The 139,368-nt window shown below is 58.5% G+C and overlaps 1 protein-coding gene across 3 annotated transcripts; it reads left to right on the top strand.

Moving 5' to 3' along the window:
• Positions 1 to 45,343: 45,343 nt before the first annotated feature.
• AGPAT3 (1-acylglycerol-3-phosphate O-acyltransferase 3) lies at positions 45,344 to 130,154 on the top strand. Of its 3 annotated transcripts, none has more exons than XM_041735163.1 (9): positions 45,344 to 45,525; positions 107,428 to 107,654; positions 114,379 to 114,548; positions 115,125 to 115,286; positions 116,205 to 116,358; positions 117,107 to 117,209; positions 119,648 to 119,723; positions 124,532 to 124,730; positions 125,307 to 130,154. In XM_041735163.1, exons 2-9 carry the CDS (start codon positions 107,477 to 107,479, stop codon positions 125,393 to 125,395), a joined length of 1,131 nt encoding a protein of 376 aa, XP_041591097.1. In that variant the 5' UTR covers positions 45,344 to 45,525; positions 107,428 to 107,476; the 3' UTR covers positions 125,396 to 130,154. The 3 variants fall into 3 exon arrangements, with proteins under 3 accessions (XP_041591097.1, XP_041591099.1, XP_041591096.1); XM_041735165.1 differs by lacking the exon at positions 45,344 to 45,525 and adding an exon at positions 82,479 to 82,502; XM_041735162.1 differs by lacking the exon at positions 45,344 to 45,525 and adding an exon at positions 109,438 to 109,595 and having other exon boundaries at positions 107,434 to 107,654.
• The last annotated feature ends 9,214 nt before the right edge of the window (positions 130,155 to 139,368 follow it).

Below are 139,368 nucleotides of genomic sequence, written 5' to 3'. Positions count from 1 at the left end.
AAGGAACTTATATTTTTGGAGAGGCCCTGAAAGTACGCTCATCACTTGGGAGAAGAGAGGCAGTTTTATTGCAAACCCGCCAGAGACATGAGGTCCATTAGCGAGCGCTGCAGCCCATGGTGTTCTCCGGCGTCTGAGATGGAAGGGCGGCGTTACAGTAGTCATTTGTGTCTCTTAAGCAGCCAACTATAAATAGTGGGACACTGAGCTGGAGGCAGCGAGGAGCCTCGAAGGCGCTTGGAATAGCAATTAACTGGCACAGCGAGTCCCGGTGGAACCGAGTGTGGGAAGGGCAGGCAAGGGCCGGACCCCGGGGTCCTGCAGGACTCCAGCCCCCAGCCTGGCTGCTGCGGTGCCCAACCCAGTAGGGACACTGCCCCTGACCCCCTTGTGCTCTCTAAACCGTCCTTGGCCTCGGGCCCCTTGGGAGTGGCCCCACCCCCGTGCCCTCCCTGCCGCCCAGAGAGCCTCCAGCCCTGTCCCAGAGCACAGCCCACCCCACCTGGTGGGAGCTCCACAGAGACACCCCCCCCCCGTGTCATTCGTTCATTCACTTTGGCCGCGGACGTGCAGCTGAGCCAGGGACTGGACAGGGCCGGGGCGGCACCCAGGGGCGGTCACCGTCCAGGTGGGGGGCTGCCCGCGGGCTCCGTGCTGCCCCGAGCAGACGCCCGGTGTCCGGCCGTGTCACCCACTCCGCCGCAAGGGCCCTCGGCTTCTGGCCGCCCTTGCCGTGTGAGCTCCTGTCCCTCCGCCGCTCTGGCCCGCGGTCAGCCGGGGAGCTCCCTGCAGCGGCCGCCGTGCGCACCCGTGTGTGCCTGGGGTGCCCTGGGCGACACGGCCGGGGGTCGGGGAGACCTCCCGCTGCGGGGGTGCGGGGCCCTGGCCCGTCCTCCCGCCGGCGCTTTGGGGCTCAGGCTGCTGTCATCCCTGAAAGTACAACAGCCAGTTGTCCCGCCAGCAGAAAGGGGTTTATTTGGGAATAGCAGGGAGCTGCAGCCCACAAGCAGCCAGCCGGGCAGCACCGTGGACAGTCGGGGACGGCGCGGAGGAGGCTCCTTTATAGAGCAAGGGGGGCGGGGCTCTTGTAAACGGAACGTCCATTGGAGCAAACTGGGGGCTGGAAGTGTGCTGGCCTCTCATTGGCTGGGCTGGGCTGGCCTCTCATTGGCTGGGCTACCGCTGCCTCTTATTGTAGCCATGACAGTCCTTCGTCGGCTGGGCTGTGACGTCTCTCATTGGCTGACTGAGTCACGACAGTCTCTCATTGGCTGGGCTGTTGCCAGGGCAGAGGAAACCTTCCTTCTTTTGCTGGGCTGTGCAGTAGCTACAGCAGTGTCCACCTCAAGGTGTGTCTTTTGTCGTCGGTTCTGCAGGTGCAGACAGTGGTAGGAGGTGAGGGCGCCTTCCGCGGGCCTCCGGAGTCCATTCTTCTTTTTTTTTTTTTAATTTTTATTTATTTATGATAGTCACAGAGAGAGAGAGAGAGAGAGAGAGAGAGGCAGAGACACAGGCAGAGGGAGAAGCAGGCTCCATGCACCGGGAGCCCGATGTGGGACTCGATCCCGGGTCTCCAGGATCACGCCCTGGGCCAAAGGCAGGCGCCAAATCGCTGCGCCACCCAGGGATCCCCTCCGGAGTCCATTCTAAGCGGGTTTCCCCATATGGTAGCAGTGCCCCGGAGCAGGGCCGGGTCGGGGAGCTCAGTAAGAAGGGACGGCTGGCTAGGCCGGGGCCATGCCCTGGTTTCATTTAAAATTTTGATACTTGGTTCATTAGGGTTTTTTTGGCATCTGACTTCCTAAATATTGAAATAAAGTATTATTCATCTCAACTGCTGCGTTTTTGGTGCCACCTTAAATTTTTTGTTAAGATGAAGGCCTCCCCTGCCCCAAGAGGACCTGGGGCAGGCCCAGGCGATGCCCTTGGCATAGGGGGTGGGAGGGGCAGGAAGAGAGGACCCTGCAGCGGGGCCTCACCCCTGCAGACCCGGGAGCGCCTGGGCCGGCAGAGGGGGAGGCCTGCCGTCACCGATCCCCCTGGGGAGCGGCCAAGACTCCTGTCCTCAGATGCCTGTCCTGGCTTCAGTGCTGAGCTAACGAGTTTTATTGCCTAAGAAGTAAAAATAAAGCAAAACGAAAACCCAAGGACTGCCTCACCAGAGTCACGGGCAAAAGAAGCAAAGATGAAGCTGGGAAACAGCAGGCAGACAACAGGCTTTGCTTTTGTTTTTGTCTTTTCCTGCCTCAAGCTCATCTTTGAGTGTCCAAAGCCGGGGAGGGTAAAGGGATCAGGGTGTGAGCTCAGACCTTAATGCGTGTGTGAGCATCAGGTGTGTACGTGTGTGCAAGTGTGAGCCTGAGCATGTGACCTTGGGGGTGTGTGTACACGTATGAGTAAGAGTGTGTGCAAGTGTGAGGGCGAGCCGGTGTGAGCACGAATGTGTGTGTGTGTGTGTGTGTGTGTGTGTGTGAGTGTGATACACAGCCAGCTGGACAAGTCTCCAAAGAACAAAACTGAATAAAAAAAAAATTAGTCCTAAATATTATGTATCCTTACAAACATCCTTACAATGACGGAGTTATGGAGGCAGGAAGGGTGGGTGCTTGGTGGTTGGGGAGGGTGGCCCTGGGGTCGAGGGGGTGTGGCTGTGGGAGGCCGGGCCACCCCAAGGTCCACATCCTGTGTGTGACTCTGTATTACAGTTGTGCAAGCTGTTGCCATCGGGGGGCCGGGTAAGGGATGTCTGTTATTTCTGATAAGGGCACGTGAACCTACTGTTTTCTCAAAATGAGAAGTTCATTTATTTTATTTTGGGGCGGAGGAGAGGCAGAGGCGGACAGAGAGTCTCAAGGAGATTCCACGCCCGGCGTGGAGCCCAACATGGGGCTTGATCCCATGACCCTGAGATCATGACCTGAGCCAAAATCAAGAGTCAGACACTCAACGGACGGAGCCACCCAGGTGCCCCTCGAAATGAAGAGCGTAACAGTAAAGGACACCAGGCCGGCAGGACCGGGGCAGATGCCACTGGGTGCCCGGTGCTCTAGATCCTTCCTAGCGCCTGGGCCCAAAGGCTTCCCTGGGGCAGGCTCTCTGTCCTGCCCCATAATAGATGTCTCCTGGCCAGAGGCTGGGGGTGAGCCCGGGCCAGTGGCACCGCCTCCCTTTCCCCGGCTCTCGCCAGGACACCTGTCACCCCTCTGGAGTATCCCAGCATCGCTCGCGGTCTTCCGTGTGGCAGAACAGGGCACTCAGCAAAAAGCCTCCTGTGCCCCCTCTGCCCCCGCAAGACGTCTGACAATACCCCGGATCTTTTAAGTTTAATCTCTTCTTTCCCTCGGTTTGCCGGTGTTTGGCGCCAACCTCAACTGGATGTGGAGCAGGAGTGAACGTGTGAGCTCACGCAAGACGGGGCCGCGGTGCGGAGGGAAAAGCGCCTCCCCTGGCTGACGACCCAACCCGGCCTGCCTTGGGGTCCCCGCCTGTGTCCTCACCTGGTGCGCACCAGGTCCAGACCCCGGGGCACCGCGTGCCTCCCGGCTCCCCTTCCGAGACCGACCCAGTGTCACAAGGGCCGGCTCCAGAGCGAGATGCTCGGCGTTTGCACTTAGATTTAGCTGATGTGAGAAAGGGATGGAGCCAGACGCTCCCCGGGGACCGCGCGGCAGACGCCGAGCGCGACTTTCAGCCCCGCGTGGGCAGAATGAGAAACACCAGCAAAGCGAGTTCCCTCCTCCGAGGTCTCCTGGCGGCTCGGGGCTTAATCTGCTCATTTCTCGCCGTCTATTTTCTTCTATTTATAAGTTGCTGGCGCGGTGTAATTTCATCTAGTTGCAGTCTCGGAGAGGAATGGGGAATTTGATTTTAACTGTCCTCTGGCCTGTCTGCCCCCCGCGCCGGGGGCCGAGCTCGGGCGGCGGAGCTTCCCGGGCCTGGCGCCTGCGCTCTCCCGGGCACCGGGAGTGCGTGTGTGTGTGTGTGCGTGTGTGTGTGTGTGTGTTGAGAAGGACGGGGTCGCACTGGGTGAGGAATGTCTGTTTTAGGCTGAGCAGTCCAGTGCTTGGCCCTGGGGTTTACCTGCCGTTTAGAGCTGGGCTTCCCAAACTTAAAGTCCCTTCACGTCACGAAGTGGCTCCCGGAGCTCCAGCAGTCACAACCGTATTCCGGGCAGGAGCAGGGAGGCTGGAGGGGCCCGAGAGACAGGACGCCGTTCTCCACGGCCACAGCCCTGTTTAAAGGCTTCTGGAAGCCCCCGCCCATCCCTTGGAACAGCTCGCAAGCCCCCCTCTGCAAGGCGAGCTGCGGGCCGTACAGAGGGGCTGTGCCGGAGGGAGGGGGGACAGCGGGTGTTGGCCTGCCGGGTCCTTGGGCACCTGCCCAGGGACGCTCCCCTGCCCCCGTTTGTTTTGTTCGCGGCACTGAGCACAGTTTGTCACTATGGGTTTGGTCTGCGTCCCCATAAGAATGCTGGCTCCGACGGAGCCCCCGACCCCGGGGTCCACAGAGGGGTGCCGTTGGGGTGCCATGCGGGGAGGGGTCTGCGCCTCCCCCAGCCCGGGTCAGGCCGCCGCGCAGGGATGAGCTCAGGGCCCACGGACCCACGCACCCTCCGAAGCTCAGCTTCCGCACAAACGCGTCTGGACTCGGTGGTCACAGCCCCGGAGGGGGAGGGGCTGGAGCCCAGGGGGGCCCATCACTCCTGACCAGTCCAGGGCGGGGGCCGGCGGGGGGGGGTGCGTGGCCCCCAGCTCATGTGGTCTGTGTCCACCGCTTGGATCTGTCTTCAAATACAAAATTTAACTTCATATCTCAAATAAGACACAAGGGGCTCTTGAATAATCAAATTTTGTTTATTGGGGGGAAGGACCCTGCTCCCCCGTCCTCTTCTATTGCTAAGAGTAATCACTTTTTTGAATTTTTTAAAGAGACTTTAAATGTTTTGCTTTAATCACCGGTCCTCTCCGTCGGAGCCCTGCCCTGGCCCAGACTGGGTGGGGTAGGCTGGGATGGGAGGGAGCCCCATCTTCAGGGCAGGGAGGGGGCTGCAGGGAGGGACCAGCAGGCAGGGGGTGGGGGTGGGGGGCCGGCAGCTGGCTGCTGCATGGGGCTGTAGGGTGGAACAGAGCGGGCGAGCCCCAGCATTTCCATCGCCAGTGACAGTCCTGGAAGCGGAGGGCCGAGGGGCCCGGCGTCCCAGCAGCCCACACGGGAGTGACCCGGATCTCCCAGCTAGGCCCCGTGGGCGGGGGCCCTGCTCCTGCTGCCGAGTGACCCCATGCTTCCGGTGTCAGAGAGCCCCGAATCTCGAATCTCGAATCCCCGCCGCCAAGCCTCCTCAGCTGAGTCCCTGGGGCCTGATCCCGCTGCAGTCAGAAACAGGGGAAGCACGTGACCCAGCGGTGCTCCCTTCTGTGAGAAGCCGGGCTTCTAGAACCTTCCCTGGCTGTGCCCCCAGAGGAGCCAGGGATGTCTGATGGCTGCGGGAGTCGCCATCCTGGGTCAGGCCAGCAGGGGCAGGAGCTGTCCCCTTCTCTCCCACAGCCCTGGGGCTCCCTCCCCCCACTCCATCGTGGGTCAGACCAGCAGGGGCCCGAGCTGTCCCCTTCCCTCCCACGGCCCTGGGGCTGCTCTCCGCTGAGTCCAGCCTGGACCTACCACCCGTGGGGGCTGGAGCAGATGCACTGCTCCCTGAGGCCTCGTGACTCTGTGTCTGTCCCCAGGTGACCTCGCCTCTGCTTCATCTGGGGCAGCGCCCTGGGATCGGCTGAGAGGCCCACGGAGCCTCCTGCTGGGGGTGCACCCACGTGTGAGCCCCGCAGAGCCCTTGGCCACCCTCCCCTTGGGGGTCTGTTCTGTCCTGGACCCTTTCCCAGTCCTGTCTTGAGACTCAGGACAAAACTGGCCCAAGGTGGTTGAGTGGGGAGCGGTGTCTCAGGGCTGCCCCCACCCCCTGCCACCAGCCTGTGCTCCTGGGGCCCCTCGCCCACTGCCCTCTGTCCTCTCCTGCGAGCACGCCGCCCGCCTGCCCGCCCGCCCCATCCCTGCCCAAGCCTTAGGCCCAGAGGGCTTTCCCTCTCCATCCGTGGTGCGCTTTCCGAAGGAACCCAAAATACCTGTTTCTAGAAGTGCTGGCATCCGAGAGCTGCAGATGACTCACGTCTCAGCCAGTGTCTCCCTCCTTGGCGCCCACGCCACTGGGCCTATTTCTAGCTGCTGGGTAGCACGCGGTGTTCAGAAAACCCGGGTTGGCCAGACAGCGCATCTGCTGGTTTGCCCTGAGCTCAAGGTGGGCTGTGGGGGCCCCGTCCCGGGAGGCAGAGTGGTCACCTGGCTGAGAGAGGAAGGGGGGGTCTTCCGCTCCTTCATCCAATGGACACCACTTTTCTCACCCAGAAAGCGAAGATGAGGGATCCCTGGGTGGCTCAGCGGGCTAGTGCCTGCCTTCAGCCTGAGGCGTGACCCTGGGGACGCAGGATCGAGTCCCACGTCGGGCTCCCTGCATGGAGCCTGCTTCTCCCTCTGCCTGTGACTCTGCCTCTCTCTCTCGGTGTCTCTCATGAGTAAATAAATAACATCTTAAAAAAAAAAAAGAAAGCGAAGATGATGAGCTTATAGCGGTCTTGCGTGTCTTCAGGGCTGTCCTGGAGAGATTATTTTGGAGGTGACTCCGTACGCACAGCAGTCGCTCACTCACTCCTTGCCTCTGTGGAGGCCCCGGGGGCCTGCCCGGGGTGTGCGCCGCAGGGACCCGGCCCCAGGATGGTCCCTCAGAGCCCAGCCCCTCGGGGGTGCCTCCGAGCATCCCCCACCCGCCCCGATGGTCCCTCCCCTGGCGCCCCAGGACAAGCAGCTGAGCCTCGGGATTCAAAAGCCACGAACAAGCTAGGAGTCCGTGACTAGGATCTGCTCCTCTCGGCGTCTCTGCACTTTTGGCCACTTGCCCCCCCCCCCCCCCCCCACGCAGAGACCAGCTCTGGAGAAGCAGCCCCGAGTCTGTCCCTCTGCCCTGGAACCGAGAATGGAAGTTTCTGACAAGCACGACCTCGTGGGCAGGGGGCCGCGTTGAGACCCATGGAAGGACCGCAGGTGCCGTGTGCTCCGTGGTTTCTCCTCCTCCCAAGGGAAGCGGGCAGGGGGCACCTGTGCGGGCGGCCGTCCCGGAGGAGGTGGCACCTATGCCGCTCCGGCCGCACACATGCTGCAGGCCTGTTGCACAAGTGAAGCCCAGCGAGCAAACTAATGGGCTATTTTGTAAAGATGCCCATTTTATGTTAAATCTAATATGTAATAGAATCAATTTTTCTTCTAAACTTATGGCTAGTTTTTACTCTCTGGCACTGCTCACCCCCCACCCCCCACTCTGGGTTTGTCCCCAGGCCTGCAGGCTTGTCCCCGGTCCCCACGGACAGCACGGACCATCCTTGTTTGCTCAGAGTCGCTGCCTTTGGGAAGCCGGTTTATTTATTTAAAAATCAATTATTAATAGGCGGACACTTCAAGAATGTGGTGTTTGGACAGCAGATTTTCCAACTGAGAAACTTTTGTGGGAGTCTTTTTTTTAAAAAAAAAAATTTATGTATTCATGAGAGACCCAGAGAGAGAGAGGCAGAGACACAGGCAAAGGGAGAAGCAGGCTCCCTGTGGGGACCCGATGCAGGACTCGATCCCAGGACCCCGGGATCACGCCCTGGGCTGAAGGCAGACGCTCAACCACTGAGCCACCCAGGCGCCCCTTGGGAGAGGCTTTGATAGACAGATGAGAGCAGAAGGTAACTACTGGCCCTCTGTGGCTCCTGTGAGAGCTAACCACACATGGATCCTCAGGGTTTGGAGGTCAGGAGTCCTAACGTGGAGGCTTTGACGAGGCTGTTCTCTTGGCGGCTCCAGGAAGATCATTTCCTCGCCTTTTCCGACTGCCACCTGCCCTCCTTGGCTGGCGACCCTCCTCCATCCTCACGGCCAGCAGCACAGCCCCATCCCTCCAACCTCCACTTTCGCCACCACACCTCCTCTGGCTCCGACCCTCCGCCTTCCCCCTTGTTTTTGTTTTTGTTTTTTTTCATTTTTTAAAAAATATTTTAATTATTTATTATTTATCATGGGAGACACAGAGAGAGGCAGAGACCCAGGCAGAGGGAGAAGTAGGCTCCCTGCGGGGAGCCTGATGTGGGACTCGATCCTAGGTCCCCAGGGTCACGCCCTGAGCTAAAGGCAGATGCTCAACCACTGAGCCACCCGGGGGCCCCTCTGCTTCCCCCTCGAAAGGACATTGTGATTGCCCTGCGTCCACACAGCCTGTCCAAGACATCTCCCGACCCTTAAACTAATCCCGTCGCCCAAGTGCCCTCTGCCCTGTAGAGGGACGGATTCCCAGCTCCCGGGGACCAGCACGTGGACCTCTCTGGGTGGCCGTTACCCTCTTTACCGTGGGAACCAATGGGAGGCACAGTGATGCCCTCGAGTCTTGCTCTTCTGGGGTGAGGTGGATGCCAAGGGACTCTAACTGGTGGGATTATTTGGATACCAAGATAAAAAGCTAGTTTTAAATAACCTGTTTTCCATTAACTGCATTGCTGACCTACCCACGCTTGCTCACCTTATTCCATTTCTTCAGCCGAGTGAAAAAAAAAAAAAAAAAACACTTGAAAACGAAAAAGCAATTTGTTCTCAAATCCTGGCCCTCCGTGAAGTGTTCTTGAGTTGCTCCAAATATAGGACAGACCCAACTCATGGCCCAGAAACTTATCTCTGTGGGTGCTGCTGCTTCCCCTTCGGTGGGCGTTCTGATCAGCCTTTTTGACAGAAATAGCAGCAACTCACCGCACAAGAGAGACATGGAAAGACCCCGTGAAAATCAGTGGCGTGCGTGTTTTCTTCCCAAAGGGGAAGACTTCTTTTTTCTTTTTTCCTGAAATGAAAAAAAAAATCACTCAGATTTTATTTTCCCATTCCAGAAGCTAAGAGTACATGCTAATTCCTCTTAGAAAATATGGGCCACTTAGCATATGATAAAATATATCCTGCTGGAAGGACTCTAAATTGGCTTAATTCTTTCAGAAGAGCATTTTGGCAGCATAAATTCAGAGCCCTTAAAAAAAAAAAAAAGAAAAGAAAGGAAAGAAAAAAAATCCCTGTTCTGGGAAATGATCCTGCGGAAATTTACTCCAAATACCAAAAACGCATCATGCATGACTCTGGTCTTCATAGCACTTCTCTGAGAGTAGAAAGCTCACCAGAAAGAAGGAAGGCTTGAGAAAACAATAGTGAACATATTGGATGGAATATTATGTAGTGAATCATAATTTTCCAAAGAACTACGATAACTGGGGCGGGGGGAGATGTGTCTTACTGTGGGTTCCCGCCACATCCACCTCGAGGCATGGAGTAATGGGTCCCTTTGGGGTGCGAGATGGGAAGGATGAAAGGGAGAAGAGAGTCCTTTCTCTCATGAGCAGGGAGCCGGGTGGGAACCCTGAGAGACTGTGCGGAACCCGAGGAACACCCTCAAAACGCTCCCACAAAGGATCCGGGCAGCAGAGCTCTGCGATGGACCGGAACTCCCGTGACTCCATGCGCGTCTCACGCCGGCCCTGTGGCCGGAGCCACCCTCGGGCAGAGATGCAAGAAACAGGTGTTGGAGCTGCTTTTGGAGAAGCCTGAGGACGCGTGGGATAGGCACCAACGGGGTTTGCTACAACACGCCTCGGTCATTGATGCGAGGTGCACACTGTAGACGCAACGTCACATCAGTGATACAGCGAAAACACAGGAACTGTGCCTGGAAAAGGGACTGGAAGAAAGCACACCAAGAAGTTAGCAGCGATGCCCCCGGAGTGGTAGGCAGGACCGTGGAGTTCTTTTTTCTCTCCTGTTTATGACTTTGCTGCATTTTCCAGCTTTTTGCCATAAAACATTATGATTTTAGTAATGAATAAGCCACACACGTAGAAAAATGATATAGTGAGAGAAATTAAAGAAAATCCAAATGATCAGAGAGATATATCATATTCAGTGTTTTGGAAGACTCAATATTATTAAAAACAACACAATTCTTCCCAAGTCAATCCAGTGATTTAGCAAAAAAAAAATCCCAACCCAGTCCCAGAAGAGTTTCATGGGGGAAAATTGACAAACTGGCTCTAAAATCTGTATAGGGATGCAAAGGACCTAGGATATCTAAAGCTATCTTGGCAAAAAAAAAAAAAAAAATTGTTGGAGGACACGTTACCAGATTTCAAGTACACTCTAAAACCGTGGCAATCGAGACAGTGTAGTATAGGCAAAGAACGTCAAATGCATCAATGGACGGGCAGAGTAGAGAGCCCAGAAACAGACCCCACTCGTGCTCTCATTCGATCTTCAGCAAAGGCACTAAAGCGATCTGATGGGGGCCAAGGGAGTCTTTTCTATAAGTCATTCTGAAACTAGGTCCCACATGGGGAATGACGACCCTTGATCCCTACCTCACGCCGTGCTCAGAAGTCAAATGGAGGTGGATCCCGGACGTGCACGTAAAAGCCGACACTGGAAACCTTCCAGAGGCAAAGGGGGGACGTCTTCTCAATGTAACTCGAAAGTAACACCCCGAGAGCCATAACCAGGAGAGAAAACCTGATGTAGTGGACTCCCCGAATGTTCTGCTCCTCAACAGACGTCATTAAGAAATAAACAGGCAAGGGACGACCGGGGGGCTCAGCAGTTTAGTGCCTCCCTTCAGCCCAGGGCATGACCCCAGGTCCCGGGATCGAGTTCCGCATCGGGCTCCCTGCAGGGAGCCTGCTTCTCTCTCTGCCTGTGTCTCTGCCTCTCTCTCTCTGTGTCTGTCATGAATAAATAAGTAAAATCTTAAAAAAAAAAAAAAAAAAGAAATAAACAGGCAAGTGGCAGATTGGGAGGAAATATTGGTAAAGACCGTATTTGCACACCCGAAGAACCACCTGGCTCGACGATAGGAAGACAGACAGCTCAACTGATGGGGACAGACTCATCACAGAAGACCCGCGGGAGGCCACCAGGCACACGGGGCGGTCCCCTTCATTAGACACCAAAGAAGTGAGAGTGGAAGCCACAGCGGCACCCGCCAGCACACTCACTGGCGTAGCTACGATCACAGAGATGGTGCGCCCCGATGGAGCACTGCTGAGGGGGCGTGTCAAGTGGCGCAACCCTTTGGAGAAGCATCTGGAAGTACCTGCACAGAGCCTCATCACCCGGCGACGGCTCCCTTAGGTTTTTACGGAGAGTAATGAAAAGACACGCTCGCAAGACGCTTGTATGAGGATCCGCGCAGCCGCTTGGCTGGGCTCGGGCCGCAGGAGCAGAGCCCCGGGCCCACCAGCGCTCGTTCCTTCTCCATTCTGGAGGCCGGGAGGCCGAGCCTCCGCCAGGCCTCTGCGAGGGCCTCGTAGTGCCGGCTGCTGGCGTCTCGCCTGGTGGACAGAGAGCGAGCCGGCTCCTCTGATGACTCACCTCCCGTTAACGTGATTAACACGTTTTCATTAACCAAACAACCACCACCAGACCCTGTAGGTTCCCAAAGACAAAAACCCGAATGAGACGCGCGGCGTTGTTTTCACGTTTTTGCCCATCTCTTTAGTGTCCGGTCCCATCGAGGACGGCCAGGCTCCCCACCTGCCTCGGCGTCCTGCCTCGTGTTGTGTGTGTGGCTGCAGCAGGTGGGGCGGGTCCCCTCACGCAGATACGCAGTGGGAACAGGAGTGTCTTGAAAGCCTTTTGTGTTTCCCGTGGCAACGGTTAACATTGGCCACGTTGGCTTCGTGTGTTTCTATAAGGAAACTCACAGGAATTATCCAGTAACTGTGATAATGCAAGATCCAGTCGCTACCCCAGTGTCCCCTGCTGTGCTCGTGGGTCACATGGGGGTGCCCATTGGGGCCCGTGGCCCCCGTGGACGCCTGGAGCCTCTGGCCCCCGAGTGGAGGAACAGCCCCATGTCCCCTCTGCCCTCCCTGCGCGATGATTTGAGGTTTGGGATCCGCGTTTTGGATCTCCCGGGTTGATTCCTGCGGGACCCCGTGGCCGCTTCCTCCATCTCCAGTGGCACCTGCGAGTGGGGTGTCCGGCTGAGCAGTGTCGCGAAGCAGTGTCGCGGCGGGGAGTCCCGGGTCCTAACGCCGCACGGATGTCAGGCACCTCCCTGAATGGTGGACGGACGCGGAAAACGACAATCGCGCCGGCGCCCGTGACTCTGACGCAGAGTGAACACGGGACTTTGCACACCATGACGGGTCTCTGTTGAAGTCCCGGGGGTCACTGTCGCTTCTCAGGACGCAGAACGGCCCCGGCGCCCCGGCCAAATCACCCACGCGGTCAGCAGTCAGCGGTCGCGCGGTGATGGCTGTCCTCCGTTCCCGAGCTGTTCCTGGTCACCAGGGAAAGGGCAGGAGGAAGAAGGATGGTCACTTACCTGTCCAGGCCAGTCTGTGCGGTGAGGCATCCGTGTCGCCTCCCGGTGACAAGTGACACTTGCCTGCTCTCCTTCACTCTCTCGCTGGTGTCACCCTGGACTTGTGGGCTGTCACCTAGTCAGGATCGTGCGGTCGACATCACCCACTGCTCGTTTTTATGACCCAGGCTTGGCCACAGGGAGCCCCCATGGTGGCCCCACATCCCCTGCCAGGCCTGCCCCCCGGGAGCACCCCGTTCTCTGAGGACACGGCCCCAGCCCACTCTCCGCTGCCCCCCCAGAAGCCCTTCTTGGGCTCCCCTGCCCCCTTGTGCCCCCGCGTGGGGCTGGGCCTGCGGGGGCGAAGCCCTTCCTGCCGGGGTCCCACACTCTGCCTCCCTCTCGCCAGCCTTGCAGGCACGGAAACCTCTCGGCACCCCCTGGGCTCATGTGCTTTTGTTTTCTTTTTTTTTTTAAGATTGATTGATTGATTGATTGATTTACGACAGACACACACACACACACACACACAGAGAGAGAGAGAGAGAGAGAGAGAGAGAGAGAGACAGGCAGAGGGAGAAGCAGGCTCCAGCAGGGATCCTGACGGGGTCTCCGGACTCCATCCCTGGGTCTCCAGGATCAGGCCCTGGGTCGAAAGCAGCGCTAATCCGCTGGGTCACCCCGGCTGCCCACGTGCTTTTGTTTTTAAGGCTTTTTTCCAACTGTGCCGTTTGACCTGGCTCCCGGGACCCCGGAAGCTGAGCCACAGGCTGCCAACGTAGTGTGATCTTGGGACTTTTGGAACTACTCTGGATTTTGCTATTGGCACTCGTGATAAAACACCAGATTCTTCTGTTTCCCGTGCCCTCCGCTCCCACACGCCACCCATCAGCAGGCCGAACCAGCCCCGCTTGCCCTCCCCGGCCCAGGCCCGCACCGACCCCTGTCCCTCCCTGCACCCTCCTGAACAGTTCTGTGGCTTTGGAGAGGAGGGTGAGGGCCACGTGTCCCTGGGTCTTCTCCACCAGCAGGGCAGCCGCTGGCTGTGAGGGCAGGTGTGGCCCACGGTGTGAAGCCAGTAGCGGTTTCCAGGGAGTTCCTGAAGCGGGGACGTCCCGAGGTTGCAGAGGGTGTGCTCAAGAGCCATCCCTGCCCCCTGGCTCCCCATGGCCCTCCTTCCTGAGACACACCCAGTGGCTTCCACGTCCTCGACCGGGTCTGACCCGTGCAAGCTGACAGCCACGCCACGCAGGGTCAGAGGGACCCTGTGAAACATGGCCAGCCCAGGTCAGCCTTCCAGGGGCTTCTGAGCGACTCGGAGGGGAGTTCATCCTACCCCTCCACCCCAGCAGCCCTGGGCGGCCACCGTCCACCTCCGTCCACCTTCCCGCCCTGCTCATGCTTTTCTTAGCTTTCCAGCATAACTGTTTCCCTGTTTGCCTAAGGATGTCAGATCACAGATCGCTTTACCAAATGTTGTGGCATTTTCTCAGAGGATTTTTTCAAAAGATTTTATTTATTTATGCCTGAGAGACACAGAGAGAGAGAGGCAGAGACACAGGCAGAGGGAGAAGCAGGTTCCCTGTGGGGAGCCTGATGCAGAACTCAATCCCAGGACCCCGGGGTCACACCCTGGGCCGAAGGCAGATGTTCAACCGCTGAGCCACCCAGGCGCCCCCTCTCAGAGGATTAAACAGAGTTTCCATGTGGCCCTGTGGTCACGCTCCTGGGTATGTGCCGGAGGAACCAAAAGCAGGGACTCAACTAAATGCCTGTTCACAGGTGTTCCTCGCAGCCCTGTCCACCGTGGCCAGAGGAGCGTTCACAGACGGCGAAGGGATAGACACGATGTGGGCATCCACACGAGGACTGGAACATTGCTCCGCCATAGAAAGGACCGAGGTATGGACACACACTATAACATGCACCGGCCCCGAGCCCATGATGCTCAGCGAAAGAAGGACCATGTTGTAGGATTCCATTGACATGAGCCGCCCAGAACGGGTAAATCCAGAAACAGAAGGCAGGTTGGAGGTCATGGGGGGCGGAGGGACTGCTACTGTGTAGGGGTGTGACCTGGAGGGATGGAGGTGGTGGTGGTGGTTGTACAGCACGGCATGGGGGCTGCATGCAACTGACCGTTCAGTTTATTTATTTACTTATTTTAAAAGATTTGAGTTATTTATTTGAGAGAGAGAGAGAGAGCGAGAGAGCGCAAGCACCTAAGCAGGGGGAGGAGCAGAGGGAGAGAGAGAAGGAGACGCCCGCTGAGCAGGGAACCCAATGCAGGGACTCAATCCTAGGACCCCGGGATCACGACCTGAGCCAAAGGCAGACACTTCACCAGCTGAGCCCCCAGGCACCCTGATCATTCAGTTTAAAATGATTCATTTCGTGTTGTGTGAATTGCCTCCTGATAAATTATTTTTTAAATGTGTCTGTGTGCACGTGCGTGTGCACATGGGTGTGCATCCTTCCTTGGGAGATGTGGATGAGGGGTCAGCCCTGGGCTATTGGGCCATCTCACGGGGTGCTGCGCCAGCCTTCTCTGTCATTCAGCCAGTGGTCCCGTGGGCCTCCTCCGGAGGTGGGCCACAGTGTGTGTCCCTGGGGCAGAGCGGGGCCACAGAGAGTCCCCAGTATAGCCAGACCCCCGAGGCTGCTCCAGGCCACGCTAGCACTCTGGGACAGCAGGCCTGGAGAGCACATCCCTCACACTTAGCTGGCCCCCACATCTCCTTTGGTGTCTCCCTGGGCACCCATGTCCGCCAACCACCAACGCTGGCCTCGCTGAGTGTCTCCCCTGCTCCATAGTGTGCCTGCCTCATCGCCTTAGACCTGCCTCCACACCGCAGACAGACAGCAGTAACCCCAGAGGCAGCCGCCAAGAGGTCCAGGGACCGGACTGCACGCAGGAGGCTCCTTGCTCAGGGAACAACTCTCTCGGGCCTCAGATTTCTCTCTTGACCCCTCTGCACATGGTGGCGTGGGGACAAGGTGCTGTCACAGAGCTCACCATGCTCTGGCTGAGACCTGGGGACCATGCCCACCTCTCTAGTGGGAAGGTGATGCCGATAGCCTCAGGAAAGTAGGTTGTGTTCTGAGAAAGACCGTTTCCCACGCACAGATCCAGCTGGTCTTGTCCAGCAACACGCCATTTCCATGCCTTTGCTCCCCCTCCCGTCACATGTGGCAGCTTGTGTCAGGTCTTCATTCCTTTCACGGTGGAGAGCAGTGCTCCCCTGTACGTGTGCCGGACTTCGTTATCCGTTCGTCAGATGGGAGGCGTTGACCTGTTTCTACTTTTTGGCTGTTAGAAATAGTGCGGCCAAGAACATTCATGCACAAATATTTTGTGAACGTGTGTTCATTTCCTTTGGGTATATACCCAGGAGTGGAATTGGGTCAGATGGTAACTCTGCTCTTGACCTTTTGAGAAATCGCCAATCTGTTTTCCAAAGTGTTTGTACCATTTTACAGTCACAGCAGCAATGAATGAGAGTTCTGCTTGTTTTCTCCGTCCTTACCAACGCTTGTTCGTGTCTTGTCTTTTTCATTATAACCATCCTAGTGGGTGTGAAACGAATCTCATTATGGTTTTGATTTGCGTTTCCCTTCTGACTAATGATGTTGAACATATTTTCATGTGATTCTTGGCCATTTGTAGGTCTCCTTTGGAAAATGTGTATTTGTGTCCTTTGCTCATTTTTTATGGGGTTGTCATTTTATCGTTGACTTGTATGTCCTGGATACAAGTCCCTTACCAGACGTATGTATGACTTGCAAATATTTTCTCTCACTCTGTGAGTTGTTTTTTGGACTTTTTTGATGATGTCCCTTGAAGGACAAAAGTTTTTAATAAAGTCCAATTAATCTTTGTCTTTGATTGCTTGTGCTTTTGATGTCATCTCTAAAAAAAAACATTGTGTAATCCAAAGTCATGAAGATTTGTACTTATGTTTCCTTCTTAAAGTTTTATAGTTGTAACTTTTATAGTTAGGTCTCAGGTCCCTATTGAGTAAAGTTTTGTGTATGGTGTGAGGCGGGGATCTAACTTTTTATCCTTTTGCATGTGGGTATTAAGTTGTCTCAGCACCATTTGTTGAAAAGACTATTCTAATTGAATGGACTTGGAACCCTTTTTGAAAATCAATTGGCCATAAATGTAAGAGTTTATTTCTGAACTTTCAATTCTATTCTTTTGGTTTATCTATATATCCTTATGCCCAAATATACCATTTTGTTTATTGTAGCTTGGAGTAAGTTTGAAACCAGGGAGTACGAATCTCCCAACTTTGTTTTCTTTTTCAAGATTGTGTGGCTATTCTGGGTCCTTTGTATTTCCACGCAGTTTTAGGATCAGCTTGTTAATTTATGCAAAAAAAAGACAATTGGGATTCTGATAGAGATTGAGTTAATCTGTAGATCAATTTGGGGAGTATTGCCATCTTAATGATATTAAGTCTTTTGATCCACAAACATGGAAATCTTTCCACTTATTTAGATCTTTAATTTTTTTCACTTACAGAATGAAAAAAAAATGTTGTAGTTTTCAGTGTGTACATCTTGCACATCTTGTGTTAAATTTATTCCTATTTTATTACTTTTGATTCTATTATAAATGGAACCATACCCTTAATTCTACTTTCTGGTTCTTCATTACTAGTGCTTACACATACAATTGATTTTTGTATATTGAGCTGGTATCTTGCAACTCTGCTGAACTTGTTTATCAGTTATAATGTATTTGTGGATTTCTTAAGATTTTCAATATAGAAGATCATATCATCTGAAGATAAGTGCATTTTTTTGAGGGGAAGGTGGAGGGGCAGAGGGAGAGGGAGAAAGAGAATCTCAAGCAGGTGCCACACCTAGCATGGAGCACAACACAGGGCTCGATCTCATGACCCTGAGATCATGATCTGAGCTGAAATCAAGAGTCAGATGCTTAACCAACTGAACCACCCAGGTGCCCTCAAATAAGAGATTTTTATTTTTTTTCTTACCTAATTGCCCTAGCTAGAATCTCTTGTTTAGTGCTGAATGGAATGGGTGAGCAGGGACATCCTTGTCCTATTCCTGATCTTAAGGATAAAGTAGTCAGTCTTTCATCATTAAATATGATTTTGGCTGTGTTTTCACAGATGTCCATTGTCATATTGAGGAAGTTCTATTCCTGGCTCCTTAGAGTTTTCATCATGAAAGTGTTAAATTTAGCCAAATGCTTTTTCTCCATCTACTGAGAAGATCATATTTTCTATTAATATGGTGTCTTACACTGATTGATTTTCATATTTTGAACTGAGCATGCATTCCTGAAATAAAACCACTTGGTCATGGTATAGAATTCTTTTTATATATTGCTGGATTTGGTGCACCAGTATTTTGTGAGGATTTTTCTGTATATATTTGTAGGGGACATTAGTCTATAGTTTTCTTTGATTGTCATGTCTGCCTGGTTTGGTATCAGGGTACAACTGGCTTCATAGAATGAGCTGGGAAGTGTTGACTTCTCTTCTATTTTTTGGAAGAAGTTATAAAGGATTGGTGTTCATTTTTCCTTTAATATTTGATAGAAATTAGCAGTGTAGTAATCTTGGCCTTGTGTATGTGTGGGGGGTAATTTTTAAAAGGTAACCAGTTCAATATCTTGGTGTGTATGTGTGTGGGGTAATTTTTAAAAGGTAACCAGTTCAATATCTTTACTTGTTATAGGGCTCCTGAGATTTTCTTTCTTCTTGAGTCAGTTTTGGTAGTTTGTTTAAGAATTTGTTCATTTCATCTAGATTATTTAACTCTTTGGTATACAATTGTTCATAGTTTCCTTATAAACCTTTTAATTTCTATAAGGTCAGTAGGAATGTCTCCTCTTTCTATTCTAGTAATTTGAGTCTTCCATCTTTGTGTGTGTGTGTGTGTGTGTGTGTGTGTGTTAGTCAATCTAACAAAGTTTATCTATTCTGTTGATCTTTTAAGGACTAACTTTTGGTTTCACAGATTTTCTATATTATTTTACTATTCTCTAATTTCACTTCTCTTGTCATATTTATTATTTCCTTCCTTTTACTTGCTTTGGGGTAGTTTTCTCTTTTATGTCTTGTTTCTTTTTTTAAGATTTTATTTATTTACTCATGAGAGACACACACAGAGAGAGAAGCAGAGACAGGCAGAGGGAGAGGCAGTCTCCATGCAGGGAGATCCCAGGTCTCCAGGATCACGCTGTGGACTGAAGTTGGCGCTAAACCGCTGAACCACCCTGGCTTCCCTGTCTTGTTTCTTAAGATAGAAGTTTAGGTTACTGATTTGAGATCTTTCTTTTCTAATATAGGTATTTACAGTCATATATTCCCCTCCAACCACTACTTCACTGCATCTCCTACATTTCGGTATGTTGTATCTTCATTTTCACTTATCTTGAAGTATCTTCTCATTTATCTTGTGATTTCTTTCAACCATTGATGATTTAGGAGTGGGTTGTTTAACTTTCACATATTTGTGAGTTTCTCAAATTTCTTTCTATTAATGATTTCTAATTTCTGGATTCTCAGGAGAATATGAAGATGTTTCAGGGCTCCCTGTGGACATCTTATTCCTCAGCTTTTCCCTTTAAGTTTTTGGTCAACTTGTTCACCTCAATTGAGGTAATACTGCTTCAGACAGCTGTGATGTTAAACAATTGCCACTGATTGTTTTCAACAATCACCCTAGGGAAAAAGCTGTTCACAAGAAGTGAGGATTGAGTCAGGTCAAATAAAGATAAGCCTTGCTTGTCTTTATTTCTGGGTTTCCAGGGAACTACCAGATAGGCCAAATAATGATAATTATCAGGAGATGGGGCTCTTGCAAACCCCCAAAACATTATCACTCCTCCAGTGGGTGTTAGGCTGCTGGTTTTTATGATTCCTGGGATTATGAAGCTGTTGGTTTTCAAGACCACTTCAGGGATGAAGAGGTGGTTGGGAATGGGGCAAGCTAAAATGACCTCAAAGCTCATTGTTCTTTCTGAGATGTAGCTGTTTTCCTTGAATTTCTTGAGTTGCAAACCTTTGGTTAAATTCTAAAAATTTGAGTATTAATTTTAATAAATTTTGCCATTGTTCTCATTGCTTTTATGGAGAAACAGATTTTTGGAGATCCTTATCCTGTATTCTGAAAGTGTCTACTACTGAAGCTTTTTCTTTTTTTTTTTAATATTTTTTTTAAAATTTTTTTTAAATTTATTTATGATAGTCACACAGAGAGAGAGGCAGAGACACAGGCAGAGAGAGAAGCAGGCTCCATGCACCGGGAGCCCGACGTGGGATTCGATCCCGGGTCTCCAGGATCGCGCCCTGGGCCAAAGGCAGGCGCAAAACCGCTGTGCCACCCAGGGATCCCGAAGCTTTTTCTTTTTAAATACAGTATAAAATTCTATCTGAAATAGTCTCTCTCTTTCTAATTTTGATGAATGGCTGGCACTCCCTGTCACTAGTCTAGCTCTGGTGTGGTGCTAAGCCCTCAGATCTGTGTGACCAACAATGGTTAGTCTGTTGGGTTTGGGGTTTAGGCACCCTGGAAAGAAAATGATTCATGGGCAGACCGTGTATCTAGAGGCTATAGGTTCTTCTGGCACCTCTTGGCCATGTAATCTCAGCTGGTGGACAGAGGTCATAGGGGAGCCCACAATAATGTAGTTGGTCCAGGATCTAATAGCCTGAGTTAGAAAAAACATGGGAATGGAACAAAAAAAAATGTGAGCTGAGCAGAAAGCTTCTTTTCCAGATGTGATATCTAGAGCTGGCCATGGTGCTGAAGACCAGGCTCGGGTGGGGAAGGCCATGGAGAACAGCAGAGTGTAGTGACATCAGCCACAGGACCACAGTGGGCCAGGCCAGACCAGGGGAAGGAGAAGGCATTTTTAATGTTTTCAGCCCTGAGGAAGCAGTCAATTGATGGGAGCCTTGTCTTCGTACCTCCTGACATCCTAGTGTATTTTACATATTTACTTATATCACAGGCGCTGGCACTAAATCTCACTACAGGAAAACTCACAAGCTAAGAAACAATTACATTTAATAGCAGCTGTCTGAATCAGGTACTGTACACAGCTGCTTCTTTCAGATAAGGACAAAAATTAGACCTTGGATTTAAATAGCACCTTCCCAGCTTCCCTTCATGGAGCGCAGAGCATCACATGGAATTAACTAAACTAGTTAAACTTTTCTGAGTTACACAGTAACTTGGGAAACAGCTCAGAAGCACCCCCGTGTTCCTGACACCTGATTTACCAAGCCTGTCGAATGATAAAGAATAGAAAAAAAGGGAGGGTGAAGCTTAAAGCAGCTGTAGATTCTATTTTGTCATACAGAATCATTTCTGCTGTGCCCTGAGCCCCAGGGGGTGGTCTGCAGACCCCTTGCCCGCTCCAGGAATTAACCTCTTGTGTGGGGTCGCCCAGGACTGGGAGCAATGCCTTTCCTTAGTCCTGTCCCTGGGCCCACTGGGAGGGGGCCAGGCTGGGACTTTGCCCTGGGACCTGGACCACAGTGCAGGCAGAGATGGATGTCACTGTGTCTCTGAGGAGCAGGGATTTTAACGCTGTGGCTTCAATCATTAAAATATGCTCCAACTTTTTAAAGATGGCTTTATTGGGCTCCTGGGTGGCTCAGTTGGTGAAGCATCTGCCTTTGGCTCAGGTCATGATCTCGGTCAGGGTCATGGGATCAAGCCACATGTCAGGCTCCCTGCTCAGCAGGGAGTCTGCTTCTCCCTTCTTTCTCAAATAAATAAATGAAATCTTAAAAAATAATTTAAAAATAAAGATGGCTTTATTGGCATATAATTCACATCCCATATGATCGTCAGTTTAACGTATATAATTCAAGGGGTTTCTACATATTCACAGATGTGTCTAAACATCCCCCTACTCAATTTTAGAACATTTTCATCGTCCACAAAACAAGCTGCTTCTGTGGACAACAAGGTGACATCTTCAGCATCAGACTCATGTTTAAAAGGTTTACATGCGTAAAGATCCTGTATTTTGTCATACTCCTGAAAAATACCCTCCTATTTGGAGCCGGTAAAGGACCCAATTAACTGAGTGAACAAGGGGACATAAAGGGGGAGATTTTTCAAAGAGTAAGAAAAGAAACCTCATACCTTTCAGCTATCGACCTTCTTATCCTCCCAGCCCCATCCCGCACCCCCCTCCCAGGAAACCCCCCAACCCACTTTCTGTTTCTATGGATGCACCTGTTCTGGATGCCTGATGTAAATGGAGTCACGCAGCATGTGCTTCCCGCAGTTAGTGGCCTGCAATCTGTCATGTGGGAAAGGAGTACTAGTGACGGGACTGACTTAGAGGAGCCTCACCCTGGGGGGCGCTTCTTTAGTATTTAACCCCGACCACTCTGCTGCTCAGAAGCTTCCAGCAGCTCCTGGCTCACTCGGTGTAAAGGCCAGAGGCTCTTCCCAACCCCCAAGGCCTTGCACACCTGCAACCTTGCCCGGACCAGCCACGCTAGCCTCCTGGCTGCTCCCCGAACTCACCAGGGGCGCATCCCCCTCCCCAGCTCACACGCCTCTCTGGAAAGCTTGTCACCATCTGACGTTCTAGGTGTTTTACGTATGTCTCTATCTGTCGGCTGACTCTCCTTCCCGGGAGAGAGTCAGCTCCACCTGCAGGGGCTCTGGCCCTGTCGCTCTTTGCTCACTGCCATGGCCTGGGTGCTGTAGACACTCACCTGGCCTGTGTTGAGTGACTCAGTTAAGCCAAAGGTCTTTAAACAGCTGTGTTTGGCCCTGGAAAAGTTAGTCCTGACCATGGCTGTCACCTTCTCCTCCTACCCACATCCCTATCACTTGCCCACATCCTTCTCAGTCCCGTAGCCAATAGGTCACATAGAAAAAGCAGCGTGGAGGGTTCTTGCGAGTGTCCTATCCGGGAATGCTGCCTTCTTCACGTGAAGCTGTCTTTAGTAGAGAGGCTGCTCGACCTTTCTCTTATGCGCCGCTTCCCTGGGCGGGCACAGTGGACACACTCTTGTACTGACTAGTCAGTCTTTGCTGCAGATTTCTGCAAAAAAAAAAGTTTCATTTTTTGCAGAAATGGCTGATATTGGCTGTGTTGTATGGACTTGGGATTCAGCTCCATTCCACATGTGTTATTCCAGGCCCAGGTTGAGGAGCAGTGACCCCCCACCCCCGCCCCGGGCACCTCCTCACCATGCGGGGAGGAGACTCGGCTGCCTCGGCTCGGAACCGCCTCCCTGGCACTTCTCCCCACTTTCCATCGACAGGTTTCGGGGCCAAGCCCAGACCCACAGGGTAGGGGAGTTCATTCTGTCTGCAGCGAGGCCCTAGCAAGGCCAGGATGGGGGTCTAGGGACGAATGGCACAACCTGGCCGCATAGGTCTCAGGGATGAAAAGGGACAGACCGTCCTGTGGAGTGTGTGGAAGGTCAGGACAGCTGGCAGTGCTCCGAGCATCCGGAGTGGACGGAAAGGCCAAAGGAAATTGCAGCCAGGTGTTTCATTCCCTCTTACCAACTGACACCTGGTGGACCCGACTTCAAACCCGCTGGCGTAGGCCTGGACCTTGGCACCCTCGCTGCCCGTGGGGAAGCGAAATGCCCAGGACAAGCCAGGGGTCCAGAGGGTCAGGAGGAGCAACTGGGCCAAGACCAGGTGCCTGGGCCTGGCAGTGCTGGGGCTTCGCCTGGGCCTTGAATCAAGTGAGGGTCCGAGAAAGCTGTCTGGGGCCAGAGTGATGGACTGACGGTGCCAAGTGTCTGGGCAGGTCCCTTGCGGAGCTCTTCATATGCGTCAACTTGTTTTCTCCTCCCAACCTGCTGGGGCAGGTGCTGCTTTGTCCCATTCTACAGGGGAGGGCACCGAGTCCTAGGCCGGGGCCCACATAGAGTGCCATGCCCCAGCCCACCGGGCCCTGGAGCGTGGTCCCTAACCTCGGGCAGTCCCCGCGGCATGCATAGCTGGTGCCCAGCGCAATCAGCTCCCATGGCCTCTCGGAGCCTCTTCCTGCTCCCCGGAAAGGGACCCTTGCCTCGGGCTAGACCCACTCCTCTCCTGCTCCAGGGGGACACAGGCTAGCGGTGGCGTCTGGCTGCCTCGTGGACTGAGGTGACAGATGAGATAAACAGGGTGGGCTGTGCTGACCTGGCCCTGGGCAGTCGTGGCGACTGCCTCCGCTGGCCTGCTGCCCGTCCCCGGCGGCTGAAGGCGGGCAGGTGCCATGGGTGCGGGACTGGCACTGGGGTGTTAGCAACGGCTCTGACCCATCCTCCTCATTGACTCTGGCTGATGGACTAGATTTAGGGCTTAAGGTGTCAGGTGGCCACCCCTGGTGAAGAGAAGCAGATAGAGGCTTGGAGCCCAAGCCCTGTGGTTTAGACCAGCGGCTCAGCCCTGTGCAGGGAGCCTGCAGCGCCCCGGATGCAGGGGGTGGGCTGCACCAGAGCCCGTGGGGCTTCCCCCCTCGTCCTGGCTTCGGGGCACCCGGGACAGCAGCTTGAAGGTGCTTCCAACCCAAGGCCTGCTGCACGGCAGGGCCTGCCTCCTGGTGCTGTCTCAGCCAGAGAACGTTCCAGATGGTGCAGCTCAGCAGGTCTGCTGGGTGCCGGTGCTGCGATCCCCTCTCGGAGGCCAGATGGACCCCCACACAGATTCAGTTCTGATGTGGAGACTACTGGCGTGCCACATGCACTGGGAAAGAAGGGGGAGGATTTCAGGGGGGTGCAGAGGCTCCCCAGTGGGTCTGCATGAGGCCAGAGAACAGGAGGGGGCTGGCTGGGGTCTCCGTGAGGGGGTGAGGGGGTGGGTGGGTGGGGAGGGCTCCCACTCGGGGTTGGAGTCCGCACGGAGGCTGGCACCAGACACACACCATGTACGACTCCCTGTCGCAGCCGGAAGCACAGTGATGTGAGGCCTTGAGGCTTCCCCATGGGCCTGGGTGCGGGGGAGGCCCACGATGGACAGACAGATGGACGCATGCCTCCCCCCACTGTGAGACCTGGGGGAGGGGCTTTTTTCCCACCTCTCAGGCCAAACAACTCACTTCCTGCTGTCTGCTCTGGTTTTCATTTAGAAGATCTTGAAAATGTTAGCAAAAATGAATCACGGCTCCTGCGGAGGGCCGTTTGGCAGCTCCTCAAACACCCAAAGCCAGTCCCCACGCAACACCGTGGTCCCCCTCCTGCATCTGCGCCCAGAAGAAGCGGGAGCAGGGTCTCAGGGGGACATTTGTTGGCCAGCTCGCGTCGCCCCGACAGCCCGCGTGGGCCCCGGCCCAGGGGTTGTCACGGAGGCCTGGGGACCAGCCTGCGGGCTGTACGCATGGGATCGCACAAGGGGCTGGTCCCACCCCATGTGTGCCTCCGGGTGTCGTGCTCAGCGACAGAGGCCAGGCGCCGAAGGACAGCCGTCTTCCTCGAGGTTCCTGCGAGGGGCGCCAAGCGGAGTCCATTGGGATCAGCCCGAGGCGTGGGGACGGCGTCATGCCCACGGGAGCTGGGGGAGCCGGGCCCCCGCCTCGAGGTGCCAGCTGGTGGCGCCCCGTGTGCAGGCCGGGGCTCCCTCCACTGCCCTGGGTGTCGGCAGGACTCAGTGTCCTGCCCACGTGGCCCCCCAGGCTACCTCCCACGGGCCCCTCCCTCTCCAAAGCCAGCCTCAAGGTTGTCCCCTCCTGTCGGAGTCTCTGTGTCCTCTGCTGTGGCTCTGGACCCACATGTGAGGGGCCCCGTGCTCGGGCCAGGCCGCTCCTGTCATCTCCCGACGTGAGCTCAGGGGTTCGAGCCTTAATGACGTCCTCAGAACCCTCCAGCAGCACCGGCCTGGGGCGGGGGGCCACGGGGGGACGGGGGGCACACCCAGGGTGGGAATCTTGGCGTCTGCCTCAGAAGTCTGCCTCCCACACTGGGTATACACTGGGTGCTTAATGGATGCTGCAAAGGTGGTGAGATGGGTGTGGGACCGAGGGTGGTGGGATGCCTTCCAGCCTAGGTCTACTTTCTGCAGTCCCCGACGGAGGTGATGCGCAGCTTGTCAGGCCTGCTCTGTCGGGAGGAGGTGGGGGCGGGGGGCCGTCACGGCGGGAGCGTCCGCAGCATGGCGGGTGGGGGTGCAGGGGGCTCGCCCCGCCTTCTGTCCACCCCGGTGACGGACCATTCCTCTCCCCTGCCGCTCACGGGTCAGCCACCTGCCCGGTGCGTGAACTTCCTGGGTCGGCCGTGACAAGTCACCAGGGGCTGGGGGCCAACAACAGCGGAACTGTGTCCTCACAGCTCTGGGGGCCAGACGCTGAAGATCAGGGTGTCGGCTGGGGGCCCCGAGGTCACCCCGTCCAGCTCCCGGGCTCCGGGTGCTGCTGGCTGGTGGTCGCACGGCTCCCATCTCCGTCTTTGCGGTCACACAACCGTCTTCCCTCGGGACACCTCTTCCCACATAGACCCCTTCCCAAACGAGGCCACACTCACGGTGGGTTCAGAGGCGCCTCTGTGTCTGGGGGGCCGCCACACCTAGGGTCCCTGGCATGCGCCCCGCGTGGGACAGGGGGACTCGGCTGCCCAGCAGTGCTGATACAGGGGCACAGACACACCGATGTGCACCCTGAAATCCCGTGTCCCTGACCCCCCGCAGCCTGGGCAAGCTGGGACGTTTGTCTCTCGAGTGGGTCCCAGAGCAGAGGACAGCTGTGGCTAACACGGTGCTGCCGGCTGGGGTGAGGGGCTTCCAGGAGCCTCGTGGGGAGCCCCGCGGAGGGTAGTGTGAGCAGCTGCAGGGGTTCAGCTCCCCTTGAGCTCGGGGCGTCCTGCTGACCTTGAGGACGGGCTTGCTGGAGGTCCGTGTGCCCGGGGTGGGGAGGTGGGAGGTGGGGGCAGTGGGCGGCCGTCGTGCGGGGACCCAGAGGTGCCATAGCCACCGAGGAGGCCTGGGACGCTCCCCTTTCCACACGGCGCTCAGTGAACCCGGTGTGAGAGGGCCACTGGGGGGGCTGTCCTCTCTCCGTTGGGCCCCTGGCCCTGGGAGGCTCGTGTTCTGGAGGCTACCAGCTGGGTCTGGGTGGCAGACGTGTCCTCATCTGTGCTGGACGGGCTGAGGGGGTGCCTGGGCACCAGCTCCTCCGGGAGGGCCCACCCTCCACACTGCCCAGCCCGGAGGCCCCACCCCAATACCATCGCATGGGGGGTTTAACTGGAGTTTGGGGGGGGGGGACACAGACACTTGGGCCGAGCCGTCACCGGGCCCTGTGCCCCTGGCTTGGCCCCTGCGTGGCCCTCTCCTGAACACGGCCCCCGGGTGTTTGCAGATGCTGTCCTCCAGCTGGGACAAGGGCCGGGGTGTCTAGGAACTTCTTAGACTCGGGGCTCAGTCCTTGGGCCACCCCTGCCCCGTGCGGAGGTTAAATCGGGGGCTGCTGTGGGGGCTCACAGGGACACAGCCCCAGCATCGGGACTCCCCAAGGCCAGTGTTGGATTTTATCCGTGTTCTCCCTTCTTTGGGCGGTGACGGGGGGCGGGGGCAGAGGGTGGGCGGACCATGTGGGCCAGCAGAGGGGGCCCCCTGCGCTAGCCCAGGGAGGCAGGTGGGGCCCGGGGAGCCCAATCTTGCTGTTGCGCCTCTTCCAGAGATTGGCGCGGCCCTTGCAGCCCTTGGGCGGAGGTAGCGCACGGGCGGGGGCGTCTTTTTCTAAGGAGCAGGGATTGCAAACCGGTCCCGCAGGAGGGGCTCAGGCTCAGCCCCGCCTCCCCCCAGGCAGGGGCCGCTGCTGGCGGGACCATCCGGGACCCTGTGCGCAGGGCTGGTGGGCCTCCGCGGGCAGCGGTACAGCCTCCCGCCTCACCAGACAGCTCGGCCCGAACTGCTCCCGGTGCCCGGAGGTTAGGGGTTCGGGAGACTGCGGGTGTGCAGCGTGGGCCTCTGCCTGCCTTTGCACCGGTGGTTCATGCTCCCGGAGAGCGTTCTGTTCTTTGATCCGACAGTTCTCTTTCTAGAAACAGCCAATGGGAGCAGCACGCAAGTGCTCGAAGGTGTGGACAGGTGAGTGTGCTTCAGCAACGTGGGGACACACCCTCCCCGTCCGTACCAAGAGGAAGTCCAGCCTCCTTTGTGAGGTCAGGGCTCCTCTGCCCCCAACGTGTCTAGGATCCTGAGAGGTCGGTCCTGTCCCTAGCACCGCACCCACTGTGGCACAGGTGGCTGGACCCAGGTGCCCTACACTCTGGGGGTGTCTGGCCCCCAGCCCTGCCCTTTGGCTCAGGGCTCAGCTCCACTGGACTCCGAGGCGAAGCCTGGCCTCCAGGCCATGGTTCACACCCGTGGACGCTCTCCCTGGGGTGCCCAAGGGCCCCCGTCAGGTGCTCCCCGGGTCAGAGGCGCTCTCCCCAAACATCCGGACTTCAGTGCAGACGTCATCCACCCCGTGCCCTCGCGGGGCCACAGCCTGGCAGGACCAGGACCTGCATGGGGCCGGTGCTGGCAACTGTGCATCTCAAATAGGAAACAGGTATGGCCCTGACCCCATTCCGTCCGGGAGCCTCTCTGGCCCACATCGGAGGGTCCAGGCTGCCCGCTCAGTCCTCCCCAGGACGCCCGTGTTCTGAGGCAGCCTGCCCGGGGCTCCTGCGGGCATCCCCTGAGGATGGATGCCTGACGTCCACCTTCTGGAGAAACGCCAGCTCCCCTCTGCCGGGCTGGAGTGCGCTGGTGTGTAGGGCCGACAGCCCAGCAAGCTGGCTCGTCTGCGCCCTCGGGAATGGTCAGTATTGCGGGATTTTCACGCACGGAGTGTCTCACCCGCGAGAGGCGCTGCCGTGAGAAAGGTCTACCGCGTGTCGTCCCGCCTCAGGGACACGGGTAGTATCATCCTCCTGGTGTTAAAGACAGAACTTTATATAAAATATATAAAATTGCATCTAAAAGGTCTTGAAGGCTCACGACCAACATCCTGACAGTGGCTATAGCTTGGGGTTGGCCATGGGGAGACCTGTGAACCTCACACACGCCTGAGGTCCTGGAATGATCGGAATTGAGAGCGGCGGGGGCTGGGGGCAGGCTCGGCTCAGTGCCCCGCCCGGAGGTCGTGGCGGCCCCCTTGGCCCCCGCTGCCCAGGCCACGACCCAGGCCCAGCAGCCCCTGTGGGTTCCCGCCTGCTGGGCGGGCCCACGTTTGTGATCGCCGCCCCTGGGCCGCGGGGGAGCCCGTGTGTGTGCGCGCGTGTGCCGCGAGCCAGGCTCCTCTGCCCTGGGGGCCGTCCCCTTGCCCAGAGCCCCGCGGGAGGAGCGCAGCCCTGCCCAACTGTCCCCCCGCCTCGGGCAAAGCCGGTGCGCTCAGCAATTCCTTACAGCGAATTACAAATAAAATCCGTCTCATCCCCATGACGAGTAACCAGAGTCAGGCTTCCCGTATCTCCCTGAGGGATTTTTTTTTAATATATATATAATCCGGTATTACTCTCATTAACAACAAAATATCTCCACTATAGAAATTACTGCTCTACTCTCCGTGGGTTCAAAAGTCAGGCCTTGCGTGGAGTCCAGTGGGGAAATGTGAGTAATGCTGTGGGAATCGCAGGGAGCTGCTGTCCCCGGGAAAGCGGGGGGGGGGGGACACATCTGGGCAGCTGCACCCGCAAGGGGCTCCTGTCCCGGACCTCGAACCGCGCAGTACAGCCCCAAGACAGATGTGCAGCCCTGCAGCCCCCGGGGCAGAGGACGGTCCCATGGAGCCAAGACTTCCCCCCTGCAGTGCTGGCCGCTGCCCCGGGAACAGAGGTGGCCCCAGGGTGGGCCCCGTGCGCCAGGATCCAAACACGGGGCCAGCAGAGACGGGGTGGGCTGGCCGGGGGGAGGGCATCCCGGGCTGAGACCCAGCACCCCCAGAGGGACTTAAAGAGGAGATCGCTCCTGGGCAGTTCACCTGGCTCTTAAGACCAGCGATTTGTGTGCTTTCCACATGGGGTCCTGACCCCAGTCGTTCTGGAAAAACGTCTGCCTTGTTGGATTCATTTCACGTTGCCTTTTCTTTTTTTTTTTTTTAATTTTTTTTCACCTTGCCTTTTCATCAAAGGCGTTGGGATTCACATGCGTGTGTATGCACACGAATGTACACAGGTGTGTGCACACATGGATACACACAGAGAAACACAGATGCACACATAGAAACACACGGAAACACAATGCACATAGGAAACGTGCATGCACACACAGAAACATGGGAACACGCATGTTCACACGGAAACACAAACACACATGAACACATAGAAACACATGTAAACACACTGAAACACACGCACATGTGGAAACACATGCTCACACAGAAAACACGCATGCACACACATAAGCAAGAGCACGGGGGTGGATTTTATTTTGTGAACTCGCACATACGTCCAGATGGGTGGAGATGGCCGCCGGCGACAACGTGACCCCGGGGAGGGTGGTCTGCAGCACAGGGGCAGAAGGAGTCCCCGCCTGTGGAGTCTGGCAGAGGTTTTCTTTCTAGAACGGTCTATCATGCACCTGCGCCGGCCCCCGTGACCTGGCTCACTGTCAGAGAGGAACAGCAGGCCAGCTCGGGGCGGGAGGAGACAGACCTGAGAGCAGGTGTGGTTGGAAGCGTGGAAGTCCTCATGACACACACAGGCACACGCGTGGGGAGCCTGGGACGCCAGCTGGCTCCAGGTCGGGAGACCTTATAAGTTAGTGGACCCATGGGGCACCTCTGAGAGGGGCAGGGGGCACTGCTATCAATGATGCTGGGACAGAAGCCTGACCCCGGCAGCCCTGGGCAACCCTGGCCATTGGTCACCCCCGGCACAGTGTCCCTGCGATCCTGTCCCCTGCCTGTGCACGTGTGGCCTCAATGCACTGAACCCAACTTTGAGAGGCTGGGCTTGAGGCCTGCTCCAGAGTCTGTGCCCAGCTCCTCGCTGGGGTCCACATGGGCCAACCCGGGGTGGGGACGGTGCCCTGGCTGGAGTGTGGAATCCTGAGCACGGGGTGCCGGTCGCAGGAGAGCATGAGGCATGTGTGCACATCTGAGCAAGGAAGTTCAGTGTCTGTGGGGCTGGGAGCTGCTATGGTGCAGCTGCCGTGAAAACGGGGTGGGGGGGGCTTCTCAACAAGGCGGCCACCCACCGAGCTGCCAGATGACCCAGCAACTCCACCCCTGCGACCTCACAAGGGGGCCGAGAGCAGGTGTCCAGACAGAACCTGCACCTGCCCATGCGCAGTAGCACCCTTCTCAGCACCCAAAAGGGGCAAACGACCCGAGGGTCCGTGGAGGTCTGTCCACACTGGGGAGGAGCACTGGGCAGTAGGAGGGACCCGTACTGACCCCCTGCTACCACGTGGGTGGGCCTCCGGGTCCTGACGCTCAGCAAGGGAGGCCAAGGCACAAGAGAGGGCAAGTCCCAGGTGGGGTCACTCATGTGAACTGACCAGGACAGGCAGGTGCACAGACGTGGGGAGCGCAGGGAGCGGACAGCGGGGACCTTCGCAGGACAGCTGAGCCCTCCTGGTGCCACTGAGCCCCACACTGTGAAACCATCCAGGTGGCAAATGGCGTGTGTTTTACACAAGACACACGTCCCTGGGCTAGAGGGTGTGCTGGCACCGGGGTCCGCATGGGCCACCCCGCTCACGCCCCACGGAACACAGCATCTGTTTGCCGTGTCCCCACTCCTGGGCTGAGACGGGGAGGGGAGGCGAGGGGGCCTGGCAGTGCCTCCCGGGGAGAGCCCCCCTCTCGGAATGAGAAGCTGCCCCAGGGCCGCACACATTTGCAGATGAGACCCCACCCCTGGTGGTGTGCGGTTTGCCCCTTTAGGATTCTTCCTGCGGTTGGAGTTGGGGCGCCCTGAGCAAGCTCCCCGTCTTGGTCTCCCCTCCGGGCTGTGAGAGACGTCCTCTACCCGCAGGACGCTGGTGCGGGTGTGGACTTGGAGCCCTGCACGGGGCCTGAGACCCTCGAGGTTGCCCCCGTGTGGACGCGGCGGTGAGGACTGGGGCATGTGCCACCCCTGCCAGTCTGTGGGGCGTTATGGGGTGAGCTGCGCTGTGCCCTGGAGTGGGGCACCCCACAGGATGCTTGCCCCGGCACCCCAAGGTCATGAGCGCCCAGGCAGGGAGGACAGACCCGCGCTGTGCAGGTGCATCTGTGGGGCCGAACCGCGGGGGGAGGAACCGCCTGAGTCCTGGGTTCGAGTGATCCCGGCTTTGCCACGCACGCGCCTGAGATTTTAGGCAAGGCGTGTGACTGTGTCTGAGCCTGGGTTTGCTCGGCTGTCAAAGGGGGGTGCGGTCGTCGTCAGCTGAGAACGTTGTTCCCGCTTCTGTGAGAGGGGCTCCCGCTGCGCTCGCGGGGAGGCGGTGCTGCCCTTGCGGGGTCCCCTGCGGAGCTTTCACAGTGTGCGGGGAGGGGGGGCCGCCACGGTCACTGGCGCCGTGGGGAGGGTCCGGGGTGTCGGGAGTAGCCCAGGGCTCATGATCGGGGCGAGACCCCCAGGGCCACCTTCCCCCCGGTGCCCCCTCGACGCGGAGCCAGCAGCCTTCCTCCTTGGCTGCCGGCAGCAGCCGGCCCAGGGCCCACGGACGGCTTCAGCGCAGATCCCTCACGCCGTCTGCCACAGACGCCCTCTTTCCGTGCTTATCTCGCACCATTTCTTTTTGGTTTTGTGGTTGCTGGTTTATTGTGCTTTCGAAAAGGCTGTGGCTTTGAAAACAAAACCGATTTTTAAAATTTTACCCAAGTGGAACAGAAATGCATTCTTCTTGTAAAACATCAAAGACGAAAGTCACAGGGGCGCCCGGGGGTGGGGGGGGCAGTGGTGGCTCCGTCAGGGAAGCGTCTGCCTTCGGCTCGGGTCATGATCCTGGGGCCCTGAGATCGAGTCCCACATCGGGCTCCCGGCTCGGCGGGGAGTCTGCTTCCCCTCTCCCTCTCCCTCTCCCTCTCCCTCTGGGGCTCCCCGCTGCTTGTGCTTGCACGCTGTCTCTCAAATAAATAAATAGGATCATTAAAAAAGGAAAAAAAAATCCGTGGTCACGGAGCTTCTGGGTAGGTGACAGCGTCCATGTGCTCCCCAGCTCGGTGCTCAGGGCCCCTCAGGCCTGGCCCGTGCACCCGCCCCTGTGGGTGCTCGTCTGCAGCCTTTGGAACAGGTGTTCAGCGTGAGGAGGCCCCGCAGTGACCCACGGCCCAGGGCCATCGCCCCATCCCAGGCTCCCCTCCCTCCGGTGCTCGGGAGCGTGGGGTGTGCCTCCCAGGTCCCTGGCCATGCGCCCGCACACTGTGTGGGGTGCTCTGCAGCGTGTTTTTCCCCCCAGATGGCACCATGTAACACATACCACGTGCTACCGGTCTTTGAATTCAACTCTGCGCCTTGAGCTTCCGAAATGTCAAACAGCATCTCTCATGATATCCGAAGTGATGCCCGCAGATTCAACCCGGGGTCACCGGCCTGTCCTGCCCCGGCTCCGGCTGCCCCCACCTCTGTTAGCCTCTGTTAGCCCAGCCAGCGTTGCCATTGTGCCCATCGCCCTGTGGGGTCACGCTGCCCGGGTCCACAGTTCTGGGTAAATCCGTGCGCTTTCCTTGAATCTGGGTCATAGCGGGAGCAAGCGGGAATTTGGGGTTGAGGTCAAAGGGCCTCACTGACCATCCGCCCCCATCCAGCCCTGGTGTTCCTCCCGCGCCCCGAGCCATGCGCGGTAGGGCTGGCGCTTGCTGGCGTCTCTGTTCACTGGCATCTGATGATGACTTAGGACGTCCACACGGGGGCCTGCGAGCGGACTGGAGCGGTGGACCTTCACCCAGTGGCTGTGTCCTCACGTGGAGGCCGAGAAGCCGTGGGACGACGGGGGCGCAGAGTGGGCTGATGTGCCCGAGCCAGGGGGACTCGGCAGAGCCAGAGCCCCCAGAGCTCCAGAGCCCCAGAGCTGGACGAGGACGTCCGGAGCTGGACGTCCGGAGCCCCAGAGCTGGACGAGGCAGGGCCTTGGGAAAGGGCGGGGCCCTGCGATGCCCTCACCTGGACTTGTGGCCCCCAGCAGGGGGAGGACAGCCCTCCACCGCTAAGCTGCCCGCGTGGGCCCGTTTGAACAGCGGCCCCGGGAAGCTCCTACTTCAGGTAATTTATGTCATGGAAATGGCTTTTCTGGCTACATCCTGATCCCGTCTCCACCCCCCAAACATTCCTGGGAAGGGAGAGGCACCGGATAAGCGTATCCCATAAACCCGTCATCTTGCGCAGAACCCCAGGATCTACGCAGGGGCATTGGGAGCAGCCAAGGAAGTGGGAAGCCGGCGGTGTGGACGGAAACACATTTCCAGCAGAGCCCACCCCGCGGAAGCCTTCCTCCTGGCGTTGGCTATGGGGCTCCTGGGGGGCCTCCTGCTTGGTGGCCTTGGGCCTCAGGTGGGTCTGGCCCCCATGGACGCCGCTCTGCTCTGCGCGTCTTTGAGAAGCTCCTGGGAACTAGGTGGGCTCAGCGCCGAGCTGGGTGGAAGGGACACCTCCAAGGTCCCTCCGTGTCTGAGGCCTCAGCTTCGTCTACACCAGGGGCTGCATGAGCTTTCCCCGTGGTGCCCTGGCGAAGTCAAGCCGCCGACCTGCGCCCTGGGTTGTCTTGGGCCGGGTCTCCGCCTGCGAGCACAGGGCTGAGGCCTAGCGGAGTCACGTTCACCTTTTCTGGACAGTCTCCTCGGCCTGGAGGTGGGCATGCTGCATGCCCACGGATGGGCCAGGCCCCTGGGAGGCTGGAGGCCACCTCGGTGACCCTGGGAGGGAGGCTGGGCCCAAGCGGCCTGCGGGCATGGGGAAGGGAGGCAGAGTCAAGCTACAGCGGAGATGGGGCGCCCCCGCTAAGGGAGCACCCAGAGAATGCTTGGACACCCCCTTCCCGTGAGCCTGCCAACACAGGCCCCTTCCTCCCCGAAGCAGACCCTCGGGCAGAACACGCAGCTCAGCCCTCTCCCTCCTCCGTGGGGCCGGGACCCTGACACGGTTCCCGGATAGCTGGGTGGCACTGACGTCCGACAGGCATTGGGGACCCGCCCTCGCGGTCCTCAGGGCACAGGTGCGTGGATGCACACCTCGGCCAGAGCAAAGCCCTCTTCACTTTCTTTATCAGGACATTTTGTCATCGAGCTTGGACGGAGAGCAACCCTAGGAAGAGGTGCACTACTTTCCTCTGTCCCGGATTCCTTCCCAGATTTCACAAGTGGCATTAATCACCTTAAACATGAGGACGTTTGCGGGAGCAAATATTCTTTTGCTGTATCTTTGTTTTGGTAAAGGCAGTCTGTCAATTGTCTGGATTCTAAGTTCTGGAAAACAAATGCCATTTTCATATCGAATCCCGTCATGACCCGACACGTGCCCTCACACGGGGACAGACCAGTCTCTGCGCGGTCAGCGTGGGCCGCATGATGCTCTGGAGCGGGGGTGACAGGCAGAGGGCGCGGGGTCAGGGAACAGCCCCACGGGGCAGGTGGCTGTGCTCTCAACCGACTCGGGAGAGCGGAGGGGGCCCGGAGCCCTGCTCGGCCCGGCCCTGTGTCTGCGTGGGGCCGAGGGGGCGGCCCACCCAGGTCCTCGAGCCCTTCTCAGGGGGCCGTGGGCTCAGCTCCGGGGTTGAGTCCGAACACCCAGCCGAGGAACCCCCAGAGTTGCCGGAGCTCGGAGAGGGGCCTGGACCGAGTCATCTCGTGGTGCCTCCAGCAGAAAGCACACCTGCCGCCACGTGAGTCTTGGGCTTCCAGCCTCCAGGCCTGGAGACAACACCGTTCGCGGTCTCTGTCTGCAGTGTGTACTCGGCGGTGGCCGCCACAGGGCGCGCACCCGGGGCGTGGGAACAGGAAATACGTGACCGTGTTCGGAGCAGGAAGGGAATGCAGCAGGAATGTTTTTCTTTTTCCTGCAGCCTGGCTTTTCTGGATTTACTTCGATTTTGATTTATTTTTAAATTATTTATTTATTTGTTTATTTATTTTAAAGATTCTATTTATTTATTCATGAGAGACACAGAGCTCCCTATAGGGAGCCTGATGTGGGACTTGATCCCAGGACCCAGGGGTCACCCCTTGAGCCGAAGGCAGACACTTAACCACCAAACCGCCCAGACACCCCTTGATTTATTTTAAAGATAAAGCCTTTCCGGCAGCGGTTCTCAGACTCAGGGTGGGTCGAGTCTCCTGGAGGGCTTGTCGGAACCCAGATCACATGGCCCCATCCCGGAATTATTGGTTCACTGGGTCTGCAGTGAGCTTGGAAAACTTCCCTCCCGATGCTCACGTCTGGCCCAGGGCAGGCCCAGGGCCACCTTTTCAGAGCGACTGCTTTATGGAGTCCAACAGGTAAATGCACAAATAATTCACATCATAAAAAAGAAGCCCCGACCTTCCACAGTGAAGAGTGAGGAAGAACGGATAGAGGCGATCGTCAAGCCCACCGGAGCTCGTGTTACCCACACCCCACGCCAGGCACCCCATGAGGCCCTGTTGACCTGATACCTTATTGATCCTCACAATACTCCGAAGACGGAGGTACTTTACTTTCCCATTTGAAATGGGAAAACAGGCACAGGGAAATTAAGAAACCCGCCTGAGGTTGCTCAGCCATAAGCTGCAGAGCCAGGATTCGAACCCAGGAGACTGGCCCCTCGAGGATGGAAGCTCAGGCCGGACTAATCGTGTGGATTAGATAGGACCTGCCTCCACTGGGACCGTCCAGGATCAAACTGCTCAGATGCCTCGATCTCAGTGATAGCGTGGATTTTCACCTGAGGCCTGCCTGCGTGCAGGGGACGGGGCTCTAGGCAGGGGGACGGGACCTGCAGCTGTCGGGCGTCCCTTGGAGCCATGTCAGCCACGGACACGTGCTCAGGAGGGACACCAGCCTCCTCCCTTCAAGCTCCTGGGGTGCTCCCCAGGCCTAGACAGGGCAAGACATTCCCCAAACCACTGCCTCCCAGAGAGCACCCGCTGGGTGCTGAGCACAGTCTGAGAGGCCCGGGGCCTGGGCAGTGGGCAGGCGGTGGGGGCACAGAGGACCGGTTCCCTCCCTCCCACAGTCACCTATTGGCAAGCGCCTCCCCATGGGCTGGTGAGCTGGTGAGAGAGGCCCCATGGGGACAGGACAGGGAGGAGAGGAGATGGCTCCTCAGAGGATGGTCACGGGGTTGCATGACTCTCACCCGGCAGGGCCACCGTGGATGTGGAGTGCTCTGAGAGCCCGTCTGCAGAGACAGCAGGGAGATTCAGGGTGGCCTGGGGGTGACATCGGGGCCAGCAGGGCTGCTAGTGGGCGGGCAGGGGGTCCGCAGGGGTAGCAGAGACGTCCTGCCACCGGAAATGGTCACCTCGCAGCCCACTGAGGCGATGCGGCACCGACGGCCCTCACTGTATTGTTTTGCACAGAAAGATGTGTGATGGCGCAGGGCAGCAGGGGCCCTGGCGAGTGGCAGGTGCACGGCAGGCGCCTCAGCCTGTGTCCCGGCGAACAGGTCCCACCAGGCAAGGGGCCTGGGGCCACCCACTGGCCTGGAGCGTGGAAGGGCACCCAGCCCGTCTGGGGGCAGACGCCTCATACACCCTGGATGGATGCCGGCCCTCGCGGTTGTCATTTAAATTACCAAAGCGTGGTTGACTGTGGCAGGTGTGCAACAGTGAGGCACGATTCTGGCCGATAATCGCTGCTCACCTTGGTAAGGGCAGTCGGCACACGTTAGTAGCGTATTATCGACCGTGTTCCCCACGACGTACTCCTCACCCCCATGACTCGTTTATTTTATAACTGGGAGTTTGGGCCTCTGCGTGCCCCTCTCTTGGCTCCCCCATCCCGCCCTCCCCTCTGGCAACCACCAGGCTGTTCTCTGTGTTTATGAGCCTGTTTCTGTGTTTGTTTGTTTGCTATCTCCCATATAAGTGAGATCATATGGTATTTGTCTTCCTCCGACTGGCGTATCTCCCTGAGCCTAATACCCTCTAGGTGCATCCACGTCGTGGCAAATGGCAAGTGTTCATTCTGTTTTATGGCTGAGGAATACTCCATCGTGGAGACACCACGTCTCCTTTATCCATCCATCAGTCAGTGGACGCTTGGGCTGCTTCCCTATCTTGGCTACTGTGGGTGATGCTGCTGTAAACATCGGGGTGCATGTAACTTTTCAAATTGGTGTCTGCATTTTCTTTGGGTAAATACTCAGTGGTGGAATTACTGGATCGTAGGGTAGCTCAATTTTTATCCTTTTGAGGACCCTCCACGCTGTTCTCCAGAGCGGCTGCGCCGGCTTGCATTCCCACCAGCAGTGCACGAGGACTCCTTTTTCTCTGTATCATCACCAACACTTGTTTCTTGTGTGCGCGTGTGTGATTTTAGCCGTTCTGACAGGTGGGAGGTGGGATCTCATTGTGGTTTGGACGTGCGTTTCCCCGATGATGGGTGATGTGGAGCGTCTTCCCATGTGTCTGGTGGCCATCTGGGCGTCTTCTTTGGAGAAATGTCTGTCCGGCCCATGTTTTCTTGAGTAATGACCGTCAAAGCCAATCGCAAAGGGCCAGGCATGTGCTGGCTGAATGGATGGAGGTGGGCAGATGGCAGCCACTGAGCGGATCCCCCCTGAGAGACCAGCAGGGGTCAGAGTGGGGGTGGAGGGTGCCCCCCGTGGAGGTAGGAGTCCTCCCTCGTGGGCAGGCTCCACCTTCCCTGGTGCACAGGGAGATCTTACAAATTCATACCTGCTCTTCGTCAGGGCAAAACCGTCCTTGAGACCTCAAGCCTTCCAGACGGGGCTCTAAAGTCACCGGCTGCGGGGTTGCCATAGAAGGCTCCGCTCTCAGCGGTCCACCTGCCGCTCAACTAGCAGGAACTTGGTTCTAGATCGTCTGGTGTTGGAGTGGTGCTTGTGGGGGCGGTGGTACACGCCTGGGGCCAGGGGGTCCCTGGGCGGGGCAGGGGAGCTTCCCTTGCAGACAGCCAGCCCGCTTCCATTTGAGGGGGGATGTCGGGGGCCCCCCGAGAGGCCCAAGGGCAGAGAGGCCCTGGAGGGGTGGGCGCCACGTGTGCTCAGGTCTCTGGGCAGCGACAGTGGCAGACGTGTCACATGTGGCCTCTCATCTCACCGACAAGTACCTTTGCACCAGGAATTCCGACCTCTAGTTGCTCCAGAGGTCAAACACGTGAGGTCGCAGGCTGTGACGTCGGGGAACCGGCAGGGATCTGGCCATTGCAGGAGGGGCTGCAGAAGGAGCTAGAAGCTTGCATGTCCCCAGGAGAGAGGGTCAGAGACGGAGGGGGGGGCTGCATCCCGAATAGGCATCCTGCCGACGCCCTAGGAGGGAGCCTGAGCTGCAGCCCCTGGGCGCGGGGCGCAGTGACCATCCAGGCAGCCTCCACCTGCCGGGGGCTTCCGCCCCTGTCCTCAACTGTGCGGGGCTCTCTGTGAATGACAAGTGCCTGGCCAGCTGCGGGGGGAGGACAGAGGGTCTGTCAGTCGTACTTTTATTCACGTTATTCACAGGGTGCTGGGCAGAGAAGCTCTCCAGCCAGAGGACCAGGCCTTGATACGCCCGGGTTGTGACCTCAGGCAGGTTACTTAGCCTCTCTGTGGTTCGGTTCCCCCTACCCCCCTGAAAGCGGGACAACAGGTCCCTACCTCGTAGAGTTGTTAGAGCAGAGTGGCATGTGGAGGACCCGCGGCAGGTGTCGGCTACTGTCACCACCCCCATCACCGATGTCATCACTGTCTCCTCGTCCCTGGCCCTGACTCTGACCCGCTGGGCCGGCAGGTGCTGAGACTCTCTCGGTGGAGGATCCCTGTAAGGGGCGGGGGGTCAGACTGGTGCTCCTTTTGATCTTGTTTCCTCTTTCCTGCCAGATTCCTAAGCCCCGTTAGCTCTTGTTCCCCAGAGGTGGAAGCCCCAGCCGAGGGCCCGGCCGAGGGGAGGCCGGGACAGAGGCGCTCATTGCCCGCGCCAGCCGGCATCTCTGTCCGCCCGCGTGAGCCCAGTCGGCCCCCACGGCCGGCGCACCCTTGACATCCCCTGCCCTGGTGCCCTTGAACCAGTGAGACACAGATGACTTTAAAATGCTTTTCAGCGTTACATAAGGAATACATGCTTATTGCAAAAAAATAAAAATAGCGTGAGAGAGAGAGAATACAAATATGTAGGCCGAGTGTTTGGGGGGCTGTCACCCCCAAGGTCGTGTTAAGTCTTGTACTCGGCATGTGTTAAGTGTGGCTGTATTTGGCGGGGGGTTCTTTAAAGAGGTCACTGGGTGGGCCCTAATGTAGCACGACTGGTGTCCTGAGAAGAGGAGGAGAGACACAGCACAGGGGACGACCAGGTGGCATTTACACGTCCAGGAAAGAGGCCTCGGAGGAGCCAGCCCTGCCGACACGGTGACCTGGACTTGTAGCCTGCAGAGTGAGAGGGTGGCCGCTGGCTGAGCCGGGCAGGCTGGGGGTTTGAGAGTGCAGCCCGCAGGCAGCACGTGTACCGTGTGTGGTGAGGAGCATGCTGGTCCCTGCAGACCCCCCGCTGCGCAGCGCCCAGGGTGACAGCACCTTTGCAGCTGTTCCTGCGGATGGTACACAGGGGCTGGGGGGCAGCGGGGGCCAGGCGGGGCACTGGTGGCCTTCCAGGGTAGAGGTCAGACGGTGGCGAGAGCTGTGAGGACGCGGAAGGATGCTCCCGGGAACACTGGGAGGTGGCGGGGGTGGTGGGGGCGGGAAGGGTCCCTGGGAGGGAGCCTGGCAGCTGAGACACCAGGGGAGGGGTGTCAGAGAAACCTCTCGCATGGCCTTCCCTGTGCAACTTCACCCAGTCCTCTGGAGACCTCTTGGGGCAGGTGCGGTGGCTCCCTCACTCCCTTGAACCGTACAGGGAACGGAGGCCCAGGACAGCAAGATGACCGCTCAGCCGGGTGACAACCGTGTCACCTCCCCCGCCACCCCCGGAACCAGCCCCACGGCATCAAGTCCAAGGGTCCTTCTGTCCAGGGGTGACCATGCTCGTCCCCACCAGTTTTGGGTTCAGACGCAGAGGCGGCTTGCAAGGTAGAGCCGGTACCATCTAACAGAGGGGGTGGCGGGGGGTGGGGGACACCTGCGAGCCCAGCCTCGACCCCCAAGCCCTGCCAGGCCCCAGGAAACGGGAACGCACAGTCACCTTGCAACTGCATGATCCTCATGGACAGCCCGTCCCCTCACTAAAGGATGCACTGATTTTTTTTAAAAGATTTTATTTATTTATTCGAGAGAGAGAGAGAGAGAGAGGCAGAGACACAAGCAGAGGGAAAAGCAGGCTCCATGCAGGGAGCCCAATGTGGGACTTGATCCTGGGACACTGGGGTCACACCCTGGGCCATAGGCAGCCACCTGGGCTGCCCAAAGAAGTGCTAATTTTGTGTGACATGACAGGACCGTCGGGTCCCTCCTCCACTCAGCGTTTCCAGAAAGTGCCACTGAGCTTGCTCTTAATGCCCCGGCTGGTGCGTGGGCCACTTCCTCACGGGGCCAGGGCCCAGCCTCTCCTTTTCCACTGTTACTCTGAGGATTTGGGTTTGTAGAGCGTTTGCTTCTCCATCACGTGGCGCCATCACCTGTGCCTGTGCTAAGGCAGGTAGTAACCGTCCCCCCAAACTCTGGAGGTTCTCCTCCTCGCCTAGTAACACGCTGGACTGTTTTCTTCTGGAAGTGATTCCTCGAGCCCGCCGACAGCAGTACCGACCGGCTCTTTCCTACAGTTCAGGGATTCGGTAGGCCTGTGAGCTGGGTTGTGGCTCTCCTACATCGGAGATGCCACATCTGGACAGGTGACCTTGTAGAAATAGCATGTACTTTTGTTTGTTTTGTTTAATTTTGAATGCCAGAGAACAATTTGAAAGCTGATTTGGTGCAAAGAAAAAAATTAGAATTTTTGTGTGTCCGGGTGGGGCTGCAGGTGGGGGTGGGGTGGGAGGAGGGAGGGTGTGATCCTTTGATAGATCACACGTCCTGTGTGGGTTTCCTGCCCACCTACCCTGCCAGCCCCAGGTTGTGGGCGAGGAGCCTGGGCCGCTCAACGATGGAGAGGCCAGGGGGCCTTCAGGGCGGGATCTGCACAGACAGCCCCCTTCACGTGCAGAGTTGGGTGCAGCACCCGGGAGTGCCCCGGTCAGGCAGTGTTTCTAACGGGCAGGGGCAAAGTCTCCTTTGCAGGTGCCTGTGTCAGGAGAGGCCTCCAGGCACAATGCAGCCAGTGGGGTTTGGGGCACTAGGGGGGCAGGACGGGGCAGGTGGAGTCTCAGGCCTTGGGGCAGCTGCTGACCAAGGCCTGGAGCCAACATGGCCTGTTAGAGGCACCAGGCCGTGAGCTGACATGCTGGGGTACCCCACCCGCTCCGACTGGCTGCAGGGACAGGGCCTCACAGCCTGACTCTGGTCGCCCTGTCTTTGCCCCCTGGCCCAGCTGCCCACCTCTCTGGCTCCCCTACTCTACCCAGGGAGACTAGGATGCCGATGGCAGTCCATGGCTATCAGCGGGGTGGCTCTGGTCGGAACAGCCCCTGCACTCAGGCCACAGGTCCTCAAGCCCCACAGCTCGGCCACTGCATCCAGAAGCCCCATGGCCGAGTATGAGGGGGTGAGGCTCCTACTGCAGCTAGAATGAGCCTGGACTCAAACCCAGGGCTCTTCCCCGGCGCAGAGGGCTTCCCCATGTGCTGGACGTTTGCCTGAGCTCTGTCCTCGGCTGGGCACTGGCTTCACCCACTCGTGTGACCTTGACTCTGACCTCCAGGCTGATCACAGTTTCTCAACAACCACCTCGGGGCAGGGTCTCAGAGTGTCGGGGGCTTCCAGGCTCTGAAAATCCCTTTGAGGGTTTTCAGCCCTGTAGAAGCACATTTTTAAAACACTTTGTCTCCTGTGGGGCTCCTGGGTGGCTCAGCTGGGTAAGCGTCTGACTCCTGATCTCAACCCAGGTCTGATGGTTCAAGCCCCCTGCTGGGCTCCAACGCTCAGCGTGGAGCCTACTTAAAATAATACTTAGTCTCCTGAAAAACTTGCATTTGTAACCACTGCTTTCCTGCTATATACTAATTAAAAACATATACAGTATCTCTCCATTTGAGGCTAGTGTTAACTGCTGGAGTTCATCAATTTCCAGCAAAGTCACTATCTTTAGTTTTGGTAAACTTTTACATCTTGGTTAAAAATAAACTCTAGGCTTTGAGAAATGCCGGAGCTAGCCCCTCGGCCTGGCTCTCTTGGCACACACTTGGGGATCAGGGAAGTCTGGGGTGGGAACCTCCTTGCTTTATAGGAAACGAAGACTCACATGGGCCATGTCCTTGACCAAGGTCACAGGCTAAGCTCTGAGCTTTGGCTCTGAGTCCCCCCCGGGGCAGTGACATCCGTGTCCAGCTGCCCCAGGAAGCCTTCCTCAATCCGGACTCACCTGGAGCCCACAATGCCCTCAGAGCACTTGAGGAGGCCTACGGGCAGGGCTTGACCAGAGTGAGCGAGAGACTCTGAACTGGAAAGACTGCTTCTAGGCTGCTCCTTGGCCTCAGGGTCACCTCCTGGGGTCTGGTTTATTTACCTGGTGGAACGGTTATCAGGTTATCAAGCAAGTTGGTTTGGAGATTTAGAGCAAATAATGAATGGGGAGTCCTCCTCCCAGGACCTACCTCACACTCAGGCTGTACCCAAAGGCCACTCCCCTCCTTCCTAGGCTTGCAGAAAGCCCCTCACCCTGCAAATCTGTGCCTGCGAACACTCCGGCTAAGACCTGTCCTTTCCCCGTTTTAATTTAAGCGGTTCAGGGGGGACCTAAGTCTCTCTCCCAACACAGAGAACTTGGTTACTGGGGTCACATGGAGCCGGGGCACTGCGGCTGAGTCAGGCCGCGGCCCTGCTGCCCGCTGCGGGCTGGCGGGTGAGACACGGAGCTTCCCGGTGCCTCAGTCTCTGCAAATGTGGAACAGATGCCGGTCGTCTCTACCTCAGGGCTTTGTCTGGGTACGTAGGTGAACTAAGGCGCGCATCTAATAAAGTCGGGGAACCTCAGCGAGGACCACATTTCCCAGCCAGCCCGGCACGTGCTCCGCGCAGGGCCCGGTAAGTAGTTAAGGGCTGCTTGGCTGACTTCCAAGCTCTGTTTAAATGTTTACTCTGCTCATATGTTCAGCTGAGCTTTTCCAGATGCAAATTCCTGCTAGCTTAGGTCTGAGTGATCATAGATTCTATCTGAATATGGATTAGATTACACTGATGGTGCTTTACTCTGTCGAGACAAGTAGTATTTTGAGCTGATCTAGAAGTTCAGAGTGACTATTAAGGGGCCACCGAGCGTCTAAATGATGAGGTACATTTAATTAGTTTTAAAAACATATTTCTAAAGTGTGTGCATATGACAAATTTAAATGTGACTACCTAGCAACAATGAAGTCGACCTACCCCTGTCCAGCCGAGAACAAAAGAGCCGATAACTCTTTATCTTTCTAGAAGTTTTCTGGACAGACGGCTACATATACACGGCTTTTTTTTTTAATATTTATTTATGACAGTCATACAGAGAGAGAGAGGCATAGACAAGGCAGAGGGAGAAGCAGGCCCCATGCACCGGGAGCCCGACGCGGGATTCGATCCCCGGTCGCCAGGATCGTGCCCTGGGCCAAAGGCAGGCGCCAAACCGCTGCGCCACCCAGGGATCCCTGCACTGCTTTTCAATACGGCAAAGAGATTCTTGTATACACACTGCCCTGCATCTTCACTCTCTCTTTTGACTTAACAAATCTTGCAGATTATGTAATATCAGCATATATAGTTAGCATATTAATTTTTTAATGTTCTAGATTAAAAATTCTTTTTAATATATTAAAAATAGGCTGGAATTTATTCAACCAGATGTCTGTGGGTTGTTTTCAGATTTTTGTAATTCTATGCCCGAAGTCAGAACATCCTTACTCGCACATCTGCAGGTGCCTGTGGGAATTTTACCTGTAGGATGGGACAGCGAGGAGGAGCGGCGGCGCAGGCTGCAGTTTTACCAGTAATGATTTTCCAGCAGCCCTGCAAACCATAACTTCTTTTTCAAGGATTAGGGAATTGTGAGTAGAACAGGTGCATGTATGTTTATTTTATTTTAGCCCAAGTGTTTTCTGAAATAATTGGAGGAGGGTTAAAGGAGGTACAAGCCGAGTAAGGGCGCCTGGTATCTCAAATAGTTTCCCACCCAAAGCCGCCCACCGCCCACCGTCCAAGCTCAGGGGCGCAGGCGGCGGGCAGGCCGGGGGAGATGACCCTCGGCCGGGCCAGGCTCCCTGGGGCCGCTTCCTGGCCCAGCCACCAGCAGGTGCTCCGTGGGGCACTCCGGGGGGGGGGCGCCCAGGGACCCGGGGCGCCGCGAGCGAGCGAGGCAGGTTCCCGGCCGCCCCGCCCCCCCCCAGGGTTCCGGGAAGCTTCCTCCCGGGTCAAATCGATACAATGTTGCCAGCGGCTGCAAACTATAAATAAGTCAAAGGGCGCTGCACGTGGGTCGGAAATCCGTCCTCCGCCCGCCCCCCGCGGCGCCGCGACCCGGGCCGTGACCCGGGCCAGGGGAGGAGCTCGCGCCCGGAAACAGGCGGGGGCGGGGGCGCGGGGGCGGGGGCGCGGGGGCGGGGGCGGGGGCTCGCGGGCCGTCTCCCCGCCCCCGGCCGGCCTCGCGGCCCCGCAGCCCACGTGCCCCGCGCCGTCCCCGCCCCGGGCTCACGCGCGTCCGCTCCCGACCCGCCGGCCCCTTCCCCGCGCCCCCGCGCCCCCGCGCCCCCGCGCCCAGCACCGCCCCCGCGCGCCCCTCCCCCCGCGCGTGTCCCCGCGTGTCCCCCCCGCGTGTCCGCCCCGCGTGTCCGCCCTCCCCGCGCGCCGGCGGAACTGTGGGATCGCCGCGCACAGGAAGTGGCGGGGCGGCGCGGCCGAGGGCGGAGGGCGGCGGGCCGGGCGGGGCGGGATGGGGGCCGGGGGCGGCGGGCGCCGCACTCGCTGAGGCCCGACGCAGGGCCGGGCGCGCCCAGGGCCGGAGCGCAGCGGCCGCAGGGGCCGCCGAGGGAGCCGAGGCCGCGCGCGCGACGAGCAGGTGGCGGCGGCTGCAGGTGAGCGGCGCGGCCCCCGGAGGTCGGGCCCCCCCCGCCGCCCGAGGTCGCTCCTCCGCCCGAGGTCGGCCCCGCGCCCGCGCCCGCGCCCGCGCCCCGCGCCCCGCGCCGCAGTGGGCCGGCTGCGCTCCGCCCGGCGCGGGGCCTGCGGGAGGACGGGCCGCGGGGGGCGCGGGGGGCGCGGGGGGCGCGGGGGCCGGCCCGGGGCCTCCCCGCTGCCCGGTCCGGCCAGGCCCGGGACACCTCCCCGCGCGCCCCTCCGGGGGCCTCGCGGGGAGGGCGGTGGGGGGGCCCCGGGGGAGGGGCGCCCGGGCCGAGGCAGGGCGCGACCCCCCGCGACCCCCGTCCCGTCCCCTCTCCCCGCGGGCTCCGCTCGCTCGCTCGGGGCCTCCTGCGACCCCCCCCCCGGACGCGACCTGCCCCCTGCCTGGCTCGGGGGCGCTGGGGACCCGGACCCCGCGCGGCGCCCCCTCCCCGGACCCGTCCCCGACCCCGACCCTGCGCGCCGAGGCCGAGTTTCACTTTTTACCCAACCCGCGGGAGGGCTGCAGGTGGGGCCGCGAAGGGGGGTGGCGGATGCTGAGTTTTCACATTTGACTTTGGCGTTTGGACCAAGGCCGACTGTGAATTTCCACGGTTCCAGTCAAGTGATGGGGTCAGCCCGCAATCCAAGAGCCCCAAGAGCCGTCGGGGGCGCAGCCACCTCCACCCCCAGGGCCGCCCCCAGGGCCCTGGAAAGGAGGGCTATTAGCACTTGAAGCTACCTTGAAAAATTGTGCAGTTTTTTTTTTTTTAAACTTTGAGAGAAGTTGAGTGCAGTAGGAAAAATGCTCTTATAAATGGCTTCCTGCACCTTTTTTTTTTTTTTTAAAGCACACTATTAACAATCTTGCCTAAGGGAATATTTGAGCAGGTGGGTTCTTTTTCCTAGGAAATAGGATCTCACTGGAAGGAAAAACGAGGACCGTTGGCCTTCAGAGAGTCTGGGATGGGACGCAGCCGCCCATCAGAGAAGTGACAGTCATCCCAGGGAGCCCAGCTCCACCACTGCCGAGCTGGTGCTGGTGCTGGTGCTGGTGCTGGTGGGGCCCAGAGCGGTGGGGCTAAGCCCAGAACCCGCCCGGGACATGCTCCAGGTTGCAGCTCTGCAGGCTGATGATGCTCACTTAGGGGTTCCTAGTCCTCACTTCTCTGTTGAAAGCTTCCTAAGGGGTCCCAGATTCTGAACATTCTCAGATTTGATCGCTTTCTTGCTGCTCCTCCCGCTTTTCTGGATCATCACAACTACACCCCCTCCCCCCTCAAAGTTTTAGAGTTTAGCCAGTTGTGGTTCACTGTTGTATCCACTTCTTGGTTACCCTTAAAGACCTCCTTGATTACATTGTTTAAAAAGAAGCTACATGGGACTGACCCGCAGGATGTGCAAACCCGGGAAGGTATAGTCACTGCCTTAGTCTCGAATCCAATGCCACGTGCAGTGCTAGGGGTGTCGCTGCACCGGGGTTTGCTGTTCACCCCACCTGTGTGGGACCCCACCTGGGGACCCCATCAAGAGCTCTGAGCTCTGTCTCCGCAATGACCTGAGGCGTGTGCGACAGCAGGATGACTGGCAGGGTTTGTGAGGTGGTCAGGGGAGGTGCAGGAGGGATATGTGGATCACCAGAGGGTGGATTCTAGCAAGCGCCTCCCTGGGCCCTCGGCTGGGCCACGTGGCAGGCTCAGCGCGCGCAGGAACCCCCCCCCCCCCCCCCCCCTCTGCTTGCACATGGGTCTGTGGGCCAGGGCTGGGGAAGCAAACAAAGTAGTTGTTCTATTTTGAGAGGCAGAGAAAGTGTATCCACCAAAGTGATCTGGTCTGTCCGATTTTACCCCTGCTTCCCACGTTAGCCGAGTCCACCATGATACGCAGGGTTGGCCCTTGGCCTGTGTTCTCTCTGGTCACACTTGAGCCTTGGACAAGAGTGGTCTGCGAGGACAGCGGCCCTGCTGCCTGCTGAAGGTGAGGTCACAGGTCAGCACGGCCACACTTAAAGCAAGGTCCGTGGGCTCCCGTCTTCTGAGACCCCACCATCTGCTAAAGGTCCACACATTTTCATCTGGGGTCAAATCAGAGGTAGGAGGAAAATACCGAAATCCTTAAAAACAAGGAAAAATAAGAAGTTGTGTTGAGAGGAGCCAAATTTACTTTTTTTTTTTTTTTTTGGAGGGGGAGGGTCTGGTTAACTTGTCCAGTGACATTTTACCCCTGACATGCACACCTTCTGTTGACTCTCAGCCTGACTTAACAGGGGAGGCAGGAGAGGGCATGCTTGCAGCGCAGGCCAGGCGCCCCTCACCCTCAGCAGCGGCCCCCTGCCACCGTCCATGTGGCAGCAGCGGCTTCCGCCTCCAGGCCTCGTCAGGACTCTGTTTACGGTACGAGTGTGGCTGATTGATGTTCATAGAGCAAAGGCTGCGAGTGGCTACATTTGTCCGTTTCCTTTTTAATGACTTGTAGAAGCTCAGGTCTGTAGTTACTCAGTCCCAGGGAGACATTGATGGTACAGCGAGGCTGGACTGAATTTTGTAAAGCAGTTGGTCCGAAATTTCCCGGGTTTTCCTTTTGGTTAACCAGAGAACCTCTGAGGCTTTAAATGAGTCGTTTCAAGTCATGAAGTGAAACATCTGTGACTTTATCTGCCCTTTTAAAACTCCTTGGCGACAGTACTTACTCTATCTCAACGGTAATTGCAAATTACTTATTTCAAAATGCTGCGTTTGAGGCCCACACCCTGTCCTTGGGCCACCCTTCCTTGGTTATTAGAAGCATTCGCTGTGTTTTGATTATCTCTGTGGAGCAAAGCGTGAGAGGTGGTAATCTTGGGAGGGCATCTGTGCGATCGTTGGGTCATGCGGGAGGTGGCCCGGGGGGAGGTCGGCGCCGGCCTCCCCGCAGGGTGAAGGCTCACGGGCTGCTGCGGACACTGGGGTTTGACTGCTGTCCCTTGCCGAGTGCGTCGCCGGAAGGGTCTCAGGTAGGGTACGTCGCAGCAGGTGGACTTGTGACAGGCGGCGCTCAGCCCGGGCCTAGGACTCAGAAGGGAGGCGAGTGAGCGGTGATAGCGGCTGGGCGGGGAGACCTGTCCCCAGGCGACTCGGGGAGGCCATGCATTATTAACCTGGCTCTTCTCAGTTCCTTTCTGAAAGTGGGTGGGGAGTGAAATCGGTGATAAAGAACAATGCCAAGGAATTCGCCCGGGAGCAGTAGTGACCAGCTGGAGGGAAGTACCTGCAGCCAGATGTGATGCTCAGCGGTGATGGTGCCCCCCTAGGAGGGGGGCGCCAAGCTCTGGAGCCCCAGAGGTGGTGGCTCTTCTCCTCTTCATCATGTCGCTGCTTGAGCCGCTGGCTTTATGAGTGTGTGCCCCCAGCCTCCCCACTGAGGCCTTGTGTTGTGCTGCGACGGCAGCTACCGTGATGGCACCTTATGGTGTTTGATTCTTTAAGAAAAGGCCCTGTGAGGACAGTGGCGTCGCCCCGTAACACGGATGGAGAGACCGAGGGGGAGAGCTTGGTGGGGGTTGTCCAGCTAGCAGGTGATGAATCTAGACGTCAGAGGTCGTCTTGGATCCAAAGCACTTTGCTGCTCAGAAAACTCCATGTGTCACGAACCTACATTTTGAAACTAAGTGGTTGGCTTCACGTAAGTAGTCATTTAAGAACTCCTCACTTCCAGAAGGCTGCACGTGGTGGACGGGGGGCCAGAAATCCCCGTCTGAGGTGGCGGGAACAGGTGCATGCTAGATGTGATGCTGCGCCGGGGCAGTCGGTTACCGCAGATGCGCGTGTGCCCAGGCGCCTCCTGCACGCAACGCGGCGGAAGCGCGCTGCGGGGTGTCCTGGCCCGAGCGGGAGCGCGCCGGTGGTCGGTCAGGCTTTCCGGGGACTGGTTTGTACCTTAGGCCGCGTCCAAGTCTAACTGGAGCCACTGAATGAACGTGCCTGTTACATGGGAGACGCACGCGATCCTCGTGTTCGGAGAGAAGCCCGCCAGTCGGTGTACTTTGCAAAATAAGACATAACAGCAGCGATTTTTGCCAAAATGAGCCAGAAGTAGATTCTTGAATGAAGAATGGATCAGGTGGGGTGACGCAGGAGGCAGATGCCAAAAAGGGAGGTGCAGGAGGTTTGCTGGGAGAGAGGCTATGGAGGCCGAGGGTAATGGGAGGGGGGGTGCTGGGGGGCCCTGAGGCCACCATGCTGCGGTGACTGGTGGAGGAGGCGGGGCTCGTGTCCCCCCCTCCCCCCGTGTGCAGCTCTGAGGAGGTGTCAGCCGGGGGTCCTCGGCTGGACTGGCCCCTCCAGAGCCCGGCGTCCCCAGGCCCGCCAGCAGCATGTGGAGGGCGCATTCCGGCCACCTGGTGGGTTCCCTCTTGGGGGGCTCTGAGTGTCGAAGTGTTACGACCGCCTCTCAGCGTTGAGTGGCTTCCACAGAAGCGGAAGGAAGGACGTGGTAAAAACACTCTTACAGTGTTACTAGTTGCGTGGCACGGCTAGCGTTTTGGTTTTGTTTTCCAAGAAGCCGTGTGGTCGCGGCAGGTGTCCTGGAGCTGCTCTGTACCTGCCCCGGTCGTGCGCTGCACCCAGAGCAAGGTGCCAGGCGGCGGGAAAGAGCCCGGGCTTCCAGGTGGGTCGTGGGGCCCGGGCACACACCGTAGCGCACGGTGCGTATTTTCATTGTATGAGTCGAGGCGCATGCTGCTGTGGCCTGAGTTCCAGCAGATTCGGTGAGCCCAGCACTGAGCCCAGCACTGAGCCCAGCACTGAGCCCAGCACTGAGCCCAGCACTGAGCCCAGCACTGAGCCCAGCACTGAGCCCAGCACTGAGCCCAGCACTGAGCCCAGCACTGAGCCCAGCACTGAGCCCAGCACTGAGCCCAGCACTGAGCCCAGCACTGAGCCCAGCACTGAGCCCAGCACTGAGCCCAGCACTGAGCCCAGCACTGAGCCCAGCACTGAGCCCAGCACTGAGCCCAGCACTGAGCCCAGCACTGAGCCCAGCACTGAGCCCAGCACTGAGCCCAGCACTGAGCCCAGCACTGAGCCCAGCACTGAGCCCAGCACTGAGCCCAGCACTGAGCCCAGCACTGAGCCCAGCACTGAGCCCAGCACTGAGCCCAGCACTGAGCCCAGCACTGAGCCCAGCACTGAGCCCAGCACTGAGCCCAGCACTGAGCCCAGCACTGAGCCCAGCACTGAGCCCAGCACTGAGCCCAGCACTGAGCCCAACTGGAGCCACTGAATGAACGTTGCCTGTTACAAGGGAGACGCACGTGATCCTCGTGTTCGGAGAGAAGCCCGCCAGTCGGTGTACTTTGCAAAATAAGACATAACAGCAGCGATTTTTGCCAAAATGAGCCAGAAGTAGATTCTTGAATGAAGAATGGATCAGGTGGGGTGACGCAGGAGGCAGATGCCAAAAAGGGAGGTGCAGGAGGTTTGCTGGGAGAGAGGCTATGGAGGCCGAGGGTAATGGGAGGGGGGTGCTGGGGGGCCCTGAGGCCACCATGCTGCGGTGACTGGTGGAGGAGGCGGGGCTCGTGTCCCCCCCTCCCCCCGTGTGCAGCTCTGAGGAGGTGTCAGCCGGGGGTCCTCGGCTGGACTGCCCCCTCCAGGAGCCCGGCGTCCCCCAGGCCCGGCCAGCAGCATGTGGAGGGCGCATTCCGGCCACCTGGTGGGTTCCCTCTTGGGGGGCTCTGAGTGTCGAAGTGTTACGACCGCCTCTCAGCGTTGAGTGGCTTCCACAGAAGCGGAAGGAAGGACGTGGTAAAAACACTCTTACAGTGTTACTAGTTGCGTGGCACGGCTAGCGTTTTGGTTTTGTTTTCCAAGAAGCCGTGTGGTCGCGGCAGGTGTCCTGGAGCTGCTCTGTACCTGCCCCGGTCGTGCGCTGCACCCAGAGCAAGGTGCCAGGCGGCGGGAAAGAGCCCGGGCTTCCAGGTGGGTCGTGGGGCCCGGGCACACACCGTAGCGCACGGTGCGTATTTTCATTGTATGAGTCGAGGCGCATGCTGCTGTGGCCTGAGTTCCAGCAGATTCGGTGGAAAAGGCGGCGGCAGCCCACAGCTGCCCTCTGCTTCCAGGCTTGCTTGGCGCTTCCCCGGAGCTCCGACTGCTTTCACCTTTCACTTCCCTCCCTTGGGTCCTAGGGAGTTGTTGGGTACAAACTTTTTTTGTTTTTTGTTTTTTTGTAAATAAAACTACATGAAAGTTGTGAACCCAGATTCTGACAGAGGCCAGGCAGGAAGGGGAGCCAGGAGGAATGTAGGTGTGAGACGGGGTGGGGGCGGCTACGTGGACGGAGTGATGGCTAGGGCCCCTTCTCTCCCACGTGCTCGCCGGACCCCCAGCGCCGACCCCCGGCACTACCCCAGCCAGCAGGAGCGCAGCACGGACCCCAGACACTGACCCCCGGCGCTGAGCCCTGAGCCCAGCACTGAGCCCAGCACTGACCCCGGGACTGAGCCCAGCACTGAGCCCAGCACTGAGCACCAGCCAGCATGCCCAGGTGGACGCAGGACTAGAAGACATAGATCTTTGTTCTGCTAGGAGAAGGCAGAAATCTGTTTTTTTATGTGCAATTATTTATTTTTAACAAATTGCAGACCAAATAAAAAATAATTGCCTGAATTTAGCCTGTAGGTTGCAATTTTTACAACATCTGGTCTAAAACATTTGTTTAATTTTTGGAATAAAGTAAGTGAGCTAATGAAATGAGGACAAAATGGGCATTTCCTACAAATGCCTGAGAAGCAAAAACAGGGAGAACAGGGATGCCTGGGTGGCTCAGCGGTTGAGCGTCTGCCTGTGGCTCAGGTCGTGATCCTGGGACCCAGGATCAAGTCCTGCATCGGGCTCCTTGGGAGGGGCCCGCTTCTCCCTCTGCCTGTGTCTCTGCCTCTCTCTGTGTGTCTCTCATGAATAAATAAATGAATCTTATAAGAAAAAAAAAGCAGGGAGAACAGAAATCCAAGATTTCACGTGCAGGTGAAAGCCAGGATGTGCGCATCCTGCGGGGGGAGCTGCGGGCGGCGGGGGTTCTCGGGGGAACGGGCGTCCGCGAGTCTCTAAGCGCAGGCGGGAGGCCCTGCTCAGGTCCGCGCGGAGCTGAAGTCTGCGAGAGGTTTCCAGCAGGTGCCCGGCCGCTCGCCGGACAGTGCTCCCAACCTGGCCGTGGCCGCTGGCGAGCCGCTGGCGAGCTGCAGGCGGAGGCCGGGGAGGGGGGCTCGGGCTGTTTCTCAGATGCCCGCCGCCCGCGCAGCGGCTCTAAGGTGTGTCCAGCGCTCCGGGCTCTTCGCTGTTGTCATTAGTTCTTGCAAATGGAACGGACGCACCGTGGCCTGTCGCGCTATGGCCTGGGTTTGCACATCCTGCCCGATGCCCGGAGCGTCTCCCCGTGCCACAGGGTCCTGCGTGTCCCCGCTGCCCTCCATCCCCGTGGGCCTCTCCGGCTGACCTGCGGTGGTGTGTGATCGCCTCTCCTGTGCCGTCACGTGGCTGCCACGGGCCTCCTCTTCTTCCTTCATCGTCATGAATGAAATGCTTGACTTCCTGTGGGTCTGCCCATCTTCCCTTCTGGGGAGGGGGTTGGCTCTTGGCAGTCCTTCCCCTTCTTGGCCTGGGGCACTAGGGCGCTGCCCCGCGTGTCCTTGAGGCTGCGAGTCAGCTCCCCCGTGGAGGCCTCCCATCGCTCTGGAGCTCGCTGTGCACTGAGAGGGACGGAGCCCGGGGCGCCTCGGTCCCCAGGGGCAGTGCCAGGTGTCGCACGGCAGGTCCTCAGTGCCGCACCGGGGACACCCGGCCACGTGCCCAGGCGCCCTCCGTTGGGTTCCCTGGCCCTCTGCTCGCCCCACAGCCCCTGCTCCCTGCTCGTCCTCCCTGCGGGGTCGTGGGAGCCCCTGGCGGTTCCTGCTCTTTGCTTCCCCCTGTCATGTTACCATGGGCTGCCAGCGCCTCTTGAAAAACTGTCAGGATTTTGGCTGAAATGGCACTGACTGTAGAGCAGCTGGGGACTCCACCCTCCCCATCCCGTCTTCCCGCTGTGAACACGGCCCGTGTCTCCAGCAGTGCAGGTGGTCGGCGGCGGCCCGTGAGGCTGTCTCATAGTCCGCGGTTAAAGTCCCTCCCACGGGCACAGGTTAGGTTTGTTGCTCTCGTAGGTGGCGTTTTTAAATTTTATTTTTTTTATTAAACATCTCTTCTAACTCCTTGTTGGCGTTGAGCACAAATGCATTTGATTTTGGGTGTTGCTGTGATACCCGGTCACCTTAGCAATCTCCGTTTCCTGTTGTTTATTTGTAGATGTTTAGGATTTTCTTCTCTCTCTCTCTTTTTAAAGATTTACTTATTAATTTTAGAGAGAGAGTGTGAGCAGGGGGAGGGGCCGAGGGAGAGAAAGTCTCCAGCAGATGCGTGCTGAGCACGGAGCCCGACGCGGGGCTCGGTCCCATGACCTGAGATCCTGACCTGAGCCAAAACCAAGATTCAGATGCCCAACTGACTGAGCCACCAGGTGCCCCCCACTCTGCCTTTCTTTTTCCTTTTAGAGTTTTCTGTGCAGCCATCCCTGTCATGCGGGAAAGGGATGGCTTTGTTTGTTCCTCGTGACTTCTTGTTTCACTGCTGGGCCGGGGCCTTCAGAATGGCATTGAATGGAAGTGCGACAGGGTGTCCTGGTTTTGTTCCTGATTTTAGGGAAACACTGCTATTTCCCCTTCCAGTGTTGGTATAACAGCTAAGCAGTTCCAAATCTTGGTTCTTTTTTTTTTTTTTTTTAAGAGAGGAAGAAAATCCTCAAATGGGCTCCCCCTGGGTGCAGAGCCTGACATGGGGCTCCATCCACGACCTGAGATCATGGCCTGAGCCAAATCCAAGAGCTGGACGCTTAACTGAGCCCACCCAGGTGTCCCCCGCCCCAAATGTTAGTTCTGAGTCCTCCTCCCATTACTGTCCTTGGGATCAGAGGAGGCAGGACCTCTGGAAAATAGAGATGCAAGGTTGTGCACTGGCCACCAGGGGGGCGTGAACCTGAAGCCTCAGGTAGGTGCTGGGCTGCCCGCCAGGGGCAGGGTTGGAACACAGGAGCGCTGCGGTGGGTGTGAAGGGGCGCCCACGGGGGAGACCGAGTGGCAGGACCTGCCCCCGAGGCCGTTCACTCCTGGGTGCCCATCAGGACCCACGTGCAGCGGGTCCAGCAGCTCCGGTCCTAAGGCACAAGCCCTGGGATTGCTTTCAGTGTCTCCAAGGAAAATGAAGAGGGGACCCCGGCATATTCATGCGGTGAAGAGAATGAAGCCGTCCCACGTGCAGGCACACATGTGTGACTCTTACAACGTGCCGAGCAAAGGGAGGGAGGCCCGAGGGGTGCGTCCACTGGTGGAAGCGGCCTGCGCGGCGCGGCTGTGGGAGGGGGCTTCCCACAGGGCAGGGGGCGTGCAGGGCTCCCGGGGGCACTGCCGCAGCATCTTCCTCGAGCCCCGTGTTGGTTGCACGGGGGTGTGTGGTGTGTAAAAGCTTGAGCTGCACACTTGTGACGTGTGCACTGTTCCGTGCGTGTATCATATGGAAATTGAAAGTTTTGAAAAAGAGTCAAAGAGAAAATTCTAGAGACAGGCGGCAGGCAAAGGAATACAGCAGATGCATCATCAGTGAACCAAGTAGCCTGAGCAGGGTGCCAAGCGCCTGTCCCCCTGGGACCCTGGCCCCGGAGGGGAGGGACCCGCCTGCAGACAGTCCAGGGGCTCGTGCGGTGCGCGGCCCAGAGACCCTTGCCTGTCCAGCAGAGGAAAGCAGCCACCTCTAGGCCCGGGGTCTCAGGAGAGAAAACGGGGGCCGCAGACTCGTCTGGACACGCGGTGCTTCCAGGGCCCACCGAGACAGCGCCACGGTGAGGGGACCAGCAGCTGAGCCACGTGCCCGCGGTGCTGGCAGGAGGGTGGCACTCTGCTGTGACTGTGTCGAGGGCCACCGGCCCGTGCGACTGACGTGAGAGGGAGCAGGGCCCGGGGACGCCGAGGTGCTGCTGGCCCCAGCGAGGAGAGACACGGGCTGGACGTCCCACATCCCCGAGTGGGGCACACGCTGCCCTGGAGCCTCGGGGAGGGAGGGGGCTCCCCACAGTCACGCGACCAGGGTGACCAGGGCATCGCTGCACTCCTGGGGCACACGCTCCAGGGACCCTTTGCCGGTGTGAGTTGACCTGGGCGGCGTCAGGCACGGGGATACCCTGGGGCCCGTCTCTGGGGGGCTGGCTGGCTAAGCCCGGAGAGGCCCACGGGCCTGCACACCATGCACCCTGGGAAGGAGGCAGCCTTCCTGCCCCCCGGGGAGGGCTCCCTGGGTTTAGAGCGACGTCCACGGGTCGGGGGAGGGGGTGAGAACGCCTCTGAAGCTCTTGCGTTGGATCCTGCTGACACATAGGGAGGGGCCTCGAGGTAACGGCCCCCTGCGTAGGGCTGGGGTGCCGCGCGGGGGGCACCGGCATTGAGGTGCCCCCGCAGACGACGTCTCCCATTCCAAACAGTGACGTTACAGAAACAGAGAAGGCTTATTTTTCTGTAGATGGGCCCTTTCTGGTTAAGAGCGTTGTCTTGTTTCTAAGACTATCTGCTGAAGATGTTTCATGGGGGCCGTTTCTGCGCGTATTGAGCGGATCACAGACGTCTCTGTTTCTCCGTTGGCTCCGTGAAGTACGTGCGTACTTTGGCGCCCGGAAGTGCCCCAGTGGCCGCGGTGCATTATCTGTGCTCCGTGACCGTGGCTGGCGTGTAGCGTGTTGGGGATTGTCTGCCCCCGTGTTCCAGAGTGGGTTTGGTTTGTGATCGTCCTCGATCACGTCCCGTCCTCGCCTGGTCTGGTGTCTGGGTTACGCCAGCCTCCTGACGTGAGTCGGATGGCGATGCCGTGTGGGAGAGCTCGGGACCGAGACCCCGTGCCCCTGGCCTCTGTGTGCCCGTGATTCCATCCTGCCTGTGTCCGTAGGAGCAGCAGGTCCGGCAGGTTCTCCAGTGCCATCTGCATGCGGTTCGGGGGGTTCTTCTGGGCACTCACCTGCGTGTGCCAGCTGTTGCTGCGTAACAGGTGACACCGACACGCAGCCTCTCCCCGTTCCCGTGGTCCAGGGGTTGCGGGCGCAGCGTCGCCGGGTCCTCAGGCCCGGGGCTCTCCCGGGCCACCAACATGGTGCCACCCGCGGCTGCCGTCTTACCGGGAGGGGTTGTCGTCAGGATTCGGGTCCTTGCCAGTGGTTGTCCTGAGGGCGTCCCCATGTGGCAGCTCACACGGAGGAGCGCGGCAATGCAAGTCCGGGGTCGGGAGGCCTCACCCACACGGGGCCCTCCGTGGCTCTTGTCCCTGCGAGGGGACCATGGGGTCACCCTGGGGCTCTCCAGTGCATTGTTCACTTCATAGCATCCTCTGTTTCTGGGTGCAAAGGTCGTAATACAGTCTTAGTTTTCAGATCTGTACTCTGACATCAACTTCCCTTTTTCATTCTGAAAATTGTTTTTGCTTTTCTGGTTCCTTGACTGATTTCGGCAGAGGTTTTCCTCTGTGACTTTGTTACTGTTCACGCAGAGCCGGCGTTCAGTCGGCTTCTCTGCCTTCCTCGCCGCCGTCCTGGCCGTGCTCCTTGGGTTTACCCCGGCGTTCTCTTTCTGGGCTACTGAGTTGACTCGTTATTTTTTATACTTCTTTTTTTTTTCTTTTTAAAGATTTTATTTATTTATTCATGAGAGACACAGAGAAAGGCAGAGACCCAGGCAGAGGGAGAAGCAGGCTCCCTGCAGGGAGGCCGATGCGGGACTCGATCCCAGGACCCTGGGGTCACCCCCTGAGCCAAAGGCAGATGCTCAACGGCCGAGCCCCCCAGGAGCCCCTTTCTTACTTTTTCTAAGCACAGCTTCTTAATTCTCTATTTCTGTCGGCAGAGTCCCAGGCTCCCCGTCGCGGCTCTGCAGGGCTGCGTGCTGTCCAGTGGGAACACTCTTCCGCTGCCGTTCTGGTTCTCCTGGGACCCAGGAGCGAGGCCTTCTGACTTCCTAAATGCGTGGCGATTTTAGGGGACGTTTCTCTTACTGACTTCAGCTCACGTGCCTCTTGGGCAGAGGCAGCCTTCGAGACTCAGGTCCTGTGATGTCGCGGTGTCCTGGCCGACGCGCTGGCCTTCCGTGCCAGCCTCACTCTGGCACGCCGGGGGGCTGCCTTCCTGCCCAGCCTGCTTCCCGGAGGCCGAGGTTGTGTCTTCGTAATTCCGGGAGCTCCTGGCCCGTCGGTTTGCTGAGTGCTGCTTGACTCGATCGCGCCGTCCCCCAGCCTCTGAACCCTCGATCGTGCTTCTCCCGTTTCCGTCACTTTGTGCCGCATCCCGGGCGGATTCTTCAGGCCCCCGGCCCTGCCGCCTCCCGGCCTCCCGGTCCGCGGTGTAGGCAGCTCATGAAACTTCTCATTGCGCTGCTTCCTCTGTTCATTTCTAAAAGTTCCCTTTGACGAGGGGCCCGGGTGGCTCAGCTGCTCAAGCGTCCGACTCTTGGTTTCGGCTCAGGTCACGAGCTCGGGGTCGTGGGATCAAGCCCCGCATAGGGCTCCGCGCTCAGTGGGGAGTTGGCTGCAGAGTCCCTCTCCCTCTGCCCCTCGCCCCCCCACCAGCTCGTGTGCACGGGTGCGTGCTCTCTGTCGTGCAAATAAATAAATCTCTTAAAAAAACCAAAAACCTCTTCGGTTCCTTCCAAATCTGCTGCTCCTCTTGCTGAGTATTCTGTTCCTTGCATGGATTTCACTGTCCTCTGTCATCTCCAAACGCTTCCTACACAGCCCCTGACAATATCAAAATAATAGTGACGGCAATCACAATCATACCAAAGTCTGCCTTTCTCCAGGGTTGGCTTCCACCCCTAGTCCCGCTCTGTCTTGCTCCCAGAACCCAGCCTCTCGTGTGCTGTGTAAATTTGGATCGTGGGCTTATGTCCAGGTGAGCTCTGTCTGCAGGTGCCCGCAGGTCTCCCCGAAGAGGCTCGCTTCTGCCGGGAGCCCTGGGGCGGGGCTGATACGGGACCGTGTTAGGTTAATTTTTCTTTTATTCGTAAGATTTATTTGTTAAGAGAAAGTAGAGGGAGGAGGGCAGAGGGGACGGACAACCCCAAGCCGACTCTCTGCGGAGCACGGGGCCCAGTGCACGGCGCGATCCCACGACCCCGAGACCGTGACCTGAGCCGATGCCAAGAGTGGGACGCTCGACCAGCCGAGTCCCCTGGGCGCCCCGGGTTGGTTTCCCGGATTCCAACGGCGGCTCATAAAGACGTCGCTAAGGACAAGGTCTGCTGACGGTGGACGGGGAGGGACCGTCACGGCACAGGCTTAGGTCTGCCCGCACGACCGAGGTCACCTGGGAAGACGAACGCGCCCTGGGGGGTCTGAGCCCAGAAGACCCTCCGTCCCTGGCACATCCCAGGGGCAGGTGCTGGGGCGCCTTGGGAGGTCCCCAGGGACCTCGGCTGCCCACTGACTTCCCGCCCTCCATCCCACTGGGGCGTGTCTGCTGTTTTGGAATCCGCCAGGTCACCACGCGAACCGTGGGGTTCCGGGGACGGTTGGTAGCCGAGGTGCTGCTCTTCGCGCACTGCGTGGTGCCCGCGGGAACAGCAGGATCTTTCCACGACGCCACATCTTAGTGTGTCATCCGTCACCGTGTCGCTTTCAGAGCTAGAAGCCACATGCAGAGGGAGGACTGGCGTGTGGAAGGTGGTGGTCCTCGGGGCGCATCGGAGGCGTCTTCACGCGGCGCCCCCCCCCCCCGCCCCGGCCCTGGCCCCCGGCCCCCACCCGCGCTCGGCCTCTCAGGCGGGAGCGCGGCTCCCAGCGGCTCCTCGCCCATCCGTCCTGCGGCGCCTGCACCCTTCCTCTGCCTCCCCAGGCCCTGTCGGGGCCCCTGTCGTCCGTGTCCCCCGCCCCCCAGCCACTGTCTTGTGGAGCCTCCCGCTTCCGACCCCCACCCCCTCCTCCAGGCAGGCCGCCCCCCGGCTCTGTGGTGAGCCCCGCCGTCGCCCACCTCCTCTTCCCCCCACTACACCTGCTCTTTGGCTTGGCCCCAGGCCTCATACACCTTGGTCTGGAACACTCTTTCCCTCTTTGCCTGGGGAATTTGTACGCATCCTCCAGCCGTGCGAGGGAAGCTTCCCGCACCCCGAGTCTGAGTGACCACGCGCACACACGTGCATTTAACACGCCCCTCACACCTTGCCTACGTTTTCGGGGCCCGCTTCCTTTGGCTCACGTTGTACTGCTGACCTTTGCCATTTGCCCTTGCCATTGGGTCCAGACAGCGAGGCTCAGCCCTGACTCCGTGGGGTACACAGCAGGCACGTGCTGCGGGAAGAGGGGTGCATGCGTCAGGCACCGCGCGTGTATCGGAGAAGCCACATGACGTGTGGCGGTGGTGGGTCGTTGCCGGGATGCTCCGGGCCCAGAGCTCCTGGAAAGTCACTCAGATTCAGGGGAAGGGACAGCAGAGTAGGGGCCAGGGCTGAGCCCCACACGGGCTGGTGGCAGCCGAGCCGCGTGAACTGTTCCTGTTCCTCCCCGCAGGTGTACGGGGGCCCCACAGCGGAGCATGTCGCCATGTCTCAGCGCGTCTCGGGGACACAGCAGGGGCTGGTGTGTTGGCCGTCCCACCCACCCGCCACAGAACGGGGTGCGTGTGTGTCATCCCAGGGCAGCGTCCGTGTCGGTGCCAACCTCTGATCTTCCTTGCTGCTGAATCATTTCATGGCTCAGCACATCCGAGGGCAGCGCCTCGTGCGCCTCCAAGCCTCGGGCCTGGGAGCGGCAGGGGCCGCCTGCTGCCCGGCTCCCCGCGTGGCAGCTGCACGGTGCTGGGGGCAGGCCGGCCGGTCCCTTGGTCCTGTGTTGTTCGGACGCTGCCTGTCGGGGCCACGTGGACGCCGAACGTCTGGTGCTGCGCGTGCCTGGGGCTCCTGGGCCCGTTTGCGGTGTGGACGGCGCCCCGCGTGGCCCTGCGGGGATGCTGCTGTCTCGTCACAGTTTTCCCTACGGCCGTGTGCGGGTGTGGACGGGCCCCTGTACGCTGTGGCCTTTTGAAAATGAACCTTGAGATTTGCAATCACACGGATGGTAGGACAGGTTTACTTAATACGGATTATTTTTCACTTACTCTTCATCCCCGCTCAGACCTGCGGCGGGGAAGGGCGGCAGCAAGCGGTCGGTAGACCGAGGCGCAGGCGCTGGCCGCGAGCGGACACGGGGGCATGGCTCTCCCTCGACACCGGGTGACGCGTGACCGCGGTGCGCTGCCCACGCACAGCTGCGAAGATTGGTTCCGAGGCCGGTGGTCCGACTGCTGAGGGTACCCTCCTGGCAGGGCGGGGGTGCGGGCGGCACGGACGGACACAGAGGAGGCCGTGGGAGGGAGGCTCCGCATACGGTGCGTTTACTGGTCTGCTGAGGGCTCCGGGAGCGCAGCGGTGCCTGAGGTCACAGAAGCGTGTGTCACAGCTCTGGAGCCAGAAGCCGAAACCACGATGTCTGAGGGCTGGTTTCCTCTGGGGGCCGGAGGGGTTGTGTCCAGGCCTCTGCCCTTGGTTTGCCGACGACCGCCTTCCCCGTCTTGCCATGTGCTGCCTTTCCCAGGTATGTGTCTCGGTGTCCTTCTTCTTTCTTTTTTTTTTTAAATAACGCCTGTCCTTAGGTTAGGGCCTACCCTGGTGACCTCATCTTAACATGCTGCAACTGCTCCGACCCTGCTTCCAACTGAGGTCTCCTTCTGAGGCCCCGGGGGTGAGGGTGTCCTGTGTGACTCCGGGCGGGGAGGACGCAATTCCACCCGTGATGGTGAGCTATCCTTATTTGCCAGCGGCTCTCCTAAAGCCCTGATTACTGATGGGATTGCGGTGGATTAGAAGGCAGCGAGGCGGCCGCGTGCAGTGGGTGCGTTCTTGCTGAGACCTGCTGTGCCAGGCACATGTTGGTGGTGGCGGGCTGTGGGTGGCCCAGCCTCGGAGTTCATGTGGGAGCATGATCTGGAAAAGCAGGCTTCCTTGTCCCTGAGCGGCGGGGTCAGTGCTGGTGGGTGGTGCCGGTGGTGGCCCCGGACCCTCCCGGGTCGGATGGGCTGCACCCGAGCCCGGCGTCCGCGTGGGATCCCGCCTCTGTTCACCTCCTCTCATCCCACCTCCAGCTGAGGTCGCCACAGAGAAGCTGCGTGCGTGACCGCGAATCTCGGCATCATGGGGGACGCGGGCCCTGAGAAGTGGCGGGATGGCAGCCCGGCAACGCCCCGCTCTGCAGGGGTACGGGTGGTGGCCGGCAGCCGACGACAAGACCATTTTTAGGAAAAGAAGAAACTTGAAAAGGGAGCGATGATAATTACTCATCACTTATTCTTTGTCATTTATTATGCATTTATTTCCAGAAAGAGATTGGTTTCCTCTTCTCCTTCCAAATTTTTTTTAAATTTTTATTTATTTATGATAGTCACACACAGAGAGAGAGAGAGGCAGAGACACAGGCAGAGGGAGAAGGAGGCTCCATGTACCAGGAGCCCAACGTGGGATTCGATCTCAGGTCTCCAGGATCGTGCCCTGGGCCAAAGGCAGGCACTAAACCGCTGCACCACCCAGGGATCCCTCCTTCCAAATTTTGTAGAAGAAAAAGAAAATTGGAAGTATTCAATAATTTTTATCTAATTTCTGTTTTTTAACCTGTGATTATATTGTATTTCTAAGAATAAGTTGGCTTTTTTTTTTTAAATTAGGAAATACTTTAGGAAAAGAAAACACGTAAAATATTGACCCCCCCCCCCCCCCGCAGCTCCTGTCCGTTGGAGGAATTAATCATCATAGACACATTTGAAGTAAAAGAACGAGTGAAACTAAAAGCTTCTAAAAACCATGTAAATGGAAAAGAGAAGTGGGAGGAAAACGGTCCTGAGAGTGTGTCCTGTCTGAGCTGGTGCTGCCTGAAGGCCGTGTCTCACGGGGACCACGTCTCATGGGGTCATGTCTCATGGGGGCCTCGCTTGAGGCGTGCCCACTCCGAATTCAGACATGTTCTCACTGTGAAAGGTGAGACTGACTCAACGCCTCCACTGGAAGGCTTAGGACAAAAAAAGAAAAAAGCAAAATGTCTTATTAATGTTCTTTTATATGGATTAGAAGTTGAAATAATATTTTGGATTTATTGGGTTCAATAAAATATTACTACATTATTTTTGCCTGTTTCTTGTGTTTTTAAATGTGGCTGCAGAGAATACAAAATTGAAGATGTGGCTTGCATCTGAGACCCACGTCACATTCCCGCTAGAATGTGCTCGTCATGATTCCGAGCAGCTTCCCCAGGGAGCGGGGGTGGTGGTGTGGGACCCTGGGCACGCCCCTCGTCTCCGGAACCTGCAGCCCCAGGAGTGGGTGAGGTTGGCCTAGTGTGTCTCCACCCGCTGGACCCCGTGCCCCCTCAGGGGAAGTGCAGCTGGTACACATTAAATGCTTAGAACAGGATCTGGCAGATACCAACCACCAAGTGTGTTTGATATTATTAATAATAAAACATTTTGCAGTAGCTCGTTTGCAGTATAGAAATGGATTTTTTAGCTTGTCCACGTCCAGAATTCGAAAAGGCTGTGTGTTCCAACGTGGGAGTGCTTGGGCCTGTCTACACGAGAAGACAGTGGACTGGCCCAGAAATACCGCCCTTGCTTGTGTCAGGTGCAGCCAAGAGAGGCAGGTGGGGTGGGAGCCGCATCCCTCCCGGGTGTTGCGTTGGGTCAGCAAGGCAGAGGGCATCTTCCTGTGCATATCTCGTAGGTGGCTGCCCTCCTGGAACGTTCTGTCTGTGTGGAAACCAAACGACACGGTGTTTGTGTCCAAGTGGAGTCAGGCTCTGACCCCAGAGCAGGTGTCTGGTGAAAGGTGCGTTACCAGACCCGCCATCTAAACCCCAACTGTGCCTCCCACCCCTGTGACCACGGACACCCCTCGTTTCTGCAGCGGCCCCTGGGGAGTGAGCGGTAACGACCTGGAGGTCCACGGGGCCAGAGGGCCGTCGGGTTTCTCTGGCCACAGGTGTGCGGTGGTCCGGGCCGCCTTGGGGCTGTGCCCTGGCTGGGCTGTGGAAGCTGCCACCTAGCTCATCCTGCCACCTCTGGCCTTGGGGACGGCAGGCTGGCCACCAGGCTGCATCCCCTGCCCAGCCCTGGATACAGGCGCTCTCGTGTGGGCCTGCGTGCCTGTGCCACGGGAGCAAACACCAAGTGGCCGTGGGGCCAGCCAGGGGCCGACACTGCCCTTAGGGCTGCGCCCCCACGGAGGCCCTGAAGGTGTGAAGAGCACACGGGGCCTCCTCTGTTTCGCACGTAGCTATTTCAGGGGAGAAGCACCGAGTCGCTCTGGATTGGGAGGCTGTGACCCAGAGGAGGCGAACTCTTTCTCCCTCCCGGCTGGTGACTCGGCGGGGGGGGGGGGGGGGGCACACAGAGCAGCACCGGGGCCTCCTGGCCTCACCTGGCTGACAGCCCCAGGACGGGAAGGCACCTGTGCTTCCCGTCTAAGCGAGCCTGGGCGGCCACATGGCCGAGTGGGCAGCCTGGAGCGTGGGCACCCCGCAGCGCACACTGTGCCCGCCGTCTCTCGGTCCGTGTCTGCCACCCCTTCCCCGTCACCTTTGAAATCCAGTTCACCACCCGGCTTGATTTGCTCTTGTGAAGCTTGGCAATCGCCCCGCGACAGGTTTTGTCCGATGGAGGCTTGGGCTCGCAGCAGAGCCGGGGTCGCCCTGGCCTGGTACCCGGGCCTGGCCCCGGGGTGCCAGGGACACCGCGGGGGGCACTGGGCCGGAGCAGAGGCCCTCAGCCGCCGAGCGCCCGCAGACTCACCAGCTTCCCGCTCTGTGGGGGTCTCGGCTCTCCAGGGCCACTGTCTGACGTCGCTGATTTGGAGGGAGACGTGTCCTGTTCCGCAGCCCCGACACCCTGGTCACCCGCCGCCCTGCGTGTGCGGAGGTGGTGGTCCCCGGGCGTGGAGGCTCGGCGGCACTGGACTCCTGCTGCAGTTGTGTGGGTTTCTGTATTTTCTTAAGCGTTTTGTCAGTTATTCTTCCCAGGACTTTGTCCTTTCACCTACATTCAAAGTTCATTGCCTCAAAGCTGTTCATAAACCCCTCTTGTCTTAAAATCCTGCAGCATTTGGTTATTTTTCCCGTTATTCGTGTGTGTGTGCGCGTGCCTCTTGTCTCCCTTGTCAAACTGTCAGTTTTATCAGTCCTTTCAAAGAGTCAACTTTCTGGCTTTCTGTAGTTTTTATTTCGTGAATTTCTGCTTTTCGAATTATTTCTTTTTTCTTTAATTTACTTTTTGTTTTTGTAACCTCTAGAGTCATGTTTTATGTCGTTTGTCTTCAACCTCTTAAAATTTTCTGCCGTACGCTTAGGTGTAACCTTCGACACTGAACTGTTTTAGCTACGGCCTTTATGTGTTGTGATGGGAAGTCCTTTTGTCACTATTCCATTCAGTGGATTTTTAAATGTAATTTTTTTTTTCACCGTTGATAGCTGTTTTGGATTTCTAAACCTGGCGATTTCACCAAATATCTTTCTGTAGCCTTTAAAAATTATTAATTTTTTAGCTTCAGTGAATTGTGGTCCAGGAATATGCTCTGCTCTGGCTGATGCTTGTCTTTGTTGAGACCAGCATGTGGTCCAATTTGGGAAATGTTCTAAATGTCCTTGAAAAGATGGTGTTCTGCACTCGGTGGGGACAGTGTTTTGTGTCCGCTCGTAAAGTTTTGGATCATGTTATTCAAACCTTCTCTATCAGGTTGGCAAGCTACAGTCCATGGGCCAAATCTGGCTTGCCACCTGTTTCTATAAATACGATTTTATGGGATTCCCAGCTACGCTCATTTGTTTCCATGTCGTTCGTGGCTGTTTTGCATGAGGACAGAGTTGAGTAAGTGTGGTAGAGAGCGCTTGGCCTGTACAGTATTTACTGTCTGGCCCTTTCCAGAACACGTGTGCCGACTCCCACATCCTTACTAGTTCCTTAGATGTCCCTGCTCTATCAGTTACGCAAAGAGGTCCATCGGAATCTCCAGTCACCACTGCGGATTTGTCTTACCCTTGCACGGACATCCACTTGCTTTGTGTATTTGGGGGCTGTGTTATTAGTGATAATGGTTTCTAAATGGTTGTATCCTCCTTGCGGATGGAGCGTCTGCCACTCTGACGTGCTCTTCCCTCCTGTGATGCTCTGGCCTCCACCTCCTCTTTGAAATTCGCATGCGGAACCAGCCACTGTGGGCTAGCCTGAGCCTGCACATCTCCTCCTCTCCTGTCTAACCTGTCCGCCTCTTTATATCTTCAGAAGTAGTACATGATTAAAGTTTCTTTCTTTCTTTATTTTTTTAAAAATATTTTATTTATTCATGATGGGGCAGGGGGGCAGAGACACAGGCAGAGGGAGAAGCAGGCTCCATGCAGGGAGCCAGAAGTGGGACTCAACCCCAGGACTCCAGGATCATGCCCTGGGCCGAAGGCAGGTGCTAAACCACTGAGCCACCCAGGGATCCCCCCTAAAGTTTCTTTAAATTGAAATTTGACAATTTTTTTTTTTAAGTCTGACAATTTTTTTTTTTTTAAACTGGAGCCTTTATCCAGTTTCCTTTAAATGTAATTACTGACGAACTGAGTTTAAATCTGTCACTTTGTGGGCAGCCCGGGTGGCTCAGAGGTTTAGCACCCCCTTTGGCCGAGGGCCTGATCCTGGAGACCCGGGATCGAGTCCCACGTCGGGCTCCCTGCATGGAGCCTGCTTCTCCCTCTGCCTGTGTCTCTGCCTCTCTGTGTGTGTGTGTCTCTCATGAAGAAATAAAATCTTTTTTTTTTTTTAATCTGTCACTTTGTATTTTGCTAACTGCTTTATCTGTGCCATGTTTCCCCTTCCTTCTCCTTTCTTGCTTTTTTTTGGTGAGCATGAATCCTTTCATTTTTATGCCCTCTAGCAGTTTGGACGTTATAGACTCTTCCTTTGATGGTTTTCTCAGAAATTACAACATTCATAATTGTCAGTGATCTAAAATTAACAAGCTCTTTACTCTTGGGGATGGTGCAGGGACCCAGCACGCCCCTAATGCCACTTTCCAACACATGTGTTGTCGTGTGTTTACTTTTCCTTTTTTTTAAGATTTTATTTATTTATTCATGAGAGACACACAGAGAGAGAGAGAGAGGCAGAGACACAGGCAGAGGGAGAAGCAGGCTCCATGCAGGGAGCCCGACATGGGACTCGATCTCGGGTCTCCAGGATCAGGCCCTGGGCCGAAGGCGGTACTAAACCGCTGAGCCACCCGGGCTGCCCTGTGTTTACTTTTCTTTAACCTCACCAGGCATTGTGCTGCATTACTTTTGGTTTCAGACTTGTAGACGTGTTTGCCACTCTTGTTGCTTTTTGTTCTGTTTTGGATCTCCGATTTTCCATGTGAGAGTACTTCTGCTTGAAGCATGCGTGTGTTAGAGATTCCCTTAGTTAGATTCTGCTGGTTGCAAACCCTTCCCATTTCTGTTTGTCTGAAAGGGTATTTGGCTTTCCCTGCTCCTCCAGAGACGTCCTGCTGGTTGTGGGCTTCTCAGCTGGCAGGTGGGCTCTTCTAGCACCCGAGGACATATGCACGGGCCTTTGACATCCTTTGTATGCTAAGATACAATTGCCAGGCTCTCTCTTCTGTCAAGGTAATCGGTCTTTTCTGTGGCTGCTTTTAAGACCAAAATTAAAAATCTCTGTGCTTCAAAGGATACCATCAGGAAAGTGAAAAGACAACCCAAGCAATAGGAGAAAATATTTTCAAGTCACATACCCGACAAGGGACTTGGATCCATCTCACGAGTCCGGGACTGGGCTCTTGGCCTTGTTGAACGCTGGAAGGGGTGAGGAGGAGGGGGGCCCTGCCCACACGCCTTCCTGTGCCCCTGCCCTGTGCGGAGCAGCACCCCACCCGTCCGCCTCATGTGCTGGAGCATTAGCCGTTGGTCTGGAGACTTCTCAGCCACCACCTGGCCTCTTGAGCTTCTGCTTCAGCCTCAGCTCAGTTTCAGGAAAGAAGGTGACTTCAGGTGGTGGGCCGCTCAGGACAGGACGCCAGCGATGACTTTGACCTCACTGAATAAACTGGGGAGAGACGATTAAATGAGAAGAAGGGCCCTGAGTGTCTCAAGGTGTTACCGGCACGTGGTGTATCTTCAGGCACCGGCTTGTCATTTTGCTCATTAGCTGCAGGCCTGCCCATTCTAGGGCCACGTGAGCAGCCACCCAGCCCCAGTGTTCCCTCTAAAATAGCAAGTGGGCCTTTAATGAGATTCTTCCATTGAGAGTAAGTGATATGAGACTGGAAATAAAAAGGTAAATGCTTTTGTTCTTTTCAAGAACTGGCTTTACTTTAGCTGCACCCATTCTGGCGAGAGGGGTCCTAGCTTTAGATTCACAGCTCGGTGCTTCTCAGATGAGACCCTTCGTTTAAGTCCATTAGAGATGTGCACTTGGGATTAGTGGAAAATTGAGTTAAAAATACCAGGTTCCACCCTCGACCTGTAGCCCCAGTGGGGAGATGCGGACCGGATTTCACAACCCGCCTGACACAGCAGGAAGGCAAAGTATGTGGGGCCATAGGTTTCAGAGCCTGCACAGCAGGGCACGGGACAGTCATCCCTGTGTGGGGATCCCCTGGCATCCCCAACTATTGTCCATGGTGTCCACCTGAGCACCGGGAGAGGGAGCCCAGGACCAGGTGGAGACAATTGGGCACCAAGAGGCCCCGCCAAGGCTAGAATTTGTGGGGAAAACAGCAGGGATGAGGGCATTGTGTAGAGAAAGGGCTCTAGAGAGCTCAGGAGGGGGTCCTCCCAGTGGTTGGCTGATGCCGATCTGTGCACATGTGTGCAGATCCCACCACGGCGAGGGGATAAAGCATTGAAGAGGGGTAAGTGCAACGGTTCTTGTGGATTCCTCGGGGCTGGGGATGAAGTTTGTGTTCTTACCAGACAGACAGATGGGAAGACCTCATGGTTCAAAGGGCGTGGGGTAGAGTCCTCAGAAAGTCATTGCCTTAGCCTCGCCCTGGACTGGACGCAGCCTGCTCAGGACTCACCTGCCAAAGCTTACGGCAAACCTTGAAGGCACCAAACTGATTTTAAGCAATTTATGTCCCCAAGTAAAGCCCCAGCAGCCGGCCTGCAGCGAAACAACATCAAGTTCACAATGTCTGGGGCCAATCAGAAATCACGTGCCCTACAAATAAGTGGGAAATCATCATCAGAAACAGATCTGGGTGGAGCCACATCCATCCAGACAGTGGAATTAGCAGGTGAGGTGTTAAAATGTCAATATGAATATGCTCCACGTGTTCGGTGACAGAGGAAACGTGAATAAGGAGAAGGTGGAAGGTATGGAGGAGACCCAGGAGGCTCCTGGATGGGGCTCCGACTGGGTCAGACTGTAAAGACAAGATTCGGATTTGTGAAGACAAAGGCCTAGATTCTTAATACAGCGAAACCCGGAAAACAGCGGGATGGGGGAGGAACAGAGTATGGGTGGGGGACTATATCGGGGAATTACATATGGAATTGAATTCAGAGAAGAGATGTGTGTGTGTGTGTGTGGTGCGAAGTATTTGAAGAAAATAGTAGCTAGAATTTTCCGAATCCGATGAAAGCTCATTCCTGAGAAGCTCAACAAACCCCAAGCAGAAGAAACGGGAAGAAAACCACACCAGCCATAATCAACTGTCTGGAGATTTTAAAAGCAGAAAAATCTCAGAAGCAGCCATGGGCAAAAACCTACTATGCACAGAGGAAGAGAGATGAGATCAGAGCGCACTTCCCGTGATCCGGGTGCTGGAGGAGCATCTTCCAAATGCTGAGAGGAGGAAGTCTTCAAGCTACACTTCTCCGACAACAGAATATCCATCCAAAGGGAAGGCAGAGTAAACACTTTCCAGAGCTCATAAGCTGAAAGAATGTATCCCCGGCGGGCTGGGTCTGGGAGCTGTGAAGGAGCCCCTTCAGGAAGGAGCCAGAAATTTAGATCTGAAGGAATGGGGAGCAGCCGAAGTGCAGGCAAAGAGAAAAGACATTTGTCCCCTCGCCTTAGAAGAGCCCTGTAACAGGTGAGTTCCTATTAAAGTGGAGATGATAATGACATCTTGTAAAGTTGGGCATGCAAGTGCAAGTAAAAGGTCTGCAACAACGTAGCACAGAAGCCCAAGAGGAACAAAATGGAAACTGTTGTAAAGTTCTTAAAATGCACAATGGGGTGTTAAAATATTACTGGAAGGTAGACAGTGAAGCATGTTGTAAACCCTAAGGGCAGCCATGAGAAAGCAACAGGGAGGTCTAGCTCGCAAGCCACGGCGAGCTATAAAATAGTCACTAAAAAAATAGACTATATAAAGCAGAGTCACTAAAAAGAAGAAAAAGAAAATAAAAAGAAAAAAAATCAGGAGTCCAGAAGAAGAGAGAAAAAAGAAAAGATGAAGTAACGTAATTCAGATAGGACAAATAGAAAGATGATGCCTTGAAACCAGGCCGTATCGACAATGCCATCAAAGGTAGATGGCCCGGAAATCCCAAGTAAGAGACATTTTGTCAGAGGTTGTCAGATCCGATCAAAAAGCTTAGATAAAAATGCTATCTGCATTTAAAGGAAGAGGTTGGGAAAAATGTGCTGCGCAAATATAAATCGAAAGGTGGCCGAGTCCAGTAAGTTAGATTTCGGGACCAGAAGTGTTTCCAGGAATAAGAATGGCGCGTTGCGGTGGTGACAGGGGTCCGCGCGTCAAGAAAACGTAACATGTTGACTGTGTACGCACCGAATAACAGCCTCAAAATACAAGCAGCGCAGAATGATAGACTTGAAAGGACACCTACAGCTCCGGGTACGGCCGGAGCCTTCACCACTCCTGTCTCAGTAACGGACGGGACGAGGAGACCTCGCATCGGTGAAGATGGAGGAGGTTGCACCTGCACCGCGCCGCCGACCCGCTCTAGCCGCCCGGTGTGTGTATGTAGACGAGCGCCTGAGCCGCGGCCGCAGCAGGACCCGCGCTCTGCTCGGGTGCACGCAGAACCATCACCAAGACGGACCACGTGCCGGACCATCACTCAAGTCTCAGCAAATGGAAGAGGACTCGACCATGCGAAGTATGTTCTCTGACCAACAGAGAATTAACTAGAAATCAGGAATTGAAAGATACCTGGGAATATCCTCAAATACGTAGAAACAAAATAAGCGCATTTCTTAATAGCCCCTGGCTCAAAGAGGAAAGTCACGAGGGACACTAGACACCATTTCGAACTTAGTAAAAGTCGACACGTAATGTGTCAGAATTGGTGGAATCCAGGTAAAACGGTGCTTAGAGACTCACTGCATTAAATGATTCTATCAGAACATAAAACAGTTCTCAAATCAACGACGTAAGCTTGAACCTTAAGAAAAAGCAAACAGAGGAAAGAAGTCACAAAGAGTAGAAATCGATGAAATAGAAAACAAACAACAGAAAAAAAAACAACCCAAAAAGTTGATTCTTTGAAACTCCTAGATAGACCGATCAGAAAAGAGAGAAAGAGGAGAAAACCACCAAAATCAGGAACGAGAGATAAGAAATCACTACATCTCCCATAGGTGTCACAATGGTGGCTAGAGAATATTCCGAAAAATTTTGTGCCTGGAAATTTTAGGACATGGATGAAACAGGCAAATTCGTGGAAAGATCGAGTCAAAATAGGTCACCCAAGTAACCCTGTATCTATTGAAAATTTGAATTTATGTATAAAAGCCTTTCAACATCTTGGTCTGGATGACTTCACTGATGATGCTGTCAGACATTTAAGGAGGAAATAATACACATTCTTTTTAAAAATTTTTATAAATTTATTTTTTATTGGTGTTCAATTTGCCAACATATAGAATAACTCCCAGTGCTCATCCCGTCAAGTGCCCACCTCAGTGCCCGTCGTCACCCAGTCACCCCCACCCCCCGCCCACCTCCCCTTTCACCACCCGTAGTTCGTTTCCCAGAGTTAGGAGTCTTTCATGTTCTGTCTCCCTTTCTGATATTTCCCACTCATTTTTCTCCTTTCCCCTTTATTGCCTTTCACTATTTTTTTATATTCAATAATATGCATTCTGTGCGAGGTCGTCTAGTAGTTGAAAGAGGATGAGTACTTCTCAGCCCACTTCATGAGGCCCTGATACAAAACCAGGCAAGGACTGTGGCCCAGTGTCCCTCACAAGCAAAATCCTTCATGAATTAGAAAATGTCAACAGGTCAAATCCAAAACATGTAAAAAGGACACATCATAATAACCAAGGGCAGGGGGGGGGGGTTACTGCAGGAATGCAGGGTTGGTTTAACATTTGAAATCAATCACTGCAATTCACTATATTAACAGGCAAAAAAGACAAATATAACTATTCTCATGGTGCACAGAAAAAAAATTTGACAAAATTTAATACCATTTATGCTAACAATACCCCAAGTGGGGATCCCTGGGTGGCTCAGCAGTTTGGCGCCAACTTTGGCCTGGGATGTGATCCTGGAGTCCGGGACCGAGTCCCACTTCAGGCTCCCTGCATGGAGCCTGCTTCTCCCTCTCCCTCTTCCTGTGTCTCTGTCTCTGTCTCTCTCTCATGAATAAATAAATAAAATCTTTAAAAAAATCCACAAGCTCTCAGCAGTCTGGAAGGGGGCATCCCAGACTGGTAAAGGGCACATGTGAAAATCTACAGCCAGCGCCATCCGTCATAGTGGGAGACCGAGGGTTTTCCCTGTCATGCTGGGAGCCAGGCAAGGGTGTCTCTCTCCCCACTTCTGCTCAACATTATGCTAGAAGAGTGCTGCAAGGAAAATCAAGGCTGCATGAGTGGAACAGAAGAAAAATTGTCTTTTTCACAGGTGGCATGATGGTTTATGCAGAAAATCTTAAGAAGCCTACAAAAAGGCTACTAGAATAGGTGAGTTAAGGGCAGCCCGCGTGGCTCAGTGGTTTAGCGCCACCTTCAGCTCAGGGCCTGATCCTGGGGACCCGGGATCGAGCCCCACGTCAGGTTCCCTGCATGGAGCCTGCTTCTTCCTCTGCCTGTGGCTCTGCCTCTCTCTCCCCCCCCCCCCCCCCCGTGTCTCTCATGAATAAATAAGATCTTAAAAAAAAATAGAATAGGCGAGTTAAGTTACAGGATACAAGGTCAATCTCACAAAATCCATGTTATTTCTTTACTAGCACTGAACAATTAAAATCTGTAATAAAATACTTACAAGAGCCTCAAAACATGTGAGATTCTTAATTTCTTAGCACATAAGCAAACAGTGTGCTAAGAAATTAAGGACTAAATGGGCCGAGCTATACTCTGTCATTGGCCACAAGACCCAATGTTATTGAAATGTTGTCTCGACCAAAATTGATCTGTAGATTCAGTGCAACGACAACCAAAATCCTGGCAAGGGCTTTTGTAGAAACTACAAGCTTCTTCTAGAATTTACATGGAAATCCAATGACCTCGGAGTGCCACGATGATTTTGAAGAGACTAACAAGAGACTACCTGGTTTGGGGGCTTCCTCCGTTGCTGTAGCGATGTGGACCTTGCGGAGCTGGCAAAAAGGCACACACGGAGGTCGGCGGGACAGAACGGGTTCCAGGGCAAACCCACACGTTTATAGTCAATGGATTCCCAATAAAAGTGCCACCGGGATCCATTGGGGGACAGAGCCAGGACTGTCGGCCACCGAAGTGCAAAAGCAATGAACCCCCGCCCTCCTTTGTCCCATGTTAACAAATTAACGCAAAATGGATCACGGACCTAGATGTGAAAGGCTCAACTGCGAGATCCACAGCAGAAGAAGCGGTGGAGTGTCGCTCAGCCTCAGAGACCGAGTGCGGAGCCACGCTGCGGCGCGGATGCACCTCGAGGACGTCCTGCCCGCTGGATAAGCCGGACACGGGAGGACAAATCCTGTGAGTCCACGAGGTGCCGGGAGCGGTCAGAGCCCCAGAGGCGGGGGGCTGGGAGCCCGTGTCTCCCGGGGACGGAGCCCCCGCCTGGGGAGGTGGACGGCGCCCTGGTGGCCGTGGCTGCACGGCAGCGTGACTGCCCTCAACCCAGTGGCCTGGACACTCAGAACTGGTTAAGGTGCTACGTTTCCGTGTTTTACCGCAGTTTGAAACAACCCAAACTAGAGAGCCGCGGTCCGCCAGTAGGGCTGGCAGGCTAGCGCTGTGGGGGGAGGGCTCTGCCCCGGGGGAGCCGGGTGCCCGCGGGTCCGTGGGGGCGGCTGCAAGTGGGGCCCAGTGTGTGCGGAGCCTCTGCCTCCAGAGAGGCCACCCGCCGTCCACTGTCCCCGAGCCTGAGGGGGACGGGGAAGTTGCTCTGCTCTGTCCCGGGGTGTGACGTTGGAACTCTCTGGGCTTGTTCGTTTCCGAGCCGTGTGTCGCCTCCTTCTCTGGCGGTGGGGTCGGAGGAGCAGCACTTGGAAGGGCCCTGGTCCTGCCTAAGTCAGTGGAATACTCGTTCCTTCTCAGCTTCTCTGCGATGCGCCCCCTTGGATGCGGAGCTTTAGCCGGCGTGTCACCCTGTCGCCCTGCGTGAGTACGGTGGTGTTTGCGCCTCTGCTTATAGACCCGCAGGCGGGACGATTGCCCACCGGCTCTGCTGCTGTGCCTCGGAGAGTGGGGGACGGAGCTGCGGGCACACACTGAGCGTGTGCGTGTGCATACGCACGTGCGTGGGGACTTCTCTTCCCTGGAATCGCCGGCTCTTGCTGGCAGACGTGGGAGCCCAGGCACGAGCACACACTTGCCAGTCCGGCCTCGATGACGCTGGAGGACCACGTGGGGTGCAGCCAGGCCTTGCTGCATCGCCGATTAGTTTTCTTAAGGAGGTTTGTCCGAAATCCAGTAAGAACGTTCTGGTAAATGAGCCTTTCCCGTCTGTCCTTTCCTGGGAGGAGCTACAGAGGGAACCTTCCTTCCCGGGTCCCTTCCGTCCCCCGCTCATCCTTGGTCTGCCACTGTGGGGTGATGGAGCCCGGACTTCGCCTGCCCTGGGTCTTCTTTGGGGCCGGGCGTCTGCTGTCTTCGCAAGAACTTTCTGCAGAGACGAGGCCGGACGCCGTGCGCTGGAAGCTGAACCTCCTGAGCGGTGCTCACAACGGGCTGATCGCAGCTGTTGGTGCAAACACACGACTCCCAGGGTTTGCGCGGGGTCGGCGGAGCCCAGAGCCAGCCCCGGACCCCCTCCCCCCGGAGCCGCGGCCTGGGTGGCGTGGGGCTGCGTGCGATACGCCAGCCACGGGCACCTCCTCAGCTGCCGAGCCACAGTGCCTTTGTTCACGGGCTCCTCCTGAGGTGGGTCACTGGGCGCTCGCTTGCTCAGCGGTGGCGGCGGCGGGACACACGCGCCGCTCCCTGGGCGCTCCCCGCCAGCCGCCGGTTCAGCAGAGGGCCCTTGGCTTCTTCCCTCGTCACCGACTTAAAGCACTGCTCGTGGTCTCGGCTGTGGAACCGTCGCGAGCTCCTGTCTGCGGAGGGAAGCCAGGCCATACTGTCGCCTCGGGTCGGACGCCCAGCGGGTGCCTCTCCCGCAGGTGTGGTCCAGCCACGGGGCGCTACACTCGGGCCCGAGACTATCTCCCTTCTGACCCCCGCGAGCAGCCCGCGCCCGGCGCCCCGCACCTTCTGCCCCGTGAAGCGTGTGTCCCTGACGATGCTCCGTCTCTGGGGGCGCGTGGCCAAGGGTCACCCACTGGCCATCGGCCAGACCCCTCCCAGAAGGATGGACCTTAGGGAGGTTGGAGACGGACGTCAGCTTGATCTCCTTCGTTTCTGGGGACGAGGACTAAAGTAACGCTCCAGACCTGATCTACAGCCAAGCATCGGTAAGATTTAGGTCCGCGCTCATAAGCCAGACGGCTTTTGGGGGTGTGAGTGCGCACGCACATGCACACACACACTGTATCCCCCGTTTTTTTTAATTTCAGAGGTAGAGGTCAGGGACTCATCAGTTGCACACAACACCCAGTGCTCATGACATCACGTGTCCTCCTTCGTGCCCGTCCCCCAGGGACCCCGTCCCCCCACCCGCCCCTCCAGTGACCCTCAGTTTATTTCCTGGAGGCAGTGTCTCTTCGGGTTTGCCTCCCTCTCTGTTTTTATCTTGTTCTATTTTCCTTTCCCTCCCCCTCCGTTCTTCTGTTTGTTTCCTAAGATCCACACATAGGAAGGGGGTAGCAAAACCGAACAGGTTACGCAGACGATGGGCTACAGCGACCCACTGCCCCCCCACCAAAGCTGATAATCGTCACCGTTGAAATAAAGCCGAACGTTCATTTATGACTTGACTGGCACCTCTCAAAGAAGACGTCCAAATACCTCATAAACCCGTGGACACAGGTGTGCGGCTCGGTGAGTCATCAGAGAACTGAAAATCGAAAGCCTCCAAGGTGGTGTCTGTTCAGCACTGGGGCTACGAGGCCGTGCAGCTGTGGGGTGCTCGTCCACCACAGAATGTGACACGCGCCCCAAGGACCACAAAGGGCCTCAGCGATCGCTCCGACCTGCGGTGGCCGATGTGCACTGTGCCCTTATCAGGGGAGGCGCCTTCCTCCCTAAGATCGCGGGGGGCGGGGGGTGGTGGGGAGACAAGGCCAGGGTGCCCACAGCTCTGGGTGCGGTTCCCACTGCCATGTGAGGACTTCTCTGTACCCTGAAGGTGGTATGATGGGGCCCAGCAAAGGGCTCAGACTTCGACCGGCCCAGTTGTGTCTAGAGAAGATAGATACCCTGCAGGGTAAGCTGTTTTCCTGAAAAAAATCTTATCAGTGTTCGGAGTAATCAGACTGTTGTTACCACTGTAGAGACAAAGGTTAGAACTTGGGGTGCCCGGGTGGCTCAGCGGTTGAGCGTCTGCCTTCAGCTCAGGGTGTGATCCTGGAGTTGCAGGATCCAGTTGTGCATCAGGCTCCCCTATATCTCTGCCTCTCTCTCTAGGTCTCTCATGAATAAATAAATAAAATCTTTTTTTTTTTAATAAATAAAATCTTAAAAAATAAAGTTACAACTTAATAAGCAAGCAAGGTAGCTTTTTCCCTAACACCTAAATTTTAATGATAAAAGTAATGCATGCTTGTAAAAATTGAACCCAGAATCAAGTCTAATAAATAATCAAGATTTCATTCTGTAGTGCAAGCCCCGCTCTTTCTCCTGGCTGTGGTTGATCCTTCCGGAACTTGCAAACATGCACATTAAAACATACACAGAGTTTTCAAAAACACGCTTATGCATCATAATGTGTGTCTTCACCCGTGACTGTGACTCGGCTTGGAAGTCTTTTCCGACACAGAGCTCTCCGTGATTGAGCCTCCTTTCTCACGCGTGTTCTGGAGCGCGCGTGTGTATACATCCATGTGCACGCACCCACACGTTAGAGGAAATGTCTGCATCCTGGTTCAGAGCTCAGTTGCCCCCTTATCAGTTGATGAGAACCAGACTGTGCCTTCAGGACTTGCAGTGTGCGCGCGTGGCTCCGAGGCCCCGCAGGACGGTGCCCTGGTGGTGTTGAGGGGCCGGCCGGGCATCAGGTGAGCGCAGTGGGGACAGCATCCATGGAGGGGGGACGATGGGCCCGGGGCTCTGCAGTGTCTATGCCTCGCCTGGCCCGCTGCCCGGTGTCCTGAGCGTGGACTCGCCTGCCGCTGCCACACATGGACTCTCTCCACTTCTGTCCGTGGCCGGTGCTGTTTGTAAGTCCCGAGATGACAGGGAGGCTGTAGGCGGACAGTGACCTGGGCCAGATTCCCCTTCCACCGAGCCGCGTGTGCTTTCTGGAACATTCCATACTGTGCTCCCCCTGTGGGGACGCAGCAGAGGTGCAGCGCTGGGGCGTGGTGTTCGTGTTCCTTCGGCAGGTGCAGACACGGGGCTGTGGGCACACCGTCTGCTGCGCGGCTCCTCACCCCGCGGTGACTAGAACTGAAAATCGAGGGCACGTCCGGCGTCGCTGTGTGTGGGAGCACCCGCAGGGGTGGCGTGCCTTTGGCTTTGCCCCCACGCTCTAGTTGAGGCGGGAGGACCGAGGGCTGGGAGCCACCCTCTCGGCCGGGCCCTGGCGTTGCCCAAGGGCCTCTGCTCCTTCACCTCCGTGGGGATCGGAGTTAGGAGGTGTGTCCCCCAACGACCGGGGCCGAGGCCGGGCGCCGAGCTCACCTCTGCCGCCCCAGGTGCTGAAGAGGGGGGCCGGGGCCCCGCAGCGTGTCCCAGAAGGCCCGGCCAGCACACGGACGGCTCGCAGGGTGGACGCCTTTAGGAGGCGTGTGGGCTGCCGAGCGGCCACGGAGAGGGAGGACGGTGGCGCCGTGGGGCGGTGGTGTTGGTGCCACAGGGCATCCGGCCGAACCCCGGGAACGGCCCCGAGGATTGTCGGGTCCCCTCGGCACCGGGTCTTTACCGGCCTCCACCCAGTGGCTGCGGCGAGTCGTCCGAGGAATAGGAGCCTCCAGGTGGGTGCCTCCAACAGCCGTGGGTGGTGCTGAGCTTCACCACCGGCTTTTCTGGAATCTAATGAAAGCATCACGTTGTTTTCTTCCTTTACCTCTTACCGCCGATAGCTCGATCCACCGGTTTTCTGGGGTGAACGTTCCTGCGTCCTGGTATAAAGCAGATTTGGGCAGGAGGGTTCCCATCTGCTGTCGTAATGCCGTGGCGGGAATCGGTATGCGGCAGTGAGTCTGTAGCGAGCATCCCGTCTACACTCGCGCACCTGGCCCGTTAGGCCACGGCCGCTCCTCTCGTTGCTGGCGTCGGCTCGGGCGCCCCTGCGTGTCTCTGCGCTGAGTGAAGTTACCCCCTCGCCGGGAAGCGGCAACAAGGATGTAGCATATTTGAAATCGACTCTTGCTTTGTTGAGTGTTTTTGTCAGGAAGCGACATTGAATTTTGTTAAGTTACCAGCCCAGCATTTTCGTTAAAGAGAAAAAAATAATTTTATTAATGGATTTCCTGATCTCAAACCACCCTTGCAGAGCGGAGCACAAGCCCCACTTGGTCATGATGTCTTATTGTCTTTTTCACATGCTATTAGGTTTGGTTTGCTCTTTTTTTTTTTTTTTTTACACCAAGTTTTGGTATTCACCCTCATTGGCAAAGAGCAGAGGTTCTCAAGCTTCTGTTGTCTTTACACTCTCAAAATTGTCGAGGGCTCCAGAGAGCTCTCCTGTGTGTCTGTGTGAGTCATATCCATTGCAGGTCTCACCGGGGGGACAGTTGGCAACGTCGGGCGTTTGGTCGGCACAGCCGGTGGCGCAGGGAGTCACTCCCGGCCACCAGTGGGCAGGCACGGCCGCCGGCACACAGCCTGCCTTGCGCAGCACGGCTCCGGGACAAGCAGTCTCCTGGCCCCAAATCTCAGCAGTATCTTGCTCAAGAAATCCTACCGCCCGCCCGTATAGACCATTTGAGAAACTAACACTGAGAACACTTAAAAATATTTACTTAACAATCCCTTTAAAGCAGAAGCAATAGGGTTACCTGGGTGGCTTAGTGCTTGAGCGTCTGCCTCCGGCTCAAGGTGTGACCCTGGGGTCTTGGGATCGAGTCCCGCATCGGGCTCCCCGCAGGGAGCCTGCTTCTCCTTCTGCCTGTGTCTCTGCCTCTCTCTGTGTGTCTCATAAATAAATAACATCTTAAAAAAATAAAAATAAAACAGAAGCAATAAACTGATGACATGTTAACACAAATAATCTTTTTTAAAAAAGAAAAGCTGGCTGCCTGGGTGGCTCAGCAGTTTAGCGTCGCCTTCGGCCCAGGGTGTGACCCCGGGGTCCCGGGATCGAGTCCCACGTCGGGCTCCCTGCATGGAGCCTGCTTCTCCCTCTGCCTGTGTCTCTGCCCCTCTCTCTGTGTCTCTCATGAATAAAGTCTTAAAAAAAAAAAAAAAAAAGAAAAGCTACATTTTCCATGACGGAACCCATGGGTGCGGAGAGCGGTGCACTTTCATACTTCTACGAGTCTCTTTAACGCCTGGCAACAGAGGAGGCAGCCGCAGTCACCTGCATCTGAATTCCCCGTGTTGTTGGGTTGAGGTACATGAAGACGATTCGGGCTCATCAAGACACACGGGGAAACAGGGATTCCGTGTCCCCTGCTGGGATTCAGGGACCCCAGGCTCCTCGTGTCACACGTGGGAGCCATCGACGTAGACAGACTTCCTTCCGCTGGGCTCTTCGTCGTGGGGACGTTTGGTGCCGTGCCGTCTCCATACGAGGCATGCGGACATCTCCTGTCTTCCTCTCTGTTCCGGCAAAGCTTAAATAGGATGAAGATCATCTGTTCCTCCACGTTGGGTAGAATTTGCTTGCACAGCCTCCAACCTCTGTGTTGGCATCTTTCACTAGAGGTAGTGGACAGATATATTTTAATTCTATAAAAATAGGTCTGCTTTGGGGCGCCTGGGGGGCTCAGTCGGCTGAGCATCCAGCCCTTGGTCTCGGCTCAGGTCGTGATCTCAGGGTCATGGGATCGAGCCCCGGTTTTGGGCTCCACGCTTGGCTCTCAGTGGGGAGTCTGCTTGGGATCTCTCGCACTCTCCCTCTGCCCCTCCTGCTTGTGCGCTCAGTCTCTCGCTCTGAAATAAATATTTAAATAAAATAGTTCTACTTAAATTTTCTATCTTTCTTGTGGTCACTTTCTTTGTGTATTTTTCCATCTAGAAAATATCCATTTTATCTAGGCTATCAAATTTATTTGCACAGACAAGTGCAATTATTTCCATGATTTAAAAAAAAAAAATGTTTTCTTTGGATGGTTATTCCCTGTTTTCTCATTTCGTGTATTTTCATTCTACTTTTTCTTGATTAGTGTTCATTGCTATGGGTTACTTAACTGTTTCATTGATTTTTTTTTCAAGGATAGCTATTAATTAAATTTTTTAAACTCACTGTTTGCTTTTATTAATTCCTTCCTGGCTTCGTAATCCTCTTTTAGCTTTCTGAGTTGGAAGCTTGATTGTCTTATTTTCATGCTCTCGTTCCTAAAGACTTAGATATCTAACGTGATAGCTTTCCTTCCAAGAGAAGGGCTTCTGTTTCATCGTTCTTTTTAGAAATCGCGGTTTTGGTTTCTGCGTCCCCCCGAGGGGACCAGCTAAGTAAGAGGGGGATGCTCACCTCTCAGCGGAAAGGCCCTGTTTTCTGATCTTGTTATTAGTTACTAGCAAATATCGTCTGTACTTCAGATATGATTCGGGATATGTTGATTATTTCTCTGTTGTTGACTACGGGAATGTCCCCAGGGGCAGTTGAAAGAAGCTGTGGTCATCGTTAGTGACCAGATCAGCTCCAGAGGCCTAGATCCACCTGCTTCTGTTCCTGCCTCACCAATCTCCTGCCCCCTTGTTCTTTCTTGGATCGAAAGAGACGTATCCGTGTCTCTCGTTATCAGCACGCAGGGGTTTGTTCTTCAGCGTCCCCTGTGGTGACGTCTGCTTTACGGAAAGAGCTGCGGGTTATTGGTGCACAGAGACAAGACTGTAAGATCTTCTTTAGGAAGTTCAGTTCCTAGCATCATAAATATTCCTGCCTTGTCTCATCTCATTTCACCCAGTCTGACAGCCCACTGTCCCATCCTAGAGTTCTGAATCCTCCTTTTATATTTTGCATTTTCCCAGTACGCATGTATTGTTTCCAACCCTGCTAAACTGCCCAGGTTGAAGTCTTTCTCTTAGCTGTAGCAAAGTTTGATTTTATTTTGTAAGGCAGTGTGAGAATAGCCGCCTTTCTGCAGGTGATCTCTGCCCGTCTGCATTGATCGATGGGTGGGCGTGCACAAAACACACGTCTTTCTCTATGTGGTCCCTGTTTTTGGCTTTTCTGTGTTTTTTTTTTTTTTTTCTGTTTAGTTTTGTTTTTGTTTCTGGGATTGGCTGTATCTCCATGTTCATGGACCAGGGTTGTGGGCGGGGGGGTCCCTTAAACACCCCAGGATAGTTTCTGCTGATGCTCCCGGAGGAGCAGGCTCAGTCCACGTACGAGTGCGGTGACCAGTGCGCACAGGTCACTTCCCCTCCCGTTAGCTGCCAGCCCAGGGCAGGCAGGACCCCAGCTCCACAGGTCCCAGGGACCGGGCTTCCTCTGAGCTCCTCCTCAGCTTCTGTCCCGCTGACTGTGGCTTGCTGGTCTCAGGAGGGCTGCTTGCTCCTGGCCCTTTCATCTGCATTCCAGGCAGGAAGGAGAAGGCACGTCTGAGCCATTTCCCTTTGGAAGAGCTCTCCCCAGGCTCCTCCTAGTGGCTTCTGTGCCCCAGGCCAGACACGGCCACCGCGGGCACGAGGCTGGGACCTTCCCTCCCTGGCTGGCAGGAGCCTGCCTGACCGAACATCTGTCCCGCTGGGACGGAAGCAAGGGGCAGTGGACCCTGGGAGGACGGCGTTGCAGAGTAGCCAGTGTTCTGGAACCCAGGACCTGAGTTCAGGGGAGGGGGCGTCTTGCCCCCTGTGCTCTTGTCCCCTTGTCACCGTGCTGCACGCGTCGGTGCCGCTGGCCCCGTTGGCTGGCATTGCTGTTTCCCGTGTGGGAGGCCGGTCAGGTCCCTGCCTCTGGTCTCTGTGGAAATAAAAAGGAGAAGGGTCATTGCTCCCGTCAAGCAGGAGCTGTTCCCCATTTGCTCAGTGGCCCCAGTTGGAGCCAGTCCAGCCGGCCGTGGGCAGCAGCGCCCCAGGCTGCACTGCTGGCCGTCCCCGCCTTCCTGGTTGCACGGGGTGCAGGTCACGGGTGAAGAGGACACCTTGCAGACCCCGCCTCCCCGTGGCACCGGGAGGAGCAGAGGGCAGGATAAAAGCCAGCACTGTGCACCCGGGCTGCTTTCGAGGGACTGCCCAGCTCCCCTGACCCGGGAGCCCTCAGGTAAGGGCGGGTGCGCTGTTCTCCAGCAGGAAATTAGGGCTCCCCCCCCCCGCCGTGTGTGGGTCTGCACCCTCTGCGGGGTCCCGGAGAGCAGGGCCGGGCCGGGTTCCTTACTCACCTGCTCGGCCTGCAGGAGCGCTTAGGCCCTGCTGGGTGTGCCAGGTGCTCGGGGCTCGTCCCACCTAACCCTGAGCCTGCCTCGGGATCGTGTCCAGTGCTGGACTCTGCACCCCCGCACCTGTCAGGCCACGCGGCAAAGTGCCTTCTGAGCCCGTCCCCCCTCCCTGGTCAGGGTGGCCAGAGGCCGTCTGCCACAAGTGTCACTTGAGTAACCACCGTCGGCAGAGCCCCACGGTCCAACGTCTGCGGCCGCGCGGCCCTTGAGCCCTTGGACGGAGCGGCCGAGCTGGGGGCCCCCGGGAGTTAGTGCAGGGGCCCCAGGGCCCCGCAGGACGGGCGGCCGCAGCGGCTCCCCCGCGCCCGGTTGACGCCTGTTGGGAGGACGGGCTTTCGGCTGCGGCGGCCCAAGTCAACAGGCGTTAAACTAAGCTCTCCCTCCCCCTCGGGCCGCGCTGCTCACGTTCCTCCCGGCTGCCCCGGAGCGCGCTGCCTCCGCTCTGTCTCCAGCGGTTGTGAAACCTGGAGAATTCCTACCCCGCAGCGATGGAGACGGGGCGGCCGAGCGGTTGGGTTTACACACGCGCGGCTGGAGCCCGGGGTGGGCAGGGCCACATGTGCCTGAGCGGGGCTCTCAGGGAGCGCGCGTGCACGGGGACACACGTGGGGACACGCGGAGCACGGAGTCCTCCGGTGGGGGCGGTGCTGCCGAAGAAGCACCCAGACGTTAGAGAGAGAGGATGTGTTGTCCGTGGTCTTCCTGGGGGTTGGTCTGTGTGGGCTGGAGCGGGACCCGGAGCCCGGCCCACTGTCCCGCGTGACACGGGGGCCTGGACGGCCCGGCCACGGGTGCGGAGGCTTTGGCGCAGGCCCCACGCGGGCACGGGCGGTGGGAGGTACAAGCACTTGCTCCTGAATTATGCTGCCCGCCCCCTTACTACACTGATCCGGGCGTTTCACAACCGACGACGGCCGTTGGCGCCAGCACGGGCAGCAGGAAGGGGTGCAGCGCGCCGCCCGCTGTGGGCCTGCCCCCTCGGTCATTGGGAAACCAGAGGTGGGGGCAGGAGAGCAGGGCCTGGGGGTGCTGGGTGCCCCGGGCCCCGGAGCTGTTGGCTGCTGGAGGTGCAGCGTCCCTTCCCTCTCGTGATTTGATCACTGGCTCCTCGTGTTTACAGACGTTCCCAGAGGACTCAGCCAGATGTCAGCGGGAACGACCGCTTCTCCTTCCCTGCTTTGCACGGATGTTTCCAGGGCTCCATGTTAGTGAAACCGCGACGTGACACAAGCAGCTGTGCAAAGTGACCTAAGTGCAAACAGCGGGTTTTCCCCAAACTTGTTGCCGTGGGGGGGGGGGGTAGCCAGCCGGGGTGAGCCTAGCTGCAGGAGGGGTCTCTGCCGCAGAAAGTGCTGGGGCCTGTTGGGGGACATCTGGGCAGTGGAGCACCTTCCTCTTCCCCACCCCCGCCCCCGACGAGACCAGGAGACCCGAGAGCTCTCCCCGAAGCAGACACCCCCACCGCCCAGGAACAACCAAAGTGCATGGCCTGGGGGTGTGGAGGCCGGGGCTGTGGACGGCTGCCTCGGGGTCCCACCGGCGGGGAGGGCACAGGGTCCCAGGTGGACGGGACGTGACGGCTGGCTCGAAACAGCACGCGCGTATCCCACACTTGCGGAGGCCGGGAGCCCCAGACCAGGATGCTGTGGGCTTGGTGTCGGGGAAGCCCCTTCCGGCCTCACGGCTGGTGGCCTCTCTGGGTCCTCGCGGCAGGGACAGTGGGGACAGTGGGGATGGCAGGGACACTCCGGGTCTCTTTCCTAAGGGCACTGACCCCAGCCCGGGGAGTCCCCTCCACAGGCCCCACTTCCTGCTGTCCCTCGGGAATCAGGTGCCAGCCCGGGAGCTCGGCGGCACGGGAACCTTCAGCCCCTGGCAGAGGGCCCCGCGTGACAGAAACAAGTGGTGGCACCCTTGGGTGTCAGCTGTGTGGCAGCGTGTGGAGCCTGCAGCCATCAGAAGGGCCGTCGGCCCCGGGCGTGGGGTGGGGACGACGGCCGACCTCCCTTTCCCGGCTCTGCTTCCGCGTCGTTCCACGTTTTTACGGCAAGAATGTCCTACTCACAGCTAATTGTCGCCATCTCACTAGGGCTCGAGAGCTGAGTGTTTGTACTTTAAATGTCATGTTTGAGCTGAAGAACTGGGCGGGCGGGTGTGACATCCCGGCCTCCCGGCCCGAAGGGCAGGTCTGCGCAGATGTTCCCCATCTAGCCAGACCGGAGGAGGCGGCTTTCAGCAGGGTCCCCGCAGGCAGCGTCTTATCAGCTGGAGCCGGTCTCCCCGGCTGGGGGCCCGTGATGTCAGCCGCCGGGGACACCGCCTTTCCGTGGGAAGAGAGGACAGGCATTTCTGCTCCGTTGGGCATCCCGGTTGCTTGGGACGCAGGCCCTGTTTATGGAGGCGGTGGTTGTGCAGGTGGGTGCCCGGGTTAGAGTCCTGATTCTGCGGCTTCCTCACTGCGTGACTTCGGGCAAGTTGCGTGACCTCTCTGTGCCTCAGTTTCCTCATCTGTAAAGTGAATCTCATGAGTGCTCACCTCCTGGGAGTGCCGTGAGGGCTGGATGAGCAGAGACGTGGGCCATTGGGATGCCGGGGGATGGTGACAGCGTGCGCGCAGGGCGCTTACAGACATCAACCCACGGAAGACCGCGAACTCCAGCTCTGTGAGAGCATCTTGCTTGCGGTCCTAGAACTCAGGCGCCCACTCGGGGCTGTGGGGACAGGCGGGCCCCGCCTGCTGCCATGGGGGTCATGCGGCATCCGTCCAGCTTGTGGGTGGCTTCCTCTGCGGGAGACAGGACGGCTCAGGGGCTGAGGCCTGGCAGGCGCACTTCTCTGGGAGGGGGGAGTGGGAGGGCGCCCGGGACATGCCCAGGGGACTGCTGGTCCGGCCGCCCAGCAGGGCAGCCTTGGGCATGGCCCCGGCAGCCCAGAGCAGGCAGGGGAGGAAGGCGGGGGGCTTCCTGGGGAGACACGCCCCCCCACCCTGGGCTTGCTCCAGCCCCTGGCCGTCCTGCAGAGGTGGGAGGTGGGGGTCCAGCCCAGCTTGCCCTCCTCCCCGTGAGACCCCCCACCAGGTATCTGCCACTAGGAACAGGTGTCCTCCACGCGACTGTTGTCACTGCCACCATCACCTAGTACAGCAGGGCTTTGTGCACCGGCCCCCGGGTCAGACCAAACCAGCGAGTGGGGGACACGGGTGGAGCACCCCCCAGGCACCCCCTGGGGCGGGCACTTGCCAGGTCCTGTGAACCCGCAGGAGGAGCCTCATGCTCAAGCCTCATCTGGCCGTGCGCTGGCTTGGCCTCGGCTTTCGTGGAGACGTGCCCCAGCCCCGGGGGCCTCCCGGGAGCGACGTAGGCCCCTGCCTAGGAACGGGAGCCCGCAGGCCGTGCTGTCCGTGTGCCGAGCGCATGGCCTGAAGCCGCAGCAGAACTCTTCGCAGTGATTCTTAGGTTGAAACGAGCCGCCTGGGTGATGCTTCGCTGCCAGGCGCTTGGCGTTGTTGGCAGGTGCTTCAGGGCCGTGTGCACGCTTCCTGCTCCGCATCGGCCACCCCTGGACCTGCCTAACTCAGGGGCTGCAGGTGGGACGCACAGCCTGCCAACCAGTCCCAAGGGTGGAGCCTTGAAAGAGTAAGAATGCATCCTCCTTACCCCAGTGCGTGGTTCCCCGAGGCGGCCGAGCCGGAGAGCCGGGCCACGTGTCCGCGGGGGCGTGGCCGGTCATCCCAAGCCCACCCTGGACACGTGAGGCCCTTCCCAAGAGTGGCCACGTACTCCCAGGACGCCTGCGGCTGTGATCCCCCCCCCATGCATGGTCACCGGACCTGCCTGCGTCAATGCCCCACGCGGTCACGACAAGCCGCACACACAGCCTCTGGCAGTGAGAGGTCCCGAAGACGCCTCAAAGCGCTTGAGATTTGGTCGCCGGCTTTCGTGTGCTCGCACCTCAGGCTGTTTACTCGTGTTTGGTTTGCATAGTAACCCGTGTTGTGCGCGCGTCCCGCTGTGGATTAGCAGGGCGGCGTGTCAGCCAGCCCCGAGCGCGGCCTCCCCGGAGCCTCCGCCACCGCCACCTGCCTCCTTCACCCCGGACTGACTCAGAGCAAACAGCCTTTCCACGAGTGGGGGGGATTCCTGTTACCTCCTCATCTGTTGGTGCGTTTAAAGCTGGGGGCGGGGGATTGGGTGGAAGACAGGCCCCCACGGCCCCGGGTCCCCACGGAGCAGAGGGCGCCCCTCAGCCATGTCCTGCGGAGGTGCTGTGGGATGCTCCTCCCACGTCGGGGCCACAGCCGCCCCACCCCCCGCTACTCCCTGGGACCACCGGAGCGGCTGGAGCAGCTCCGTGGCCAAGCGGTCAGTGGGGAGGACGCCCTGGGCGCAGGAAGGAGGTGTGGTCGTGCCCTGTCGGCAGGAGGGGCCGGCGAGGCCTCCTGGGGGGTCATACGGGGCTTTTGGTGACTCCTCTCCCTGTGGCTTATCCTGCGATGTGTGGCTGGCACCGGGAGGGTCCGTCCCCAGCCCTCACGCCGAGCGAAATCTGGATAAACAGGCTGGTGAGATGGCGCCTTCCCAGGGGGCTGGCCGCGTCTCGTTAACCTAATAAATGCCGTGAGCCTCTGTGCGGAGACCTGCCGGGACACGTCTGTCTGTGAGTCCGGCAGCCAGAGGCTCGCCGCAGAGCAGGAGCTCCCAGGGCGCCCCTCCTGGAGCCCCCGCGCTTTGTGGCCCCTGCTCTGCAGGTGTCGGGCAGCGCGAGGCAGCACCTGGAGTCCACAGTGTCTCTGGGGGACTGTGGGGAACAATGACTGGCTGCGGTGTCGCAAGTGTCTGGGGTGTGGAGACGCCCTGGCCCAGCCCCTGGGAGCGGCTGGGTTCGCCCCTGGGGGCCTGGGGTGGAACTGGCCACGCGGAGCGGGTGGGGCGCAGAGGGCTCGGGGGCCACGTCAGCCGAACCTGGTTTCAGATGCCGGGTCTGCCACTGATTTGGTGATTTGGGGCCGGGAGGCGTGGAGTCGGCTGTACTGCCCGGAGGGCAGAGCCATCGTGATGGTTGGATGAGTAATTTTCGTCCTGCACCTGTCACTTAGGTTGGCCTTGGCCTGGCCTGCCTGGCCTCCCACCCGTGTGTCTGGGCGTGACCTCTGGGTTCTCTCGCCCACGTGTCCCAGGGTGGCCTCCCGCACTGGGCAGGGTCCCCCGTAGCCCCTCAGCAACATGCCTGGGCCTGGCCCGTGTGGTCTCTTGTCCAACCTGTCCTCTCCCACCTGCTGCATTAACAAGCTCTCCCCGTTAACTGGGGTCATCTGTACCCGATTTTGGGATGGTCGGGGGGTGGGGGGTCCACCCTGAGGGCCGGGACTAGGGGGGGAAGCGAGTACAGGACCTCCGCTTCTGTGTGGAGCCAGGGCAGCTGGGGACTGTCCCCACTCTGTTGAGCAGGGACACAGTGCACACGCCAGGACTGCAGGCGAGCAGAGAGCATGGGATGGGGCTGGGGGCTCCCAGGCCAGGAGACTGACAGGGCAGCGGGGGACCGTCCAAGCTGGCCGTGTCCCCCCAACCCCGTCTCCCCTGGAGGCCTCTGTCCTGGGGGCTGGAGAGAGGTGCTGCTCGCTGAGCGGCCCCTGGGCGCAGGGGGGGCCCCCAGGGGCTGTCTCTACACCCCCGGCCTCAGACCCCCCGCCACCCAGCCTCCAGTGGTTGCACTTTATGAACTTTCTGGCAGTTGACTCTGTGCTTCTGCTTTGTACCTGGGTGTGTGTTGGCGCCTTGTTTTCCCAGGGCAGGGGCTCGTGGCGCCCGGCAGGTCCTGGACAGGAGAGCGTCCGCCCTCCTCAGGGGCCCTCCCGCCGCCCGGCCTCCTCCTCCCCGTCACGGGGCTCGCCGCTGGACGGGGGGCTTCGAAACTAAACCATGGTCCTCACAACGTGCTTGTCGCTGGCATGGCCCCGTGCCTGCTGGCTGTTCCTGTCCACTGGTGACGCGAGACTCCCTGCCACCCTGAGCTGCCCCAGCCGGTGTGTGAGAGGGAGTGTGGGAGCTCCGTGCAAGGAAACTGTCCGGTCTCAGGAAAAGTCCTAGGGAGTCTTGAGGGTACTTTCATGTCCCTGAATTTCTATCAACGCACTCTTTCATCTTGTCTTACCATTTCAGTATAAATCATGAATTTTCAGGTCCTGGGAAATAATGTCGAGATTATATTCCTGTGACGTTTCCTTGTGCGATACGTTCAAATTAGCCTCGCCCCCCTTGACTTTAACGAGGCGGCGTGGAGGGTGGGAGCCGCACACCCGGCGGGGAGCGGGGTCGGCCCTCGGCCCTGGACGGTGAGGCCTGGGTGGCGCGGCCCGGGTCAGCGCCCTGCCCGGCGGGGCCTCCGTCCAGCAGAAACACAAAACAAATACAGGCAAGATCTAAACTTTCCAGATTTTACACACGTAACAGAAAGAGCATAATAGGATTTATAGCTATTTTGACATCCCGTACGGTTAGCATAACCGGGAACGGGCTTGAGACTTTGCCGTGGTTTGGCTCTGAGCCTGGGGAGGAATCTTGGGTATTTCTTTTCATGTCTGCGGCCTGTGCCCTCCCCGGGGAGGGGCCTGGGATCCGTGCTCTTTCCCTGGGCTCGTCTCTTCAGTGTCATCCCGCCCCACCCCTGTAGTAACAGCTGTTCACACCTGACAGTGGGGGAGACTGAGGCTCAGCCGGGGCCAGGGTCCGGGCCTTGCTGTGCGCCCTCTGGCCAGGGCCACCCCAGCAGGCCTCCTGCCACCACAGCCTGAAGCCCTCCGGCCAGAGAACCACACTCCTGCAGCCCACCTGGTGCCCCGCGTGGAAACCGGGGATGCCAGAGGCAGGGCAGTGGCCCTGTTCGGCCCGACCATCCCGTTCTCTGTCCCCCACGTGTCGGGGCCCTCGGCGCACAAGGGATGGTACCCAGCCCCGCGACAGAGGGTGAGTGTGTCGCTGTCCTCCAGGGGCCCAGATCCAGTGGAAAACGAGACGAGGACCCCGGTGAGCAGGGTGCCTCAGCCTCCGGAGGCCGGGCGCTGACCACGGGCCCGGAGGTGGCCTGGAGGAGCCCCGGGGCCTGCAGGCTCGAGGCCGAGCAGGTCAGAGGGGCCCACAGCTGTGTGTGTGGGGGTGCGGGAACCCATGACCCACCTGGTCTCAGGGACCTGGAATTCGGCAGGTGGTGGGGCAGAGGCAGCTGGGAGTGGGCTGTGACTCAGCGTCTACTGCACACGAGCCACTGTGGCCGCACCGTGGAGGCCGGGGCTGGAGCACAGGAGTCCCGGGGCAGCGACCGACAGACGGCCGTTCCCAGGAGGGCAGGGCCAGCCCGGCCTCAGAGTCCACCCAGGTGTCTGCGCATAACGGCCCGGGCCAAGGTCGGTTCAGGTGCCACCTCGCAGGGCAAGTCGGGGGCCCCTGCTGCCCTTCATGGAGACCTTGGCCCAGCGCTGGGGCCTCCTGGGGCCTCCGGGGTCACAGGCCGGCGTCCCCACACGGCACAGTCACAGAGGCCCCCGGGGTGGTCCTGTAGACGCGCCCGCTGGGCAGCTCCGAGAGAGGAGGGTTTTCTTTTCGTGACTTGTTGGAAAGGCAGAGTCTGGACGCCTGGCGGGGAGCAGGGTGGTTTCCGGGGCCTCTGTGGGAGCCCGCCCTCCAAGGCCAGATTAAGGACTCGGAAAGCCTTAGCCAGCAAGGTGCTGCTCAGGGCAATCCCCCGGAGCCGGAGCCCCTTGCCGTGGCCAGGGCGAGGGCAGTGACCGCCTCTTCTCCCGAGGCTTCTCGGGCCCGAAGCCAGACCGAGGCCTCCAGAAGGAGCCTTGTGATGACCTGTCAGGGGCCCCAGGACCGACCGCCTCAGGGACCCCGGGACGTTCCCATGCCGCCCAGTCACTCTGGCGCACTGGGGGCGGCGTTCGAGGCCGTGGGGTCCTCCGCTGTGCGGGGTGCAGGGTCTGCGGTAGGCACGCGGGCGGGAGGGGGGTACTGGGGCAGCCTCGGGTCGGGTGCTGTGGAGGGTGCCTGCAGCAGCGGCTTCATTTCATCCCAGGACAGTGTGACAGCCCCGCCGGGAGGTACGCTGGCCAGAATAAGGTCTCTCCCTCCCCCTTCCTCCAGCGTCACTGAGCCCTCTTCACAGGGAGCTGGTTTCGCAGGTGACCCTTCTGTCCCCGGGTCATGGGTCTCCCCTCAGCCCCAGCGCAGATCCGCAGTCTCAGGCTAGGACACCCGGGGGGAGGGCGCCCCCTCCTCCCATCTTCGTGCATTCCCCGTTTCTCCAGGGTAAGACGGTTGAGTCTTCCCCAGGGTCCTGCACCTGAGGACGAGGGGCCTGGGGTCGGGAACTGGGTGTTGTGCACGCGGCCCTGGAGCCCTCGTGTGTCACAGCGGGACCCGTGTACCCAAGTAGAGGCTGTCTGTCCACCCTTGGAGGCCTGACAGGCACGCCTGGGCCCCGCCTCACCAGCTGACCCTGCAGGCCACGCTGTGTGGGGTCATCTTACTGCCCCCCCAGCTCCTGAAAGGTGGGGGAGAGACGGTGCGCGCACTGCGGTGTCTGGGGTTCCCGGGTCAGGTGCCCGGGTCAGGTGCCCGGGCGGGGCCCGCTGACCCATGTCCTGGCCAAGCCCCGTGACGCCACCTGTTTACAGCTCTCAGCAAAGCTGCTTATTGGATTAGCGGGCACCTCTCGGCCCCGCAGCGGGCGCAGGAGGGCTGGCCTCCGAGCTGCTGCTCCAGGGAACCCAGTCCTCGTCGGACTTGGCCTCTGAGGCTTGCAGGGCGCTTCTCGGTGGCACCTCGCCAGCGCGTGCTCCCCTTTCCGCCGAGCACGTGGTCTCGGGAGCCCCGGCCGGTCGGGCGCAGGCGGCGTAGGCCTGGACGGCATCCCTCGTCCTCATCCGCTGGCCAGAGGCTGACAGCCGCTCGGGCCGCCGGCCTCCTCCTCACGCGCTTCCACGGCCTCACGGGACCAGGTCTGAAGATGCTGTCCAGCTACTCGGCCTGCCTCTTCTCGGGGGTGTGCGCCGCCCTGGTCGCCGTGGCCCTGGCCTATTACTTCTACTGGTGAGTCGGGCATGGGGGACTTCCCCCTCCTGTCCCCGCGTGCCACAGACGTCCCTGCTCGGGACCGGGACCTCCCCGACGGCCGGGGAGTGCGTCCCAGGCCGGTCGTGTCCAGAGCTCGGCCCAGGTGGCATGTCTCGCCTTCTGGGATTGCTCCTCTGCTGGGGACCTTCCTGGAGAAGCCTCGGGGGCCGCAGGCCTGTCGCCAGCAGGTGCTGGGCGAGCTTCGGGAAAGCAGCTGTGCCTGACGGCGAGCGTTCCCGCTCCTCTTATCTCGCACCTCCCCCGCGGTGGGTGCTGGGATTACAGGGTGGTCTGTGGATGCAGTAGAAGGTGGTAGTTCCGGTCGGAGGGACGCCACCCTGTTGTGCCCGTAGATGCTGAGCTGGATCGTGGCCAGTCACCCGCGCCCCTCTCTGGCTGTCGTGCCCGGTGCGCACACAGGTTCTTGCTGGGAGTGGGGAGTCCGCGAGCTGGTGCGGACGGCATGGGCCTGGGGTTCTCGAGGCTCCGGTCCAGCCTGACCCACGCGAGGGTGTGAGGGTGGATGGGGCGCGTGTGCTCTGGGCCGGCCCATCTGCACGAGGCCGTCTGTGCTTGGGGCACCGGGTGGTGGGAGCGAGCCCACGGGGCGGCGTTTCTCCGCAGGGTGGCTGTAGGGAACCCCGAGCCCCAGGTGTGGGGCTGGTGTCCTGTCTTAGAGCCACAGAGTCGGGGAATTTCTGGTGAAGACACATCAGCTCCTCTGCAGGTTCTGTCCCACTCTTGACGGGTGTCCTCCGGCGCACGTTCGGTCTGTTCTCTGGAAGCTTTCCCCTCTGTTGATCCGATTATCGCTGCTTCTGTTCCGGGCGAGGAGGCGGGCGCTGCAGGAGCTCGGCCCCCCGACGGGCGGGGTGTGCGCTCCAGGCCCCGGTGGGCCTTTCCTGCCCCAGCGCCTGGAGCCCCGTCCTCCGGCTCCATGGCCTCGCTCTTTAGAATGAGTTTTCCACCCCCCAAGGATTTGCATTTCCGATCGTAGGTAAACCTGATTGTTGGACGGTACAAGGAGAGTTACCGGAAGGATAATAAGCACGTGCGTGATTTAGGGGAGGAATTAGCCCGGGGAGGGAAGGAAGGACTTTCGACCCTTGCTAAAGGAGTTGCGGGTCTTGGGGAGTGTCGGGTGGTTCCCAGGCCCCGAGGAGCCCCCGTGGGAGGAGCCGTCTCCGGCCTTTATCATAGACCTCAGGACACCCCTGCGAGTGGGGGGCCACCAGCCCAGGCGCGTGGGCAGCCAAGGTGCCCTCCCCCCGTGGAGGCCACCCACAGACCCCGGTGCCAGGGCCCGACCCTCGTCCCACCCCTCACCGCTCCATCCGCACACGGACAGAAACCCAGTTGGAAGAACGTGTCTGCAGCGTGTTGTGACCTGCCTGGAGGTGTCGGACAGCCCCCGGCCTGTCCCCGGCCTGTCCCTGTCCTTGTCCCCCACGCTCAGAACTGGGAGAAAACCCTGAGGTGTTCATTCTCTGGGTCCCGCTCCAGGCTGGCGTGCGCTCCGCCGGCATGGCAGGCGGCCTTCCGACGGGCTGGGCTCCCCCCACGCCGTGTGCAGCCAGCGCCCACGGCAGCCCTCTGCGCAGCGGGCGAGGCCCCCGGAGGGAAGGGGCCGTGGGCGGGCGGAGGAGCGCTGGGGTGTGTGTGAGCGCTCCAGGGCGAAGGCTCAGGGCCTCCAGAGGGAGCTTTGAGCTGCGGATACTCTCACTGTCCCCCAAGTCACCACCAGAGACCTGCGTCCTTTCCATTGCTGTGTGGCCCGGCGCTGCCCGATGGGCGCAGGTGCCGCCTCCCCGCCGGCGTCACGGCTTCCAGGGGACAGGCCTTCTGTGGGCAAGGACTTCCTCCAGGACGGGCTCCCCGCGGCCCAGGGATGAGCCCCCCACTAGCCCACACGGCCCAGGGGGTGGCCAGGGGAGCAGAAGCCCCCGCCTGGGCTGTAGCACCTGTTTCTCAAGGAAGTCTGGCAGAGTGGCAGGGTCACAGAAGACGCCGGGGACCCCTGGCCTGCCAGCGAGGTGCTTCACATTTGGGCACGAGACCCCCCAGGACCCGCGTGTGACGAGTCGGGGGTGTTGGTCCCGGTTCCCAGGAGTGCACCTGCCGTGTCTTCCCGGCCATTGTCCTGCTCAGCGTCACGGCGCGCACCTGCTCTCACACCTTCCTGAGACTCACCCTGACGTGCACACCGGACCTGTCTGTGCTTCTATACGTTGTTGAATAATTTGGGGGTAGAGGAGCGCATCGACCCCCCATCACAGCATCACCGGGGATCCTGGTAACATCCACTTTGTGCCTTCCCACCAGGAGGAGTGGCATCGTGTGCAGGAGGCTGAGGACCTGGAGGCCGTCTGGGAGCCGGGCGGCGACTGGCCTCGTGCCGTCAGGGGAGAAATCAGGAAGGGCCGTGTTGCCGGCCTCTCGTGTCTTCAATATTTAACGGGGTCATTGGCCTAAATGGCACTTGATAGGTTGGCTCAGGCATCTTCCTCATTTTTAAAGAGTTAAAATTCCTGCCGCTAAAACTACCCTCGTAGGAGAAAGACATTGCAGCAGCTGATCTGCACCACACGAGGATGTTTGGTTGAGGCCTGGGGCGCTCTCACTTCTCATGCCTGTGGGCGCCCCCGGGTCCCCTCTCTGTGAGCACATGGCAGGCAGCACACCTGTCAGCAGCTCCCCCAAGCTGCTTCGTTGCTAAGTTCCCCCATGATCGAGGCTGGAGTGTGGTTACCCCTCTGGGAACTTCTGGAGACAAGCGAGCACCAAAGCCCCTATATGAAATCCTGGTGTAAGCTGTTTTTATTTTATTTCTTTTTATTTATTTATTTTTTTGGAAGCTGTTTTTACACGTCAGTGACTTACAGCCGTGTCTAGTAATGGGATTTGCACCGTGCCTTTCAAGACGTGTGCGCACAGAAAGAATTAAAACCTCGCTGAGGTAGACTGCCCGAGGGAAAGCGGGTCTGCGTCAGTGCGGCTCACCAGTAAGAGATACTAAAAGCTTCTCTCGACGCAGTTCAGAGCCTTCCTTCCCAGGGAGCTCCTGAGCCGGTATCAGGTGTCTGCAGCCTGGAGCGGGGCGTGTGGGATTTCCCAAAGTATTGTGACCGGGGGACCCTCCTGTAGCAGGTCATTTCTTGGGATTAGTGTCTGAATTACGGAGTTTTATAAATGCTCTGAATAGTTTAAGTGTCTATTCGTACAGAAAACAGCCCCCTCATTTGCTGCCTTGGGAACCTGAATACCCGTGAGAAGTGGGCTTACCCAGGACCCTTTAGTCAGTGTATTTCTGAGGTGGGGAGGGACCCTACGACTTGAAGATTTTTCAAGAACACCCGCACCGAGCCACCCTGAAGTATTGGCAAAGGTTATCTTATCCTCAGTTTCCAATAACAAATTAAAAATGACCACGTCACACGCTGAGGCCACAGATGACGGAACAAGAGTGGTTTCCTGAGCCCTGGGCCCAGCGGGCTTGCTTCCAGCACCCAGTCCTCCTCCTCCTCCTCCTCCGTGGAGGACAGCACCGCGGATGGGGGTTCCCCACTGGGGGGATCAGCTGAGTTGACTTTCTGCACATCATTTTCACTTGACCAAGTTATGGAAGTCCTGTTTTCATCTTTAAAGATGCTATTTCATCAGCAACATTAACCCAGACATTAAAATATTTTTTATCTTTGTATTTCCCTGAAATAGCAGTAGGCCCTAGTGTCAAGGAAAGGGAGCTCCCATCTGTCTCCTACTCGCGCTGCTACTCCTAAGGCAGCGGCACGGAAGCCGTCCTGCTCCTGGCCCGGGCAGTGGGCCTGGACTCTGTTCCTTGACTTGCTAATGTGCTCCGTTCTCTGGTTCTCCGGCAGGTATTTACTGGGCACCTACCGTGTGCCGGGCACTGTTGTAGAGTTTTGCTCACCCGTGGCCGTGACAGACAGACCGTCACCTTCCTAAACGTTCCTGCCACTCCTCGCCGCCCCTGGGGTCTGCTGTTATATCATTATTCTTGGTTATTTTACTCTTCTCCTCATGCTTTAATGTACTTTAACTTTTTGTTGAATCCATGTGGACCAAAAAAAAAAAAAAATCTCCTGCCTTGCATTAGGGTTCACGGCGTTTATATTCTGTTCTGTAGTTATAATTAAGCTCTCCACACTTCCTTTGTAGGTTGATTCTAAATAGTGAAAGTCCAGAAACAGCACTCACAATAAAAATTTTTGTTAAGTTATTTCATGCAGGTGCCGCAGAGCAGGTCTTGGGATCCCATCACTGAGTTTGCTGCTTGAAGGAGGAAGGTCGAGTTCCACATTCATGCCCGATGTTCATGTGATCCACGTTTGGATCACCATTTCCTGTCATGGCGTTTTTAAATTATTTTCAAATATTCATTGCTTCCCTTTTTAGAGAAAAGAAACCTATTCCTCCTTCAATACCAAGACCTTCTCGCCTTAATCATATTCTCTGCCGACCAAATTCTTTCTTTCTTTCTTTTTTTCTCCAAATTCTTTCTACTTGAAAGATTTCCTGTTCTAGTTCGGAGCAGTTTCTTTCCGGGCCACCCACAAGGTGTTCCCTGGCGTTTCCTTTCATTGCATAACCGGGTGAGTTCTTCCTCTCAAATCCCATGTCTCTCTCTTCGTTAGATTCCTTCTCGTTTTGCTGGACTACATCCTCAAGTAATCTTTTCACGAAGGACAAGCAGAAGTTACGTTTTCTGAAAGCTGGCCTATCTCCAGCCTGCTGAAGTTTCTGTCTTCAGTCTTTGTGTCTCTCTGGTCCTGATAGACAAGAAATAGTGTTGAGAGAGAGGAGGATTTAACAAAGGAGCTACTTACGAGGTGCAGGCAGAGGTTGGGGAGAGTGGCCAGAAGGTGAAAACCATGAGCCAGCGCATCCTTACTGATAGTGTAGTTCGTTTCATCCAGAGTTTTGTGGGGAGGGAAAGGGTCCAAGGAGAAGTAGAAGGATCATGGAGTCCAAGTTTCCTTGGTCTCAGGGTCAAAATTCTTTGAAATCCGTAAGGCGGCCACATTTTGGGGTGCGTCGAAGCATTGGGTGCTGGGGGACGTCTGTTGTGCTCCACTGCTCTCGACCCAAAGGTTCCTGCTGGACTGCTCCCGTGAACCGGGTGCCGTGGTGGTGCATCCGCAGCGATGGCACCGTGTTTCTGGGAGACGTGTGCAGTGCTCCGGTCCCGTCGGCAGGCCCATGGCCGTAGATGTCACAATGTAGGGAAATCAGAGTCAGGAGAGAAGGGCTGTGCTAGGACCACCCAGCGCGGCAGCACGGCAGTTCCCCAGTGAGGGGCGCCGTCCACTGGGCACCATTGCTCAGGGTGGGGCCCGGGCCCAGGGGCGCTCTCTGCTGACCATCTGGGGAGGAAATAGGATCCATGCGCCTGTGTTCCTTTAGGAAAATCCCTCTTGCAGTGGCTCAGGAGGAGGATAAGAGCCCTGCCAGGGGTGGACGCCGCAGTTGGGGGGGGGATGGTTAGAGACCTTCCTCCCCACGCTGCGGCCATCCTGCCCCGGAGTGGAAACCTCTCTGGGCCCCCGTGCCTGCAGCACCCGGCCTCTGAAGGGCCACGGGGAGGGCACTGGGCCTGGCGCAGGAGGCGGGGCTGCGGGGCCGTCTGGGGTTCACATAAGAAGGGGTGCCGCTGCCCCCTTGGCTCTGTCATGGAGAAACTGGGGGACAAGACGGGCCGGGTTTCAATTGTCAGGGATCCAGGAAAAGCAGAGGAAGAGAGAGAGAGTGTGGGAAAGGGGCTGACCCATGTTCAGGGGACCGAGGGAAGAGAATCTCGGAATTTGGTTCCCACAGCCACTTAGAAATCGTGGGAGGGGGCAGGTGGGACCCACAGAGCAGGGCTCCCGTCACCTGTCGCCAGACTCCGTGCAGTTCCCCATTTGTCCTGGAAAAACTGCTCTCAGGCTGGGAAGCTCTCCCAGGGGCGCGGCACCAGAGTGGCACCTGCCGCACGCGGGTCCTGCGCGCCCGCCGCTGCTGGAGGGAGGACGGGAGCACCGGCCAAAGTGGACCGTGCAGCCTCTGTTCGTGTCCTCGAGAGCGCAGTCCCGTGACTCAGTGGGGACGGGGCAGCCCTGGGGCTGGGGGCAGTGGCGTGCCGGGGCCCCGAGCACAGATGCTCCCCACTTTCCAGTCTGGGGAATGGTGACAGGAAGGAAGGAAGAAGAGGGCAGGGTTTGGCTCCCGGGTCCTGGCCGCGCCCAGGTCCCGCTGCTCGCAGGCCGTGGGATCTCGGGCACGCCGCCCCGTGCACCTCCCACGCTCTCCGACCTCGCCCCTGCGGAAGGCGGGTGCACTGGCCGTGGCCGAGGACGGAATCCAAACCACTCTCCACTACTGGAGTTCACGGGTCTGATTGATGTTTGGGGGGACTATATAGTAAAACACACGTATCCGAGATGTTCTGAGTTTATATTCAGGCAGGAAGCTCAAATAGGAGTCAACTGCTGAGTGACCGGTGTCCTTCTGTGTCAGGGGACATGAAGTGACATGTGGGCGCCCCTCCAAGCTCAGAGTGGAGCTGAGGAGGCAGAGACAGAGGCGGAGGGAGAAGGAGGCTCCCTGCAGGGAGCCTGATATGGGACTCGATCCCAGGACCCCAGGGTCATGCCCTGAACCACCAAGCCACCCAGATGCCCCTTAAATCTAGTTTTTGAACGTGATGCCTCTTTTATGGCAAATGTGACATTTTTTATCTTTGTAAATGGTTTTGTTCTTCCTTTAAGGTTTGTGTTCGTGTGTAGTAAACACTGTTAAGCACCTATGTGTTCTGGACTCTGGGCTTGAGCAGCTTTCCCAGGGCTCTCCCCAGGCACCCCTGCAGCACCCGGTAGGGATGGGATGAGGTCACAGAGAAGGGGAGGAGTGGGGCCCCCCCAGCAGTGCTCCCTGGCCCTCGCCAGCTCTGCTGTTCCAGCTGAGCTCCTCTTCCCAAACCCTGCATCCGCCCCAGGGGATCCCCAGGGAACCCTCAGGGGACGCAGGGGTCACTTCTGCATCTTGCCCTAGATTTCCTGTCAGTTGGCTGTCCTGTGACCTCAGATCCCTGGTGGGGCCAAGAAAAGCTATGAACGTGCAGTCTGTCTGGCTCTCTAATTCTTATAAGGGCGGGAGTGATGAGCTCTCTGCATCCCAAGGGAAACCAGAGCTCCCATGCGACTTTTTAAATTGTGAAATATATCGTACTTGTAGAAAAGCACATTAACAACCAACTTATTGAATAATATTAGAGCCAACCGGGATCCCTGGGTGGCGCAGCGGTTTAGCGCCTGCCTTTGGCCCAGGGCGCAATCCTGGAGACCCGGGATCGAGTCCCACGTCGGGCTCCCGGTGCATGGAGCCTGCTTCTCCCTCTGCCTGTGTCTCTGCCTCTCTCTCTCTCTCTCTGTGTGTGACTATCATAAAAAAAAAAAAAATTAGAGCGAACCCTTGCCTGTTTCTTTAAAAGTAAAATGTCATTATTATAATGGGCAGCTCATTATCCAAATTTACAAGTCAACTTACCCGTGACTGTTTTTTGTGTGAGCACGTGTGCTCGTGCATGTGTGTGCATGTGTGCATGTGTGTGTATGTGCACGCATGTCTTAGTGCATGCGAGAGCATTGTGCACGTGTATGTGTGCACAAAGCATGTGTATGCACACATGCATATGTATAGATGCATGCATGAGAGCACACATGTGCCTGCAGTGTGCACATGCATGTGTGTGCATGAGTGTATTACGAGAGCATGTGTGCACACGTGTGTATGAATCTGCATGTGTGTACATGCATAAATAAGCGTACGTGTACAATGCATGTATGCATGTGTACAAGGCACAGATGCATGTGTGTCTGCATGTGTGAGCATTGCACACGTGTGCATGAAAGCATGCACACACGTGCATGTGCCTGTGTGTATGAGAGCATGTGTGTGCACGTGCATTATGGGAGTGTGCACACACATGTGTGTGTTGGAACTCCGCTGCCACGGTCTGGCCTGTTGGAGAGCTCGCTTCTGCTCTGGCACCGCAGCTGCCTTGGTGTGAGGCGCGCCTGCTGTGTCCTGCAGGCCAGAGACTTGTCACAGATCTATTGTGCAGTCACCAGGCTGCGGGAGGTTTCACATGCCCCCTGCCTCCCGCCTCCCACCATGAATATCGCTGCTGAAGCCAGTAAAACCATCCGAACAACCAGGGAAAGACCAACAACGCCGGAGCTTGCGGAGTGGGGGTAGGTGGGGCGTGGCGGGGCCTGGAGGCCCCTCAGCAGCTGCTGTGTCTGGCCCTGCTACGCACACACGGCCCCGGCCTCCCCTCCTGCCAGGATTCCGCAGATGTCACACGGAAGCAGACCCAGCAAACAGCGCTGGGGGAGTGACAGCCCTGTTGTCCTCGTGCTTGGTCCATGGTCCCCGTTCCTTTCCCAGGTGGCACCTGGTGGGACACAACTCACCTCATCGGGGGAGTCTCCTAGGGGGCCTGGGCCCCTTGGATCCATGTGGCTCCTCCAGAAGCCTGTTGCCAGCCGGGTCTTCAGTGATGTCTGGAGACATTGGTGGTTCCTGTTTTACCGAGTCCCGAGCCCCTTGGAGCTCCATGCGACTGCGCCCCGGAGACCCGCGCGGCCTGTCGGTGTTGGGCAGGAGGTTGAGGCCTCAGAGGAGACCGTTGGGTGGACGTGCTCCACGGGCTCTGGTCACATTGTTCTTCCAGGAACCTTTTCGTGGAGATGGCACGACGGTGTGTGGTTGGTACAAGATGAAGAAGCCGCGCTGCTGCTTGTCACGCATGTCTGCACGGTGAGCGCGAGTCACCCACTTACACCTGACGGAGCACCTGGGTGTTACGTGCAGACCTGCGCCACTACTGGGAACAGAAGGGGCAGCGGCGGCGTGCCAGGAGGGTGGCCTGCACGTCTCAGGACTGGTGGTTTAATTCCTGTGACTCTCGTCCTCTGCCTCACGCTGCGGGTTGCTGCCCGCGTGGCCTCGGGCCTCGGAGGACCAGGGGCTTCCTCCTCCCGCCCCCACCGTGAGTCTTCTGGCCTCATGTTTGTCGCTTCATGCTCCCAAGGTGGCCGCTGCGCCTGGGACACCCTTCCTCGCTCCAAGGGCAGAGCGCAGAGAGCACAGGGCGCTGCCGGAGGGATTTGTCTCTTATCTTGAGAAAGCAGGTGCCCTCCTGAAGTCCCTGCACGCTTCTCCTGGAGCGGGGCCACGTGCCCAACCCCAGGCCAGCCGCTCGAAGAGCGGGGGTGGGGCTCCTTTACGGCTTAGATCTGGGCCTGGGGTGTCCTCTTGGGGTTCGAGTCTCACCTGGAGTCATGCAGGGGGGGCTCCAGGGGAGGTTTTCATATGTCATTTAATTATATATATATATATTTTTATCCACTGGTTTAGGAAATTTGTGACGCTACAGGATTCCCATGAGGCCGGTGATGGCTTTGAGCTAATTTTGTGTTCTGTTTGTCGTAACATGAAAGGCACTAGAAAGACAGATGTGCCCGAGTGCAAACAGCAGGAAGTCAGGACACGCGTGACACGGGTCATCTGCGACGCGGGGCCCGAGCTCAGTGCGTCGGCGGCAGCTCGTGGCTCGCTCGTGGCCCAGGCCTCGCCCTTGTCATCGAGGCTTTGCCGGAGTTGTGAGACCTCGGAGGCCGTGCCCTGGTTCTCTCTCGCGGCGTTCTCGGCTCCTCTCTCCGGTTGGTCTTTCCGTGTGAGCTGCAGGATCCGCTGTCTGGTTCCAGGGGAGGGCGGGGGCCCTGTTGGTTTGTTACTCAGGATTCAGTTGTGTTTACAAATGAACTTAGAAGGAGCGGTGCGCGGGTCGCTCGGGGGTCACTATCCAACGAACCACCTGAGGTCGGGGTCCCAGGGCTACCGCCTGACTGGCCCCCAGTCTGTGGCTCAGCAATATGGGCTGGGCCCCACGGGGGTCCTGCGTGTGGCTGCGGGTCAGCTGGCGCCCGCCTGGGGCTACGACTCCACCCTCACCTGGTGGCCCGGCGCGTGGGGAAGCTGTGGGGCCTCTGGGGCCACGCGCTGTCTGCGGGGTGGGGTGGGGGGCTGCAGTGGGGGCGCCAGGCCGGGGAGCAGACCCCGCATCCAAGGGCTGCCTCGTGTGGGCGCGGGCACGGAGGGCACCTGCTGGCGTGTGTTTCACGGTGTTTCCCGTTGTCGGGCTCTGGTTTCCCCTCTGCATATCCTGGGCTTTCCGCTGTCCTCCGGCGGCTGTCAGTAGGTCTTCTGTCGCTTTTGTCGCACACGTACTCGGAGTCTTCTCTGCCGCCAGGCCTTCTGCGACCGTGTTCATGGGAGGGTGTCCCGGGCCCCCCGGCTGCCTGCACACACATGGGCCGTGTGTCCTCATCCTCCCGCCACCAAGTGCGTAGACCGTGAGCGTGCACCCTGCTTCTGTTCGGGGCGAGCCCGAGTCCTACCTACCTGGACTTCCCACTTCTCTGATCCTGCCGGTTAGAGAGACCGTGGAGCGCCCCGGGGCACCATGGACTGAAGCTGGGGTTGGTGCCACTGCCTGGCAGCTCCCTGTCCTCCGTGCCTGGCTCCCGGGCTGCCCCGGGGTCTCCGAGGACCGCCTGGGCCCCGTGTCCTGGAACCGCTGCGTCAGAAATGACCCTTCTCTGTTGTCTCCGTCCCTTCCAATGACGTGGGTCGGAACCCATCACGGAACGTTCTGAGAACGTGGATCTCTGCGGGTCGTGTCTCCCCTCTGCACCTGTTCTCGCTGGCGGCAGCTTCTTGGCTGCAGGGGCCTCTCCTGGGTCTGCAGGATGCGAACCTGTACTCTGCAGAGACTGATGATTTTCTGCTCCTCTTGGATCCTGAGGCTTCTAGATGGTTCCAAATGCTGATAAGCTCAGATCGGCAACATATGATCATTAGCAAAGAAACATGTCCTGTTTCTCGGCTTGTGGGAGGATAAGGTGGGCCCCGTGAGTAAATTTCCCAGGAGCTAAAAGTAGCCCCTTAAGGGGCCCCCGAAATTAGGGTTGTGTGTCTAATCTGAAATTTTACCTGGACTCATAAATACCTTTCCTGCTTCCTGGCCTTGTTACGTCACAAGGCAATGGAAGCAGCGCGTGGCCAGCTCATGGACAACAGTGGCCGCATTGTGTTCTCACACGTGAGGTCATCGAGGGGCTGCGGGGTCTGCGCACCGGCTCCCGGCACCGACACCTTCGGAGGTGCTGCCCCCCGGGCCACGGGCTGGCCTCCACCCCTCCGCCACCGTCAGCAGGATGTCTGCCGCCGGCGCCCCTGCCGTCCCCCGCTCACGTGGGATCGGCTGTGGGCCGAGAGACCGCCCAGTGACGCTTGTCCCCGCCACGTTGACAACAAACGCGAGGAGGAGCCCGTCAAGGGGCTAGAGGGCCTCCTGTGAGTGAAGTGCTTGCTTCTGGAACGCCTGGGCCGGCCGCCGGGGAGCACGAGCCTCGGTCCTGGTCCTGGGCTGCGTTTAGACGGTGACAGTTGGCGCCTCCGTTACGTCGGGGCAGTTTAGGGGTATTTGAGCTCGTGCTGTCTCTGCCCTCCTCACGGTTTGCGTCCTCCGGGGCTGCCTGACTCCGAGGCCACGGAGTCTCCCCACGCAAACCCCAAACCGGGTTCACGCCTGGTGAAGCCCCGGGGCAGCCCAGCCAGGCCTGGTGTTCCGCTCGGCACGCCGCACCTATGGGCGCTCCGGTGTGGGTGGGAGAGCGGCCGGGGGCCAGGGACGGGGGAGGCGATGCCACGTCTTCATTCCGCGTCGCGATGGGCCTCGGGTGCGGAAGTAAGCAGTTCCCCGAGTCCCGTAATCAGACCGCGTCTCTACATCATCAAAAATGGTGCGTTTCCGGCGGATTTCACATCTTCTCCCGTCCCCAGCCCGTCCTGCCGGGTTAGACCTGCCCTCGGAGGGAGCACGCAGGGCCGGCGACGCTGCAGGGCTTTGAGCTCCCACTGCGGTCAGAGCGGCTGTCCCGTGTCCGCCCTTCCCGGGGTCTCGGGCCAGGGCGGCAGGTCACCAGCAGAGGGGGCTGCAGGGCAGAGCTGAAGACACGGCCGCAGGGGGCTCTCGGTGCCATCAGAGGGCCACCATGTGGTCTTGGTCCTGTGCTGCTTCCCCACCGAGTGACGTGGACTCCAGGCGAGGGTGGGGGGAGGCGGAGAGGCACGGAAGCGTGCAGATGGTGGGACTGGGCTGAGTCCACACGTAAATGAAGTGACCGTCCCTGCGCACAGTCATGGCCACCACTCTGATGTGTAGGGGACGGCGGGTGGGTGGCCTCGGTTTCTGTTCCCATGCAAAGGCTTTGTTGGAAATGTGGGGGTTTTCGCAGATGGGGGACCAGGGTGCCCAGGAGGACATCGGAAGCTCAGACCGTCGGGCTGGCTGGCTGGTTCGTGAAGAAGAGGGACCGTGCCGGGGAGCGAAGGGGCGCGGGCGCCTGGTGACGGGCCCTGAGGCTGGTGCGGGGACATAGGGTCTGCCTGGAGCTCCAGGCGGCGGGGCCGCGGTTCGGCAGCAGGCTGTGGGCAGGGGCCACACGCGTGGTGAATCTCGACCTGGGAACAGGGCCCGAATGCTTGTGCGGGTGTCCCCGTCACTGGGGTGGCCAGGACACGGCCCCGCAGGCCCGGCGGCGTCAGCAGCAGATTTCTATCTACTCACCGCCACTTGGAGGCCGGCCGGCGGGGCTCAAGGGCGCAGTGGGGTTGGCTCCTGGGGAGGCTGTGGGGCCGGAACGTGCCTAGGGACGTCCCCACCCGTGTCCGCGGTTGGGTCCCTCTGTGTCCCAGTGTCTCCTATGAGCACAGCAGGCCGACCGCGGGGCCGTCCACCCCCATGACCCCATTTCATGCCCCTGCCCCTTTAGAGACCATCTCCAAACACAGCCACGTTCTGAGGGGCTGGCGGCTGAGATCCCAGTGGGGGTCCATAACGACAGGCGGCCCAGTGGGTCTGAGAGTGGCCAGGCCCCTCACGTGATGCTGGGGAGCTGCTCCAGGGGGCTTCTTCGCTCCCCCGTCCTGGCCCTAAGCCACAGACAGCGGTGGTGGGAACTCCAGAACCTCGGCCTTGGGATCAGTGGCAAATGCACCTGAGGACGTGGCGTCAGAAGCGCTGAGGGCCCCGCTCCTTGGGGGGGCGGGGGGTGCCAGCGCTGGGAGGAGGGGCCGCCTGGGTCCCCGGTGTGTCCTGCGGCCCGGGAAGGCAGGCGGGCTTCCCCACAGGGCCCGGGCCGCTGTCCCCGCAGTGGTCGGTGGCACCTGTGTTCCCGTGTGAGGCCGCGCGGCTGCTCTCTGGGCTCCTATCGGCCTCGCCCGCCGCCTGGCTTAGCGTCCCGTCCCCTTGGACATCCCTAGGCATGTTCCGGCCCCACAGCCTCCCGGCCCTCAGGGTGGCACCGCCCTGTCCCCACGGCGAGGGGGGTGAGTCATGAAGAGGGCTAGCAGCCAGGATGGAGCTCCGCTGCCAAGGCCACATCCCTCAGCTCTTGTCAAGGGCCCCACGGAGCCCCAGGGCCCGGCTGGACCCAGATGCCAGCGCTCCAGACAGGAGATGCGGTGTCGGTGGTGAGGCCATGAGAAACGCATGCCCAGGGGTGGGTGTAGCTCCCCGGGGAATCCTGGGGATTCGCTTTCAGAGGAGAGACCCAGGCGGAGCAGGGACTGGCTACCTTGTCACCTCGGGGTCTGCTGAAGTAAGGTCCCGAGGGAGAGCCTGCGCCACGCAGCCTTGGGCTCCAACATGCATGGTCACTGAGGCTGCATGCGGCTCGGTGCCACGGGCAGGTGAATGGGCGGACCGGGACGCCCGCACCCTGGAAGGGGGCCCTGCATTGGGGCTGGACGGTGGAGCCACAAGGCAGGTTCCGCGTGGTTCTGCTCATGCGAGCCTATAGGGAAGGAAGCTGGATCCACGGGGCCAGGGGTGATGGGAAGCGCCCTGATGCGGCCACGGCATTGACCCCGGCCGTGGCTTTCCAGGTGCCGTCACATTGCACAGCAGTGAGTGCATCGGAGTTGTGCATGTGCTGTCCCTCGTGCCCCCACGGTGGCACCAGCAGGTCCGCGTGGCCCCTGGAGTCTGCTTTGAAGAGCATCCTGGCTGATCTGGCAACCTTCAAGCTGCCTTCTGGGAACCCTGGGTGTTGTGGCCCGTGTGGCAGAGCCGCGGGCCTGACCCGAGGTGGTGGGGGTGCAGGTGGAGCCTGGTGTCCAGGGGCAGTGGGGCGCAGAGAGCCTGTTGTGTGTCAGGTGCCAGAGGATGGGCAGCAATGCCGGGTCTGGCCCAAGCCATCCTTTCCGTCTGTGTGAGGAGGAGGGGACTCGTCAGGCCCGGTCTGGCTGGCGTGTTCGAGACTCTGCTGCCCGGGAGCGTCCCTGCCCGTGGAAGGCCTGTGGGCCTGTCTCACCGCCCCCACTGGAGTCTGGTCCTGCTTCTCACAGTGGGACCCTGGCCAAGGCACCTCTCTGTGCTTCCATTTGCTCGGAGGGAAGCGTTTGCAGGGTCCCCAGGAGTGCAGTGTCTTTGCAGCCTCTGCTGGGTCTTCTGTCCTTTGCATTCAGAGCATCGGTCGCAGTCACTGCGGAGTAATGAGTTAGTAGCAAACCTTCCCAACACCTGGCGGTGAGAGGCAAGCGCGATCCTGCATCACCCTCGGTCTCTCGGGGTCGGTACTTGAGACACAGGGGGCTGGTGGGCCAGGTGGCTCCCGGGCCGCGGGCCTGGATGGTCAGCTTCCACCTGCAGGGCCCGCGGCTCAAGCGTCCCCCTGACACGGCAGCTGGCTCCCCCAGAGCCCACCACGCGAGGCCCGAGGGCTGAGCCAACGTGCGCTTGATGACTCAGCCTGGAAGTCACAGCGCCTGGGTGCCCGCACGGTCGTCTGGCTCCCCGGTGCCCCGAGGCGTGCTCAGCTTGTAAAGTGAAGCAGGGCCTGCCCCGGAGAGCGGGGAGCCTGTCCCAGAGCCCGCGCCGCACCCCACCCCCAAAGAGCGTGCGGGCACCTCTCCTGCCGACCAGGCCTGCAGGTGCCCGGCCTCGGGAGCCCTGAGCTTGGGTCCCGGCTTCCTGTTGGTTCTCTGCCACCGGGGGGGGGGGGGGGGGGGACACAAGTGCAGCCAGGAAACGTGAGCTTTGGCTTCACTGTTGAAAGTAAGGAACACGTGACAAGGGGAGAAAAACTGGTTAGGTCCCTGGGTGGCCCAACAGGGCGCGTGTGTGAGCCCAAACAAAGGCGTAGGAGGTGCAGCACCGTCTGGGAATCAAATCGTTGAGGTACCGTGGGCCTGTTTTTATAGGGATTCCATGTGCAGTTTGATGTTTTAAATGATGCTTAGAAAAGCCTAAAATAAAACCTACCTGTAATGCCTCCTCCCAGAGCCAACGACTGGTGACATTTAGGGGCATCACTTCATGTCTTCCCTCCTTTGTGCGTGAGGGCGTGTGTGTGGTGCGCACGCGTGTGTGGTGCGTAGGTGTGTGGGGTCTGGGTGTGCTGTGTGGTATGTAGGGTGTGTCTGGTGTGTGTGTGACGCATGTGCCTGCAGAGTGCGGGGCTCCCGGGCGCACCTCTGACCGCCGTCCCCGTCCCTGTCCTTCCAGGACGGCTGTTCTCAGTGAAGGGCCGTGCACGCGCTCCTGAGCAGCGACCATGGGCCTGCTCGCCTACCTGAAGACCCAGTTTGTTGTGCACCTGCTCATCGGGTTCGTCTTCGTGGTCAGCGGGCTGCTCATCAACTTCGTCCAGCTATGCTCGCTCGTCCTCTGGCCCATCAACAAGCAGCTGTACCGCCGCCTCAACTGCCGCCTCGCCTACTCGCTGTGGAGCCGTGAGTGCCGCCGCGCCGCGCACGCCTGGGAGGTGGGGGTCCGGGGGGGGCGCAGGTGGAGGGTGGGGGAGCCTGGTGGCCAGTGAGGATCAGTGGGGGGCGGGAGGGTGTGTGTGGGGGGCTGGGCGGCAGGTGGGGCAGGTGGTGCAGGTGAGGGCCAGGCAGCAGGTGGGGGTGGCCAGTGGGGGGGGGGCGCGAGGATGCAGCGGAGGGGGCCAGGCAGTAGATGGGGCCAGGCAGTGGTGGGGGCCAGAGGCAGGTGGGGGTTGAAGACAGGTGAGGGTTGGAGGCAGGTGGGGTGGCTGAGGGCAGGTGGGGCAGGTGGGGGGCGGGAAGGCCAGGCGGCAGGTGGAGGCTGAAGGCAGGTGAGGGCTGGAGGCAGGTGGGGGCCGGGCAGGTGCAGGCCAGGCCGTCCTCTGTGCTGGACGAACCCCGGGCAGAGCAGTGTCCACCCCCTAACAGGCAGGGCCTCGGGGGTAGGAACGCTCCCGATGACATGACCAGAATGGGGCGGGGGTGTCCTGGCCAGCTGTCCCTGCACCGGGAACGGAGGGGTGCCCAGGAGTGCCGGGGCCTGATTCCTGGCCGCCGGATGCTCGGCCCCAGACTCCTCCCTGGGTTGAGCCGTGTGACATTTCATCGTGTGACCGTTGGGTCCCACAGAGAAGGCAGCTTTGTGTGGTTTAACACAGTATTTTGCATTTTTGAGGACAAATGTAAACCCGGTTCTCCACCGCCCAGCCTTGCCTCATGCAGGCTCGGCCCGCGGTCGCCAGGGCAGCCCACAGGGCTGTCCGTTCTCTGGCGCATCTGTGAACATCCGTCTGTGAAAGAGAAGGACTCTCGCCCACCTTCTCATTCAGTACACGTGTGTAGCCGTGTGCATCTGTGGCTAGTGTGCACCCGCGTGTGTGCGTGTCCGTAGAAAATCAGTCTGCACCTGCGGGATGGACGGACACGCCAAAGCTTGACGGCAAAGCCCGCTGTTGACGGAGCTGAGTGCTCACACTGGGGCTTCGGGGGACCAGGCACGTCCTAGGAGGGTGACTTGCCGGGGATGTCAGCAAGTCGAACAGCTATAGTTCTTTACCGTTATTCCACAAAATAAGAATGTTCCTAGAGACTTATCTGCAAAAGTACATATGTGCACAGATGCTCTCGTTTTATCATTTTTACATTAGCACAAACTGGCAGCAATCCAAGTGCCTGCTGGTGGAGACCAGGTATGGTGACTCCACCCGGTGGTGCCCGGCAGCCGGTACGAGCAGGGGCGGGCCTTACTGATGGAGAACCATCTTCAGAGCACATTTTTAAAAAGATTTTATTTATTTATTCATGAGAGACACAGAGAGAGAGAGAGAGAGAGAGGCAGAGACACAGGCAGAGGGAGAAGCGGGCTCCATGCACCGGGAGCCCGACGTGGGATTCGATCCCGGGTCCACAGGATCACGCCCTGGGCCGAAGGCAGACGCTAAGCCACTGGGCCACCAGGGCTGCCCACGCTGCTGGTTATTTCAAGACAACACGTGTGTGACGTGCGCACATGCTGTCCGTGCCTAGAGGGTCGTCCAGAACCTGAGTATCCAGGGACCAGAGGAAGGAGGGACTTCTAGCTTTCACTTTTTTGTTTTACTTATTTGCTACTTACTGGGCTTTTTATTTTTTCCTTTTTTATCATTGACATTTATTTCTACGTCCAACTATGTACCGTTGACGTGTTTTAGCACAAGCCCGTGTTTCTTTTGCATTAAGGAAGGAACAATACCTGTTTTACGTCCTGCAGGAGACGGAGCGTCTCTTCACCCTCCAGCTCGGGAGCAGAGACGGGAAGCCCCCCAAGGAGGCCCGAAGGCCCACGACCTCCTGCGGCCTCTGCGGAGACCAGCGAGCTGGCCTGTAGCGTTCACTCGCCTTGCACGCATAACAGCTCTAGTTCCCAGGGTTTGGTTTCCTTTTTAATTTTTTTTAATTTTTTATTTATTTATGACAGTCACACACACACACACACACACACACACACACATACACATACACACAGAGGCAGAGACACAGGCAGAGGGAGAAGCAGGCTCCATGCACCGGGAGCCCGACGTGGGATTCGATCCCGGGTCTCCAGGATCGCGCCCTGGGCCAAAGGCAGGCGCTAAACCGCTGCGCCACCCAGGGATCCCTTGGTTTCTTTTTTAGATGAAAGAGGGTGTGTGTGTGTGTGTTGGGGGGTGGAGGAGAATTAGAAATCCTGTCGTGTGAAACGTGCAGTGAGCTGCCCGTGAGCACACGTGGGTGCGACGAGTGCACAGCAGAAGGGCCAATACTAGTTACTGAAGAACTAAACTGTAGACTCCACCTGCTGCAGGGTCGTTGGGTCCAAACGGGTCTGACGGCTGATCCCGGGGTGAAGCCGCCTTGTGGCTGTGTGGCTGCGTGTGCGGGGCCTAAGGGACGCTCTGGGCCCCCCCATCCCCTCAGCAGAAAGCGGGGTGCTGACGCAGAACCTCGAGCCTGCCTTCCAGGGCCCCGGGGGGAGGCAGCTGCAGGGCAGGGACCCGGGGCCGTGGCTGGGCGGGGGCAGGTGAGCAGCGCCCTTGGATCAGCCGATGGGGGAAATGCGCCCCCGCTGGGCTCCAGGAGCCTCACAGAGGAAGACAAGCCCGCGGGCGCGCACGGTCGGAGGGCGACAAGCTAGCACCCGCAGTGACCGAAGGGACCAGAACGTCCATCAGTGACGCTGTGATGCTGGGGTATTGTCGAAGTGAACTCTTAGCAAACGGATATGACATCACGTCAGAGCCAGCTCGGGGGACAGTGGGCACATGGGACGCAAGTGAGCGGCCCGGCCCCTGGAGGAGAGCGACCACGGGGCTGAACGACCAACGGGGGAGAGGCCAGGCCTGCAGGCGGCAGCGGAGGTTGCTCCTGGGGGCACGGAGACAGGAGCAGGAGACACAAAGCGACTCGCACCAGGGAAGTCACAAACCACGGAGACGAGAGCAGGCGTGGAAATACCCAGAAAGGAAAACCAGGGTGCCGGCAGGGACGGCGGAGGGACAGACGGACCGACGGAGCGCAGCCTTGGCCCCGCAGCTGTCCCAGCCTTTCAACCCGGGGACAGGGCCTGCACCCCGCACGGCGGTCTCTCCCGAGGGTGACGGGAAGAGTGCGAGGCCGGCAGAGAGTGGCGGCGCTCACGCCCCTGGGCGCGCACCTGGAATCCTGGCGGAACAGGGATCTTTAGGAAGAACCGAGGGCGTCGTAAAGGCGGGGTGAGGTGCAGGGCAGAGACCTGGGGGGCGGGCACGGCTGAGCCGTCCTGTTCCTGATGTCAGTGCCCGTCCGTGAGGCTGCCACAGGCAGGGCCTGTGTGCGTGGGGAGGGCTGCAATCATGTCCTTGTTCTAACGCCCCGTGCCGCTGGCCGCGCTCCTGCTCTCGGCCTGGGAGGCCCGGCGCCCTCCCGGCGGCCACCCCAAGCCCGTTCCCGGCCTGACCCTCGTCCCGCCTCTGGGTCCCGCCAGCCTGGCCACGGCTGGTCCTTGGTGGCTGGAGGGGAGAGAGGAGAGCTGCGCCGCCCAGACTGAGTCCACGCAGACGGTTGGGGACGCGGTGCACAGCAGGGGTGGGTGCAGCGGAGGAGCTCGCTCACCTCGCGGGGGCCAGCATGCACCTGCAGGAGGGAGGTTGCAGCAAGATCCGCGCTGTGCCCAGGAGCCAGGAGCACAGCTCCTGGTTTGCGATGCTCCCAGCTGGGTCAGGATCGCGGGCACGGACGGACGGACAGACGGACGCTGGGCCTGGCAGTCGTGCTCCACGGAGAGGCTGGCCGCCCAGCCTGGATGGAAGACGCAGCCACAGCCTCCCCGCGGCCACCCTCCCAGGAGCCGCTCTCCGGGACCCAGGGGGACTTGCGGTGTCTGTCCATCTGTCTTCATTTCTCCTCGCTGCCCCTCCTGGCCCAGACCCCTGGTGCTCCATGAGCAAGGGAAGGTCCTGAGGACTGGCCACAGCGGGTGGGGCGGGGGGGAGGCTGCCCGCCTGTGCACGTCCCTCGTGGAACGCCAGCCGTGTCCTCCTGCGCCAATGCGGGTCCCACCGGGCCCCCACAGCCCCTGCCTCCTGCTCCGCTGTGCTTCCACGCGGCCGTCCGAGCACTGGGGGAGGCCGTGGGTGTTGGTGACGGTCTGGACGGCCTCGGGGTAACATGCATAGCCCCGTGCCGTCCTGCTGTCCGCGGAGTGTGGTTGGGGCCTTGCCACTGTCTACGGCACGCTTGCCACAGCTACTCAGCGTGGGCCGTGGGCCGTGGCCCCACCAGGCGAGGCGAGCCCGGGACGCCGCACTCCTGAGGCCGTGCCCTGGGGGCCCGCGGCCTGCTCTGTGGGTTCTTTCCGGGAGGCGGTCAGGGAGACGGGGGGCACGTGGACGTGGTCGTATGTGCCAGCGTGAGTGAGGCGTGCGTTGTCAGGCCCGAGTGAAGAAACAGTTGCAAAAAATATCTTTTTTTTTAGAAAATCCATCCAGTGTCTTGCGTTAGTCCTGGAGATGCATGCCCTCTCCCCGCGTCTGTGGTTTCTGGGCGCCCCTCGGAAACGCAGGACGGCTGGGAGAGCCAGCCTTTGGGGAGCAGTTCCAGCGTGGCGGGCAGGCCCCGGAGCCCCCGCGGGGTCCCTGTCATGGGGCCGCACGGCCGGGGAGGCTCAGGTGCGCCCTGCCCTCGGGCCCTTGGCAGTTCTGAGTCGGGGCGGGGGCTGAACTGGCTCCCCTCAAAGGAGAGGTGAGAGCGGATCTTCCCCGCGTCCCCAGCAGCACCCCTGCAGGGCCAATGGTGGGAGCCCATGTCGCCCGGAGGACGGACAGAGAGGGAGAAGGCGGGCTGCACCTGGACGCCACTCAGCCTTTGCGCGGGACTGCACCGCGGGTGACAAGGCGACGCTCCGCGGGACGTTCGCTGAGTGAAAGGAGCCGGTCCCAGGAGGACGCGAGCTGCCCGCCTCGGCCTGCGTGAGGGCCTCGACGGCGGGGCTGCAGCGGCGCAGGGTGGCGGTGCCGGCGGGCCGGGCGGCCTGCGCAGAGGTCTGCAGGGGCGTTCTTGCCAGACAACGGAACCCCTCCCCGCTCCACAGCGGCCTGGGGTGACCCGGTGCCCCCCGGGCCCCGCCCAGGCGGCCCGGTGGGGTGTCTCCCAGGGGCTCCCCGGGGGCTGTGCCGCCCGCCCATGGCCTCGGCTTGCCCCCCCCCCCCCCCCCCGCTTCACCAGCTTTACGAGACGGAGTCACTCCTCGCACCGTGCGGCCCGTTCAGGGCGGTGGTCCTGGTGCCTTCACCCCAAAGGAAACCTGCCCGTTAGCGGTCACCTCCATCCCCCGCAACCCGTAAGCTACTTCTCGTCCCTGGACTTGGCTGTCGTGGACGTGGCCCACGTCCGTACACGTCGGCCCTGCAAGACCCTCTCGGCGAGCACACGGTCGTCCGGGCGTGGCTGTCGCTCCGTGGGCATCTGGTTGCTCCTGCTCTGCGGCCGGGGGGTGGTGGTGCTGGGACACCCGTGCACAAGCGTTCGCGTGGACTCCTGCTTCCAGGGCTCCGGGCAGGCCCCCGGGGTGGCATCGCCGGGCCATCCCGCAGCTCAGTGTGGACGCCAGTAACCGAGGAAGAGCTGCCCTGGGCCACGGCAGCTGCCCTGTCCTGTGTCCCCTGTGGCGCCGTGTGGGGGTGTCCAGGGACAGCCGTCCCGAGGGGTGTGAAGGGGCGTCTCCCTTGGTTTGGGTGTGCGTTCTCTGACACCGATGGTACTGAGCGTCTTCCCGTGTGCCCGTGGGCACCCACGCATGCTCTCTGGGAGCGTCCGTTCGGATGGTTTGTCTGCACCTGCGCCGCTGTCCGGGCGCTTGAATGCAGATGGAAGTGGCCGGGCTGGCAGGGTCACTGGGACCGAGTGCCCCTGGCGGGCGGCTTTTCCGCTCACCCTGCCCCAGGGTGCCCCCTGGGTGGAAGGGGCCGTGGCTGGTGAGGGTCCCGGTATCGTCTCACGGCCACACTTCTGTCCGGCTCCTGCCTGGAAGTGAAGGAGGGGGACGGACCCCAGAGGCTGCGCATCAGCCCCATGTCCGACCCCACCTCGGCCCGGGCTGCTGGAAGGAAAGCCACCATTGCCTCCTTTCTGCAAATGGGGAAACTGAGTCCCAGGCAGTCGGGTGTGGAGCCCGCTCTCCAGGCCCTGGCCTCCGTTCTCAGGGCCCAGCCCCATCAGAAGACGGATGGGCAGGTGTCATGGTCCTGCTTCCCGGTCTGCGTGGTCACCTTTCTCGGGACGCCTGGCCGTGGTGGCCGTGCGCCAGCGGGCGGGGTCAGCACAGCCACACTCGCGGCCCGGAGGTCCTGGGCTGGGGGGTGCACGCACCCCTCCTCCCACTCTGTTGATGAAACACGACAGTCCTTGGAGTCATCGTAGTTGGACCTGACGATGCCCACCCACGATTACGGTTTCCTCCACTTGTCCTTCCCGTTTGTCTTCATCCTTATTTTTGCTCAGAAAACATAATTATAATTTAGGAAAGTCAAACTCATGACACATGAACCGTCGGAGCTCGTTTCTAGCAGGAGGTCCCCTCCAGACAACGCCGCGTCGAGGTGCCCGGAGCATGGGCTCAGCCCGTGTCCCCCGCCGTGGGGCCTGGACCCGAGCGCGGCCTCCTGGCCCTGCTGACTCTGCGCCCCTGTGTCCACAGAGCTGGTTATGCTTCTGGAGTGGTGGTCCGGTACCGAGTGCACCCTGTTCACCGACCAGGCCACGGTGGACCGCTTCGGCAAGGAGCACGTGGTCATCATCCTCAACCACAACTTCGAAATTGATTTCCTCTGTGGGTGGACCATGTCCGAGCGGTTTGGCATGCTGGGGGTGAGCCACGCGGGGACCCCGGGGAGGGGCTGGGGGTGAGCCACGCGGGGACCCCGGGGAGGGGCTGGGGTGAGCAGTGTGGGGACCCCGGGAAGTGCTGTGGGTGAGCAGTGTGGGGACCCTGGGAGGTGCTGGGGGTGAGTCACATGGGACCTGGGTTTTCCTTCCCTCCTGGTCCTGCCCCTGGTCCTGCCCCCAGTCCCTCTGAGCCGAGTCTGAGGTCAGGGTGGCCCTCAGCTCCCCAGGGCGTGTCTTGTGCTCCGGTTTCTCACATTTGCTCCCATGAGCCCTACACGCCCAGAGTCCCTGTAGAGCTCCCTTGACCAGCTGAGGCAGGCCGAGCAGTGTGCTGTGCTTGGCGGCCCAGGTGGGCCCCGGGCAGCCCCGGAGTGCGCACCCCTCCCTCCGCCAGGCCTGTGCCTCAATTTCGGTGTCTGTAGCACAGCTTGCCTGCACCCTCGGCGTCTGCTGAAGGCAGCAGCTGTGCTCAGAGCAGGGCCTCCTCGCTGGCCGCCAAGCTGGTCCCGGGGCACCTGTGGGGGTCTGGACCCTCACTGACCGCCCCCCCCCACCCAGAGTTCCAAAGTCCTCGCAAAGAGGGAGCTGCTATATGTGCCCCTCATCGGCTGGACGTGGTACTTCCTGGAGATCGTGTTCTGCAAGCGGAAGTGGGAGGAGGACCGGGACACTGTCATCCAGGGGCTGAAGCGCCTGTCTGACTACCCCGAGTACATGTGGGTGAGTGCCCCACCCCCCCCCACCCCGTCTCCTGGTCTGACGCCCTGCAGCCCGAATGATTAGCTGTGAGCTGACAGGAGCTCCGCGGGGAGCCAGGGCCCGTGCCCTCTGCATGGGGGGGGGGGGGGGGGGGAGAACCCCTCCTGGACCACCCACTTCTGCCTGCCGCGTCCTGACCCGGAGCCCTGCTGAGGGTGCTTGGAGAGGGAGCCCCCTTCCTGCATCCCTGGCTCAGCTGTGTGTCTGGAGCTGCCCTGAGAGCAGCAGAGCGTGGCCTGCCCGGCCCCTGCCCAGAACCCACCCAGGCCCTCAGGGGCCTTCTCTGCAGGGAGCAGCTTCGGGGGAGCCGGGCTGCCGAGCCAACCCCGGGCACCCTGTGGTCCTGGGGATACATTAATGCTTCAATCCAAAGATTTAGCTTCCTCTTAAGCACACCCGCTCGGCCCCTGGGGCGGGCCCTTCCTCACATTTTCCAGCCCTTCCGTGAGTTTGATGGGCCAAGCATCCAAAATCGTGGCTGTCAGTCGATGAACATTGGTTCTCTTTCCAGCCTTTCTGGTCTAGCAGTAGCTCCTTGAGAACTGGCTCCTTCCTTGCACTTCTCACCCTCACGTTTAGGCAAATGGATAAAAGGCTCCCTGTTTTCCACGCACTGGTGGGAAGGCTGCCGCCCGGGGACACCTCCTGCTTCACTTCCTTCTGGGACATTGTCTTGCAGCTTTGGGAATAAGCGCGATGCTGGTAGCTGTTCTCTGAGGGACTGTGTGTGGCTGGAGGGTGGGTTGCAGCCCCAACTAACATCGCCGCGTGAGGGATGCCGCACGCTGTCGTCTGTCCACCTCTGTGAGGGGGAGCCGCCCCTCTCCGTGGAGCCGCCCGCCCGTGGCCTGGGCTGATCTGTGTCCCCGTCTGTCCCAGTTCCTCCTGTACTGTGAGGGCACGCGCTTCACGGAGAAGAAACACCGCGTCAGCATGGAGGTGGCCGTCTCCAAGGGGCTGCCCGTCCTCAAGTACCACCTGCTGCCTCGTACCAAGGGCTTCACCACGGCGGTCCAGTGCCTCCGAGGGACAGGTAGGGGGCCGCCGAGCTTTCCCTGGGTTCCGTGCTCAGACGCGCCACCGACGGGACCCAGAGGGTGGGAGTGAATGACACCAGGGGCCGGTAGGCAGAGTTGGCACAGCGACGGTCCTGGTGCTCCTGAGGTGACGAAATGCTGGTCAGTGCAACACCTGATGAATAAGTAAATAAGGAAAAATAAGGAAAAGGTCTGTGACCAAAAGCCTGAAAGGAAAAGACACGTGTTCTGATGACTCACCGAGGGGGCGAGATCAAAGGAAGGGACGAGGACAGGGCGTGGAGGAGAGGCAGCCAGACAGTAAATCTGAGCACAAGTGGTCAGTAAAGGCGGTGACCTGTGTCCCCCCGACCCCGTGGGTGGATGAGCCCGAGGGGTAGGGCGGGCTGAGCCGTGGTGTGGGCTGAGCGCGGTGTGAGAGCAGGGCCAGGGTGAGTGGGGTCGGGTGAGCAGGGTGCAGGGTAAGTGGGGTCGGGGGTGGGTGGGGTGCAGGGTGAACGGGGTGTGAGAGCAGGGCCAGGGTGAGCGGGGTTGGGGTGAGTGGGGTGTGGGCTGAGCGGGGTGTGAGATCGGGGTGCATGGCCTGGTGGGTTTTGGGGCTGAGTGGGGTGTGAGAGTGGGGTCTGAGGTAGAGCAGGGTGCTGGCGTGGGCCTGGGGCTGAGCAGGTGCAGGTGCGGGTGCAGGCACTGGTGCAGGTGCAGGTGCGGGTGCCCACGCCCACCTGGGCTCCCCCACCCCAACAGTTGCAGCCGTCTACGACGTCACGCTGAATTTCCGTGGAAACAAGAACCCATCTTTGCTGGGAATCCTCTATGGGAAGAAGTATGAGGCGGACATGTGTGTGAGGTGAGCTGCCCTGCCCACCCCCCCAACCCCCCCGGGCCCTCCCGGTGCCCGTGGAGGCAGCCGGCTCCCCAGGACCGCAGAGGTGGGGTGCGGGAGTGGGTGCAGGGTGAAGACAGAGTGTTCTGGGTGCTCTGAGGGAGGAGCAGCCTCTCCTGCCTGGGGCGGGGGGGGAGGCAGGGGGTGAGGGGCAGGAGGGCACATAGAAGTGTTTTAAGAGGTGTGGAGCTTCAGCTTGGCCGTGACTGGGCTTCCAGGCAGAAGGGCGACTGCTCCAGCCCCGGAGTGTGGGGTCCTTAAGTAAAGGGGCCTAGGACCTCAGCCCTCCTCGACACATCTAGTCGGGGCCTCCCGGGCCTCCCCTCGTCTGGCTCACCCCACTGGGACTTCCCGGTCTCTGGTTCCGTCAGTTGTGTCCAGGAAGGCCGAACCCTCCCTGGGGCGTAGCTTCTGTTAGGTCCCGGGACTGTCACCATGTCACCCGACAGCACTGACTGGGCACCCCCGAGTCAGACCCGCCCTCAGGGCTCCCAGAGGCCCTCCTCATGTGAATCTCGAGAACACGAGCCGGTGCACCCCGCCCCCCCGAATCATCTCGGGAATGTGAAGAGTGAGCCAGGGGCTTGCTTCCCCCGCAGTGTGCAGCGCCCCGGCTGGGAGCAGGCGTAGGTTCTCCCGCCCGCCCCGGGATGCGGCCCGAGCCCCAGATCCCTGCCCTCAGGTCCCTAGAGCCAGCAGCGTCCCAGTGGCCTCCAGCCCTGGCCGTGGCTCTGACCAGAGCGCATCAGCTGTCACCCCAGCCAGTCCGGGGGAGTGAGGGGTGGGCGGAGCTGGGGGATGCCCTGATCCAGCTCCAGGTGGGTGCTCCAGCCACCCCGCCGGGTTGCCCTGCCCCTCCGAGTGGACGGTCCCCTCCAGGAGAAGCCCCGTGCCTTACTCTGTGCGTTCCCCCTTTGTTGCAGAACTACGCTGTGCCTCATCTTATTTTAACAGATATGTGCTCCGAACTTCTTAAAGCTTCGGTTTACTATTTTGTGATACTTACCATTCAGGTATTTTGAAGGAAAGCAATATCCCAGTGAGTCCAGCACATGCTTATAATCAAACAAGCCAAAGCTCTCACAGCCGGATGGAGTGTTGTGAGGTTCCCCGTGCTCATTCCGGCACCGGGCGCCCGCATCCCTAAAGTGGCCGGAGTCCACTCCAGGACACAGATGCTCACCTTTTTATTTATTTTTTTATCATCATTTGAAGTTCTTATTTTATACGTTCCATACTGCGTGTAACAGCCATTTAACACTAGGACCTGGGGGTGGTTATCTCCTACAGGATACAGATCCAAAACCAGGGGAAGATAGGCAAGTGGGCGAGAGGCCTGTAGACAGCCATACCTCCGTGGGCAAGCCCCTTCCGACCTTTGTCTCCTTACCTGTGGCACCCCGGCTCCTAAGGTCTTTCGGGGTCCACAGAGTTAAAGCGTCTTTGTTCACGAGGGGGTGCACATCTCCTTCACTGCCTGGGAGTGTGCAGCAGAGCTTCCCTGAGACTGCATGACGTGCAGCACCAGCATCGCTGCCACGTCTGGCGGCGTGTGTCCCTTCTCACTGTAACTATGAAGATCAACAGGTGTGACCCATTTAAAGCCAGGTTCTCCATTTTTAGAGGCAGAGGGGTTAGGATCCCTTCCAACGCGGAGATTTTGCGGGGCTCCTCATGCCCTGGTGGGGGCAGCCAGGCGGGAAGACTACTGCGATGGTCATTGCTCACGCGTGTCCCCGGTGGCCCCTGCTGGTGGGCTGGGTGCTGCGGCTGCAGGGGGCAGCCCTTCTGGCCCTGCTGGTCTCCCCAGGAAGATGCGGGCGCTCCTGGGCTGGTGCCCCCCCCCCCCCCCGGGGACTGGGGTCATGCGTGAGTTAGCATCCTCACTGAACCCAGCTGTTTGTGAGTCAAGATCATTAAGTCCTGAATCTCTATTGCTTTCCCCATTTGGAGCAAGTAGATTTCATTTGTGAAATACGTAATCTCTGCCCAGTGGAAGACCCTCTCAGTTTTGATTATTTCCAAACAACGAACCATTAAGAAAGACAGAACTCCTGCCGAGGCTAACAACTGCTCACCCTTCGCAGTGGAAACGGGGGCACGATCTGCTCCGTGAAACTGCTCGTGAGCACTGCCTGTGAAATGCGTCGGCTGTGCCCTGGAGAGGGACAGCCCCTCCCCCCCCGCTTGCCCTCCCCCATAGTCCTGCGGGGCATAGGGAGTACAGCACTGTGTCCGGGTGAAGGCCTTTGACATGTGTGTGGCTTTAGAACCCAAGTGAGTCCCATGAGCAGAGAAAGTGGGGCCGGCGAGTCACCCTGCCGTGCAGTAATTTTTTCCCCTTCTCTGTTGATGCCATCCAATGGGTAAGCCACTTTGCTTCAATCTTCTTAACAAAACAGGAGATTTCCTCTGGAAGAGATCCCACTGGATGAAAAGGAAGCGGCTCAGTGGCTTCATAAACTGTACCAGGAGAAGGTAAGGGCGCGGTTTTCCTTTTCCCCCTGGGGGTCTCGTGAAGACGTTTCAGAGGGGGAGCTCTGGGGCAGGCGGGGGCTCAAGGGCTGCTGGAGACAGGAGGACCATGCGCTTATCAAACGCGCTCTACATTCTTTCCAGTTTCTTCCATTTTTCTTAACTTGTGAGAAATCAACACAGTAGAGAAAATATAAAGGATAGTGTTCATACAGCCGTGGCTGATAGCATGTTATCACATTTGTTTTGCTATTTCATGCAAAAGAGCTAATAGAGCTACAGCCTACACGTATCGTGGGTGTGAGCTATACATCGGCGACATGAAGAGACCCTCATGTCAGCCACACTGGTCCCTGCTCCGTGTCCCCCCAGCACGCCCTCCCCTGAAACGTAGCGCCAGCACAAACATACAGGATGAGACGTCTTCATCTTCAGCATTGTGGGAGCCTTAGAGAATGAGAGGATCCTTTCCACGTAGGACAAATATCTTTTTAAAGGCCCTGGTGATCTTTTAAGAAAAAATAAGGGAAATCTCTAAGGGTCAAGAAGAAGATGGAGCTGAAAATCAGATGGTGAGCCTGTGAACTGGGAGTGGCACGCTCCACCAGTGGCATTTGCAGGTCCCTGTAACCTGGACTCTTGAGTTTTAATGCCTACCCAGAAACAGGAGATAAGGGTTTGACCTCGTTCTAGGCAGGAACGCTCAGAGTTTTTCCCTTGCATGGTTGACAGAAAGAAACTTACCTGCCGGCACAGGGAAATGGCTTTGAGCCTCACCCTTGTCCTCTTGGTCTCAACAAGGTCCCCCTGATAACTCATAGTCACAGGTCGGCCCTCAGATGGGTTTGGGGTTTGAATTTGTACTAGCCGTGTAGTTTAAGGAGAGCAAAGTGAAAATACCAGCACAAGGAGCAGTTCTAGGCAAATGACTCCAGAGTCCCCGGGAGAGAAACAGTCCTCTAAACCTCAGCTGCTCGAGATTTCCACAGCAACTCTGCTGGCGATGAGCGTGTCAGCAGACACGTGCACAGGTGCGCAAACACAGAAGAGATAGACTCTCCAGAGACAGTCGCCAAGGGAACTATCAAACCAACACGAACATCAGTATTCTTGAAGTGATTGGGCACAAAGGAGTAATGGAAAACAAAAGAGCAACGCCTACAGGAAGTCAGGTTTGAGAAAAACCAAGTAGAGTGTACAGGCAGGAGAAATGTGGTCGTTGACAGGAAAGTCTTAATCGATTAAATAGCAGATTTGATATGGCTGAAGAGAGAGTCAGTAAACTGGAAGATTGAGAAGAAATTACTCAAGATGTAGCGCAGAGGAAAGGAGAACATAGAAGGAAGTTGAGAAGACATGGACAATGGACCGAGAGGCCCCGGAGGTAACTCCTGGCAGGTCCAGAGGGAGGCAGGAGTGGTGAAGAGCAGGTGGCAGAGACAATGACCACACAGCTTCTGTAAGTCATCGGGTTCAAGAAACACAAGTCTGGAAGAGGATAAATAAAAAGATATCCACCCCCTACTTACCAATGAGATTGCAGAACACCGAAGACAACGAGGCGATCTTAGGATAACTGCAGAGTAGAGACATACTCCCCGCCAGGGAATGGCTGTGAAGTTGATGTCAGACACCTATCAGGGCGTCCTGATATGTCCTATGTACATTTTATTTTCTTAATCATCACACACGCTGCCGTCCACACACATAACACGTGCATACACACGTTAGAAAGAGAGTCAGCCCGGGGAGAACAGAACAAAGAAAATAATGAAAATAGCATAAATCATTTTAATGGAAAGCAAAGCTACCAAAGAGTGAATCAACTGTACTAAACGCTTTTCCTTTAAAAATACTAATAAAATAGAAAGCCGTGGTCAGGACTGACTGGTGAAAAGAATGGCAGCGTCAATAGGAACGAAAAGGTAAGCCCACCAAAGAGCAGGGGGAAGCGATATGAGAGTAGCACCGCTCACTTTACGCTCACACACCCGAAAACTTAGATAAAATGTATGATTTCCAAGAGCAACTCTGCAGAAGAAAAATAAAGCCTCCGTGAAGAGGAAATGCAGCGTATGCGTCCACGTAGATAGAACGGGGTGGGGGTAGCTGTTGAACACACTAGATCACAAAGGAGAGCCCATCGCGGAGTCCAGGGCGTCGTCTGACAGTTTGAAACTTACAAGAAACAGTGTTGTTCAACGGAAGATGAGACATAACCTCACCGTGCGTTAGTAGGAAGTGGGACACTGTGCGTGTGTCTTCGTGCGCTGCGCTTCCGTCAGAATGAACAAACCATGTGTCAGCAACGTAACCAGATCGTGGGGACATAATGTGCAAACCAAGATGGCCTCAGTGTGCGTGTCGTACGTATGATGCTCCGTGAGGAAGGGGGCACGGTGTGCGGGCAGCACGTGCACTGTGTTCACGCACACGTGCCTGCCGAGTGCATGTGCGAACAGGGGCCGGGGCGAGGAGGGGCGGAGTGGCCCAGCCGGGAGCACGGCAGCCCCAGGAGGTGATGGAGCAGGGGCCTCATCTCATCCCAAAGGTTCACTTTCCAAAATCATCTGACGCAGACACAGCAAGTGACACACAGTGACATATATGACTTCTCAGGGTATTTTGATGTTATTTGCCATCTTTTCCTATAGTACTGAGACATAGGATAGTATTTTCAGTCGTCTTTTGTGTCACTTAGAATGTAATTCACATGAAGGACGCCACACTATGTGTGATGTCATTTCTTCAGTCCCCGTTGAGTTTATATCTGTCAACATTAACAAACATATTTAATTCACTCCTTTTATTTTTTTAAGAAGGTCTTTTAAATTTTATTTATTTATTTATTTATTTATTGAATAGAGAGGGAAGTGTTGGGGGAAGAGAGAGAGAGAGAGAGTCCTAAGCAGACTCCACACCCAGTGCAGGGCCCGATCTGGGGCTCGATCCCATGACCCCAAGATCACGACCTGAGCCGAAACCAAGAGTCAGACCCTTAACCAGCGGAGCCACCCAGGCGCCCATTGGTAATTGAAGTGAACTCTACCCCCAACACGGGGACCCACTGCACGCTCCACTGGCTGAGCCAGCGGGCGCCCCGACTCATTCCTCTTAAGTGCACTATTCCAGGACTCACCACGGGGTGACCGCCGCTTAGGCCCCTCATCTTCCTGTCTGTGGACAGTTAGCTTCTGTCCCGCTCTGTGCCGAGCGTCTCTCCAAGACACTAACGCTGAACCTGCAGAAGTCGCCTATTGGCACTTGGCGAAATGTCTCCTGAGTCGTGCCTCAGAGAGACTGCACAGGTCGCGTCCCGTAGCTGAGCACGAGGTGCCCCTCGGGTGCCCGTCTTGTGAGCAGAGGGTCCAAATGGCCCCCTGCCAGGCCAGACGCAGACCCCGCGGGGACCAGACTCGGCACTTGGACCCTCATGCGACATTGGCCTCCCAGAGGCATTGACAGCTTGCGCCGTCGGTTATTTACCAGTTAGCTCCACATAACCTGATGATGTGGCGTCATCAACGGGCCACAGAGGTCGAGCCGTGCGGTCTCCCCAATCCGCAGATGTGGAAGCTGACTTGGGGGTGCTGGGGGTTGCAGGCCTGTTGACCCCACCCCTGCTGTGTGCGTGCCCCGCGGTCAGGGAAGGCGGTGGTGAGGGAACTGGGACAGAGTCCTGAGTCCCGGGCTCCCACCTCCTGGGCACTCGAGTGGGGGCCACGGTGGCCGAGTGCCCGCCAGGCCTCGGAGGGGACGCGGAGTGGGCGTGGCTAGGCGGCCTGGGGCCGTCCTGGCAGAGGCTTGCCAGGGGAAGGAGCAGAGGACGCGAGCTGTGCGAGCAGCCCCGAGAGAGCCCCTCGGCGGCCGGCCCAGCGTTTCCTGTCCCAGAGCTGGTGTGAACGAGTCTCACTGCCCCCTATGCTGCGGGCAGGTGCCGCTCCCGGACACGCTTGGCAGACGTGGCACATGTGTGTGCACAGCAGATACGCCTCCCCACCCGGGTCCTGCCTGGAGGAAGCCACAGCACAGCACACGCTCACGCTGTGGCGTCCCAGGCACCGGGGCTCTGCGGCAGGTCTGTCCTCCCCCACCCTCCCCAACGCCGCAGGCAGGACCCCGCCGCCTCGCCCGGCCGTGGGTGTGGGACTGAGCCACCTGCACGTCAGGGCAGGCGGGGGCAGGGGGCTCCAGAGGCCCCTGGAACGTGGGGGTGCCCACAGGATGAGGGCCCGGCCCCAGGCACAGCTGTCGGGCCGCAGAGCAGTGCGCCGAGGCGAGGGGTGCGGCCCTTCCACCAGCGGGTGCCGGGGCTGCTGGGCCCCCAGCCCCCCACCACATCAGGAGGTAACGGGAGCCAACGAGGGGCCCCCCCAACACGCTGTCATGGGGGCCGGAGGTACCTGTGTGCCCCCAGCTTTCCTCGAGCTTCCGTGCTAGCAGCCCTGGTCCGGCAAGGGTCCTGCCCTCCCCCACCCGCTGCACACGCCGTCGTCACCTCATCTACGTGGAGCTTTGATGGGTGACGTCATTCTCATCATCAGCACCCCCCTCTCGTGTTAGAAGAGCATTCGGGGCACCTGGGGGGCTCTGTCGGTGGAGCGTCTGCCTTCGGCTCAGGTCGTGATCCCGGGTCCTGGGATCGAGTCCCACATGGGGCTCTCTGCTCAGCGGGGCATCTGCTTCTCTCTCTGCTGCTCCCCCTGCTTGTTCTCTCTCTCTCTCTGTCTCTTCCTCTGTCAAATAAATAAATAAAATCTCTAAAAAGAGAAGAAGAACATTTAAAGCAGCCTTGTTCTCGACTCTTCCAGGACGCCCTACAGGAGATGTACAACCAGAAGGGCGTGTTCCCAGGGGAGCAGTTCAAACCCCCCAGGAGGCCGTGGACGCTCCTGAACTTCCTGTCCTGGGCCACAGTCCTCCTGTCTCCTCTCTTCAGCTGTGTCTTGGGCGTCTTTGCAAGTGGCTCTCCCCTTCTGATCCTGACGTTCCTGGGGTTTGTCGGGGCAGGTAACGAACGTGAATAACACGGCTCGGGGGGGCGGGGGAGGTCTTCTGAGCACCTGCCACCGTGCCCGAGCCTGGGAGCCGTCGAGGCGGCCGGCCCATAGGGAGCGGGTCCACTGGGAGTCCTGACTTTGGAGAGCGGCCTCTGCCCTCTAGGCCGCGGGGTCGTGCAGACCTCAGCCCTGTCCCCGGGCTCCCTGCAAGCTGACCGGCCACCTGCTCTGGCGAAGCTGTGCCGAAGCTGGGTGGGCGCCCTTGGGAGGGGCCCTGGGCTGCTGAGTCTGCACGGTGGTCTGAGGGTCTCTGCGCACGTGGTCATTACAGCCCAGCACCCGACCTGGGCGCCCAGGGTCCCTCACGGAACCTTATCAGATGGACACCCCGTGTGTCCCTGGGCACCTGGCAGGGCACTGCAGCCCCAGGCCCACGCCTACCTCGCCCCTGCGGTGGGAGTGGGGGGATGGGCTGGCCTGCTGTCCCCCCGGGAGCTCTGAGGCAAAAGGTCCGGGACCCCCCATGTTGGTTTTTCCAGTTGGACGACAAAGCGATCGGTCTAACCTCCTTTTTCCTGTTTTAAAGCTTCCTTTGGAGTCCGCCGGCTAATAGGAGTAACTGAGATAGAAAAAGGCTCTAGCTACGGAAACCAAGAATTTAAGAAAAAGGAATAATTACTGGCTGTGATTGCACATACAGAACCTGACGGTGGTATCCAATTAACTCAATTAAAAGCAGAACAACACACACAGATCGAAAAAAAAAAGACCCTTAGAAACTATTTTTCTTATTAACTGGTGACTAATACTGACCAGTAAACCTTGAGCCAAGAGTGAAGCCGGCGGAGGCCCGAGGAGGAGTCCAGCCGCACCCCTGCGCAGGGGGCGAGAGCCAGCCGCGGGGCCGGGCACTGGGGCGGCGACAGTGCGGGGGTGGGGGGGCCACTCCTGGGCCACGGGTCCCACCCCGATGTCATCTCCAGAGAATTCTGGCTGCCAGAGGGAGCCTTCGGATGCTTTCTCTTCTTAAACTTAGATCCCAGCTTTGGTTTTTATCGGTTATTTCGGGACCTCATCCTGGCCCTTCGCCTCCTCCTGCCCTCGCCCCTGCCCTCCCGGCAACGGGGACACGTGCGTCCCAGGCCCCCAAGCGCCCGCCTGTCCCGCCCAGCCCGGCACCGGCCCTTCACTTCCAGCGGCGGGGTGGGTGCGCAGAGCGTCCCTGGGGTGAGGAGCCCTCGCCGAGTGTCCGATGCGTGGGGAGCCGCAGCGCAGCCGGGCACACCCGTCGCACGTTCCGACCACCTGGCCCCGTGTGTCAGTACTGTGTTTCTGTAGTGGAGGCACCCCCCCAGCCCCCCGAAGCCTTCTGTCCCCGTCTCCTCGTGGCCACCAGGCGGCAGCCCTCCACGGGGCCGCACCCCTGCCCCCGGTGCCAGGGGAGGGCTGCCCTGCAGCCCACAGGGCTCTTGGATGCTCCTTAAAGGATCGCCGCCGTCGGGCCTCCCTCCTGGAGGTGCTTGCAGACCGTCCGCTCCGAGCTCGTTGGCGTCTAGAGGTTTTGCTTCTACAGTTGGTCCGTGGAGGGCTCTCAGCTCCCCGGTGGGCAGGAGGTGGTGAGCCTCTCCGGGTTGTGCCACCCTCTTTCCCAAGCGGGCGCCGGGGTCCGGGGTGGGGGGCAGGCGGGTGTCCCCCCGGGTGCCCTGGGGCACTGCTCCCCGCAGCTCCCCCCACCAGGGGGTGTCTCTCCGCATCCTGACTTGGGCCACAGCCCTAGGGGGGAGCTGCAGGTTCTGTGGATGGAGGCGTGGGGCTGGGGCCCCCGGCGGGTGGCAGGAGGGCCCTGGGGGGACCCCCGGCTCCCGGGGCGCAGCTTGCCCGCCTGCGCTGGACTTCCTCCTAAGACTGCCCGTGTGCTGTTCTCCCATCACACTCCGTGCGGCCTGCTCAGCGAGGGGGGAAACGCGGGTGTCGGGGTGTCAGCTCTGGCACCTGGGGCCCACATTCCAGAGAGAGGCAGCTTGAATTTTCCAGGAAAAGAAATGGAGGGAAGAGGCATGGGAAGAAGATAAGCTAAATTAGACAAATAACTATGCATCAGCCCTAAGTCTGTATTTTGGGAGGATTTCTTGAGAGAGCACCTCCTCTTTAGAAGGGGGACCCTGCGGGATTCCGGTGGTCGCTGTGGGGAAGGGCACGGGCATGGTGAAGGTGACGGTCCCTGTGAGACTCGGGGCCGAGGCAGCTCCCCCAGCTCAGAGCCCGCAGGCAGGGAATCACCGCCTGGGGCTCCCCGCCGCCCCCCCCCCCCCCGCCACTGGGCTCTGCCCCCCGTGTGCGTGTCACTCACTAACTTCTGGGACATCCCGTGGCCGCCGCAGGGCACAGCTGTGCACCTGCGTTCCCTACCAGCCGTAGACGTAGGTCCCACCAGTGGCGCCCAGCTCTCGTTGCCGGGATCCGTGCTGTCCCCCCAAAGCCTGTGCGCCGGGGAGCCCGGCCGGAGCCACCCAGCGAGCCGCGGACGCCCGGGCCAGCGCAGGTCTCCATCTCAGTGATCCCCTTCTGATCTAACAGATGAGCTTGTGCACTTGATGCCAAGACTTTGAGAGCAATAAAAACTACACCATGAATGTTTGGGGTTTTTTTGTTTTTGTTTTTGTTTGTTTTTTGTTTTTTTTTTTTTTTTTTTTGGTTTATGGAGGGGGTGGAGTTGCTTTTCATCCACTTCAGGAGGAAAAGGGAGAGGGAATTCCTTTACCTTTTAAAATGAATAAATCAGGATAGTGGTTTTCTTTTCTCTTTATGCCCCGCAACTGAGCTTCACGTGTTGCTGATGTCAGTCACGTCCAAACAAAGGCCAGACGCTTGGACCGTCGGGTGGTTGGGGTGCACTCAGGCCCCACGCCCTGAGCACCCCCCGTGGGCACCCCACGGGCTGAGCTCTGAGCTTGCAGTCAGCACAGGCCCGTGCACAGCGAGTGGAGCTGGGGTGGCAGTCACCACCGCTGCGACCAGCCAAGGAGAGGACCACCGGTGTCTGACTCCCCGGTGAGGTTGGGGGGTTCCAGGGCCTTCTCAGGCACCTGTGGCTTCACCGCGGCTTTGTGGCAGCCGCGTGACCCGGGGACTCTGCGGTATAGTGTGGGCGACCGTCCCCACTGCGCGCAGCTGAGGCGGCGTTGGGGGAGGGCCGAGCAGGTGGGAAAGGAAGCATGTCCCCGTTGGCCATAGTCCAGAGCAGGAAGGGAGCCTGGCCGTCCTGCGCTCGGTGGCGGCACGCCCGGTGCGTGGTCCTCCAGAGGCGAGTCTAGTTGAAGAGATGACTTCAACATCCAGCCCCCTGAGCAGCAGCATGAAGCAGTGTCCACAGCACCGTGTCGATGGATCTGGAATCTCCGCGTGCCCGTCCCTCCTGCCCCCCCGCCCGACCCCAGGGCACGCGGAGCTCCCCTCCCCCTCGTTTGCTTACTGAGCATTGAAGTCCATCAGCTCGGGAGGCGTCTGCAGCCCGGCCGCGCCCACGTGGCTGCCGCTGGGGGTCAGATCCGGGTGAGGAAGTCGGGCTCTGCATGTCGCCTTGTCTCTGCTGAGACCCTGCTAGGACAAGCCCAGGAGAACCTTTCCAGCCCGCTGATTTTTCAGCTGAACCGTTCAACCTTGTGTCAACTCATGCCTCCGGTTCCTCGCCGGTACCTGCATGCTTTCCGCAGCGCGCCGTGCTCGGTGTTCAGCGGGGTGACGCGGCCTCAGACCCTCCGCAGTGTGACCGGGCCTGGGGCCGTGGCGGCGGGCCTCCTCCTGTCTGGACGCAGTTCGCTCCCGGGCCGTGCACCTGCCCCTTCCTGTAGCGAGCGAGCCCCTGCAGAAAAGCAAGCCTCTGCCAGCACCCGGGCCCTGGGGCCACTGGGGTCACGCAGACACTCAGGCCCCACGTTCTCGCCCATCAGGGTCAGGGCACAAAGCTGCAGGGATGGGTTCGGGGTAGAAGATGTCACAGTGCGTTCTGCTCCACCGAGGGGTGGCCACACACCCCGAGCATCTGCCGCTGCCCGATTCCGTGCCGTCGCCGGAAAGGACCAGAGCATTTTTAGGGCCCCTGGGACGTGGCCGGAGAAGCTGACCCGCATAGTCTTTTCAAAGACCACTGAATTGCTTAAAATTTTTAAGCTCTGTAATGACAAGCCCACCTGGAGCTTTCTTTCCTCATAGACTTCTCAATTTCTTAACTTTCTGTTGCAAAAGCCAAGGGACAAAGTGGAGCTGTGAACAAGACACTGAGATGCACTGAGCCGTGTTACATTAAACCAGAGTTACTGGATGCAACGCAGAAAGGCATCCGATCCGCTTGTATTTATTGTCTCAGACCCGTAAGACTCGTACGTTGTGACAATCAAATGTGACTTGCCCAAACGCCGGGAAATCGCACTGGCTTCTTAATCGTAAAGACCGTCCGCAAGTACTGCAGCCGTAATCGGGCGTCTCTGTCCTTGGAGAACCACGCGGACCCCTGACACGACCCGTGTGACGGCCGCCGGGGTTCTTTTTCTATTGCGGATGCTCTGTCCTACCTGACCGTTGGCCAGTTTCAAAGAGTGATGAATTACATACAGGGTGCAAATGTATTATACGGATGTTTCCTTTTATACACTTAATTTTTACAAATTTTGCTACTCACGAGCTTTATGTAGTTGAGAATAGCAGTATTTTTGGCCTCTGGGAGCCTGGGGGGGGGGGGATGGGCGGGGATGGGCGAGCCACCTTAGGTTTTAAATGCCTGTGTCCCAGACATGCGGCCGTGTTTGCCGTGCTCTGTGGACATCGCTTTGTACGTGGGCGTGCGTGAACCTCCTCAGCAGGGGCACACTCCAGGTCAGATGCTGCAGGCACCGTGTGTGTTTATTAACATTGCTGCTGCCGTAGAGAGGGAGAAAATGTCCTCAGCATGAACAAGAGCCACCGTGTCCTCCTCCTGTCCCCTGGTGTCCAGCGTGCTCAGGTGCTCCCCGGGGGAGCAGGGGACCCCGGGCCGCCCACCCGCACGGACCACCCCGGGGTGACCGCTCTCTGGGAGGCTGTCCTGCTGGTTGCACTTTTCAGGCTTCTCCATTTCACGTAAGATGCTTTTGGAAGGGGAAATCGGGACGGATGGTGACCACCTGGCAAGGGCAAAGGACAAGATCAGCTGGTGCACAAAGTGCTAAGTGACCCTCTGCCTGCAGACGGGTCTTAAAAGCCATCAAGAACAAAAAGGTTTTCCAAAGTAGGCATGTATATATCAGAAATTATTTTTTTGTAACAACAAATTCATTCTGTGGAGAAAAAATCAAGGACCACTTTTTCTTCTTTATAAAGAAAAGAACTCTTGTCAGAACCAAGAGCTATTCCAGGCTCTCATTTGTCTGTCTTGTGAAAATAAATCGAGCTGAAAGAATTGTGGTGTCACCTGTGCTGGAGGAACAGCCCCTGGTGATGTGCTTTTCTGCTCTGCTCTGTGTGGCCGCGGTGCTGGGGACGCTCCGCTCAGGCCGCCTGAGACCAGGCTCGATGGGCTCTCCCGAAAGTCCCACGTCTAGGCTAATTTTTTAAAATATTAGTCCTCGGAGGGGGGCCTGGGTGGCTCGTTGGTTAAGCACCTGACTCTTGATTTTGGCTCAGGTTGTGGTCTCAGGGTCAGGGGATCAAGCCCCAGGTCAGGCTCCGTGCTCAGCAGGGAGTCTGCTGGAGGGTTCTGTCTCCCTCACCCTCTGCCTCTCCCCCCTCATGCACTAAAATAAATGATTTCTTAAAAAATTAAAATATTAGTCCTTAGAGTACACAAATGAGCCAGCACGTGCACGCATGCACCCGCACACACAGCCATGCTCCTGCACCTACACACACACTCGTGCACATGCACATATCCATGCACTTGCATACCCACATACCCGTACACCTGCACACACGTGTGCACCTGCTCACCCACACAGATCCGTGCACCTGCACACACACACACGTGCATCTGCACTCACACACCCGTGCACCTGCACTCATACATACACCCATGCACTTGCACACACACCTGTGCACCTGCACACACCTGTGCACCTACACATGCATGTGCGCCTGCACAGACACCCGTGCACCTGCACTCATACACCCATGCGCCTGCGCACACACACACGCCGTCCATCTGCACACTCACACCCGTGCACTGCACACACATACCCGTGCACCTGCCCTCACACGGCCGTGCACCCGCACCCACACACACAGATGCAGGATCTGGGGCGAGAGGATGCTATGTTCCCAGGAGACGGAACCGAAGGGCCCCGTACCACTTGCTGTCCTGGAATGGCAGGACTGGACCAGACCCTTATCCCCCATGCACGCAGCACTGCTTTGCTTGTGTGCTGGGTCCCGTTTGAACGTGACTACCCACTGGTGAAGATGAACAGTGTGGAAGGGACCCTCAGGCTCCCCACCTGGAGGCTCACGGACACCCAGGGTATCCGGGAGGTGGGCCATGCTTCATCATGAGCCCCCTTCTCTGCTGGCCACGCTCCACCTCTGGCTCTGCTGGGGAGACTCAGTATTGGGCATCAGATGTAATGAGAAGAGCATGTGTGTGTGCACGCACAGCCATACACACCAGCACACACACACGCATACCAGTGCGCACGAGTGTGTAAGTGTGCACATACCAGTACATGTAGGTGCACATGCATGTGTGTGCCCATATAAACACGTAGATGCCTGTGTCAGCAGACGCACATGAGTGTGCACACACACATGTACACACACATACACACCCCAAACAGAGGAAAGCTTGGGGTGCTCCTACAAGAACAATCCCATTAAGTGGCACCTGGGTGGCTCAACAGATGAGCATCTGCCTTCAGCTCCGGGCGTGACCCCGGGTCCTGGGATCGAGTCCCGCATCGGGCTCCCCGCAGGGAGCCTGCCTCCCCCCTGCCTGTGTCTCTGCCTCCCTCTGTCTGTCTCATGAATAAATAAATAAAATCTTGAAAAAAAGAACAATCTCATTAAGAAATGATACGAAATCACAAATTTACGCCTTTGAAACCATCCTTTTTGTCATGTTTCCTCATGTTTCACGTAATGCCCAAGACCGCTGAATTGTCCAGGTGACCCACACGGCCGTGGAATTTCCCGAAAGGGAAGCCCCTCTTGACAAAAGTGCTCCCCAAGGGCTAGAAACTCAGTGAAGAGATCCAGTTGTCCTGTGGTGTCTCCGAGGGAGTGGGTGACGTCGCAGGCCAGGCTCCAGCGGCAGCAGCCACGGCACACCAGCACACCCAGAGGGACGTCCCGGAGCGGGTTTCGTGGGACGTGGGGAGAATAAATGCGTGGAATGTACAGAATGTGTGACATAGGCGGTTAGGGCGTGAGGTTTTCAGGGAGAACCTTGCAGGTGGTTGAAGGGGTTCCCCCAGCTGCCTGGCGTGGAGCCCGACGCCCTGAGATCACACGGGTGCACCCGCAATGCCCTCAAGCCGCCCTCCAGGGGGACGTGTCTTGTGGAACAGGGTGTGTAGGGCCACACGGCCAGACAGTTGCCCCGTCCAGGAGAAGCAAGGGCCGGTGCCGTCGCGGTGCCCGCCTGTCCTCTGTGCTGATTTGGGGGGAAGGCCCGGGAGGGCTCGGGCGGGGCTGCCGAGGGCCCAGAGCACTGGGAGCCAGCAGATGTGCAGGGGCCCGGGGTGTGCTTGCACACAAGCAGGCGCTCAGTGGTCTTACACCGAGACTGGGGGCGGGGGAGGACAGCCAGCTCGCCTGTCTGCAAATCCCCTGCATGATCCAAGGTGCCCTCGAGGAGGCACGTGGAGGGCGGGATTCCCCGCCCGTGGGGTGGGGGCGGGGGCCCATTCGCCAGGGCCCAGAGATTTGCAGGGACTCCCGGGAGCTGCAGAGCTGGGGTGCACGCCGCCCACGCTTCTTCAGGCTCGCAGCCCCTCGGCAGCCCAGGACGCCTCCTGGGACGTAATGTCCCCAAGACTGTTGTCAGAAGCATGACTCCCTGGTCCAGGTCTCTAACAGTGAGGGACAGAGACCAGCAGACTCCCGGCTGAGGCCTGAGCACGGCCTGAGCCCGAGTAGGAGGCCTAACCACTGAGCCACCCGGGGCCCCCTGCTTACACTTCCAGAAACGCCTTTTCCAGGGCCCTGGCATGAGGGTTCCTTCCTCTGTGTCAACTGCACGGGGACAGGTCCTCGCTTGGTCTCCGCCTGGGTGGATTCTAGCGGCCTCCTCTCACCAGGAGAGCCCCGGGCACTCAGAACTGGCCGCGCCCTCTGCCGCCACCCCTGCAGCGTGCAACAGTCTGAGGGTGCAGGGCCACCCCTTCCCCAGAGCACAGCAGGGCGGGGAGGCCGCCTCTCTTCCAGGGTGGCCCGGGGCTCGGGTGGTGGGAAGCGAGGAGTGGGAGATGGACCTCAGGTGTCGACCATCAAGGGGGCCCTGGGTCCTGGGTGCCCAGCGCTCTGCCGAGGCCGCACCTGCCCCAGCCAGGCTGCGTTACCGGCTCCCTCCCAGCAGGAAGGAGTGGACAAAGGGACTCCCCGAGGGCCAGGGCAGGCGGGGCCCCTGTGGATGGAGGAGGCCAGGAGCAGCCAGCCCTGCCGCTGTCAGGGAGAAGCAGCGCTGGCCACCAGCCCAGGTGGCAAAGGTGGAGCTGCTGGGACAGTGGCCGGGGGACAGGGAGCCCAGGTGATCCGAGCCTCCCTGGGGGAGACGCAGGAGACTCTGCAGGGCCGGGTGAGCAGAGGGAGGGCGCAGAGGGTGGGGTGGCTGGGGTGGGGGCCATGGGACCCGGCCACCTGGGCTTGCCACCCAGCACCCACCCAGGGGGGAAGCTCCCGTTCCCATAGGACAGATGCAGTGGTGTGCTCAGAGCAGAGCGGCCCCGGGGTCGAGCCCTGACCTCCCGGGGGAGATCGGGAGCCCCCAGTGTCTGCGACAGAGCGGCTCCCGGGTCCTCGAAGGGACGTCCCCAGCAGTGAAGGTGGGTGTCTCAATGCGCAGAGAAGGATTTAGAATCGCAAGGCGTGTTGTGCAGCTGGAGCTGGCATGTTGAATCATGACCTGCTGAACGAGGGCCACGGGCCCCGACTGGGTCACCAGGTGGCTCGCTCAGCAGCCCCGGGGATTGAGAGCCACCGGCCGCCGTCCTGACCAGCGGTTTCAGTACAGCCCCGCGAAGGAAGTGGAGTCATGAGTTTCTTACAGATCCCCAGATCCCTGTCGCAGGTGCTCGATGACCCAGGGAAGGGCCACCCTCCGTCCCCGCCGCAAGCGGGCAGGAGACGTGTCAGGCGGCTGGGGCGGGGGCGGGGGTCACTGACTTTTCAGGGCCTCAACTCTGAGGGGTCATTTTATTTTATTTTTAAGCTCTATTTTTTTATTTTAGAGTTTTTTCATTTTTTTAAAAAGATTTTATTTATCTATTCATGAGAGAGAGAGGGAGAAGCAGGCTCCATGCAGGGAGCCCAATGTGAGACTGGATCCTGGGACTTTAGGATCACGCCCCGGGCCGAAGGTGGCGCTAAACCCCTGAGGGATCGGGGATCCCCTATTTTGGAGTTTTAGAGAAAGAGGAGGGGCAGAGGGAGGAGCAGACTCCCCACGGAGTGTGGGTCCAATCCCAGGACTCACGGATCAGGACCTGAGCCTAAACCATGAGTCACACAACCAACTGCCTAAGCCACCAGGCGCCCCCGAGGGGTCATTTTAAAACATCCCCGGGGCAGCCCGGGGGGGCTCAGCGGTTTAGCGCCGCCTTCAGCCCGGGGCCTGATCCTGGAGACCCGGGATCGAGTCCCATGTCGGGCTCCCTGCATGGAGCCTGCTTCTCCCTCTGCCTGTGTCTCTGCCTCTCTCTGTGTCTCTCATGAATAAATGAATAAAATCTTTAAAAATAATAATAATAATCAAAAAGCCCCCCGGGGAAAAGCAAAGCAGGAGCCGAGGGCAGGCACCCTAACCGCAGTCCCTACCCAAGCTCCGGGCGCCACGGGGAGCGGGTCATCACCCTGTAAAACGCCCAGGCAGCAGCTTCTCCCTCTCTCTCTCTGTGTGTGTGTCTCATGAATAAATAAATAAAATATTTTTTAAAAATAAAAAAAAAAAACACAAGAGAACCCGTGGGGATCTTCCCTGGAACTGTGGGGCTGCGCTCACCGGGAGGACGGAGGCATCCAGCATTGCTCCCTCCCGGCCTGTCTGCTGACGCCCCCATCCGCTGGTTCCTCCGTCTCCCAAGAAAGCGCGAGGTCTCCAGGCGGTTACGGGGTCCCGTCCCTCTGTCCCTCGTCCCTGAGGACCGGCTGCGGCCCGGGCTGCGCAGTTGTACACGCGTGTCCGTCAGACCCAGCGCGCTGCTGCGTTCTTGCACCCAGTGTAGCCTTGCTTTGCCGGGTGGGCTTTACCCTCCCCTGAGCGGGGCGGAGCGATCTCCTGCCCAGGGGTCACGGGCTGGCCCGTTCCCCTTGAAGTGCTCCCCATTTCTGCCGCACGATGCTCAGGCCATACGAATTCCCAGCTGTTCTGTTTTCTTGGTGAACTGAACTTTTCCTTTTGCTTTTTTGCTGTAAATCGAAGTCAATGACGGGGGTGCCTGGGTGGCTCCGTCGGTGAAGCATCCGCCTTGGGCTCAGGCCGTGATCTCGGGCCCTGGGATCGAGCCCTGTGTTGGGCTCCGCACTCTGCGCAGAGCCTGCTTCTCCTTCTCCCTCTCCCGCTGCCCGTCCCCCTGCTCGTGCTCTCTCTCTCCCAAATAAATAAATAAAATCTTTAAAGAAATAAATAAATCTAATGTGACGTTAGCATAGTGACACAATACTTATTTATTGCCTCATACACAACTCATACTTCCTTCTAACCCATTTGTAGCCTTGCGTTTTGGGTTTATCCTTTCTGCCTCCCATAAACAATATATCCTGGTCAATTTTGGTTTTAATCCTATAAGAAAATAAATATCTCTATTTTCTCCAGTGAGCTTAGATCAATTACATTCATTTTTATTACTAGATTTATTTTCAGCGTCTTTTTTTTTTTTAAGACTTTATTTATTTATTCATGAGACCCAGAGAGAGGCAGAGACACAGGCAGTGGGAGAAGCAGGCTCCATGCAGGGAGCCCGATGTGGGACTCGATCCCAGGACCTTGGGATCATGACTGGAGCCAAAGGCAGACACTCAACCACTGAGCCCCCCAGGTGCCCCTATTTCCAGCATGTTAGTGTTTTCTGTTTGTTTTCCGCCTCCTTGGTCAACTTTTCTTCCCCGCCTTTCCTCCTCTGCTGGTTATATTTATTCCTTCAGTGAGTGGGTCCTCTTAAAATGCTGTGCTAACATCATGAGTCCTGAAGTTAACCACGACTCAGTCTTCTTCCGGCCGCTGCTAGTGCTCAGTGGGGCTGGCATCAGCCCCACCGTGTGACCTGTCACACTTCTCAGCATCTCTAGCTCATTCTCATTTTTTTACACCTACAGTAACTGTTACTTTTATTTTCACATACAGTTTGTGGTTGCTTAGACTTACCCATGTTTGCAGCTTCTGTCCCCATCAGCCATTAGAAACTCCCTCTGGGATCATTCTCTCTCTTGAAACAAACTGTTTGAAGTGCCTTTGGTGGGATTCCCTGGGGGTAGAGTCTCTCAGCCTTGGGTTTCCCGGAAATTCTTTCTCTTGCTCTGGTTTTGTAGTGGGAGTGTGGCTGTGGGAATAATTAGCTGTAGGCTGTCGTTCCTTTCTTTCCATACTTTTGACGCTTTCCACTCTTCTTGCTGAGAAGTCTGCTGACCGTCTAATCCCCCAGGTGACACTGTGTCCTTTCTCTCCATCTGATTTGAAACTCTCCCTTTGGTGGCCTCAGCTGAACTACGGTGTGTCTGAGCGTGCATTTCTTTTCATCTGAAATTTGATTTGCTTCCTGAATCTCAGGACAGTCATTCTTCAATTCTAGAAATTCTCCGGCCACTATGTCTTTACACACCGCCTCTGCCCCATTCCCTCTGATTTTCGTCCTGGAACTCCAATAACTGCTCTTCTGTCCCTGGATTTCTGACCTTCTTTCCTGTGTCCCATCTTGTTGTCTCTCTGTGCTGCGTTCTGGCTAATTCTGGGTCGTTTCTTGTCTATCTTCTAGTTGAGAAATTCACTTAGCAGCTGCATCTAACTTTCCCCTTATTTTTTTTTAAGATTTTATTTATTTATTCATGTGAGACATACAGAGAGAGAGAGAGAGAGAGAGAGAGAGAGAGGCAGAGACACAGGCAGAGGGAGAAGCAGGCTCCATGCAGGGAGCCTGATGTGGGACTTGATCCTGGGTCTCCAAGATCACGCCCTGGGCTGCAGGCGGCGCTAAACCGCTACACCACAGGGGCTGCCCTAACCTTCCCTTTAAATAGTCCACTAACAACCTGAATTTTTACATGATCATCACTAGGATTTTTAATTTTTTTTTAAGATTTTGTCTATTTATTTGAGAGAGAGAGAGAGATCATGAGCGAGGGGAGGGGGGTGAAGGGCAGAGGGAGGAGCAGACTGAGCAGGGAGCTGGATGTGGATGTGGGACTTGACCTCAGGACCCTGGAGTCATGACCCAAGCTGAAGGCAGATGCTTCACCGATGGAGCCACCAGGTGCCCCATCACTAGGATTTTTTAAAAAACATACCAGTTCTTTTCATAGAGTATCATGTTCCTTGCCCTGATTTTGGTTCTTTCTCTTAATATTTGCAACATTTTAAGCATCCTGTTACCACTGAATGTCTAAGGAAGAGATGCCCCAGAAAATCCCCTGCGTTCTAAAAATACTCCCTGCTCACGTGTACCAGTGCAATCAGGACAATGACCTCTTTAGCCAAGCGACTCCTTTCTTTGATTACCAGGCTATTGGCCTAAAGGACTCACAGTGGCCAGGAGTGGCCTTTGCTTTATTTCTGGGTAATTTATGCAACTCCAGGGAGGCATCCCCCACATTCCTCCCAAACCAGCACCTCTAATCCAACAGGATGTAACGTTGCAGGGATGAGAAGTGCCCTTCGGCTAGTGTCTCTGGGGTCAGTGGTGGAGGAGCCGGTCCTATGCCTACCTCTGGCTTCCCAGGCCGAGTATTCAGCTACTGGCTGACTCCCCTGGAATTTAACACCCCAAGCCCACAGGGTGGGTGCCTCTGCTGAGCCCTGATGAGGCAGTTTCACGAGGTTGGCTGCCCCGGGTCACGTAATGTGACAGAAGAACCAGTGATTTCTGCGGTCACAAGTCTTTTGTTATAAACTGAGCCCCTTGACCTGAGGCTATGGTTTGTGAGGTCCCGTGGTGGTAAGTCTGGCACCAGGCGAGGCCTTGAATACCGACCACGCGGGCCCAGGGCAGGTAACGAGGACCAGGTACCGAGGACCCGCTGCCCTCCAGCGTGGATGGCGTCTCCTGTCATCAGTCGGAACCCCAGTGGCGGGTTCAACTCCTTGAGAAGAAGACCCTTCTCCAAGGCTTGACATCACTGGCTTCCCCTGGCAGATGGGACACTTGGGCACGTCACCCTCCGCAAGAGGGTGCCCATGCTGCTGGCCCACGCAGCCTGTGTCCCTGCACTGCGGCCTCTCAGCCGCTCAGTCCGCGAGCCCATCACGCCTGGAGCATGACGAAGGCTGGCACCTGCCGGAGGAGCCGTGTGTCCACATGGTGGTTCTCTGCCATGTGTCCTCTCTCTGGTGCGCACTGACAGGACACAAAGGCCCCTAGACTTTGTGCTACCCCCTCAGGCCAAAGGCCTCCTGCCGACACCTTTCCCCAGACCTTCTTGACTCTGGTCCTCCAATTTTGCCGCTTCTGGGCCCGTGACCAGCAGCCAACCCATCCACACGGCTTCTCCCCCTGTGTAGTGAGTGGCAGTGTCCCCTCCAGCCCTGCACACGGGAGGGTCTCCTCTCCCCGTGGGCCTCTGGGACACACCGGGTCGGGCCGGGGTACAGCCGGCACCCCTGTGGTCTGCACCTAGTATCAAGTGGAGCCTCTCGTGAGTCAAACCTGTGATGCTCCTTCTGTTAGCAGTGGCAGGGAATGGCCCAGGAGGCCACGGCATGTGCTGGGAGGCAGGTGTCGGGGCAGCCCAGGTGATGGAAGGGTCTGGACCACCATCTGTGCCCCTCTGGCCTGTTCACGCTCGCTGCCCTCACCTGGCACACTGCTGAGGCACCTGCCCGCCCCCGCAGCCCAGGGCGCTTGCTAGCGCCTCGCGTGGGAGGGGCAGTTCCAATCTCAATGCTGCTCCACGCTCAGGCCCCCGGCGGCTACTAGGAGCCAGGAGCACGCCAGGCGCTGCTTTCAAATAGGGTTAAGCTACGGGATGCAGAAGGCGTGGCATCACTCAGGATCCCAGGGCCCTGCGCCCTGACTCTCCTCCCGACAGTAGGTGGGGACTCTGTGGCTCTCCAGGCCAGGGGTGATGCGCTCCCTTGTGGGGGAGTCGGAGGCAGCTGCTGCTCGCCCATAGGTCGGGGGAATTTGGAGTTCGAGATTCTCAGGCTTGTCTAGTAAACCTCACGGCCACCCTGAGTCTCAGGGTCCCATTTTGTTCCTCTCCGGGTCTTGACCTTAGCACAGGAGACGAGCCCATTGCAGTTCTGCTTCCTTTTGATTAAA

Source organism: Vulpes lagopus, chromosome 20 (genome assembly GCF_018345385.1).
Source record: "Vulpes lagopus strain Blue_001 chromosome 20, ASM1834538v1, whole genome shotgun sequence".
Taxonomy (NCBI): domain Eukaryota; kingdom Metazoa; phylum Chordata; class Mammalia; order Carnivora; family Canidae; genus Vulpes; species Vulpes lagopus.
Note: the sequence above shows the minus strand (reverse complement) of the source record. Positions and strands in the feature narration are given on the sequence as shown.

Coding starts and splice junctions, on each gene's coding strand:
- AGPAT3 (XM_041735162.1), top strand. CDS start 107,575: ATGCTCGCTCGTCCTCTGGCCCATCAACAAGCAGCTGTACCGCCGCCT. Junction 114,549..115,124: donor AGCGGTTTGGCATGCTGGGG/GTGAGCCACGCG, acceptor CCCCCCACCCAG/AGTTCCAAAGTCCTCGCAAA. Junction 116,359..117,106: donor CCAGTGCCTCCGAGGGACAG/GTAGGGGGCCGC, acceptor CCACCCCAACAG/TTGCAGCCGTCTACGACGTC.